At 45.6% G+C, this 121,896-nt stretch overlaps 2 protein-coding genes across 6 annotated transcripts; both read right to left on the bottom strand.

Annotated features, from left to right (window-relative positions):
• Positions 1-32,887: 32,887 nt before the first annotated feature.
• Positions 32,888-42,741, bottom strand: LOC310645666 (cathepsin L2-like). 2 transcript variants are annotated; one of them, XM_083371622.1, is made up of 8 exons: positions 42,713-42,741; positions 40,955-41,092; positions 39,585-39,710; positions 38,346-38,504; positions 37,250-37,474; positions 36,537-36,705; positions 34,129-34,225; positions 32,888-33,140 (listed from the first exon to the last, which is right to left on the bottom strand). In XM_083371622.1, the coding sequence occupies exons 2-8, from the start codon at positions 41,081-41,083 to the stop codon at positions 33,044-33,046; spliced, it is 1,002 nt and encodes a 333-aa protein (XP_083227748.1). In that variant the 5' UTR covers positions 41,084-41,092; positions 42,713-42,741; the 3' UTR covers positions 32,888-33,043. The 2 variants fall into 2 exon arrangements, with proteins under 2 accessions (XP_083227748.1, XP_083227747.1); XM_083371621.1 differs by having other exon boundaries at positions 42,574-42,715.
• Positions 42,742-59,808: 17,067 nt separating this feature from the next.
• On the bottom strand, positions 59,809-114,610 carry UACA (uveal autoantigen with coiled-coil domains and ankyrin repeats). 4 transcript variants are annotated; one of them, XM_083371605.1, is made up of 20 exons: positions 114,504-114,518; positions 109,076-109,168; positions 97,289-97,422; positions 95,158-95,246; positions 94,307-94,371; positions 92,728-92,785; positions 92,346-92,416; positions 90,633-90,739; positions 87,884-88,065; positions 86,336-86,373; positions 85,951-86,040; positions 84,917-85,024; positions 83,940-83,972; positions 83,516-83,614; positions 82,226-82,262; positions 71,004-71,053; positions 67,432-70,152; positions 66,110-66,256; positions 61,996-62,061; positions 59,809-61,770 (listed from the first exon to the last, which is right to left on the bottom strand). In XM_083371605.1, exons 2-20 carry the CDS (start codon positions 109,166-109,168, stop codon positions 61,690-61,692), a joined length of 4,269 nt encoding a protein of 1,422 aa, XP_083227731.1. In that variant the 5' UTR covers positions 114,504-114,518; the 3' UTR covers positions 59,809-61,689. The 4 variants fall into 4 exon arrangements, with proteins under 4 accessions (XP_083227731.1, XP_083227732.1, XP_083227733.1 ...); XM_083371606.1 differs by lacking the exon at positions 109,076-109,168 and having other exon boundaries at positions 86,336-86,376; positions 114,504-114,610; XM_083371607.1 differs by lacking the exons at positions 109,076-109,168; positions 114,504-114,518 and adding an exon at positions 101,985-102,279 and having other exon boundaries at positions 86,336-86,376.
• Between the last annotated feature and the right edge of the window lie 7,286 nt (positions 114,611-121,896).

The following is a 121,896-nucleotide window of genomic DNA, read 5'->3' on the forward strand; positions in this document are numbered from 1 at the left end:
CACTGGGGGGAAAATTGAACCTCAAAGAGGAGTGCATTTCCCGGATGTGTGTTCAGTGAACACGTCAAACAGGACATTCATGGGATTACAAAGTGAAGAGAAGGGCTCAAGAGAACCCTTCAACTCCACACTGAAGATGCCGCCAGGAAAGAAAAAAAAAGACTTCTGATAGGAAATCTATATGTCTAAACTGCAGATTAAATACCTAATTATGGTTTGTGATTCCAATCAAGCGGATAAATATTAGATAAACATATTAGAGTGTAGATAGTGGATAGTATTAGAACTAAGTGATATTATATAGTAGATAGTAGTATTGATATAATTTTTTAATTGTTTTTAACTTTTGTATTTTTTGTTTTTAATCACCCTGTAAACCGCCCTGAGTCCTTCGGGAAAGGGCGGTATATAAATACAATAAATAAATAAATAAATGTGGATATGGTCAAGCGGGAGCCGTGTGGTGAGTGGACACTTTGGGCCGGGCTCCTCCTGGCCCACTCAGCACCCCTCCCTCTGCAGCTCCTGCATGACTATCTGGGAGCGTCTATCATGGACGCCCAAAGGGAGCTGGATTTCCGAATGGCCCCCGTAGAGAGAGCAGGAATTGCCTGAGGCCTGGGTGAGAATCTCTCCCCGGCCAGGAGGATCCACAAGCTCCGTCAACCGGAAGGAGCTTCCGGATAGATGGGGTGGGGTCTCGAGGGAACAGGGGTGCAGAGGAGGCTCTGAATTTGGGAGGGGCTTTCTTCATCTGGGGGAGACCTAAAGTTTTGCTAAGCACCTGTGTCTCCCTTTCCCAGAGGTCCCTATAAGGAAGAGGAGGGTGAGGAGGAGGCAGCCCCTCTTCACCAGGACAGAAAAAGTAAGTAGCCACCTGGAAAGGCCAAAATGTGGACCCCCCCTCATATAATCCCCCTCACTAAAAAAAGGCAGGAAAACCTCTTCTTCCTGGGTGGTGGATTAGGGGATCCCTGGACCAGGCGCTAATCCTTGTCTCGATGGGCCAAAGGGAAGGTGGGGGGTGACTCTGCAAGACCCTTTGGCCACAGCAAGCTGGAGATCTCTCTTCTGTCTCTCTCTCTCTTCCAGGTCTGTCAGGTCCAGATACCCAACCTGAGATGGGAGAAAAAGACAAAGTCCCCATTAATGAAGGTAGCTTTATTTCTGGTAAATTAATTGATGAAGATACTTAAGGCGGGTCATTGTGTTTATATGGATAGGCTTCCCCTCCTTCTGTCCTTCATTTGTCTCACTTTTTTTACCCCCAGTGCAGGTGATTTCATAATCAAAGATCTGTAACTTCCTCCCCACCACCTTCCTCCACCATCCTCCAAAGCACCTACAGGCAGTAGAAGAAGCAGCGGATGGAAGCCAATCAAGGAGAGAAGCAACCTGGAACTGAGGAGGAATTTACTGACCATGAGAACAATTAATTGATGGAGCAACCTGCCTCCCGAGCTTGTGGCTGCTCCAACACTGGAGGTTTCTAAGAGGAGACTGGACAGCCACTTGTCTGAAATGGGATAGGGTTTCCTGCCTGACCAGGGGTAGGACTACATGACCTAAAAGGTCCTTTCCAAGTTTATTATTATTATTATCATTATTATTACTACAGGGGGATTTAAAGGACTTCCACTCGGACTCAAGAAAAGTCCCTGTGTTTCTCACGCCATCCGTTAATGATGTTAGCCAAGATGGCGGTAGCCTTGGAAGCAGAATCAGATCAATGGGGAGAGAAGGAACCAAACTCAGTGGGAAGGTACTAGGAGAGAAGGAGGGGGAAGGGAGGAAAGAGAAGCAGAAAGCTAGATAGGGAAGAGAGAAAGGATAAAGGAAAAGGGGGAATTGGGGCCAGGAGGAAAAGGCCAGCAAGCCAGAGCGCAGCGAAGGAATGGCTGCACGTGGAGTCTGAGGCAGCCGGCAGCAGAGAAGGAGGGGGCCAGCTCAGGAGCTCAGTTAAGCAGCTCAACGCTGGGAAGGAAAAAGAAAGAGCAGCGAACCGGCAGCTGAATAGCAGACCAGGAGGGAGACTGTGGGAAGCAAAGAACCGCCAAGATCGCACGTTTTAATGGTTGGCCATCTGACTCTTGTGTCTGCAAGAGGAATTCATTGTTCGAAGGGATGCTGTGCATGAAACCATCCCGGCTGAGGGAGGCCCAGCTGCACCCGAGAGGACTACCCAAGAGGCCAGAGGCCCATGGAAGAGGAACCAGAGGAACACCCCTCCCCCATCCGCCAGACATTGGAGGAATTCCAGGCCAAGTGAGGCTACCTGAAAAGCCCGGCGGCCCAGCGACCAAGCCCGGCCCAATGAAGCAGAGACCAGTATGGCGACATGTTGTGCCGGCAGCTTCAGCGGTGGAGAGGAGGCAGCTGGTGGCAGTGCAGAGAAGTGGACCTGTAAGGCGGCCAGGGGCAGCGCAGAGGTGGTGGCAGCAGAGCAGAGGACGGAGAGGTGGCTGGATGTTGGGCAGAGGTGGCAGATGGTGGTGTAGGCGGACCCGGAGGATTTGACCATACTGATAAACCCTTGGAGGAAGACAAATGGAGGTATGTCACACATAGAAGGAAACGCAATAATAGGAGATTGTATCCTCAAAGGAACAGAATAATCCCTCTGCAGACCGGACATACAATCCAGGGAGGTATGTTGTCACTCTTGAGCTAAAATCCAAGATGTGACTAAGAACCTAACAGGGCTACAGATTACTACCCTTTCCTATGGCACACATGCCAGAGGCTGCACTCAGAGCCCTATCTGTGGGCACGCACGCCGTCCCCCCAGACTTGACACTCCTGTGGCCCCTCACCAGCAGCCCCCCGGTGGAGAGCCGCCCCAGGGGCTGCCTGTGCAGAGCAATGCAACCAAGGACATGGCAGCCAGGCAGCAGGGACAAGACTATGCCTCCTGCCTCATCGCATGCAGATGATGCTGCGGGCCACGGACAGAGGGCGTGTCCACTATGATTCTGCTGGGCCGCGTGGGCAATCTGCTGTGGCAGGCCATGGAGGCGGTGGGTGGCTCTGCGGGCAAGAGGTGGGGTGGGGCAGGGGCAGGTTTTGGGCACTCAGTCTCACAAAGGTTCACCAACACCGCCCTATACCATTTCAGACAAGTGGCTGTCCAGTCTGCTCTTTAAAACTTCCAGTGTTGGAGCATTCCCAACTTCTGGAGGCAGGTGGTTCCACTGGTTAATTGTTCTCACTGTCAGTAAATTTCTCCTTAGTTCTAGGTTGCTTCTCTCCTGCTACTTGTCCTGCCTTGATGTGCTTTAGAGAATAGGTTGGCCCTCCTCTTCTGTTTCAGACTCCTGACCCCTAATTTGGTTTGTTTGTAATATTTGTTTTAGAAATACTGAAGGCAGGACAAGAAACAATGGGTGGATACTAATCAAGTAGAGAAGCAACCTAGAACTAAGGAGAAATTTCTTGACAGTGAGAACAATTAACCAATGGAACCACCTGCCTCCAGAAGTTGGGAATATTTAATATGTTTGTTTGTAATATTTGCTATAGAAATACTGAAATAAAAACTTTTGAAATATTTCTCCCGCCCCTCTTTTGTCACTGAGCACACAAGCCATTCACCTCTGTGTCCTCTTGGCATTTGTCTTCAAAAAATGTGCAGGTGCCCCTTTTCAAGTGTTGCCAGGGGGTGGAAACCAACCCAATGTCTTTTGCCAAGAGAGGGTCTTCCACGGATCACAGATCTCGGCCATCACCACAGCGGAGAAAGGACTTGTGTTCTCCAATTGTGGGTCTGTTGTGCAACCCAGCCTCAAGCAGGTGCAATCTCTGCCTCAATGGAAGCAGCCTGTGCCCGGCTCAGTTCGGAGCTAAATTGCGTATTCTCTGAGGAAACGGCTTCTTTTGCAGGCCTGGTCTTCTGAGAAGGCCGCGATGCTCAGGGAGGTGTTGGACTTGTCTAGGGTGGCTCTCTGCGATGCCCAAGGCGGCTGCCATTCTCAAGCCGATTTTTGGGGAAATGTAGCCTTGATTTGGCCATCATCATTTCCTTGTGAAGAGAAGGGGTGTGCAAGCTTGGCAACTTTAATGACTTTATTGTCACTTTGAATGTACACCAATCGGCATACAACAAAATGAAATTTCATTGCGTGCAGCTCTCAAAGGGCCACCACCTCCGATACAGACTCCTTGTTCGTGGCCAGCTCAAGTTTCAGATGGTCCGTTTTAGTCTCTAGGGAGCGAACGATGGCAAAGAGGACAGATGGAAATGGGGCTCCATGTGGATTAGCCCTCAAATGAGCTTGCATTCCTGCACGACAACCTCACCTCCTTTCCTTTTTCTGATCCTGCCTCTTCCACCTTTTCCTTAGAGGCCTTGCTTTTTTTTTGCCCCTGGAGCACGTTGCCACCACCTCCTCCAAAAGCCTCTCTCTCTTCCTCTGGTCCAGTTTCTTCACTCCATAAGCCCTGGGACCTCTCCTCCTCCTTTGCAAACAACCCTGATTTGCAATGGAATCCGTCGCTGGGCCAGCAGTCAGATCTTGCTGCTGGCAGAACAAATTCAAACAGCGCCAACGACTTTTAACGGTCTCACCAACACTTGCGAAACAGCTAGAAACTCGCCATGCCAGTAAAGATTGTCGTTGGTATGTTAGCTTAGTCCCACCACGTTGCTCAAACCCATTAAAACCTTCCTGATCAAGCGGCCTCTATCGCTTAATATCCCTCCCCAAACTATTCACCTTCAAGAGCCAGCACAGCTGCAGCCATTCCAGGCGCCGCCATCTTAGCTGGGGAATTCTGGCAGTTGGAGTCCACAAGCCTTCAAGCTCTTAGTAAAGGTCTCTCCACATTCCAGGGGTTTAAATGGTTTCTCCCCAGTGTGGATTCTTTGATGTGCATCAAGTTTTCCCAGATGAATGAAGCTCTTTCCACACTCCAGGTATTCATACGGGTTTTCCGTGTGGATCATCATCCCATAAAGGTTTTCCCTCAGACTGAAGCTCTTTCCACACTCCAGGTATTCATACGGGTTTTCCGTGTGGATCATCATCCCATAAAGGTTTTCCCTCAGACTGAAGCTCTTTCCACATTCCAGGTATTCATACGGGTTTTCCGTGTGGATCATCATCCCATAAAGGTTTTCCCTCAGACTGAAGCTCTTTCCACATTCCAGGCCTTTAAATGGTGGATTCTTAGATGCCTTTCAAGAACTCCATTTGATTGGAAGGATTTTCCCCATTCCGGGCACTGATATTTCTTTCCCCCCTCCCGGATTCTGTGGCGTCTCCCGAAGGACCCTCCGCCCTCCAGGCCCGTTCCCTGCTGCCCGCTCCGCCCTCCAGGCGGCCTCCTTTCGCAGAGTCCCCCTCGGCTCCTCCCTTCCGGGCCTTCCCCGCCGTCTCCTCCCGGGGCTGCACCGCGGGGCCTCCTGCCTTCCTCCGCCCGAACTCCTGCAGGGGCGAAGGGGGAGAGGCGGGCCACGGCTTCCTCCCTTCCCCGGAGGAACGCCGAAGCGTCGGCCGCTCAGTGAGACTCTCCGGGCAGGCCTCCCTCCGGCCCACGTCCCGCCAGACCAGGCCTCGGGCTCCCCCCTCCCTCCGCCAGAGAAGAGCTCGGACTGCGACTCCCGGCATCCCTTGCGCCCCGGCTGGGTCGGAGCCCCTCCGCGGCCGAGTCAATTCGGCGCCTCGGTAATGTTTGATCCCGGAAGTGGAGGCGTGGCTTCTCCGAGCGCCTGGTAGCTCTTCTTTCCATTCAATGGACCGCCCTCAGAAATCCTCCTGCCAATCAGCCTCGTCCTTCCATCCATCCATCCATCCATCCATCCTCCATTTGGCGTCTGCGCAGTAGCGAAGGTTTTCTTTGGGGTACCATTTTCTCCCCCCCCTCCCAGCATCCAGGCCGGCGGAGCTGACGGGCCTCCCGGGCTGTGTCTCCCCCTAGGCAGGGCGGGGGGGGGCGCTTCCTCCCTCCTTCCCCCAGGGGGCTCCCCCCGCGGCCCCCAGGCAGCCCTTCTCCCGCGCGGGGGTGGGAGCAGATGGGCAGAAGGGCGGGGGAGGCGGGAGAGCAGCCTTCCCATATCTGGGGGGGTCCCCCGAGGAGGAGGGAGCCGAGGCCTCCCCGAAGCCCCCCGAAGGCGGGGGAAGCAGCGACGGAGGGAAACTGAGCGGGGAGGGAGGAGGAATTTCCTGAGAGGGAGAACAAGTAAGCAGTGGAACTACCTGCCACCAGAAGCTGAACGTGCTCCAGCGCTGGAGGTTTTAAAGAGGAGACTGGACAGCCGTTTGTCTGAGCAGGGGCTTGGACTAGAAGACCTCTAGGTTTCCTTCTAACTTGTTTATACATACATACAACCTCCAAGCTCTGCGATGCTGATCTAATGAATGATTTCTTGGGGTTTGGCTCTTCAGAGCTTCTGCCTCTCCATTCCCTTCCTCTGCATTCACCCTGGAACCTCTTCGCAAGGGACTGGGGGGGGCAGGACAAGATGGATCGCAGGCAGTGTTTGATTTTAAAGATTTCTATTCCTTTCCCCCCCAAAAAAAATAATCTTTATTTACAGTAAGAATGACAACAGGATAGTACATAGGGAAAGGGACAAGGTTTAAAGACACAAACCATATAATCACATAACACAAACTGCGAAAAACAAACAAAACAGACGAGAGTTATATCTACTCTCCTATTAACCAAAAATATATCATCCCAGCTAAACTTTCCAATACACAGAATATCCTTATCATTTTAAAAAAACTACCATTGGTCATATCTTGTCAACCTTGTAAGCCTAATAAATTACACAGATCAATTAAGTGAGCTCATCACTCGTCTCCTGAATTAAACCTTTTAAGCCATACAAAACATTTGTTCCAACTTATATAGTGATTCATGTTTATCTTTGCTATTAGTAATCTGCTATTACCCCCCGTAGATAGGGCGCGCAACATGGGGGTCCTTCTAGATTCACAGCTCTCTTTGGAAGAGCATATTGGAGCTGTGACTAGGGGGGCCTTTGCCCAGGTTCGCCTGGTGCGCCAGTTGCGACCCTATCTAGACCGGGATGCCTTGCGTACAGTCACTCATGCGCTCGTGACTTCTCGTCTAGACTACTGTAATGCTCTCTACATGGGGCTGCCCTTGAAGTCCACTCGGAGACTCCAACTGGTGCAGAATGCAGCCGTGCGAGTTGTGCTGGGAGCTTCCCGATACTCCCATGCTACACCTTTGCTCCGTGAGCTGCATTGGCTGCCGGTTGCTCTCCGGGTGAGGTTCAAGGTGTGAGTGATGACTTACAAAGCCCTACATGGCATGGGTCCGGATTACCTACGGCAACACCTGCGGCTGGCGTCAACTTCCCTCCGTCCAGTGCGCTCCCACAGAGAGGGCCTCCTCAGGGTGCCGCCGATCAAGGAATGTCGATTGGTGGCCCCCAGGGGGAGGGCGTTCTCTGTGGGCGCGCCAGACCTTTGGAACCGCTTGCCGGTTGAGCTCCGAACGGCCCCCGACCTTCGCTCCTTTCGGCGCAATCTCAAAACTTTTCTTTTTGAACAAGCTGGCCTGGTCTGATGGGTTGGGGTTGGGTTTTATGATCGGTTTTAACTTTTAATATGTATTAATTTATTACGGGCATTGTAGTTTAATTACTTTTTAATTTTTGTATCCTGGTTTTTATTATGTATTGCCCTGTTCACCGCCCTGAGTCCTTCGGGAGAAGGGCGGTATACAAATTAAATTATTAAATTATTAAATCTTTTAGGATGTACGTTAACCTGTCCATCTCTGCTCCAAAACCCAAACCTTTAAAGGCCAGGAAAGGAGGAAGGCCTGGGGGAGACAAGATCGAAGAAGGAAGAAGAGGCCTCCCGGCATCTCCTGACAGCCACAGAAGGGTGCAGTCCGACTCACGAATGGCAGCAAGAGAGGCAGAGACCAAGGAAGGGTTGAAACTTTTATCAGTGGACAGTGGAGCACTGTGTGTGATGATTTGTGGACTTCTAAAGCAGCTGCAGTAGTTTGTTGCCAGTTTGGGTAACGCTTTTGTAATCCGGGCCACCAAGTTTGGGGATGGACACTATAACATGAGTTTCTGCTGTGAATTTTTTTAAAAAATAAGACCACATGAATGCACTGTTATGGTTATCAGATTGGCATCTGGTTTCAGAAAGATTCCTGTCCGTAGGGCGGGGCGGGATGGTAACATTTCAGGATGCCCCTGGGATACCCCTGCTTCACAAGCTGCAGTGGTGGTTGTGTCATCACAGTTAGCCAGATGTTGAAACTGACGGGGCATTTTTATTCCCCTATCAAGTCCTTCCCAAGGGCTTGGGATAGGCAGGTGCCGGTGTTTGATGATGTTAAAAGTTTTGTCACAGGATGTAAGCTCTTCCGAGTAAAGATGCCCGTTGCAATTGATCAGTGCTGATTTTGGCAATGCCAATGGTATTCAGATGGTGCTCCAGTTGTTTTGGGAAATTGTTATGGGATTGCACCCAAGGTATCTATTACTGTCGGTACTATCTTTCACGAACGAAGGTGAACATGCTTGTCCCAGGATAATGTTGCAGAATCCAACCTTGGTCGGTCACCAGGACCAGCGGTTTTCTCTTCCCAGCTTTCGGATTCGTGCTAGAGAGAAGTTCCACAAAGATGGGCTCCAAGCACGAGTCCGAAAGCCTGGAAGACAAAACCTCTGGTCCTGGTGGCCAACCCAGACTGGAACCTGGTACGACCTTGACTTTCTTTGGCCACAATCGTTCTATTTCTATTTGCCGTTCTTTGCGTTTTGTTATCTTCTGTAGTTCTCTCTCTTCTATTCTGCTGCCATGTCCACTAGCCAGATTTTTTTTGTCTTTCTTCTCACCAATTGTTAAGTCTGGGGTGTTATGTGGCGGGTTCGTGTAGGTTTGAATCTGAAGTCACAGAGCAATTTTGCTTCTTCATTTTCTAATATTTCCTCTATTTTATGGCCCCACCGGTTATTTCTTACAGGCAAATGGTATTTCTTGCGTCTATCCATATCCACCATTGTTGTTACTTTGTCATGCTGTTGCTTGTAATCAGTCTGTGTGATTTTTAAATCTGCCACCCATCTCTCAGTACAGAGTGACTCTGAGCAGCATGGTCAGTATGCTTCCAGGGACAATTCAAGATCCTGGTTATCTACTCACCAAACCCTTTATGGCATTGTTCTGCTACAGACACGTTGTGTTGCAAATTTAATTCCTTGTTAAGACACTTATTGGTCTGTTTAAGCGAATTTAGTCACATTTAACGGCCCTTTGCAGACAGTGAACTCATAAAGCACCTGGTTCATCTGAAATACCTTTATTTTGCATGTAGAAGGTGGTTACAGCAGAGAAGGTGTGGTCAGTTGAATCTGGTCGGTACTTTAAGGTCAAAAGACAGTAACAGGATTACTGTCCGCATGGCTTGTGTTCAGATGTTACAATGGAGGATGGAACACAAGGGAGCAAGGAGAAGGAGGAAGTCCAACCCAGAAGGGGTGGATCCTAGTACAGCATCATGAGCAGGATCACAAAGGGGAAAGGTACTGGCAGACCCAATTAGCATATTGGTAATTTCCCAAGAACAGCCTCGTGGTGGCAGCACAGGCATAGTACTCGATTCTCAGAGGGACCGTCTATCTCCCTGCTGCTTCCCTATCCAGTGCAAGCCAATAGGTCAGTGCTCCCTGGATTCTATTAAATAGTTGTCTACTAGCACCCAAGAAGCATGCCTTCTCTTCCCTTGTGCCTGTTGTCTGATACGGTCCTCCCTGACACTCTGTGGCCCCTACCTGGATGGCGTTCAAGAAAGCCTAAAACTCTGGCATTCTCTCAGAATGCTTTTGTTTGGGGATGTGGATTGTGGAGTCTGTTTGCCAGACTCACCAACCATTCTAAATCTCCCACCCTGCTAAGTGTGGAGTTGGGTGCCAACTAAAGTGAATAAATTAAATTACAGGGATACACTGTAGGTAAATACTATATCTAGAGTAAGTAATTGCTTGCCATTTGAAAGTGGAACACGAACTGAATAGTATTGGAAGATACCTTTTGTAAATAAGCAAATATATTGTGTTGAGTGTTTTGAATTAAATTAAATACCAGGTGTTTATTTTTTTCTGTTTTCATTTTTTGTTATTTATGAGAATGTATATTATCTGATTGTGTTCTACAAAAGAAACATACCTGTAACAGAATCGTTATGGAGAATTTAATAAAAATGAAGGGCTACAATCTCTGAGAAAAACAGAAAACCAGTGCTAACGTATTCTTCTTGGTTCTGAAATGGGTGCTGCTAAATTTCATCCTATGTTGAATTATGGAATTATTGCAATTTCACTAATTAACTTTAATCATTGTGGCTAAAGGATTTATATTCATATTCTAGTCTTAAACCAGAGTAGAATATAATTTATTTAATTTTGGTACAGTCTCTTGTATGAATTCAGGCAACTGTGCTTCACTCAGCGACCAGTTTTACACGAGGTCTTAAAACAGCATACAAGAAGTTTTCAATTTATGATCACAATTGGGAGCAGAATTTCTGTTGCCAAGCAAGGTGGTTAAATGAGCTGATCTGATTAAGTACAGTACATATGGTGATGCAGAGAATTTTAAAAATAACATTTCAAATGAAACTGGAACTTTACTATTAGGACCTACAAACAGTCAGTAGAAAGGACTCATGGATTATTAGTTTTATATATTGTAACTGCAATGATGTTTGTGTCAAGCAAAGGAAAATCTGAAAATTCAGACAATTAAAATGAACATACAGATTTATTGCAAACATATGCTTTCTACATGAATCTGAACTACTAAGGGTCAAAAGAAACAGGCAGTAAATAAAAATCAATAAAATTCAAGGTAGGCTGGACTTAGATCTCTTATGGGCACGAAGAGACTCAAAACTGATGATGCATTTGATCCCTCCTTCACGCTCGCCCTGCTCATCTGCGAATTATTCCATGCACAAAGAAGACGTAATTACACTGTAGGTTAGAAAGACCTTGAGAAAGGAGGCAAGGAAAGGCTACCTTCTAGAGAGTGGTCAGATAAGAAAGGGCATAGTCTGCACAATGAGTGGAGGAGAAAGTGGTTGAGTAGGGACCCTCCCTAGCTTCTTGGGCTGTAGAGGAGATGGTGGAAGCTTTGTCCTTTCAAACTTGCAGGATCTGATTATGTAGCCTTACAATAAAGTAGAGCTAGTTCATCTGGACACGATTCTTGTGTGGCGAATCTGAGAAGCCTGACATAAATGAAGTCTTCTATGTCTGATATCAAGTTTCTGTTCTCCTGGAACACCACAATCATTTAATTAGATAGATCCATAGATGTATTTATTATAACTTATAAATTCTCTGGAGGAATCCCTGAGTGAGAGGACTTTTTTGCAGCAGGTCACCCTCTGATCCCCATGGATCGAAAAAGGCTGATGTCCAGAAGACAGGAGTGGCTAAAACTGACCAATGGACGCCGTGTGAAAATCCATGAATGGAAGCCGGGACTATAATTGTGAATGGATGGAGTGTGACTGAGAGTGCGGATGGGCGATGTGGATCATCTAGGAGTGGATGTAGCCCACAGTGTGTACATGTATGAGTTGTCAAAGGTGTGTGTGGTGAAAGGGGGAAGTCTAGTATTGGGTTACTCTGATACAGTGGTGGCACGGAAGGATTAGCCTTAGGCCCAGCTACATCCATTCTGGGGGTGACATGAATGCAGCTAAGCCTCCTTATGATGCGGAATGGAAGGAAACCGGTGGATATTCATCGGAGGAAGCCAGGGGAATTTGTCAGGGGATGCGCAGGTCCAGTGTTCCTGACCGAGGTTGGTGGAAGTATAAAACCAATAGTATAAAACCAATAGAATAACAGAGTTGGGAGGGACCCCCCGCCCAATCAGGAGACCATACACCATTTCTGACAGATGGCACTCCAGTCTCTTCTTGATAGCATCCAGTGATGGAGCTCCCACAACCTCTGAAGGCAATCTGTTCCACTGGTTGATTGTTCTCACCGCCAGAAAAATTCTTTTTATTTCTAGGTCGAATCTCTCCTTGATCAGTTTCCATCCGTTATTGCTTCTCTGGCCTTCAGGTGCTTTGGACTTTTGGAGAATACCTTGACTCCCTCCTCTCTGTGAAAGCCCCTCAACACTGCTATCATGGGTCCTGTTGTGTAGCCAGTTCTTTGCAGACAATAAGCGAGACGGAAGGTTGCAAACAGGAACATGCTTTATTGAGGCAAACAGGAAGAGAACTGAAAGAGTGGTTGCTGCAGCTACTTATACGGTTGGCCACTAGGCGGCGGCCAATAGGTTTAAAGGAACCCATTCCTGCCCCGAATCATCCAATGATCTTCTTGGAGACAACAAGTCTGGCTCACTCAGTGACCGTTACACAGACACACCATTGAGCAACCTTTAAGCAGCATGCACCAATGCACGCCGTGTGAAAATCATATGAATGGAAGCCGGGACTATAATTGTGAATGGATGGAGGTTGGTTAAATAAATTGGTTAAATTTCTCCCTACCCTTCATTTCAGGCAGTCGTGATCTATGGATGAAAAGAAAGAGAAAAATGTTGTGTATTTTGTCGTGCTTGAACTTTGGTGGCCAGGAGAAAAAGGAGGGGGTCTTCATCGAAAAAGAGAGAATGGTGGGACCTCGGCCGTGAGGTGAACCGAAAAGTAGCAGTCAGGAAAAGCACCGGCAGAAAGCTGTCCCAATGAGTCTCACTCAAGGGAGGGACTTAATAGAGCTTCCCTAGCAAGGGGCAGTCTACCTTGGGAGATCTAGGCCTCTTTGCTAAAAGGAAAAGTCTGATTCTTTGGCTTTCTGGAAAGCGCAGGAGGGTCCCTCAACCCTGGAACTGGTCTACAAGAGGATCCTGTGCTTTGGGGCGCAGCTTCATTAAGGGGCGCTAGCTTAGTGGAGCTTCCACATAAAGAGGCAGTCTTCAGCCAAAGAGCCGTGCCCTCTGTGCCAAAAGATGGGAAAGGGGCAGATTTGGTGATTTGTGGGTCCGTTCCCAGAGACTTTGGGCTGGCCTTGGTGTGTGCAGAAAAGGTGGGGAGGGGGATCTGTGGGGACCCCAGAGGAGGCCTGTTCTTTCCTGGAGGAACACCACAATCATTTAATTAGATAGATCCATAGATGTATTTATTATAACTTATAAATTCTCTGGAGGACTCCCTGAGTGAGAGGACTTTTTTGCAGCAGGTCGCCCTCTGATCCCCATGGATCGAAAAAGGCTGATGTCCAGAAGACAGGAGTGGCTAAAACTGACCAATGGACGCCATGTGAAAATCCATGAATGGAAGCCGGGACTATAATTGTGAATGGATGAAGTGTGACTGAGAGTGCGGATGGGCGGTGTGGAACATCCAGGAGTGGATGTAGCCCACAGTGTGTACGTGTATGAGTTGTCGAAGGTGTTTGTGGTGAAAGGGGTTAGTCTAGTATTGGATTACTCTGATACAGTGGTGGCACGGAAGGATTAGCCTTAGGCCCAGCTACATCCGGCCTGGGGGTGACATGAATGCAGCTAAGCCTCCTTATGATGCAGAATGGAAGGAAACCTGTGCATATTCATCGGAGGAAGCCAGGGGAATTTGTCAGGGGTTGCTCAGCTCCAGTGTCCCTGACCGAGGTTGGTACAAGTATAAAACCAATAATATAAAACCAATAGAATAACAGAGTTGGAAGGGCCCTTGGAGGTCATCTAGTCCAACCCCCCGCCCAATCAGGAGACCATACACCATTTCTGACAGATGGCACTCCAGTCTCTTCTTGATAGCATCCAGTGATGGAGCTCCCACAACCTCTGAAGGCATACGAGGCCAGCCATCGTATGCTAGTTTTCCCCCAATTAACCCCCTTCCCCAACAGAGATGAGTCAACCCCAAGTGTCAATGGAGACTCAAGGAACTCTCGAACCCAGACCTCTGAATACTTCCAAACATCAACCCAAACCATTTTTCTTTAAAATAAAAATAGAGAGACAGACAGAGGGGCTTTTACGACAATTCACCCACCCAAAAATCTTTTTTTGCAACAACCCTCCTCTGGCAGTGACCCCTAACTGATGGTCTGAAAAATTAAGAAGGTGCATCAGCATCGCGATTCTTTTAAAAAAATCCTCAAATAACTGCTGATAATAATTGCTAACACGCAAAAAGTTTCTATCGAGAGAGATTTTGCTTCCCTTTCCCCCCCCCCCCGTTGTCATCCATATTTATACTGAGAAGAGATCTGTTTATTGGCTTTGAGATCAATAATATCCTAGCCACGTTATCATAGCAACAAAAATCCTTGGAAAAGGAAGGGTACCAATCGTATATCAAACTGAAAGTCACTAAACTGATCACCCCAAATTCATGGTTCCTAGAAACTGTGGCATGCTGGGGCCATGGCAGAAATGGCTGCAGTTATGTGTTGTTTTTCCCCCTTCTAAACAAGGGACACTGTGCTTATAGCCTTGAAGGACTCTTGCTGAAAAATCACTGACAATACTTAATTTCGGGTTATATTAGTCCAAAGAGGACTTGAGGGATTTTTAGAAGAGTTTTTTGCTTACAAAAGAAAAAAAATACTTATATGCTACATAACATTGTTAGGCACCAGACCTGCCATCTTTCTGGTTTTATCCCTTTGACTGTTTCTTCTCTTTTACGGCCGAGTGGCAAACAGGTTCTTTAGCAAGAGACTTAAGGAAAGGGAGGAATCAGCTGGTGTCTATTGGAAAATATCCTTTTTTCTTTTGAGAAGTTTTATCTAATGCTTTATCATTATTTTTCAATAGTTGTATCAATCGGATGGATTCTATTTTTCTTGAATAATGATGGATACAATTTTTGATTGCATTTAATTTTTATTCACACTTTACTCCTCACATCAGCAGGCTTACTAAACATAAAAATAAAATAAACAGTAAAGAGAAAATCCCTCGCAATCATGGCGAACCTGCAATTTTGGATGTAAGTTGTGACAGTCATAAAGTGGATCACTTGTGGCAGTTATTAACCGAACACCGTAGTCATTAAGCAAACACCACAGTAATTAGGCAAGCCCATTCTTTGCTATGGGGCTTTTTTTGCCAGAAATTGGAAGCAAATACCAGATTGTGCAAAAGCATAAATTGGGGTCATGTGACTGTGAGGCGGTACAAATGGCTGAAAATATCGTCCAGGTGCCAAGGCCCAAAATGCGGCCATGGGACCACAGAGGGTGGGGGGGACACTGGAACTTTGAAAGTGGGTCCTAGGAAGGTTTTTTTGGGTGGGGGGATGTTCCATTGTAACCTCAAGCCGCCTTAAGGGCTCCTTGCACAGAATATTGGATTCCCTGTCACGGAAATCCTTGAGGAATTGGTTAAATTTCTCCCTCCCCTTCATTTCAGGCAGTCGTGATCTATGGATGAAAAGAAAGAGAAAAATGTTGTGTATTTTGTCGTGCTTGAACTTTGGTGGCCAGGAGAAAAAGGAGGGGGTCTTCATCGAAAGAGAGAGAATGGTGGGACCTCAGCCGTGAGGTGAACCGAAAAGAAGCAGTCAGGAAAAGCACCGGCAGAAAGCTGTCCCAATGAGTCTCACTCAAGGGAGGGACTTAATAGAGCTTCCCTAGCAAGGGGCAGTCTACCTTGGGAGATCTAGGCCTCTTGGCTAAAAAGAAGTCTGATTCTTTGGCTTTCTGGAAAGAGCAGGAGGGTCCCTCAACCCTGGAACTGGTCTACAAGAGGATCCTGTGCTTTGGGGCGCAGCTTCATTAAGGGGCGCAATATTTTGTTTTGGTGGAATCTCTTCCACGTGGTTGGATTTTTTCTTTCTTGTCTGGATTGCTTATGAGAAATTACCTCTCAATTTGAGCACTCCAGGAGAGAACTTCTCTTTTGCTTAAAAACAGCATCATCTAAAGATACTTTGGCAGCCGGAAAAAGGTCTCTGCCCCTCAGCAGAAACAACGCAGGCAGCTGACCTTTGAGGGAGGGACGTTGCCACAAAAAAGGGAAAAAAGGACCCCAAAGCAGAATGGCAACACAAAGGGAATCAAAATGGAGGCTGGCCAAGAGCTGCGTCAGCTAGCTTAGTGGAGCTTCCACATAAAGAGGCAGTCTACAGCCAAAGAGCCGTGCCCTCTGTGCCAAAAGATGGGAAAGGGGCAGATTTGGTGATTTGTGGGTCCGTTCCCAGAGACTTTGGGCTGGCCTTGGTGTGTGCAGAAAAGGTGGGGAGGGGGATCTGTGGGGACCCCAGAGGAGGCCTGTCCTCTCCTGGAGGATTCCACTGGCTTGGTGATGTCATCCAGACGGTTCAACTGACGCTCATCTGCCTCACAATGGCTGCCGGGATGTAAGTGGGGCTGCTGGGCTCTGGGGAACGTTCCCCGTTTTCTGGCCAATTTCTCAGAGGATTGGGACACTCCGCAGAGGGGGGGGCAGCCGTGAACGGAAGGGAAGAGCTGTCTGCAGGAGTAGAAATCTCTCCGTTCTGGGGTGGGAGGCCAAACCTCTTCAAGGTAAAAGAGGAAAGTCCATTTGCCTGGTGGAAAAAGGATCTCTGGGATGATCCTCCTAGGAAAGGGGATCGGGCGGGGGGAGGAGGAGGCAAATGAGTTCCAATTTTATCTTTATTTCTTTTGGGGGGATAAAAGGCTCGGTTGAGCCCTTTCCAATAGGTTTAAGGAAGGCTAAAAGGGAGGGGCTGGTTTCTGGAATCAAAGGGATGGTGGGAAGGAGGCTTTAGCGGATCCCGTTTCTTACGTTCCTTTTTTTCTCTCTTCTAGGGCTTTTTTCTGCTGCTTTCCTTGCTTTGCAAGTAAAGCAGCAAAGAACCCTACCCCTACCACTACCCCTACCCCAAAACCTACCCCTACCCCAAAACCTACCCCTACCCCTACCGCTACCCCTACCCCTACCCCAAAACCTACCCCTACCCCTACCCTGAAACCTACCCCTACCCCTACCCCTACCCCAAAACTTACCCCTACCCCTACCCTGATTCCTACCCCTACCCCTAGCCCTACCCCTACCCCTACCCCTACCCCGAAGAGAGTGTTTATAATAAATCTGGAGATGGTCAAGCGGGAGCCGTGTGGTGAGTGGACACTTTGGGCCGGGCTCCTCCTGGCCCACTCAGCACCCCTCCCTCTGCAGCTCCTGCATGACTATCTGGGAGCGTCTCTCATGGACGCCCAAAGGGAGCTGGATTTCCGAATGGCCCCCGTAGAGAGAGCAGGAGTTGCTCCAGGCCTGGGTGAGAATCTCTCCCCTGGCCAGGAGGATCCACCAGCTCCGTGATCCAGAAGAAGCTTCTGGATAGATGTCGTGGGGTCTCAAGGGGAAGAGGAGTGCAGAGGAGGCTCTGATTTGGGGGGGGGCTTCATCTGGGGGAGGGCTAAAAGTTTGCTCAACACCTGCCTCTCCCTTTCCCAGGGTTCCCTATAAGGAAGAGGAGGGTGAGGAGGAGGCAGCCCCTCTTCACCAGGACTGAGAAAGTAAGTAGCAACCTGGAAAGGCCAAACTGTGGACCCCCCCCATATAATTCCCCTCTTGGGGAGAAAGGGCAGGGGAGCCTCTTCCTCATTTCAATCCACTGGGTGGTGGATTAGGGGATCCCTGGACCAGGCGCTAATCCTCGTCTCGGTGGGCCAAAGGGAAGGCGGGGGGTGAGTCTGCAAGACCCTTTGGCCACAGCAAGCTGGAGATCTCTCTTCTGTCTCTCTCTTCCAGTTGCCACATCCCCAGATACTAAATCTGGAGAAGGAGGAAGAGGACATTCATATCAATGAAGGTAAGTTTCTTACTGATAAAGTGATCAATGAAGATACTTGTGGCGGGTCATTGTGTTGATAGACATAGGCTTCCCTTCCTTCTTTCCTTCATTCCTCTCACTTTTTCCCCCCCAATGCAGGAGACCTCTTTTTGGAGGATGTCTAGCTTCCTCCCCACCACCTTCTCCACCATCCTCCAAAGCGCCTGAAGGCAGGACGAGAAGCAACGGATGGGAACCGATCAAGGAGAGAAGCAACCTGGAACTAAGGAGGAATTTCCTGAGAGTGAGAACAATTAATCAGTGGAACTACCTGCCTCCAGAGGTTGTGGCTGCTCCAACAGTGGAGGGTTTTAACAGGAGACTGGACAGCCACTTGTCTGAAATGGGATAGGGTTTCCTGCCTGACCAGGGGGTTGGACTAGATGACCTCCAAGGTCCCTTCCACCTTTTTATTATTATTATTATTATTATTATTATTATTATTATTATTATTATTATTATTATTATTGCTGCTACTATCATCATCATTATTATCATTATTATTATCATTCCTATAGCATGGATTTAAAGGACTTCCACTCGAACCCAACAAAAATCCCTGTGTTTCTATTGCCATCTGTTAATGATGTTAGCCAAGATGGCGGCAGCCTTGGAAGCAGAATCGGATCAACGGGGAGAGAAGTAACCAAACTCAGTGGGAAGGTACTGAAACTGAGAGAAGAAGGGGGAAGGGAGGAAAAAGAAGCAGAATGCTAGATAGGGAAGAGTGAAAGGATAAGGGAAAAGGGGGAATTGGGGCCAGGAGGAAAAGGCCAGCAAACAGGAGTGCAGCGAAGGAATGGCTGCACGTGGAGTCTGAGGCAGCCGGCAGCAGAGAAGGAGGGGGCCAGCTCAGGAGCTCAGCTAAGCAGATCAATGCTGGGAAGGAAAAAGAAAGAGCAGCGAACCGGCAGCTGAATAGCAGACCAGGAGGGAGACTGTGGGAAGCAAAGAACTGCCAAGATCGCACGTTTTAACGGTTGGCCATCTGACTCTTGTGTCTGCAAGAGGAATTAACGGTTCAAAGGGATGCTCTTCACGAAACTCCATCCAGGCTGAGGGAGGCCCAGCTGCACCCGGGAGGATGAGCCAAGAGACCGGAGGCCCATGGAAGAGGAACCGGAGCGCCCCAACCCCGTCCCACAGAGCGGCCGCACAGGATCATAAAGGGGAGGACGTTGGAGGACCTGAAAGGCCCGGAGGCCCAGTGACCCAGCCCGGCCCAATGTAGCAGAGTCCAGTGCGGCAAACCGGGCAATCCATTATGCCGGCAGCTTCAGCGGTGGAGAGGAGGCAGCCTGTGGCAGTGCAGAGCAGCGGACCAGTGAGGTGGCCAGGAGCAGCACAGAGGTGGTGGGTAGCGGCATCGCAGAGCAAAGGACGGAGAGGCAGTGGGGATGGCGCAGAGGTGGTGGACGGTGGCAGAGGCGGACTGGGAGGCCTGCAGGCAGCATCGAGGCTGCACGACAGAGGTAGCGGAGCAGCGGTGGACCTGAGCGGCAGCTCCAGAGAACCTGGCTGAATAGAGAAGCTAGAAACGAGGCTAACTGCAAAGCAGATCCACCAACCCAAAAGAAAGATTTTCAAACAACAAACTCATGCAACAGGTGACGTACTCTTGTGGTATGTATGTTCTTATGCCCAAAGAACATACAAACTACACATGCATTAGATGTGAACTACTACAAGGAAAAGTAAGGAGCATAACGTACGAAAAAAAAGCTCTACCAAAACCCAAAGAAACAATGAACAAATAACTGACCCTACTGATAAACCCCTGGAGGAAGAGAAATGGAAGTGTGTCACACAACGAAACACAACACTGAAAGAAAGAAGCAGCGCACAAGTACCAGTAACAATCCCCTTCTGCCCAATCCAACCCAATCAGAAGCAGCCCCATAAAGAGTGAGCAATCGATGTTGCCCCTTAGATGGAAACACTCAGACCCACCACCTGCCCTTCAAAGAAAACATGCAGACATCTAGCAAAGAAACAAGTTCAAATATCCCTAATAATATCACATCCACAAACACACCTGAGATAAACAGAAAAGCGCCCCAGACTGCAGCCCTCCAAAAAGGAAGTCGAGTTTTGTTAATAGGAGCTTCTATCCTCCGAGGTACAGAAAAATCCGTCTGCAGACCAGACACACAATCCAGGGTTTGTATGTTTTCTCCCTGGAGCAAAAATCAAAGATGTGGCTGAGAACCTAAGCAAAATAATACAGATCGCTATCCTTTCCTCTTCCTCCACATTGGGACGAGTGTCACAGCAAAGCACCGGAGTACAATAGTGAGAAATTATAAAGAACTAGCAAGAAGCCAGGAGCAGAAGTAGCGTTCTCATCAGTACTCGTCTCATCTGAGAAGAAGTGAAGTAGCTGTAATCTTGGGCGAAACTGACCACGTCGTACTGGAATTTAATATAATGCAAACAGCAGCAAGAGAAAACAATGCAACCAGGGTCTTAAATTTCAAAAGAGCTGACTTTAGCAAACTCAGAGAGAACCTAGGGAAGATCCCATGAATGAAAATCCTAAAGGGGAAAACAACCCAAGAAGTGTGGTAAGCTCTGAAAAATACGATCATTAAAGCCCACACAAGCACAATACCACAGAAAAAGAAAAACAAGAAATTCAAAAATAAACCAGCATGGCTGCACAATGATCTCTCTGATAAACTGAAAGACAAAAAGGACAAATACAAAAATTGGAAAGAGGGGCACATAACTAGGGCCAATTATGAGCAGACAGCCAGAACATGCAAAGTCACAAAAGCAAAGGCTCAGAAGGAAGAAAGACTTGCCACAGAAATCAAGGATAATAAAAAAAAATCTTCCAATAAATTAAGAAGAAGAAAAAACTCAAATCCACTAAAGAGAGAAGATGGCAAGGAAATAACAAGCAACAGGGAGAAAGCAGAGCTACTTAACTCATACTTTGCAACAGTCTTCACACAAAGGAAACTATAGCCCAACACATCAAAAAAAAACCCACTGCAAAACACAAAGTACCTGAGGATTGAAAAAGATCCAGGAAACTACAGACCAATCAGTCTAACATCAATACCCGGGAAGATCCTGCAAAAAATAATTAAAAAACCGATCTGCAAACAGCTAGAAGCAAACAAAGTCATAACCAGCAGCCAGCACGGGTTTGTTAAAAACAGATCACGCCAGACCAATCTTATTTCATTCTTCAATAAAGTGACTAAACTAGTAGACTAGCAAAATGCTGTGGACATAGTAAACTTAGATTTCAGTAAGGTATCTGATAAGGTAGACCATTCCCTACTCCTTGGCAAGCTATAAAGAGCTGGAATAGACAACATCATCACCAGAAGATCTGTAGCTGGCTGGCAAACCGTACTCAACGAGTAGTCCTCAATGCCACTGCATCCACACGGAGAGAAGTAAGCAATGGGATACCACAAGGTTCCGTCTTAGACCCAGTATTCTTCAATATCTTCATAAGTGACATAGATTTGGGATTTGAGGGGGAACTCATCAAATTCGCAGAGGACACCAAACTGGCAGGAGTAGCCAAACTGGCAGGAGTAGCACCAGAAGACAAACACAGGATCCAAAAAGATTTTGACAAACTTGAACAATGGGTCTTGTCCAACAAAACGAGTTTCAATGTGGAGTAAAGCAATGAGCCAGCCGTGTGCAGCCGCCGCCAAAAAAGCTAATACAATCCTGGGTTGTATAAACAGAGGTATAGAATCAAGATCACGTGAAGTATTAGTACAGCTTTATAAAAGACTAATAAGGCCACAACTGTAACACTGCAGCCAATTTTGGTCACCATGTCAAAAAAGATGTTGAGAGTTTGAAAAAATTCAGAGAAGAGCAGCTAAGATGTTCAAAGCATAGATAATAAAACATACAAAGAACGGCTGCAGTTCTGGCTGGTCTAAAGAAAAGAAGAAATAGGGGAGACATGATAGCAGTATTCTGGTATTTGAAGGGCTGCCACAAAGAAGAGGGAGTCGCATTATTCACCAAAGCACCAGAGGGCAGGACAAGAAACAACGGTAGAAAAATAAAGAGAGAAGGAGAAACTTTAAGGAGAAACTTCCTGAAAGTGAGGACAATTACTGAGTGGAACAACTCACCTCATGAAATCATGGGTGCTCCATCCCTGGAGATTTTTAAGAAGAGGCTAGACAATCACCTGTCTGAGATGGTATAGGTTCTTCTGGTTGAGTGTACTAGAAGACCTCCAAGGTCCCTCCCAACTCTACTCTATTCTACTGCCAATGAAAGGCCAACACCACTGAAGGGAAAAATAATTCTAGAAATAAAGCACTGGCTAAAGGGTTGGTGTCGCCAAGAAAACTTTGGTTTCCTGGATCATGGACTGCATTTCCTATGGGAAGGACTCTCGGCAAGGGACGGGCTGCACCTCACGAAAACAGGGAAAAATGTACTTGGGAAAAGACTGGCCCAACTCATCAGGAGGGCTTTAAACTAAAACTGAGGGGGAAGGGTGACCAATCTCTAGCACCTCTAGAACACAAAACCAATCACAAATCCCAAGAATACAAATCAAACAATGAGGTAGGGAGTGAGGAGAAGCACATCCACGGACAGGCAGAAAAGTCTTAAATGCTGATCTACAAATGTTCAAAGCTTGGGGAACAAACAGGGCGAACTAGAGGCAATGTTACACGAGGAAGGCTATGACATAGTTGGCATCATAGAAACCTGGTGGGATGAAAACCCATCAGTGAAATGGACTGATGGATGGATACAAATTGTTCAAAAGAAACAGGTCCAGAAAAAGAGGAGGGGGAGTTGTACTATATGTAAGAGAACACTGCATATCTACCGAAAGGCACATAATCAAAGATAAAATCTCTCCAGAATGTACATGGGTCAATATAAAAAAGAAAAAAAGGGACATTGCCATAGATGCAAATTGCAGGCCACCCAACCAATCAGAAGAAATAGATGGATTCTTTGCCAACCAGTTAACAAATATATGTAGGAAGCACACCACAGTACTAATGGGAGACTTCAACTATCCAAATATCAACTTGGAGACAAATTCTTCAGCGAGCAGGAGATGAAACAGATTCCTAACCAACCTAACCGACAACTTTGTCATCCAAAAGGTGGAGTAGGGAACTAGAGGCAAAGCTGTGCTGGACTTTATTCTTACTAATAGAGAAGAAGTGATAGAGGGAGTTTAAGCTGCCGTAATCTTGGATGAAAGTGACCACCTCATGTTGGAATTTAATATAATGCAAACACTAGCAATAGAAAACAACGCAAGCAGTGTCTTATACTTCAAAAGAGCTGACTTTAACAAACTCAGAGAGAACCTAGGGAAGATCCCATGAGTGAAAATCCTAAAGGGAAACACAACTCAAAAAGTTTGATATACTCTGAAAAATGAGATCATTAAAGCCCATATCAGCACAATTCCACCGAAAAAGAAAAACAGGACATTCAAGACTATACCACCATAGCTGAACAAAGATCTCTCTGACCAACTGAAAGACAAAAAGGACAAATAGAAAGAATGGAAAGAGGGGCACATAAGAAAGACCGATTATCAGCAGACAGCCAGAACATGCAAAGATGAAGTCAGGAAAACAAAGGCTCAGAAGGAACAAAGATTTGCATCAGAAATCAAGGATAATAAAAAAAGTTTCTTCCACTATATTAACAAGAAGAAAAAAGTCAAGGAAACTCTAGGTCCACTAAAGAGAGAAGATGGCAAGGAAATAACAGACAACAGGGAGAAAGCAGAGCTGATTAACTCATACTTTGCATCAGTCCTCACACAAAGGAAACTATAGCCCAACATATAAAAAAAACCATGGCAAAAGAGAAACTAAAATTAAAATAAGCAAGAAAATGGTAAGAGAACACCTATCCAACCTTGACAAATATAAAGCACCTGGACCCGACCGATTACATCCCAGAGTTCTGAAGAATCTGACAGGTGTTATCTTAGAACCGTTGCAACATCTTTGACAAATCCCGGAGCAGCAAAGAATTACCTGAGGATTGGAAAAGGGCTGATGTCCCTATCTTTAAGAAAGGGGAAAAAACCAGACCAATCAGGCTGACATCAATACCTGGGAAGATCCTGGAAAAGATATTAAAAAACCGATCTGCAAGCAACTAGAAGCAAAGAAAGTCATAACTAGCAGCCAGCACAGGTTTGTTAAAAACAGATCATGCCAAACCAATCTTATTCCATTCTTTGATAAAGTGACTAAACTAGTAGACCAGCAAAATGCTGTGGACATAATATACTTGGACTTCAGTAAGTCATTTGATAAGGTAGACCACATCCTACTCCTTGATAAACTAAGAAAAGTTGGGATAGACAACATCACTCCCAGATGGATCTGTGACTGGCTAACAAATCGTACTCAACAAATAGTCCTCAATGGCACTACATCCACACGGAGAAAAGTAAACAGTGGGGTACCACAAGGTTCCGTCTTAGGCCCAGGACTCTTCAATACCTTCATAGGTGACTGAGATGAGGGAATTGAACAGGAACTCATCAAATTCACAGATGACACCAAACTAGCAGGAGGAGCCAACACCCCAGAAGACAAACACAGGATCCAGAAAGATATTGACCAACTTGAAAAATGGGCCCTATCTAACTCAGTCAGTTTCAACGTGGAGAAAAGCAAAGTCTTACATTTAGGCAGGAAAAAACAAAGGCACAAATACAGACTGGGTGAGACCTGGCTCAAAAACAGCAACTGTGACCTGAGGGACCTTGGAGTCCTAGTGGACCATCACTTGACTATGAGCCAGCCGTGTGCAGCAGCAGCCAAAAAAGCTAATACAATCCTGGGTTATATAAACAGAGGCACAGAATCAAGATCACGTGAAGTATTAGTACCGCTTTATAAAACCCTAGTGAGACCACACCTGGAATACTGTAGCCAATTTTGGTCACCATACCACAAAAATGATGTTGAGAGTTTGGAAAAAAAATCACAGAAGAGCAACTAAGATGATCAGGGGCTTGGAGACCAAAACATACGAAGAACGGCTACAGGATTTGTGTCTGGCTAGTCTAAGGAAAAGAAGAAATAGGGGAGACATGATAGCATCTGAGGGGCTGCCACAAAGCAGAGGGGGCCAGGTTGTTCACCAAAGCACCAGATGGAAGGACGAGCTACAAGGGTTGGAAACTGACCAAAGAGAGAAGCAACTTGGAACTAAGGAGAATTTTCCTGACAGTGAAGATAATTAGCCAGTGGAACAGCTTACCCCCAGACATCGTGGGTGCTCCATCACTGGAGATTTTAAAGAGGAGGCTGGACATCCACCTGTCTGAGATGATATAGGTTCTCCTGATTGAGCGGGGGGCTGGACTAGAAGACCTCCAAGGTCCCTTCCAGCTCTATTCTATTCTATTCTTTAAAAACCACTGCAAAAAACAAACTAGAAACAAACATTAAAATAAGCAAGAGAATGGTAAGAGAACACCTATCCGACCTTGACGAATATAAATCACTGGGACCCGACAGATTACATCCCAGAGTTCTGAAGGAGCTGGCAGATCTTATTTAAGAACCATTGCACCATATCTTTCTCCTGGGGCACCGGGGAAGTACCTGACGATTGGAAAATGGTTGATGTGGTCCCCATCTTCAAGAAAGGGGGGGGAAAAGGAAACAGGAAACTTTAGACCAAACAGTTTAACATCAATATCTGGCAAAATCTTAGAAAAGATAATCAAAACACAGATTTGCAAAGAACTAGAAGCAAATTGGGTGAGACCTGGCTTAAAAACAGTAACTGTGAGAGGGACCTTGGAGTCCTAGTGGATGATAACTTTTACTATTATCCAGCAGTGTGCAGCAGCCGCCAAAAAAGCTAACGAAATCCTGGGTTGTATAAACAGAGACATAGAATCAAATTCACTAGAAGTGCTATTACCACTTTACGAAGCCATGGTAAGACCACACCTGGAATACTGCAGCCAATTTTGGTCACCATATCACAAAAAAGATGTTGAGATTTTGGAAAAAGTTCATAGAAGAGCAACTAAGATGATCAGGGCCCTGGAGACTAAAACATGAAGAATGGCTGCAGGACTTGGGTTTGGCTAGTCTAAAGACAAGAAGAAATAGGGGAGACATGATAGCAGTGTTCCAGTATCTGAGGGGCTGCCACAAAGAAGAGGGGTCACGTTATTCTCCAAAGCACCAGAGGGCAGGGCAAGAAACAATGGTTGGAAATTGATCAAGGAGAGAAGCAACCTGGAAATAAGGAGAAACCTCCTGACAGTGAGAACAACTAACCAGTGGAACTGCTTGCCTCCAGAAATTGTGGGCGCTCCATCGTTGGTGTTTTTTTTAAGAGGAAGATAGACAGTCACTTGTCTGAGATGGTATATGTCCTCCTGTTTGACCGGGGGCTGGACTAGAAGACCTCCAAGGTCCCGTCCATCTCTATCCTATTCTAGGATCAATTATTACACATAATGGTTGCATTTGCTCTGTTCTACTCTACTCTTCTGACCTTCAAATATGGCCTGTTGGGACAGCAGTGAACGTGGCGCCTGGAGCCCACCTGGTTTCTCCGACTGTTGCTGTCTGGAGCATCTCTCCCCAGGCTGGAAGAAGGGTTAAAGACCGTGTGAATCCACGAACTCCACTGATGGATGGCCTAGTAGATTTGAAGGGTCAGTGTCAAACCTTCCAGCTAGTGTTTTCTTCCATCTATGGGTCAATTGTATCTCCCCAGTTACATCCCCCCCCATTTAAGGCAAATACAAGATAAAGAAGACAGAAGTTCAGCTAAAGGGACTCTATTAAGAGAATCTTGCAAGTCTGAAAGTAGAAACCTCCCACTGTTGCTTTTAACTACACATCTATTATGGCGGCTGCTTCCTCAGTCTCTTTCTCTGACTGTTACGTAGATGGGCGACTCCTCCTGCTCCTGTCTGACACGTCCCATTGCCCTAATTTAGAAGAAAATGAAAAAGATGAAAAAGTGTAGGAGAAAGGGGGGGAAAAAGAAAAGCATTGTGTTCCAACTTCTTTTGGAGCAGTACAATGATGTATTGACCTACAATCTTGATTTTTCATTTCAAATAATAATAATAGTTTAGTAGTAGTAAAAATTATTTTATTTTATTTTAATCCCATTTATATCCTGCCCTTCTCCGAAGACTCAGGGCGGCTTACAATCTAAGCACAAACCAATGTGCTTAGCAATAGCCTTCATTCTATGTATATGCCTGCTTATTAGGGCTTTTGCCCCCCCCCCCAGCGGCATTATTACAAAGTCAGCTTAATTGCCCCCAACAATCTGGGTCCTCATTTTACCTACCTCGGAACGATGGAAGGCTGAGTCAACCTTGATCCTGGTGGGATGCGAACCTGCACTAATTGCAGGCAGCTGGTGTTACTTAAGGAGGCATTAGCCCACTGCTCCACCAAGGCTCCTAATAATAATAATGATAATGATGATGATGATGATAATGATAATAGTAGTAGTAGTAGCAGTAAAATGATAATAATGATGATGATGATGATGATGATGATGACGATGATGACGATAATAATATAATAATAATAATAATAATAATAATAATAATAATAATAATAATAATAATAATAATAATAGTAGTAGTAGTAGTAGTAGTAGTAGTAGTAATAGTGGTTGTGGGGATTGCGTACTCTGAGGAAGATGAGAGCTATGCCAGAGGCTCAACTATACTGGGCCGGTCTCATCAGAGGAGTCAAAAAGTGTCTCTCCCATAAAAAATATAGAGAGACGTAAATTGCGGAAAGCCACACCAGCTCGGATGTCGCCCAGGTTAACAAGGTCCACCCTAGATATTGGAGTTCCTGGATATCTGGTGAAAAATGGACTAGAGCAGGGATCTCCAACTCCCGGTCCGTGGACAGACTCAGTCCGCGGCCTGCCAGCAACCGGTCTGTACAAACAAACAAAGCCCCATTCGAGGCATGCAGGCAGCAGACAAAACCACGCACTGTCCGGTCTGCAGAAAAACCTCTCTCCATGGATCTCCTCCCTGGTGTCCCAATGGTTGGGGACCTCTGGGCTACAGGACTGTTGGCTGAACAACCAGGGCCAGCAGCTGCAAAACTACTGGAAGACACAGTTCCAGGTCAATGGTGAGAGACTGGGAGAGGTTAACATCAAGGGAGGAAAATTTCAATATTTCACCTGCCACATAGCATCCTGGACTTAACAATTGTCGATAAGAAAGACAAAAAAGTCTGGATAGTGGACATGGCAGTGCCTGGAGACAGCAGAATAGACGAGAAAGAACTGGAGAAGATCACAAAATACAAAGACCTTCAAATAGCAATAGAACGACTGTGGCAAAGGCAAGCAAGGGTGGCACCAACAGTGATAGGTGCCTTGGATGCACCACTTGGACACCATTGGCATTGCAAATGGCGGCCTTACTGGGAACAGCTTCCATCCTGCGATGATATCTGTAACACCACCAAACATCCACATCTGCCCATCTGTTCTGACTCAGCTTCCGAACGCAACAGACGCATCAATAAATCTCCAACATGCCTTTTGTTCAGGAACGCCAGCAGTTTCACCCAGCCGGCTGTTAAAGTCTTTAGCTGCCTCCCAAACACCCAGAGTTAATCTCCGTCTCTCACCACGCTTGCAGCCAAAATCCTTCAGGCAAGCTGGCTCTCTTCCAATAAAAGATGCACGCTCCTGCTCCGAAAGCGCTCCGACTCCCAGCGCCACAGGATCCGAGGAAACTCCGGCAAGTTTCCTAAAGAAGAGTCAGGAGTTCCAACTAAAAGTGGCTGACCGGCAGAGAGACAGATAGTTGTCTGTCATGCGTATTTGTCTCCTTCCCCTGCCATTTATGCACAACTGAGGGTGGGACTCTGTTGACAGCGGTGGCTCTTCCGCCCCGAAGACCGGCCCATAGGCTCTCGCCATTCTCCTCTCCTCAGCCTCCGCCGTGCCCGCAGATCAATCACTGGCCCCGTGTGATCCTCCGCTCCTGAATCTCTTGCCTCCCGGCATGGAGGTCTCAGCCTTCCCCTCTGGGGCTGGCATTTGGCCCAGGCTCCCTCTTTGACCGTGGCTGCGACAGCTCCATTCCTTCATCCCCATCAGAGCTTTCAGATGGCTCTGACGCTGGGCCCGGCGCCCACTCCTGTCCTTCCTCCTCTGAGTCGGCTGTGGAGTCCTCCAGCGGCTGACAGGTGATGATACATAATAATAATGATAGAATTGGAAGGAACCTTGGAGGTCTTCTAGACCAGGGCTTTTCAACCTGTGGTACACCTACCATTGGTGGAACTTTGGCAGGTGGTACGTTTACGATGTGTTGACAAGCACTGTAAAATAAAGTGTTAAAAGGAATTATAAAAGTGTAGCGTGGGGATGTGCTGAAGCGGTGGCAATGCAGCACAGGCCTGTGGGAGAGTCAGCTGGAGCTGCGGTCTTGCTGGGGTTCTGCCGAGCACGCAGGATCTGCACCAGGCTCCAGCTGACTGGCACTTCCCGAGGCTGCGTGCAACCTGGAGAAAGGAGTCAGTTGCAGCTACACCGAAGGCAAAAGGAGGAGGATGGGGAGAGAGGAGAGGAGGCATGGCAGCACCTTCTGGAAACTCCTGCTCCACCCCAGCCCCCGCAGCTACCTCCTTCGGAGCCTTCCAGATGCTGATGGTCCTGCCAACATAGGACTGCCCACTTCATCCTGCAAAGCACGGCTCACCTGGCACATCTCTGTGGTGCGGAGCAAGCCATGCCACCCGCTAGGTGACTGGTGGGACTTCAATATTGGAATATCTCAAAATGGATCAATCTGAACAGGTTGAGAAGCCCTGTTCTAGTCCAGCCCCCTGCTCAGGCAGGAAACCCTATGCCATTTCAGGCAATTGGCTGTCCAGTCTCTTCTTAAAACCCTCAAGTGTTGGAGCACTCACAACTTCTGGAGGCAGGTTGTTCCACTGGTTAACTGTTTTCACCGTCAGGAAATTCCTCCTTAGTTCCAGGTTGCTTCTCTCCTTGATTAGCTTCCATCTGTTGCTTCTTGTCCTGCCTTCACGTTCTTTGGAGAATAGGTTGACCCCCCTCTTCCTTCTGCAAACCCCATATCAGCCCTGGTCCTTCCCCACCCGCATTTTGTTTCCTATATTTGTTATACATGTTTTTTCTTTGTTATACATGTTTTGTTTGTTATCCATGTTTTCTTTTCTTATGGTTGTTATATTTGTTACAGAAATAGGATTTGTTATACATGTTATATTTGTTATATATGTTTGTTATAGTTGTTTGAGAAATAGGATTTGTTATATATGTTTATTATATTTTTGTGTTCTGTTCTATTGTTAATATTGAAATTAAAATGTTTGAAATATGTCCCTCTTTTGTCACAGAGCACACAACTTATTCACATCTTGGTCCTCTTGGCATTTGTGGTGAAAAAATGTGCAGGTAGCCCTTTTGGATTGTTACTAGGGGGTGGAAACCAACCCAACGTCTTTTCCCCAGAAAGCGTCTTCAACGGATCACCTATTTCCACCGTCACCACAGCAGAGAAAGGACTTATCTCTGCCTCAAGGGAAGAGGCCCCCGACAGCCTCCATTCGGAGATAAATGGCGTCTCCTCTGAAGAAACGGCTTCTTTCGCAGGCCTTGTGAGAAGGCCGTGATACTCCGTCTGGTGTTGGGCTCGTCTAGGGGGGCTCTCTGCCATTCCCAAGCCGGTATTTGGGGGAAGATAACCTTGATTTGGCCAAAATCATCATTTCATTGCGTAGAGCAGGGGTGTCCACGCTTGGCAACTTTAAGACTCGGGGACTTCAACTCCCAGAATTCCATGGCTGGTGAGTTCTGGGAATTGCAGTTGACAAGCCTTAAAGTTGCCAACTTTGAAGACGCCCCCCAACCTCCATGGGGACTTTTCTGTTCCTAAGCGAGACAGACATTAAGTGAGTTTTGCCCCATTTTATGACCTTCATTGAGAATAGGAAGGCCTGGAGGAACGTTGTCCATGGGGTCACAATGGTTGGACACGACTTCGCAACTAACAACAACAAATGACCTTCATTGCCAGAGCTGTCAGTGAATCACTGCAGGTGTTAACTTACTAACACGGTTGTTAAGTGAATCTGGGTTCTCCATTGACTTCACTTGTCAGAAGGTTGCAAAAGGGGATCCCATAAGCCCAGAACACAACTGTCATAAGTACATGCCAGTTGCCAAGCATCCAAATTTTGATCACATGACAAGGGGATGCTGCAAGCATGAAAATCATAAGTCACTTTTTTCAAGTGGTCATTGTAACTTAGAACGGGCACTAAACGAGTGGTTGTCCTTGTAAGTCAAGGATTATTTTTAAAAAAGTTGTACTACAAAAATAACAGAAATAATATTAATATTAAATAATATTAAATGCTAAATAGTAGTTAGCATGAAGTATAGTTTAGCCTGAAAGAGGTGTAATCTGGTTCTCTCTTCATTTTCTACTTTTATGTAATAAACGATACAACGGATAAATGACACCTGTATTTTTACTTCTTTTGCAAAGAATTTTCCTGCCGTTTCAGCTCAGGTCCTTGGCAGAAAAAGGGGGTTAATTACCAGGTGGCCAATGTCAAACCTGCCATTTTCTCTCCATGCAAAGAAAGAAATTTTCATTTTCAGCAATCTTGTTGACTGACTCTCCAGGAAACGCTTTTATCCATCCTTAACCAACGTTTAAATCAAGTGTCCAACCGGACTGTGAAATAATATGCACCCATTGGCAAATCGTTCTTGGGTGTTTCAAAAGCGACCATGTAATTTGGGTTTTCCCCCCCAACAAAATGATTTACAGCAGTGGCCAAAATTGTGGAAACCTTTTGGGGAAAGTGTACAGTAGAGATGCCACCTTTGGTTAAGTTTCCACCCATTTTTCTTCTGATTTCTTTATAACTGTAGCCTTGTTCGCTTAATAATACTATTTGGCATCGCTTTCTGGGCAACAGGTCGACTCTTTGCACCATTATTTTAATTTTATTACGTTTTTCAAGCTCACTAAGTGAACACCAAAAAAAACCAACCGACTTGATGGTGATCACGTAATACACTGACAAATGTCCTCCTCTCGGCTTCAATGCAATGACATCAATAACTGGATCCTACTGCGATTTGATTGGCTCATTGCCCAAACAAGATGACACCCGATTGGCTCTCTAAAACATTACCATTTCGTGATAATCACTTCAAAAGTTTAGAACAGGGGTGTCCAGCCTTGGCAACATTAAGATGTGTGAAGTCCTGTTCTATACCTTCGAGTGATATCATGAAATTGTGGGAAGTCAGCCCCCCCCCACACACACAGAGGGAAATATTTTGGGGGATATTAAAAAGGCAGAATATTATATTTCCCCGAAGGAGAGCGGGCCCAGGTTTTCTTAATAGCCCCAGACACAAACTTAGCAGGCCAGCTATGCAGAAATGCAGCTTTGATAATCCCACTGAGAAAGTCTGAGGCCCCATTCATGAGCAAATACTGACTGCATAAATCCACTCAAGAGAGGATCTTTCGAAATCCCTTGGAGCAAAATTGATAGCAAAACTGATAGGATTAGAACCAGCATCCCCTCATTCAAAAAAATGCAATATAAGAAGTAAACCATCAGCCACAGCCCCCAGGGAAGCAGGATATGACCGTTAGGACATAATAGGATTAACCCAGCACCATCAGGGCACACTGAACCCCAGGTCAAAGTTCATGCCACAGGAACAAGAACAACTCCAAAGACAAAAGCCCAAGAAGGTATAAAAACCCGCCACTCCCAGCACCATGTGGTCAGCCACCCCAAAAGCACGCTGCTATTACTGAAGTTTCTGGCAGCTCAATAGACAAAAACTTCTTTCTTAAAGCAGTCTCCATTTTGTTTATTCCCGCCTTGGACTGCACCCTGATGAAGATTTTTCTTTGAACATAATGATATACCTTCAAACACTTATATGTTTTTAACAGCCTAGAAGCCTCAAACATTCTGAATTCCCTCAGGAAACGTGCCAGCATTTATACCACCCTGGTGCCCATTCAACTCACATACACCGTAAAACAGTTCAAGTGCCAGGCTACATAGCATTGCGTAAAAGCATTTATTGGCTTTAGCATTTGTGTGTGTGTGTGTGTGTGTGTGTGTGTGTGTGTTCATATTTATATTTATATTTCTGGCTCTCCAGAAGCTTCCAGTGCCACAGTTAGCTTTTTTGGTCCTGCTTCTCAAATGGTACACTTGGCTGGTTATGGAATGGGGTAGGAAGCCATGTTGGTGATGCCGCATTGATTGGATCCTTGTTCCAAGAGCATGTATCCGTTGTCCCCCCAATAGCGAGACCAACTGTGAAGGGAAGCATGCAAGAGATTTATTTATTTCAAAACCATGTAGGGCAGGGCCTGTTGGGAACTGGGCCACACAAGCAGTGGATGAGCACATGAAACATTTATGTGTGCATGCACGGGAACTAGGTTGCACGTGTGAAACCATTCCCCCACCTTGCTGCTTTTGCTGCCGGTTCACGCAGCTAGAAAGGTTGGGGACTGCTGGAATAGGGAATCATGCTGGCTGTGGAATTCTAGGAGTTGTAGTCCATGTGTCTTCAAGTGGCCAGGACTGAGACACTCTGGAATGGAATGGAATGGAGTGGAGTGGAGTGGAGTGGAGTGGAAATGAGTGGAGCGGAGCGGAGCGGAATAGAGTAGAGTAGAATAGAATAGAATAGAATAGAATAGAATAGAATAGAATAGAATAGAATAGAATAGAATAGAATAGAATAGAATAGAATAGAATAGAATAGAATAGAATAGAATAGAATAGAATAGAATAACAGAGTTGGAAGGGACTTTGAAGATCATCTAGCCCAACCCCCTGCTCAGGCAGCAAACCCTATACCATCTGAGACAAATGATTCTCCTTAAAAACTTCCAGTGTTGGAGCACCCACAACTCCTGGAGGCAAGTTGTTCCACTTGTTAATTGTTCTCACTTTCAGGAAATTTCTCCTTAATTCCAGGTTGCTTGATTAGTTTCCATCTGTTGCTTCTTGTCCTGCCTTCAGGTGCTTTGGGGAATAGCTTGACTCCCTCTTCTTTGGGGCAGCCCCTGAGATACTGGAAGGCTGCTATCATATCCCCCCTGGTCCTTCTCTTCATTAAACTAGAGAGACCCAATTCCAGCAACTGTTCTTTGTATGTTTTAGCCTCCAATCCCCTGATCATCTTTGTTGCTCTTCTCTGGATTCTTTCTAGTGGCCAAGATTGTGACACTCAGGAATAGTAGAAGTTGCCCTTTAGTTACCCTCCTGCCAGCATCCCCTTCTCTTCACTCACCTGTTCTTCACAATCCAGTACTTGGTGCTGTTATATCCAACCACCAGCATAGCATGAGTCAAGTGGGGGTCTCCAAGCCAGGGGTTTTTGAAGACACCTAGAGAAAGAGGAGGAGAAATTGTTCGGTAAAGTGAAAGCTCCGTGCTTCTTTGCCAGATCATCCGAATTTTGAAATAATAGGAAACGCTTGTAGCTCGGCATTTTAGATTTTGGCTGTGGTTTGTTTCTCCAGGCTTCTTTTAATATAACTATTGAATGTTTCATTAGCAAACTAGGTAACACCATCACCAGGAGCTGCAGGCATTTCCTATTATTTTGAAACGATACGGGCGTCAACTTACTGAGGCCTGATATTCCACCAAAGGAGCAGTTAACATGGATCTAGATCAGGGGTAGGCAACCTTGGCTCTTTCATGATTCGTAAACTTCAACTCCCAGAATTCCTGAGCCAGCCGGGAGAATTCGAAGTGCCAATCAACAACAGAACCAATCAGCTGCTCGGAATTCAACTGTAGCTCCAGACAATTGAGCACAGAGTCAACAAGACGCTTCTGAGCTAAGGAGGGTCGTAGAATTAAATTATGCTGCTGGTGTTACCTAGTTTGGGAATAAAACATTCAGGAATCATATTGAAACAAGCTTGGAGAAGAAACCACAGCCAAGGTCATCTGGATTCCCAAAAGGACAGCCAGGAACATCACTCTGTCCTCGAAGTTTGCTCTTTTTAATGGGACCACCTCTTCTGCAAAACAGGCAGGCCGGAAGAAGCTTTTACCTAGAGCCATTCAGATCTTTTCCAAGTAAAGTTGTGTCTTCCTACCTGGAATAATATACCATCTCCACACTCAAGCTGAGGGTTGCCCCTCCATGGAGTTTGGTATCATGGTGAAAAAAGTACAGTTCTACATTTGGGCAAGAAAAACCAAATGCACAGGTACAGTGTAGATCAGTGGTGGCAAACCTATGACACGCATGCCAGAGGCGGCACTCAGAACCCTCTCTGTTGCCACATGCACCACCATCAAGCCACCACCACCACCCGGAGCAGGAGCCCCGCCCAGCACAAAGGAGACGAAACGGCCAACTAGCAAGCTCGAGTAGACCATAGTCAATTGGTGGACTGGAAGAGAGGGAGAAGCATTTTACATGTGTGCATGCGTGCATGGGGCCACGAGCACGCACACACTGCAAAAGGGGCAAGGCTAGTGCCTGTGTGATACTCATTAGCCCTGCCCTGTCGTTGTGTGGTGGAGTGCCTTGTATCTGCATCCCATGGCACGGCGGTGGCCATTTTTGCACTTTGCAGCACTATGGCCCATTTTTGCGCCCCCGGTTTTGCGTGCCAGAGGTGGTACTCAGAGGTGCTTCTTTGCCCCCCCCCAAAGCCACTACAATGCTGATGTGACCCTGCCACTTTGCAATAAATAAGTGGGTTTTGGGTTGCGGTTTGGGCACTTGGTCTCTAAAAGGTTCGCCATCACTGGCGCCATCACTCAATAGCAGTAACTGTGAGAGGGATGTCAGAGTCCTAGTGGACAATCCCTTAAATATGAGCCAGCAGTGTGCTGCAGCTGCCAAAAAAGCCAACACGGTGCTAAGCTGCATTAACAGAGGGATGGAATCAAGTTCACATGAAGTGTTCATACAACTTTACAAGGCCTTGGTAAGGCCACATTTGGAATCCTGCATCCAGTTTTGGTCGCCACAATGTAAACAAGATGTTGAGAGTCTAGAAAGAATCCAGAGAAGAACAACAAAGATGATCAGGGGGCTGGAGGCTAAAACATATAAGGAACGGTTGCTGGAATTGGGTATGTCTAGTTTAATGAAGAGAAGGACCAGGGGTGACATGATAGCAGTCTTCCAATATCTCAGGGAGAGAATAGAACAAGGAGAGAAGCAACCTAGAACTAAGGAGAAACTTCCTGACAGTTAGAACAATTAACCAGTGGAACAACCTGCCTCCAGAAGCGGTGAATGCTCCAACACTGGAAGTTTTTAAGAAGAGCCGGGACAGCCATTTGTCTGAAATGGTACAGGATTTCCTGCCTGAGCAAGAGGTTGCTCTAGAAGACCTCCAAAGTCCCTTCCAACTCTGTTATTCCATTCCATTCCATTCCATTCCATTCTATTCTAATTCTAATTCTAATTCTAATTCTATTCTATTCTTAATCTATTCTATTCCATTCCGTTCTTATTTTTTCCTATTCTCTATTCTATTCTATTCTATTCTATTCTATTCTATTCTATTCTATTCTATTCTATTCTATTCTATTCTATTCTATTCTATTCTATTCTATTCTATTCTATTCTATTCTATTCTATTCTATTCTTCCAATCAAGCTGATCATAGGAACATTCAAAGTTCAAATGCAAGGGGCCCCTTTCTTATTCCACAGGAACCTTACCTGACTTGTAAAAATGAAACTCTGAACTCCGGGCATCCACTCCGACAGAAATTGGGCCAACGGCGGCCACTGCCTGCAGAAGGCCCTTTTCGTCTCCTGGCAAGATGACTCCTATTGTGGAACACCTAGTAACAGAATTCTCAGCTTCATAGCGACAACTATAATCGTCCTGAAGAAAAATAAAAGAGTAATCATAGTTAGACCCAAAAAATGGGGTTTCCTGCCTGAGCAGGGGGTTGGACTAGAAGACCACCAAGGTCCCTTCCAACTATTCTATTCTGTTCTATTCTATTCTATCTTATCCTCAATTGCTATTCTATTCCATTCCGTATTCTATTCTTTTCTGTTCTGTTCTGTTCTACTCTGTTATGTTTTGTTCTGTTCTGTTCTATTCTGTTCTGTTCTGTTCTGTTCTATTCTATATTCTATTCTGTTCTGTTCTATTCTATTCTACTCTACTGTACCCTACTCTACTGTATTCTACTCTACTCTACTCTACTCTATTCTATTCTATTCTATTCTATTCTATTCTATTCTATTCTATTCTATTCTATTCTATTCTATTCTATTCTACTCTACTCTACTCTACTCTACTCTACTCTACTCTACTCTACTCTACTCTACTCTACTCTACTCTACTCTATTCCACACCACTCTATTCAACCCAACCCAACTATAGTGTGAAGAATGCACAGGAACACACAGAGAATTACCATTCCATCATATGGGTAGCTTTTCTCTGAGTTGATCCCTCCTTCCTTCTGCACATAGGTAAAAGCATCTGGCATAAGTCCACCCTCGCACCCCTGATTCCCCTGTTCGCTGGAACAGTCGATAAGATTTTGTTCGCTCAGCGAGACCAGCTTCTCCGTCTTCTTGAAATGCATGCCTTCCAGAGCGCCGGTGGCACTGAAGGACCAGCAGGAGCCACAATCGCCCTGGGTAAAAAAAGAAAGCTGCAATGATTCACCAAGCAAGGGAAAACTCGACATATGTCTCTTTAGCAAGTTACTTGTTTTCAGTTCTTGGTAGTAGGCAGCTGGGCAAAATATAAGTTACAACAGAAAATAATATTTTGTAGCTCAGGGTTGAACTGTGGGGTCCTTGCTGCTCTCTAAGCCTAGTTGGGTTCTTGGAGATGTTTCATTACCTAGCTAGGTAACATCATCAGTGCTAGAGTGGGGATTGCAGGAGGGAGGGAAGGAGGGGAGGGTGGAGGGAGGGAGGGTGGAGGAGGAGGAGGAGGACTGTGGAGTCTTGGCTGTTTTTTGCAGACATTTCATGACCCAACTAGGGATTGCAGGGATGATGATGATGATGATGATGATGATGAGGAGGAGGAGGAGGAGGAGGAGGAGGAGGAGGAGGAGGAGGAGGACTGTGGAGTCCTTAGTACTCTCTGAGCTTGGCTGTTTTTTGCAAACATCTCATTACCCAACTAGGTAATATCATCAGTGCTAGAAGGGAATGTGGGGTTTGTTCTCTCTTGATATACATGAGCTGTGACAAAATTGGAGCTTCAAAAATGCAGTTAAAGGAGGAAAGAATTTAGCTTTGTCTGCAAGATTTCACGAGTCCACTAAATTCTGACTTGAACTGCAAATGGGCAGATCATACCCCCTCTCCTTTTCCTTAAAAGCCCCTCTGCATCTGTCCTCCGTTCCTGGCTGGTCTCTCTCTCTCTCTCTCTCACACACACACACACACACACAGAGAGAGAGAGAGAGAGAGAGAGAGAGAGAGAGAGAGAGAGAGAGAGAGAGAGAGAAACACACACACACACACACACACAGGCTCTTCAGCACCCACCTGATCTTTGACTTCAGTCACGGCACCTTTGGCTCGCCAGTCTACCCCAGTTGGAATCTGCAGGTCTTTGGAGGATTGGAAGGTGACCACGTCCTTTCGAGTTGCATGATCCACGTCAGGAAGCAAACATTTCAGTTTCTGGTTAATCTCTTCATGAGTCTGAGGGTTGCAAAGAATATGAAGATCAAACATCAGTTACTGGAGGCAGTCTGGCCTAGTGGTTAAGGCACTGGGCCAGAAAGAAGAAAACTGTCAGCTCTAGTCCCGCCTTAAGCATGAAAACCAACTTGGAGACTTTGGGCCAATCACCAGTAGACAGTGAGTTCCAGTCCCACCTTAGCTATGAAAGTCAGCTGGGTGACCTTGGGCCAATCACTAGGAGACAGTGAGTTCTAGTTCCATATTAGGCATGAAAGCCAGCTTGGTGACTTTGGGCCAATCACCAGGAGACAGTAGGTTCTAGTTCCATATTAGGCATGAAAGCCAGCTCGGTGAATTTGGGTCAATCACTAGGAGACTGGGAGTTCTAGTCCCACCTTAGGCATAGGGGGAGGGCATTCTCTGTGAGTGCGCCCGCCCTTTGGAACAAACTGCCGATGGAGCTTTGGACTGCCCCCGACCTTCGCTCGTTTCGCCAGGACTTAAAAACCTGGTTGTTCGAATTGTCTGGCCTGGACTGAGGGATTTTAAATTTTAAAGTATTTTAATTAAATCATATTAAATTATATTAAATTAATTTTAAATTTTATTGTTATTATGAATCGTGGGCTTGTACTAATTTAATTCCATTTTATTCTCTTTTTGTACTGTTTTAACTGCCCTGTGAACCGCCCTGAGTCCTTTGGGAATAGGGCGGTATATAAATTAAACTAATAAATAAATAAATAATAAATAAATGCCAGCTGCGTGACTTTGGGCCAATCACCAGGAGACTGTGAGTTCTAGTCCCGCCTTAGGCATCAAAGTCTGCTGGGTGACTTTCGGCCAGTCCGTCTCCCTCAGCACAACCCGCCTCACAAGGTTGTTGTTGGGAAAATGGGAGGAGAAATTTATCCTGGGGATGTTCACCACCTTAAATTATTTGCAAATAAGGGGGGGATGAAGGGATGATAATCAATTAATTGAATTAATGAATTGCCCAGAGTCATTGACTTGAGATGGCGGGAGTGCGGGGGGGGGACAGCAAACAAACATCTATGTCTTATTGAATAAATAAAACTAGCATTGATCCACACATACCAAGTCACCAAAGTGATTCATCCCGAGCTTGTAGGTGTGTTTTCCCCGGTCAGCCTGGCTGTTATGCTCTTGGATCATCTTCAGATTATCCTCCCAAACAGCTCTCCGAAAGGATTCTTCCCCCTGCTGGGAAGCCAACATTAAGACGGTCAACACCCAGTGACACCTAGCAGGCCTAGAATGAGGGTTCCTCCCTTCCACAAATTTGCAGGGGACACTAAGGAATAGCCCATAGCCCAGAAGACAAGGATCCAAAAAGATCTTGACCAACTTGAACCATGGGCCCTGTCCAACAAAATGAGTTTCAATGGGGAGAAAAGCTAAGGTTTACACTTAGGCGGGGAAAAACATAGGTACAAGTGCCGATTAGGCGAGACCTGTCTGAAAAACAGCAAGTGTGAGAGGGTCCTTGGAATCCTAGTGGACGATCACTTGACCATGAGTCAGCCATGTGCAGAGCAGCCCCAAAAGCTAATACAATCCTGGCTTGTATAAACAGAGGCATAGAATCAAGATCACGCAAAGTGTCAGTACCGCTTTATAAGTAAGACCACACCTGGAATACTGCAGCCAATTTTGGTCACCATATCACAGAAAAAGATGTTGAGACTTTGGAAAAAATTCAGAGAATTGCAACTAAGGTGATCTGGAGACTAAAATGTATGAAGAACATTTGAAGGATTTGGGTTTGGCCAGTCTAGAGAAAAGAAAGATTTGGGGAGATATGACAGCAGCGTTCCAGTATTTGAGGGATCGCCACAAAGAAGAGGAGGGGGTCAACTTATTTTTCCAGAGCACCAGAAGGCAAGACAAGAAACAATGGTTGGAAACATCTGTGCAGATTCTCAGTCCTCCAGGTCACAGTTGTCCCAAAGAAGCTTTTTCACAACAGAGATGGACTTCCTTGTTTTTCTTTGAAGACATTTCACTTCTCCTCCAGGAAGCTTGGGAGCTGAAGAAGCTTCTTGGAGGAGAAGTGAAATGCCTTCAGAGAAGAACAAGGAAGTCCAACTGCCTCCTGAAAAAGCATCTTTGAGACAATGGATGGAAACCAGTCAAGGAGAGAAGCAACCTGGAATTAAGGAGGAACTTCCCAACGGTGAAGACAATTCACCCGTGGAACAGCTTGCCTCCAGAAGTTGTGTGTGCTCCATCACCGGAAGCTTTTAGGAAAGGACGGGACAGCCACCTGTCTGAAATGGTAGAGCATTTCCTGCTTGAGCAGGGGGCTGGACTAGGAGACCTCCAAGGTCCCTTCTAGCTCTGTTATTCTGTAATTCTATTCTCCAAAGCACCAAAAGACGACAAGAAACGATAGATGGAAACTAATTAAGGAGAGATTGATTTGAGTTCCAGTGGGGCAAACTCACCAGGGCGTATTCCTTACTGTGAGTGGCTTTCCACTCTCTCCATGTCCCCTCCAGGGTCAGATCCAGAGCTGTGGACAAGGTCCTCAGGGACACCAAACAGGCCAAGGCTAGCAGCCAGGTGGACAACATTGTCTTTCTCTAGGAGAAGGAAGAGCATTGAAGAACTCAAAGAACAGCAAAGATGGGACATGCAGGCTAGCAGTTGCAGGTCAGCAAGAAATAGTTGGCTACAGTGTCCCCATCCCTGACTTTGAAGGATAAGACAATTCTATATAAACGACTGCCAATACATACACGGACCAGATGAGAACCCTGGAAATATTTGGAGAGTCTAGTCCAGGGGTAGGCAACCTCGGCTCTTTTATGACTCATGGACTTCAACTCCCAGAATTGCCTACCCCTGGTCAAGTCTAATTGGACTCTAATTGGAATTGGGTATGTCCAGTTTAATGAAGAGAAGGACATGATAGCAGTCTTCCAATATTTGAGGGGCTACCACAAAGAAAAGGGGGTCAAGATATTCAACAAAGTGCCTGAAGGCAGGACAAGAAGCAACGGATGGAAAGTAATCGAGGAGAGAAGCAACCCAGAACTAAGGAGAAACTTCCTGACAGAACAATTAATCAGTGGAACAACTTGCCTCCAGAAGTTGTGAATGCTCCAACACTGGAAGTTTTCAAGAAGAGATTGTACAACCATTTGTCTGAAATGGTATAAGGTTTCCCACCTAAACAAGTGGTTGGACTAGAAGACCTCCAAGGTCTTGTTCTGTTCTGTTCTGTTCTGTTCTGTTCTACTCTATTCTATTCTACTCTACTCTATTTCAATCCAGTAAATTATTCTATTGCTATTACATTCCATATCCTATCCTATCCTATCCTATCCTATCCTATCCTATCCTATCCTATCCTACCCTACCCTACCCTACTCTATTCTATTCTATTCTATTCTATTCTATTCTATTCTATTCTATTCTATTCTATTCTATTCTATTCTATTCTATTCTATTCTATTCTATTCTACTCCATTCCATTCCATTCCATTCCATTCTACTCTATTGCAGTCCAGTATATTATTCTATTGCTATTGCATTCCATATCCTATCCTATCCCATCCCATCCCATCCCATCCCATCCCATCCCATCCCATCCCATCCTATTCTATTCTATTCTATTCTATTCTATCCTACCCTACCCTACCCTACCCTATTCTATTCTATTCTATTCTATTCTATTCTATTCTATTCTATTCTATTCTATTCTATTCTATTCTATTCTACTCCATTCCATTCCATTCTACTCTATTGCAGTCCAGTATATTATTCTATTGCTATTGCATTCCATATCCTATCCTATCCTATCCCATCCCATCCCATCCCATCCCATCCCATCCCATCCCATCCCATCCCATTCTATTCTATTCTATTCTATTCTATTCTATTCTATTCTATTCTATTCTATTCTATTCTATTCTATTCTATTCTATTCTATTCTATTCTATTCTATTCCTTTCCATTCCATTCCATTCCATTCCATTCCAATTCCTACTGGAGAAATAAAGCATGGCTTTTTTGTAAGAACTACACAGAGGGGACTTTAGCAAGAAAACGGAGACCTCACCTCAAGCAGGGCTGTCCTACGGAAGGCAAAGAGGCAGTTGTGAAACCAAAAGGCAGGCAGCCCTTTTATACCAAGGCACGCAGCCCAAAAATTCACACCTCCCACCGCATTTAACTGACTCCTTCAAGGAAATTGCTACCTGATCTCTCGATATCTTCAGACAGCAACATTTTTCGCTTAAATAAGATACCGGTAATCCTTTTTTAAAATCTCTCTCTCTTTGTCTTCTTATGCTGGGGAAAGGGACCCTCTACCACTGCATGAAGGCCACTGATCGAACTGCTGATCTGATTTGTATCTCCTGTTTCTGGAAAGTTCCCTGGCTTTCTGTGGTTGCAACAGTTTTAATGGGCAAAGAAGATAAATGTTTGATTTCTATCTAGCTTCTCTGTCTTATCTTGCTCCTTCCAAGAAACGCATTCTTCTCCATCCTGCCTTCCCCCCCCAAGCAGGAGATTCAAAATCAACCCATTGTGACTAACTCTGTGTGTGGGGGGGATATGTGAATTGTGGGTCCATCTTTATCTGTGCAACTGTCACATTGAGTTCTTCCACCTTGAGAACCATTCATTAATGCTTGTGCTAAAACGGTTATGATTTGATATTTATTTTCCAGATGTGGACTCTACATGCAATTTCGCAGCCCCCCACAATGCACGACCACCATTGCACCCAAAATGTATGTTGCTAAGTGATACATTGGTTGTTTTGGCTCCATTTGATAGCCTTTCTTGCCACAACACAGCTGCAGTTGTTAAATGAATAACATGGTTGTAAAGTGAAATTGGTTTCCTCCTCTTAACTTTGTCGCAAAAGTTGAGCACGTGACCCTGGGACGTTGCAACCATCACAAATATGAACCAGTTGCCCATCACACGGATTTTCATCATGTGACACCACCCGCCCCAGGACACTGCAACCATCATAAATGTGAGTCAGCTGTTGAGCATCCAAATGTAAATCATGTGACCATGGGGATGCTGAAACGGCCATAAGTGTGAAAGATGACAATTACTTTTTGCAGTGCTGCTGCAACTTCAGGCACTAAGTTTTAACTCGAGGACTACCTATAGAGGTTTGGTAAACAACACTGAACAATCCTGTATTTTCTGAATGCTGTTCTGTACCAGCCTGCTACCGGCCCTGCAGAAATGGCAACCCCTTTATAAACGGCAAGAGGCTGGAATGACGTCTGCCAAATTTATTACTACAAAAAACAAACAAGACACGTACCAAGATACCGGAGCTTTGAAACACTATCTGAGCGGTTGCTTTCAGCAAACCAGCCCTCCCCAAAATTCCCTTTATAAAGAGTTCAGGGCGTGGCCTCTCTCTGACTCCTTCCGAGAAGCCCCACAGCCTTCCTCTGTTTACTCCTACTTGACTGTCTCCTGCGTCGGACGTCCTTGAACAGGGCCAGCTGTGGGTCATCTTCATCCACACTGTCAGGCTCACACAGCTGGGTCTTCATGGTGACCAAGTGGGAGGGGCCTGCCTGAGGGCTATCATCAGCAAGATCTTCAACCCCCTCAGCAAGGTCTTCAAGACCCCCCTCCTCCTCTGATTCGTCCGACCCAACTGCCGAAACCACAGGCTGACCCGGAATCACAACAAATGCTATCATCCTGTTCTCGTTCTTCAACCCTGAGTTGTCTTAGAATTCATTATATATATATATATATATATATATATATATATATATATATATATATATATATATATATATATATATATATATATATATATATATATATATATAGGTGTACAGGGCAATTAACACATAGCATACAAAGTTAAAAATAAATTAAATTAAGTTTAGCCCCAACCAAGTAAATCAAATTCTAAAATTTAAAATCCCAATCCCTCAGTCCAGGCCAGCAAGCTCAAATAACCAAGTTTTCAGGTCATGGCAAAAAGAGCGAAGGTTGGGAGCCATCCGGAGCTCAACAGGGAGCTCATTCCAGAGGGCAGGCACGCCCACAGAGAATGCTCTTCCCCTGGGGGCCGCCAGCTGGCACTCCCTGGCCGACGGCACCCTGAGGAGGCCCTCTCTGTGGGAGCGCACAGGACGATGGGAAGTTGACGCCGGCAGAAGGTGCTCCCGTAAATAATCCGGACCCATGTCAGTTAGGGCTTTGTAGGTCATCACCAGCACCTTGAATATCACCCGGAAGGCAACTGGGAGCCAATGCAGCTCGCGGAGCAGAGGTGTTACATGGGAGTATTGGGAGACCCCCATCACAACTCGCACGGCCGCATTCTGCACCAGTTGGAGCCTCAAGGGCAGCCCCATGTAAAGAGCATTGCAGTAGTCTATTCGAGAGGTCACGAGCGCATGAGTGACTGTACGTAGGGCATCTCGGTCCAAAAAGGGCCGCAACTGGCACACCAGGCGAACCTGGGCAAAAGCCCCCCTGGTCACAGCTCCTATATGATCTTCCAAACTGAGCTGTGAGTCAAGGAGGACACCCAAGTTGTGAGCCCTATCTACAGGGGGTAACACCTCACCCTCCATAGTTAAAGATGGAATAGGCTGGATTACCCGAGATGCCGGTATGTACAGCCACTCGGTCTTGTCGGGATTAAGTCGAAGCCTGTTCCTCCCCATCCAGACCCTAACCGCCTCCAGACAATGGGACATCACGTCGAGGGCATCACTGGGTTGATTTGGGGTGGAGATAAAAAGCTGGGTATCATCAGCATACTGATGATACCCCATCCCAAAACCATGAATGATCTCACCCAGCGGCTTCATATAGATGTTGAACAGGAGGGGCGAGAGGACCGACCCCTGAGGGACTCCACAAATGAGAGGCCTCGAGGCCGACCTCTGCCCTCCTTCCAACACCGACTGCGAACGACCCAGGAGGTAGGAGGAGAACCACTGTAAAACAGTGCCACCCTTATTAAGCCTTTTGATTTATCTTTTCCAGACCTATGTTCTGCGGTGCGTGCAGTTTCACCTAGCGTGTAAAGACTTTGCAAACATCTGTTTTATAATCAATTCTTGTACCATTTGTTCATAAACAGAGGCTCCTTTGGCAGATTATAATATTCTTATTTGCAAATTGCAACAGCAAAGTTGGGAGAATGCGGGATTTCACTAGTTAAACAGAGGCACAGAATCAGAATGGCATGAAGTACTAGTACCGCTTTATAAAGCCTTAGTAAGGCCGTGCCTGAAATACACCATCCAATTTTGGTCACCACGTTACAAAAAAAAAGATGTTGAGATTTTGGAAAAAGTGCAGAGAAGAGCAACTAAGATGATTAAAGGCCTGGAAGACAAAAAATATATATGAAGAATGGTTGCAGGATTTGGGTTTGGCCTATCTACAGAAAAGAAGGATTTGGGGGGGACATGATAGCAGTCTTCCAGTATTTGAGGGGGTCCCACAAAGAAGAGGGGGGTCCACCTATTCTCCAAAGCACCCGAAGGCAGGACAAGAAGCAACGGATGGAAACTAATCAAGGAGAGAAGCAACCTGGAATTTAGGAAGAATTTCCTGACAGTGAGAACAATTAGCCAGTGGAACAACTTGCCTCCATAAGTTATGAGTGTTCCAACACTGGAGGTTTTTAAGAAGTGACTAGACAGACATTTGTCTGAAATTGTATAGAGGTTCCTGCCTGATCAGGGGGTTGGACTAGAAGACCTCCAAGGTCTCTTCCAGCTATTCTATTCTATTCTGTTCTGTTCTGTTCTGTTCTGTTCTGTTCTGTTCCGTTCCTTTCCGTTCCGTTCTATTCTATTCTAAAGCTTTGCACTCTAAAGTGCAAAAATTACTGGGATTTTCCTGTTTTAATGGTTTTTTTTTTACTGATTCTACTGTTTAAAATGTTTTTTAGAATTTTAACTGAAAAATATGTTTTGAATTGTGAGCCTCCCAAAGCCATTTGATGGGATTGGCATCTATAGAAATAAGAAAGAAAGATGGGCTTGTCCAGAGTCTTCTTAAAGATCTCCCAAATTGGAGCGCCCACAACTTCTGGAGGCAGGTAGTTCCACTGGTTAATTGTTCTCACTGCCAAGAAGTTTTTCCTTAGTTCCAGGTTGCTTCTCTCCTTAATCAAATGTATGGACTCGATTCTCCAGCCAGCCAAGTCCAGACATCAGAAAGTTGCCAAGGTTGAGAAAGACTGATCTTAGCATAGTATTTTTCAGACTTGGCAGCTTTAAGACGTGTGGACGTCAACTCCCAGAATTGACTTACAGCTGGAAGGGACTTCGGAGGTCTTCTAGCCCAACCCACTGCTTAAGCAGGAGACCCAATGCCATTTCAGAGAAATGTTTATCCAATCTCTTCTTAACAGACTCCAGTGATGAAGCTTCCACAATTCCTGAAGGCAAGTTGTTTCCACTGGTTAATTGTTCCAAATATCAGGAAGTTTCTCTTTATTCGTAGGTTGAATCTCTCCTTGGTTAGTTTCCATCCCTCATTCTTTGTCTGGCCTTCAGGGGATTTGGAGAACAGCTTGACTCCCTCTTCTTTGGGGCAGCCCCTGAGATATTGGAAGACTGGTCCTTCTCTTCACTAGATGAGCCAGGCCCAGTTCCTGCAATCGTTCTTCGTATGTTTTAGCCTCTGGCCCCCTGGCCATCTTTTTTGCTCTTCTCTAATCCGTGTTTTCCTCTTTCTCTCTCTGGTTCTCCCTTCTCTCCCTCAAGGCCATCCTCTCCACACCTATTTTGATTTTATACTGAGCTCTCTTTTCCTTTTGCTTCTATGGTTATAAATGTGCTTCAAATGCTTTCTTGCTGTTTATAGAAGTGATATGACTTCACGGTCTGAAATGGTGTCTATAAATGCAGGTAGTCCTCAACTTACAACCGTTTGACATTTCGACAGCACTGAAGTGACCGTTTTTTACCTTTAGGACCGTTGCAGCATCCCATGGTCACAGGATCAAAATTCAGACACATCAGAACTGACTCATATTTACGAGGATCGCAGTGTCCTGGGATCACGTGATCCCCTTCTGCAACCTTCTGACATGCAAAATCAATGGGGAAGCCAGATTCAGCAGGGGGTTGGACTAGAATACTCCATACAGTTTTGGAATAGAATAGAGCTGGAAGGGACCTTGGAGGTCTCCTAGTCCAGCCCCCTGCTCAAGCAAGAAACCCTAGACCATCTCAGACAAGTGACTGTCCAGTCTCTTCTTAAAGACCTCCAGGGATGGAGCGCCCACGATTTCTGGAGGCAAGGAGTTCCACTGATGAATTGTCCTCACTGTCAGGAAGTTTCTCCTTAATTCCAGGTTGCTTCTCTCCTTGATTAGTTTCCATCCATTGTTTCTCGCCCTGCCTTCAGGTGCTTTTGGTCACCACGATGTGAAAAAAGATGTTGAGACTCTAGAAAGAGTACATAGAAACACAACAAAGATGATCAGGGGACTGGAGGCTAAAACATACAAGGGGCGGTTGCTGGAATTGGGGATGTCTAGTTTAATGAAGAATAGGATGAGGGGGGACGTGATAGCCATGTTCCAATATCTCAATATTCCAATATGAAGAACAGTTGCAGGATTTGGGTTTGGCTAATCTAGAGAAAAGAAGGATTTGGGGGGATATGATAGCGGTCTTCCAATATCTCAGGGGTTTCCCCAAAGAAGAGGGAGTCAAGCTATTCTCCAAAGCACCTGAAGGCAGGACAAGAAGCAACGGATGGAAACCTATCAAGGAGAGAAGCAACCTAGAACTAAGGAGAAAGTTCCTGACAGAACAATTAACAACCTGCTTCCAGAAGCAGTGAATGCTCCAGCAATGGAGGTTTTTAAGAAGTGATTGGACAGTCATTTGTCTGAAATGGGATAGGTTTTTCTGCCTGAGCAGGGGGTTGGACTAGATGACCTCCAAGGTCCCTTCCAACTTTATCATCTTCTTCATCATCATCATCATCATCATCATCATCATCTTATTATTATTATTATTATTATTATTATTATTATTATTATTATTATTATTATTATTATTATTATTATTATTATTACCTCCTTCTCCTCTTCTTCTTCTTCTTCTTCTTCTTCTTCTTCTTCTTCTTCTTCTTCTTCTTCTTCCTCCTCCTCCTCCTCCTCCTCATTATTATTATTATTATTATTATTATTATTATTAGTAGTAGTAGTAGTAGTAGTAGTAGTAGTAGTAGTAGTAGTATTGACCTACAAGGTCCCTTCCAACTCTATTCTGATTGATAGACTTTGGGCTTAATTGTGGCCATAAGTCGAGGACTGCCTGTATAGCAGTTTCAATGTTTGGCCGAATCGCCTTTTGGGGCCAATCACAAAGACACATTCTGGCCCGGCTGGGAGTGAAATCTTCCAGGTAAACCAGGGGTCTTCCAACTTGGCCCTTTTATGACTGGTGGGCCAACTCCCAGAATTCCTCAGCCAGTGTGTCAGGCTGAGGAATTCTGGGTGTCGAAGTCCACCAGTCATAAAAGGGCCAAGTTTGAAGACCCCTGACTATAGTAACCACTGTGTTACTAACTTAACAACCACAGCCATCCCCTTGGCAACTGCTGTGGAAAAGGCCATAAAACGGGGCAAAAACCCCGGGAGAAATGTCTCGCTTAACCTTAACTGCAGAAATTTTGTGCTCGGTTGTGGCCGTAAGTTGAGGACCACCTGAAATCAGCCAAAGGACTCTTCAGCACACGTTCCACTTAGTGACTCAAGGCAGTGAGAGCATCTAATGATTCTGTTCACTTTGATTGCCACCCCAATCCTAACCGCTTGATGTTAACTCTCGTCCCATCCTTATCTGCTTCGTCCACGCCTGACTAGAATCTCCTGGCAGTTTGTGGTATTGTGACCTCTTTGTGGTTTAATGCAATGAGACAGAGTCACATGAGAGGCCTGTCAAGCCCAGTTTAGTCACCAGGTCCCAATCAGCGGCTTCTCAGGTCTACTGGTCAATGACACGGCTATAGGGAAGGGTCAACAGGGACATTTGTGATCTCCCCTGCCAATCAGTGTCACCCGCCAGCAGGGATGGGATGAAATGGATGGAAACCGACCAAGGAAAGAAGCAACCTAGAACTAAGGAGAAACTTCCTGACAGTTAGAACAATTAACCGGTGGGACAACCTGCCTCCAGAAGTGGTGAATGCTCCAACACTGGAAGTTTTTAAGAAGAGACTGGACAGCCATTTGCCTGAAATGGTACAGGGTTTCCTACCTGAGCAGGGGGTTGGACTAGATGGCCTCCAAGGTCCCTTCCAGCTCTATTTTGATAGAAAGGGGAAATCTCCCGATCGTTCACCTTGACCTGTGGTGGGCAGTTGCAGAAGGAAAGCCACAGGTATTCATATGAAGAACAGTTGCAGGATTTGGGTTTCGTTAGTCTAGATAAAAGAAGGACTAGGGGTGACGTTATAGCAATATTCCAGGATTTGAGAGGTTGCCAGAAAGAGGAGGGGGTCGACTTGTTTTCCAAAGCACCAGAAGGCAAGACAAGAAACAATGGATGGAAACAAATCAAGGAGAGGAGCACATTGATTCGTGCTGTAGATTGTAAGCCACCCTGAGTCTTCGGAGAAGGGCGGGATATAAATGGGATAAAAAAACAACAACTCGGAATTAAGGAGACACGTCCTAACAGTGAAGGCAATTAACCAGTGGAACAGCCTGCCACCAGAAGTTGTGGCTGCTCCAACACTGGAGGTTTCTAAGAAGAGACTGGACAGCCACTTGTCTGAAATGGTATAGGGTCTCCTGCCTGAGCAGGGGGTTGGATTAGAAGACCTCCATGGTCCCTTGCAGCTCTATACTAATTGATTGATTGATTGATTGATTGATTGATTGATTGACATGATAGTAATATTCCAGTATTTGATGGGTTGCCACGAAGACGAGGGGCTTAACCTGTTTTCCAATGCACCAGAAGGCAAAACAAGAAACAAGGGATGGAAACTGATCAAGGAGAGAACCAATTTCGAATTATGGAGAAACATCTTAATAGTGAGAACAATTAACCAGTGGAACAACTTGCCTCCAGAAGCTGCGAGTACTCTATCATTGGAAGTTTTTAAGAAGAGATTGGACAACCATTTGTCTGACATGGCATAGGGTCTCCTGCCTGCACCCCACATGCCTGTGTGCACACATACATAGGCAAACCCTGCTATCTGGTTACACTACTGTTGACACTCCTTGCCTTGCACTCTCCCTGAATCCTCCATGCTTTCCATGGCGCTGCAGCTGATCCGAGGCATGGAGAGCATGGCTGACAGGTGATTCTGTAGCAGACGCACACACACACCTCTTTGCTTCCTCAGGTGAAGGTTATCCTCAAGGTTGCTGCTCTGGGTCTTCCCTATGCCCAGTGACCATCTGGGCCTGACAGGTTCCACGTCAAGATCCAGCTCCTCCAGCCATTTTGCCTCATCTTAAGCATGGCGTGATCTGAGGGGGGGGGTGGAACCCAGCCATGATCCTGGTCTCCTCCAGTTCACTCTTGTGACTAGGCATTTAGATGCTCAGTACCCATGGTCAACAAAAGTGTGTATATTCAAGGCTATGGTCTTCCCAGTTGCAATGTATGTCAGTGAAAGTTAGACCATAAGAAAGGCTGAGCGCCAAAGAATTGAGGCCTTTGAACTGTGGTTCTGGAGAAGAGTCCTGTAAGTCCCTTGGACTGCAAGGCGATCAAATCGGTCAGTCCTAGAGAAGAACAACCCTGACTGCTCTTTAGGCCAGATCCTGAAGTTGAAACTCAAATCCTTTGGCCACCTAATGAGAAGGAAGGACTCACTGGAGAAGAGCCTAATGCTGGGAAAGGTTGAGGGCAAGAGAAGAAGGGGACGACAGAGAATGAGGTGGCTGGAGGGAGTCACTGAAGCAGTAGGCATGAGATTAAATGGACTCCAGAAGATGGTAGAGGAAAGGAAGGCCTGGAGGAATGTTGTCCATAGGGTCATGATGGGTCGGACATGACTTTGCAGCTAACAACAACAACCCATGGTAGATTGCCATCTCCAGGTTGACCATGAAAACAGATCTTGCCTAATGCCTGCTGCCTCCATTCAATCCCTAAGGAGAAAAAAACCCTTGGCTCCATACATTTAGAGAAAATGTTCTTTTACTAAGAAAGAAATTAATACAGCAGAAGTCAGGCAAGATCTGAAGAAAAATGGGTGACGAAGCAAATTGAAACGAACTTGAGTCCACACAGCCCCAGTAACCAACCATCGGCCAAGAAGATGTTTTGGGAAAGTCTCTGCTTCAGGTGCCTCCATTGGCCGGATGGTTGGTCTTGGAAATTTTAAACAACTTGTGCATGAATCTTGTTTGTGTCAACAGCTAAAGGACTGGTTGGAGTTTGTTCCACAAAAATCTGTGTCAAAATAAAAGGGGCTTTTTCTTACAAAGTCCTGCCTTGTTCCATGCAAAGGGGTTTTTCCTCACAAGTAAGCAGTTGAGCAGTATTCGCGGAGGCTGGAACAGAACAATATGTAGCATCAACCCAAAAAAATTATTTCCAAAATTCCGAATCTTTTTTGCTGTTTCTGCTCAATCCATAATTATCTACACAAGATATAGCAATCAATCCCAAAAAGTTATACAATTGTGTTATATAATTCAAAAGTTTCTTAAATCATATTGATATTTTGATTAACAAACATGAATATTAGACTGTAATGGCAATAGCAGGACAAGCCCATATTATAGTATGTGAGTAAATGCTATTTCTTACTTCCAATACACTGAAGTTAACACGGTTAACCTTTTTAAGCACTTTCTGTTATATGAAGGAAAGTCATTGGTTGAATCAATCCTTCTACGGTCAGAAGAAACATGCTTTGTTTTTAAAGCCTTTATCTTAATGCGAGATATTCCAAGTCAGTGCTTGGCAAATATCTAATATTCACCTTAGCAACATTCTTTAATTTTTATATGTATAAATACAGTGGATTTAGACCCATCAGAAGTCATGGTGAGACAGATAATGGCTCGGAGTGCTCAGTGCTGCTAATGTAGCTGGATTGGATGAGAGATGGGAAGGGGCCATAAAGGCTGAGTGCTCACATTAACAGTTGCAGAACTGGGAAGCTACCTGGTCGTCTCCAAGAATGAGGCTTGGCTTCAAGAAACTGGACGCAGAAACATTGCAGTTGTAAAGCAGCAGCCCTATGTCTGTGCAGATGCACCCCCTTCCGGGTTCTTCACCTCATCTATATTTGGAACAGACCCAGATTTGTAGCAGCAGAGTCCTTAAGAAAAGCTATTTTGTGTGATATAATTCACTTTAATCTTTTAAGCTCGACAGTATTTGTTTGAAAGAAGGAGCAACAGGCACATAATTATTGCACTAATTAAGCTGCCAAAATAGAATTCTGCTACATGGAGCACCTTTGAAACAGTGAGCCCTCAATTCATTAGCATCTGCGGTAAGCTTATTAAGCATGTAACAAGCAATTAGCAAGCTGTTACTGTTTGAAACTGGTACATAAATAAATTTTTGGGTTAATTTCTTCCTCTGATAATAAAGAAAACATTATGAAAATTAAGTAAGCGACAATGTAAATGACCTTTTTTTTTGCTGAAGTCTAGTAGACCACAACCTTCTTCTCGGTAAACTAGAAAAATGTAGGATAGACACGATCACCACCAGATGGATTTGGAGCTGGCTGACAAACAGTACTCAACGAGTAGCCCTTAATGTTACTATGTCTACATGGAGGGAAATAAGCAGGGGGCACCACAAGGTTCCATCTTAGGCCCAGGACTCTTCGACATCTACATTAATGGCTTAGATCAGACATGTCAAACTCACGACGTCACGTGACATTGCGTGACGTATCAGAGCTTTTCCCCCCATTGCCGGCAACGGGGTGGGCGCGGTTCTGTTGTGATGCGTCCAGCCCGCGGGCCGGCAGTTTGACACCCCTGGCTTAGATGGAGGAGTAGAAGTGGAAATCAATAATCTGCAGATGATAGCCGAACCCTAGAAGACGCTCCTGGGCTGGCTCCTTTTTGCCCAACCTGTTCCTTAGGGCCTATTGATGCTGGTGGGGTTTCAAAGCTGCTTTCGGCCCTGGCTGGGGTCCCACTAATGAACCCTGGCCCTGCTCTAGCCCGCTGCTCTGTTTCAGGCATCTTCTCCTGAGACTTTACTACCCCTCTGTAGGCTACCAGAAAGAGCTTTGGGTTTCAGGACCCCTTAGTGGAACTGATATTGAAAGAGAGCTAGTTTAGTGAAAAACCCAACGAAGTAAAACATCAGAGACATGGTGATCTCCAATATAAACTTAGACATAGCATACTGGTATGATAGAAGGAAAGCTTGCTCTGGCAATATGGTTGGAAACAGATAATTAAACAAGTAAAACTTTCCCTCCTTCTCTGACAGTTCCAGTCACATTATCCAATTAATCTCCCAGCAATTGTTATGAGAAGAAAACTTTGGTTTGCCAAAACCTCTCTTCAGCCATCTCGGCTGTCACACTGATAGGGAACACCTGTGGATCCCAAGCTCTTCCCTCCCCCCTCGCAACAGTAGGCAAGATAGAAGCAATATGGCTGTCCTAATAACAATAAGGGACACGGTGGCTCAGTGGGTTAGGACGCTGAGCTTGTCTATCAGAAGGTCGTCAGTTTGGCGGGTCGAATCCTGAGTGCCGCGTAACAGAGTGAGCGCCTGTTACTTGTCCCAGCTTCTGCCAACCTAGCAGTTCGAAAGCACGTAAAAATGCAAGTAGAAAAATAGGGACCACTACGGTGGGAAGGTAATAGCGTTCCGTGCACTTTTGGCATTTAGTCATGCCGGCCACATGACCACAGAGACGTCCTCGGACAAGCACTGGCTCTTCAGCTTTGAAACAGAGATGAGCACCAGTCCCTAGAGTTGGAAACGACTAGCACGCATGTGCGGGGGAACCTTTACCTTTACCTTTAATAACAATAAGTCTTTGTAGCTTGAAAACAATGACTTATACAATGTTTGCATCTCAAGAGGAGCCCCCTTGACCCTCCATGACTGGTAGGTCTTGGCCGAAGAGGTAGAAATTGACCAGGTATAAAACAAGTACCGTCTGACTTGGCCATGGAAAAATTCACCTCCAGAGATGAGAGAGACGGTGAGACCACCTAACCCTCAGCCGTGCTCCACTGCCTGCTTCAAGTGTGGCCAGGAAGGGTGCTGAGCAGCGGAATGCAAGACTGTCCAACCCACCAAGAAGAGTGTTCCTACTGGGAAGGCCACCAAGCTACCACAGAATCCCAAGGAGACAAAAGGGATGGAGTTAGTTGAGTTCATCCCCTCCCCAATGATGAATGAACTCTGACCTCACCAGGCAAAGGCCAGGGGCCCACTGATACTGATACCGATGACGACCCCCTGCTAAGTGATATGATTGCACCACTAATGGTTCCTGTAAACATAAATTTCCAAGCTTCGGGGCTGAGAACCACCAGATCAGCTCTCCTAGACTTGGGCTGCACCAGGTTCCTAGTCAAACCAGCCACCATAGAGGAATTGGGGGTCTGCTTAAGGTAGATGAAAGTGCCAGTTGTGTTTTGCCAACTAGATGGATCAGTAGCATGGGGCATCCCAATGAGGTTCATCACCAAGCCCGTAGAAATGCAAATGGGGGCCCTACAAATGGGGGCCTTGAATGGAGCGCCTCTTGGTGCTAAGGCTGGCATGGTTGAGGAAGTGGAACCCTTACGTAAATTGGAGTAGGGGACTGCTAAAAATCTGAGCAAAATGTCCCCCCTCCCAGGACTGAGAAGACTTGGGAGGCAGCTCCTTCATCCTGCGAATCAGGTGCTGCAGTACTAGAACAGGGGAGGATTTTGCCTCCAACCCCCAAGAGTATTGAGACCTGAGAGGGGTATTCAGCAAGAAAGGATCAGACTTCACTGGCCAATGGACTGTGCCATTAAGATCCTACTAGGAACTAAACTACTCAAATCAAAACTGTATTTGATGACCCCAAGAGAGCTAGATGAGTTATGGGTGTTCATTGACCTTGCCCATGAATTTATTCAACCGGCATGGCCCTGGATGGCAGCCCCCATCTTGTTCTGAGAGGAAAAGGATGGGTTGCTTCATTTTTGTGTTGACTATAGAGGACTAAAAGGGGTGTGTGTGGACAATGTTTACCCCTTGCCCCTAATGAAGGACATGCTAGCCCATATAGCCAAAGGCAAGATATTTATTAAATGGATTTACGAGAGGCTTATTATAGTATGAGGATCAAAGAGGGGGACAAATGGAAAACAGCTTCTAACTGTCCACTAGGGTGCTAGTTATAAAACAAATGAGTCAAACTCACTCAAGATAAGGTTTAATAATAGTTTTTTTTAATTCTTGTGCTATTTGGACAGAAAGCAAGGCAGTTGCTCAATCATAATTGACTAATATATGTTACTTGTTAGATATTGAAGAGTCCTGGGCCTAAGATGGAACCTTGTGGTATCCCACTGCTTACTTCTCTCCATGTGGATGTAGTGCCATTGAGGACCACTCGCTGAGTACGGTTTGTCAGCCATCTACAGATCCATCTGGTGGTGATGTTGTCTATTCCACCTTTCTTCTAGGTTACCAAGGAGTAGGTAACTTTATCTACTCCTTTGTCTACTTTATCAAATGCCTTACTGAAATCTAAGTATACCATGTCCACAGCATTTCTCTGGTCTACTAGTTTAGTCACTTTATCAAAGAATGAGATAAGATTGGTTTGGCATGATCTGTTTTTGACAAACCCGTGCTGGCTACTGGTTATGACTTTGTTTGCTTCTAGTTGATCGCAGATCTGTTTTTTGATTATCTTTTCCAGGATTTCCCCAGGTATTGAAGTTAGACTGATCGGTCTGTAGTTTCCTGGAGCCAATCTTTTTCTCCCCCTCCCCCCAAATAATCCACTCAGATGTCTGCTTCTCTCACAAGGTACATGGTGTTCGAATGCAACTCACCTTACCATTGCTTCAAAGTATCGCTTACTTCCAAGGTGTGTTTATTATATTTTATGCAAAGAAAGTTGCTTACTTCTTCTGCCCTTCAGAAACAAGGGTAACCTCAGCTGGGATGGCGTCAGCAGAGCAGGTTGGACTTGATTTCTTCCTCAGGTGGCCATTGGCCGAAGAGGACCCAAGTGAGAGCCTGGCACAGCCCCTGAGCCACGTTGGCCCCAAAGCACCTTCGGATTCCCTGGCTCCTGTGGCCACCTGCTTGCCCAGGTTTGCCTCTGCCAAAGGGCTTCTCCCTGTGCTCCTGGAAGACTTCAGCGGGCCTGTCCAGAGCGTTTCAGGGGAGACGCCCTCCCCTCAGCTCTCTTCCAGGGAGGAAGCAGCAGCCTGGGTCTCCTTCTGGCAGTGCAACCTGCCTTGAAGCCCAGGAGCTTGAAGCCTCCCCACCCATTCTCTTTGCCAGGGTCCCTCTTTGCTGGCTCAGGTGTGGAGCTGAGTCTCTCATGGGGTACTGGGCTGAACTGGGTGGAAAGAGGGGAGAAGGAAAGGGCAGGGCAGGGGAGGGGAAAGGCTTCTGTCTGGATTCTCTCCCCCCCCCCCCGCCGCCAGCTGAACTCCTTTTGCTCCCATGGTTTGCATATGGAATCTTTACTTGTGAACTCTTTGGTGTCTTGGCAGAGTCTTCTGCCTCTGCTGCTTTCTTACTTCACCTATTTGGAACTATGTGGGCCTTAGGTTGCCCCAGTTTTCCTCTTGTCACGAAGCTTTGAGCTTCTAAATGAGAAGGAAGGACTCACTGGAGAAGAGCCTCATGCTGGGAAAGGTGGAGGGCAAGAGAAGAAGGGGACGACAGAGAATGAGGTGGCTGGAGGGAGTCACTGAAGCAGGAGGCGTGAGCTTAAATGGACTCCAGAAGATGGTAGAGGACAGGAAGGCCTGGAGGAAGATTGTCCATGGGATCACAAAGGGTCGGACACAACTTCGCAACTAACAACAAGGGAAATACGGTAATATGAACTGACTGACCTTTTTTCTAAACAAGCTCATTTCATTGCCTGCACCAGTCTTCCCTCCACTAAGAAGTTGGCTAGAATTTTTCTCAAACATATCTACCAACTCCATGGTGCTCCAAAGCAGATTATTTCAGATATAGAGGTACAATTCACTGCCAAGTTCTGGAGAGACTTTCTGAAACTTATTGGGTCCACACAGGGACTGTCATCGGCTTTTCATCTGTCTACTAATGGAGCTGCTGAAAAAGCTAACTCTATGGTGGAGCAATATATTAGGTGCTATGTGGACTACCAACAGACTTCTTGAGCTGGCCTCCTCCCCTTTGCTGAGGTGGCTTACAATAACACTATACATAGCAGCACTGGACTCATTCCTTTTAAAATAGCCACTGGTAGGGAGTTTATTCAGGATCCTCCAATTTCTGACTTTAAATCAATGGGTGACTTCTTGGAAAACCATGTGGGACAATGCAAAAGCGGCTCTAATCAAAGCCTCAAAGATTTACAAACAGCAGGCAGAGAAGAGAAGGGCACCCCAGAGATAATTTCATGTGGGGGGAAAAGTTTACCTCTCTACAAAATATCTAAGACTTAAACTACCTAGCAAAAAATTGGGACCAAAGTTCCTTGGACCTTTCCCATAGTGCGAATTATAAACCCAGTCACAGTAGAATTAAAGCTTCCTCCCTTTTTGGGAAAAATTCACCCTGTGTTTCACTGCAGCCTATTGAAACCATACCAAGAGTCCTCATTGAGACCTCCTCCCAAACAGGAACCAGGTCCCCTAGTTGTGGAGGGAGAGACTCATTATGAAATAAAACGAATCCTTGACTCAAAGTTGTATAAGGGAAAGGTTACCCACTATCAGAGGCCACCTGGGTGAAAAGTGCTGATGTAAAAACTGATAAATACGTAAATTTTATGATAAGCATCCAAATAAGCCTAGGGGTTGATTTCTAACTCTGAATTCTTTTCCACTCACAGAATTTCTCTCTTCTCTAGGGGATCCGACTGTCAAACCTTCAAAGACTCTGAATGCAACCATGTTTATTCGGTTTTTGTTTGCCACAGCAATGGGCGGGGGATGCATTCTTCTAGTTTAGTCAAAACAATAACTTTCTTGTGGGAACCAAGGTCAAGCAGCCTAAGTATTTGGTTGGGCTGGAGCTACCGTTAAGAGATTCCCCCCAAAGGTGTTAATTGGGGATTGTGATTTATGACACATCAAAGGGTGGGGAATTTAACTTTTACTTTGTAACCTTTGAGTGGGGGGAGGGCGACTCAGTCTTGGTTTCACCTTTATGCTGATATTATGTAGCCATTGAAAGTGTTCTTTGAGGAAAGCAATTGCCTCAGTTCTTATTTCTACTGGTCTCATCTATTGGAACCATGACATACGGTAGTCGAAAGTGAGACTGAAATTGGAAGTAAATGTTGGAAACTGGCCACATTCGCTGGATGCTGAAAATGGCTGTAAAGGTAAGTCATTGCCAGCTGCCCAAAATGTGACCACATGACTGCTAAGGTGTGGGTGGCTGTTGTGACTCTGAAAGTTGGTCATAAATTTTTCTGGGGAACTCTGTCGTAACTTCCAACTTTGTTAAGCAACTGGTAGAGAATTACCTGTACATCCTTAGGGTAGGCCATCCTAATCAGCTTCCTACTCTTGTAGCGTCACAGAAGGCAATAAACTGCATATGGACTAGGAAGTTATCTGAGCCTGGCAAAGAACTAATAGTCACATCCACCATCTTCAGCTCTCACATTATCAACCCTCTGCCAGGCCTTGGAGTCATGGCCAAGGCTGCACCTGAAACTCAGGAGACAAACATTGGTAGAATCACACACATGCCAGTTGCTTGAATAAACGCGGTTCTGCTGCATATGAGCCTGGTTTTCATCAACACCACCCGAACCGGAAATCCAACCTCCTAGACCCAGGAATGAGGGGAAGAATCTTGGTGGGCTCCTCGATCTCTCTCAGGCACTTCCAGCTATTTGAGTAAGCTCAAAATCCATTGACAAATTAATTTACTTGTATGGGTAGCCAGAAGGCTCCCAAGATTTGCCTTGCACAGCACAGCACAGCCAAACTCAGCCTCCAAGAATAACTCCTCCATTTTGATGATGCTTGAATGCAGATTTTATAGACATAAGTGCTTTTCTGCTTACTTTGTATTCTCGTTATTGTGTCGTGGCATTTGAAGTTTTTATTTATAAGCCAGAAATATAAAGCAGCCACCATTTTGCTGTATCCCCCACCCACCCAAAACGGCAGCATGCCATTTCAATAAAGTACAAGAGAAGCGACACAGAAAATAAAGGTTTATTGATATGTAGTGTAAAAGGGAGACTAGAAATACATAAATACCTCCCAGAGAAAAGAGAATGATAATACTTGTAAGTATTAATATATCAAAACCAGGCAATTATTGTTCAGTTATTCAAGTTGCTGAGAACAAGAGCACTTGGTGAATTGGTTAATCTAAGCTTTCAGGAAGAGCAACACAAGAGGCATTCTCAGAATTTCTGTTTTGAAATCAACCTTCTCCCCACACATATTAAGCCCACCAGGTTAAGCTTCCCCACTTCTTCTCCTCTGTTTACAATCACCTGCAATTCCTGTCACCTCAGAAAAATAACGATGGAGCCCGTACTCCATTGCAGTCCACACATTCTAGTTCCTTGTGCCTGGAAGGTCCACTTTTCAGGTGGACAAAGGGCAAGAATTTTGAAGCAATCTGCTTTTCACATTTCCATGTAAAAAGGTGGATTTTTTTTCCAGAACCCCAGAACTCCATATATCTGCTTTGGAACTATTCCAAAGTTACTTAAAAAGCAACACCAAACTTTCCAGTCCTTTATATTTATTCCTAAAACACATAACATCTATGCCAAATTAATTCTCTTACCAAAAGGTTTTCCCTGCAGATATAGTATCCTTTATAGTGGATTATCATACATCATTTACAAAATACTGTATTTTAAGATGCTGCTATTAATCACCTTAGCACGAGATCAAAGAATTTGAGCAATTAGGGCCCATTGTTTGGAATACAACTGGCACAAGCCAAGGCACAGCAGGAGCAATGTTTCCCCAGAGGAAGGGGTCTTTCCGGGAGCCCCTTTCAGCAGAGGTCCCCACTACAGGTTGAGTAGAGCCACGGCTGACAGCCACAGCCACCGCTTGACAGAACATACGTAAGAACACAATTAGATTCCATGGGTAACTGAAGAGACACACTTGGTGCTCTAGGAAGATGGCCCTTCCTCAACAAGCTACAGATCTGGAAAGGACAAGCTGGTCTTCGGCCCTTGACTGCCTCCAACCTGTAGCTGCAAAGGGGGGGGGGTCCAGCACTACAGCCAAGCCCACTACAAGAGGCACAGGTGTTCTTTTGCTTCTGCATTTTTAAAAAAAAAAATTTAACATTTTTTCCCCAACTATTTTAGTTGTTAATTAGCTTATCTGTAAACAGTTGATTTTTTTTCTTTTTTAAAAAAAAATAACGATCGAACACAAATTTTAAGCTGCTGCGTTTCAAGGTTGCATAACAGCTTTTCATTTTTATCTATCCAGTCCTGCTGTCCTTAAAGCTACAAATAAATCAGTAATAAACACTCTTATGAAAAAGTATCTTGTAAAAAGCAAAGTATTATCTGATGTATTTTTCTCTCCCGAAAACAGCAATAAAAAGGCATTACTACTTTTAGCTAGTCTTCAAAGAGGCAGCTTGGCCAGCCAAGCCACCATGGAGCAGGGGGGGGGGGGAGAGAGCCTCAAGGCCAGTTCCAGGATAAAACACTGTCAGCCTCGTCTAGCCCCCCTTTCCGCAAGACGCAGGCCCACTTCTCTGAGCTTCCTGGCTCAGGACCTGACATCTGCAAGGAGGGGGAGGGGAGATGTCTGGGTAAGGCAGGATTAGCATTCTCTTAAGGCTGTCAGTCTGACATTCAGGAGAACTTTGGTCAGCATTTTGACTACTTATAAATAAAAGCTTCTATTTTTCAAATCACGGGTGATCTTTTCATTTTGTTTAAAAATGGGTTTGTGTAAATATGTTTCCGCATTCCTGCTACAAGCAGCTGGGGGGGGGATGGGGTTGGTAATGAGTTACCAACTCCTAAGCACTAAGGGACATTAAGAAGTTGGCAAAGTTGCCTGCAGCCTAAAAAGCCAGCTGGAGCCTCAATTCCCATAGCAAATCAGTCCCTGTCGCATGCGGATGATCTGGAGCAAGGCTGCCTGCACATCTTCATCCATGTGACCCTGAAAAATTAAAAGGAGACCTTTAAAAAGGTAAACTACTAAACATTGAAGAGCAGCCCATTCTTGGTCTGAGGATGGATTACTTGAATAAGTCTCGGGGCCTAAGCCTTAAGAGAGACAGCGGTCACACTCCAGCACGAGAGCAACAGTCCTGGAAGAAGTCACCCAGGCCAAGCAAACCCTAACAGCAACCCTCCCCCTCCAAGTCCCTGCAGGATGACGCACCTGAACAGCACTAAGAAGGTGTGTCCGGTATATTGAGATGACTTCCTGGTGCTGCCTCTCAGCATCCTAAAACAAACGAATCTTCCGTTAATTTTCTACAGGAAATGATCCAACTTGTTGGCTTCTCTCGTGGAGGAGAAGTGAGATGTTACACAAGGGACTGATGCTTCCGACACCTCTAGAAATTCCTCCAAGATTTTAATCCAGCGCTCAGAGTAAAATACCAGCAAACACCAGGAAAAAAAATCATATTTAAAAGGGAAAGATTTTAAAAAACCTCCATGAGATGAGCCTTCTGGGAAGCTCCTGCTCTCTGAAACATCTTATGCCTTTTCCCTCCCTCCCTCCTGACGTCTTCGAAGAGCCTTACGACCTGGCTCTGCCAGATGGCTTGGGGACCCGATGGAGAAGCTTCATACTGGAATTGGTTGATGAACTAAAATTTAATTCCACCTCCCCACCCCTGCGTGCCCAGCTCTGCTCTTTCCCATCTGATGTTAATGATTTTACTTGTTAATCTTATCCACTGTGTTCTAAGAATATTGATTTTAATGTTTTTTATGTTTTTATGCTGTGAGCCACCCAAAATTGTTGAATACAAGATGGGCAGCAAATAAATTTCATAGATGATAGAATAGATAGATAGATAGATAGATAGATAGATAGATAGATAGATAGATAGATAGGAGGGAGGGTGGGGGGAGGGAGGGAGGGAGGGAGGGAGAGAGAGAGGGGGGGTCCACCATGTTTGTGACCTACCATTCATTTTCACACCTGCGGATTGGCCTATTTGAACCGTCTGGATGGACAGTTGGGGTGGGGTTTTCCTTGACTCTTTTGACATTGAATCGTCCAGGAAATCCTCAGATCCTGCCTTCTCTTGCTGCTGTCAACACCTTCCAATAAAAGTTCCCTTTGAAATGATCCCCTGGTAAGTAGCCCAATCACACCTCTAACAATCCCCATAGAACTGAGCTTTCAAGAGTCAGGTCTAAAAGCCAACTTAAGGGCCCTGTTGGACTCAGGCTGCAGGGCAACCAGACTATTCGGAAGGAGGGTGCCCTGCCCCTCTTCACAAAGCTCACCTGGGGAATAGGATTTAAAGCTTTTGTCAGGAACAAGTGTTGCATTTTTCTAGCCACACTTGCTGTAACCGACATCTTGCTACCTTGCTTTGCTTTGCCTTGCCTAGCCTGGCCGTGTGGGAGTTCGCAACAACACATCTCTGCTCCGGGTTGTGCCGCAGTCCCAGGGAACCCTCCATGAGACAAGGACACACAGTGACCAAGCTTCCTGAACTGGGCTGCTCCAGGAAGTATTGGAGGTGTGTGTGCGTGTTTAAAGCTTGTTCTTGGACTTGCAGTAAATGGTAGGAATTTTGGGGGAATGCTGGAGCAATAAAAAGGGAGTTAACCCTTCACCTTGGCTGTGTCACTTCTGTGCCCAGCTCTGGGCCATATTACTGTGACTGTGGAGTTAGAATTGTCAAAGTCCCTTCGTGGGGTCCACCTTGTGTTCCACTGTAACTTCTTAAAACCTGAGATTGTTGCGGCTTCTGGTTTTGCACAGTTAGCGCAACAGGCAACGGATCATCGGTCTCCCCTCCCTACAGCTGATTTCTCTCTGTTTGGGGACCCTAAATGGGCCAAAAGTCACCCCGGAGAGGTGGCAAAGGAGGAGAGGAATCCCACCAAGTATGGGGAGATGGCAGTCAATCCGGACGTCTGGGGAAACCAACAGACGAAAGGCTAGCGTCATTCATGAGTCTAGCCCAAGCAATATGCAGCTGAAGCCAAAAAGCACTAAATTAAGCAAGCATAAACAGAGTGATTGAACTGGGTAAGAATATTGATTCTCTCTCTTCTACCTGACTGATTTCCTGAAAAAAAAAGAAAAAAACCTCAGAAATAAAAATCCTCCGAAAATGGGGGGGGTGTCTTTGCTCCACCCTCCTCTAAACGGAAGTGGTGAATTAAATTTATGAGAAATAAAAATACACAGAAATAAAATTAAGATAAGATTTAAACTTGAAAAAGGTGAAATTGATGGAATTTATTAAGAGTATCCTGCAAAAGATTATTGACGGAGATAAATGGCTTGTTTTGAAAATTAAAAGATGGGCTGGTGCTGACATCTAGTGGCGGGTGGAAATACTGCCCTAAATATACAGCCCAGGGGAAAAAAATGTTATTCTGACCTTCAAAGCTTAAAAGTTTAAAAGAACAGATGTAATAAAAGAAAAGAAAACATTGTGGACTATCTCTATAAAATTTAGAAAAAAATTGACCTTCCTGAACTATAAATATTTTTTAAACTGTAATTTTAAAGCGATTGGCAGAGAAAGAATTTTTGGTCATTATGGAGCATTAGAGGTCTGCAGAAAGAATATATGAAGAAAAACTATTTTCCAAGAGGAAAGTATTGTTTGAATAAGGTTAAAAAATAAAATTTTGAATACAAATGAATTTTAGCTTAGGAGGGATAGGCTCCTTAAGCAATATAGTGTTTTTTTGCCTATGACATGAGAAATATAAAAATGTGTGGGAAGATTTATATGAGGGAAATGTATTAAATATTTAAATATAATGAATTTTGAAGATTTGATTATGTTTTTTAAAAATGAAATATTATTAAGGTATTTTAGTTTAAAAGGGATATGCTTTTTTTAGATAGTATATTATTTTTGTTGTTTCTATTTCAAGATACGAAAAATGTAAGCGTTGGGATGGTTCATATGAGGAAACCATAATAATTAATTAATTAATTAAGTAATTAACTCTAAGAAAATTTTAACAAGTAAAAATGCTTTCTTTTGAATATTGTGGGGAAAATAAATTTAACTGAGAACTCAACAGGATCTATGACAAGGTGATCTAGATGATTAATTAGAAAAGAAGGTTAATAATGAAGTGGAGGATATTCGTAGACATTTAATTGTTATTTTAAAAAAAAAATACCAAGAAATGTTCTAATTTAAGGTTGATAAAAGAGATTATTATTGGAAGAAGAGAAAATCAAGGAAAATTACTATGGGGAATATGGAACTATAAAAATTAAATGTTATTATTTGTAAATACAAACTTAGACAACACACTGTTTACCAAATATTAATGTGATATGTAAAAAAACCCAATAAAATATATTTTTAAAAAACCCAGTTTCTACCCTTAGACCAGGGGTCTCCAACCTTGGGCAACTTTAAGACATGTGGACTATGCTGGGTGAGGAATTCTGGGAGTTGAAGTCCACAGGTCTTAAATTTGCCAAGGTTGGGGGAGTCCTGCCTTAGACCAAGCCTTCCACCACCTCCTGAGCCAATGATGGTGGGGGGGGAGCGACATTTTGCCATTCTGCTGGGGGTGGGGGAGGAAGGCTTCTGGCATTCTTTGCATGCTTTCGCTGTAACCGCTTGGGAATTAGGGAGGGGGATTGTCTTCAGACACGGAGCAGACTCCTTCCCAACCAGTTCCAGCCTGGTTCCAAGGCCATCGTGCCCTGAAGAGTGAGCTGTTATTTGCCCAGCACCTCAGCGTTCTCATAACAACCTTAGGGGCATCCCATTGGCTGCCAGTGGACTTGGTCAGGGGGGCTGAGTTTGGGAAAATAAAAGAACTGCTTTGCTCTTTGTACGGGACCTTCAGATTCCGCCTGACTTCTCTGCATGCAGTATCTCTCAGTAAAAGTTCTTTTGACTAACCTTAATGGAGTTGAGTTTAACTTTCCTGAGGAACCAGCTGGGGCAGGTCCTTACAGGCAGACAGACGGACACTCAGTCAGTCAATCAAGGAGCCCTTGGTGCTCTCTGAGATTGGCTGCTTGCTTGCAGACTAGCAAAGCACTGATGGGATCTAGTCAGGTCAGGAAACCTCTGCAAGGAACAGCCAAGGCCAGACAGGACCCACAGCTCCACACAAGCTATATATATTGTCTTCTATAGGAAACAAGTGTTAATGGAAGGGAGAGGCCATGCACTCACAGAGAGCATTCACGTTTCTTCTGCAGATGTGCAAAATTGCAAGTCATGCAAGGACTGAGAGATTATTTCCCCACCATATCTCAGCCTAGCACTCCTAACACGCTGCAATGGGTCCTCATGCCCCAGATCCCTACTTACAGCCAGCTGCTGCTGTAGACTTTCCACCTGGTTCTGGAGCACGTCCATCTGTGGATTTTGCTTCTTGGCAGGAATGTTGTGGGTAAGCTGTGAGAGGCCATTAAGGGCCTGTTTGAGCCGTTCCACATCATTGAGAAGCTCCGTTATCTTCAAGACAGACATTGACAAAATTCCAATGACAAGAAGAATCAAGCCTCGTCCTCTCATCACCCCCAGCCCACAGATAAGGAGAAAGAATGCAAGCCAATTGCTCGGGCACTTTTATCTAGAAGAGGACAGAAATTCAGCTCTGCCCACAAAAGAGGGCTGAACCCCATTTTTATACGGAATTCTCGCATAACATAAAAAGGCAGGAAGCAGGAAACAACTGCAGACACCTCCATGCTGAGCAGCTCGTCTTATTTTGTTTTAGCTACATTAACAGCTTTGGAATGACTGCCTGCTACACCACCAACCCCAACTGCAGAAGGAAGAAGGAAAGCCAGCCGCTCAAATCCAGGGAGACTTCAGGTCAGAAAACCAAACTCCTGAGAGTTTTAAGATAAATACTGACCAACGTCGCTTGTCTTTTGAAATCTGGGCATTATTTTTTATTAAACGGCAATGCTGTGATAATGCACTGTCCCCCCACACATATACACACCAGAGCTTGCCAGCTACTATGCCACAGTGACTACATGTAAGCTACCTGGAGTTTAAATTTGTAAGTTTGTAAGCCGCCCTGAGTCTTCGGAGAAGGGCGGGATATAAATGGAATTAAAATAAAATAAATAAAAATAAAAATAAATGTAGATGGTGGACATGACTACTGTAATTAAAAGACTACGTGTAAAAACAATGGCAGGTTTAGACAATCCTTTTAACCTAGAGTCCTATTCAGCCTTTCACAAGTTACGTGTTTTCATAGCTGAAAAGCTCCAGCAAAGGCTTCCATAAATTTTAGCAGCTTTTGCAAATTCCCCACACGTGCACCCAAAGGTCTGCAAATCTGTGTAATGCTGGCCTATCCAGTGGTTTCCATGTGAGCACAAAACCTGATGGTGCAGCTTCTGCTCACCTGGAAATCCCTGTAAAGGTCTCCAAGACACAGAAGTTCAGGGTGGCTATTGGCATTTTAATCTCCTTGGGGTTTTCCATAAAATACTTGTGTGGAGAGTTTATAAAGGCAGCTTTGTGTAACCACGTGTGCTACTGCTTCTCTAAAGACTTCATACATGTGACTCCATTCCGAAGCTACTGAAAGGAAATCTACGAGTGAGTCAGCCTGGCTCTCCTCTGTGACTCCTCAGGCGTCTCAGCTTCCCCCGTTTCAACTGGCTTACCTTGTTATCTTTGGCCTCCACCTGCTTGGCAGACTCCTGGATCCTTTTCTGCAACTCCACGATGGTGCTCAGAGACTTGTCACACCGCTCTTTCTGGTCTTTGATTTCCTGCTCAATGTTGACGTTTCTTGGCTGGAGCAGCTCCTTCTCATCCTTCAAGGATGGCTGCTCCGCATTTGTCTCCGGCGAATCGTCCTGCAGCTTCTCCATCTTTTGAGTCAGCTCAGCCAGTTTCTCAGCCATGCTGCTCACCTGGCCTTCTAGCCTGCTTCTCATCCTCTTGTGCTCGGAGGCCTCCACCACCTCTCTCTTCTCCAGCTTGCTTAGTGCTTGCTTTGCGCTCTGAAGTTCAGAGTGCAGCCGGGAGGCCTCTTCTTTTGTCCTTTGGCTCTCTTCCTCCTTCTCTCTCCATCTGGACTGCAGGACGGCCAGTTCCTTCTCCAGCCTTTCTTTGATTTGGGAGTGTTCTGCCAGAGGCACTGAGGTGGCTTGTAGGTGGGCCAGTTCCTGTTGCAGCTCTTGCGCTCTTTGCAGCTCTTGCTGGCTTCTGGCTGCCTGGTTGTCAAGCTCTCCTTTCAGGCCCTCAATGGTGCAGCTGAGCTTCCTCTCCAGGGCCTCCACCTGCTCCAGAGGAACATACTGGCCCTGCAAGCGGCTCTGCATGAGGAGCACCTCTGAGCGCTGTCTGGCGCTCTCCTCCTGAAGCCTCTCCTTCTCTCCTGTGACCTCAGCAAACTTTTCCTGCAACTCCCTTAACTCCTTGTTCAGGCCACCCGCCTTGCTTGCCAACATTCCCTCCATTTCATGATACTTCTCTGCAAGGATGTAGTTTTGCTGCAGATCGTTTTGGACAGCCAGGATCCCAGCTGTTAACTTTCCGATTTCCTCAGTATGTTTCTGGATTTCTTCCTCTTTTATTCTGAGTTGTTCCCCTTGTTCCAGGAGCTGGTTTTTCAGCTCCATTACAGTTGCCTCAAAGTCCCGCTCCTTTTCATCCAAACTGGCAAGGGGAGCGTATTTGGACTTGATGCATTCTTGAATCAAGTCAATCTCCTTCTTCTGGGCTTCAATCTCTGCATGCAATTGGGCAACTTCTTCTTGCTTTCCTTGGTACTTTGCCAGCATTTCAGAGTTGCTTCTCTGAAGGTCCTGAATATTTTTATTCAGAGCAGCGACTTTACTGTCATGGTCTTTTGCATTGAGATATTCGGACTGCATTTGGCTTTGCAGCCCCCTCAGCTTCTGCTTCAGTGCATCGTTCTCTTCATTCACTTTCAAATATTCCTGCTTCACCTCTTCCATCTTCTCCTTCAGGTCTGACAATTCTTTGCCTGTTCTTTCCAGCATGGTGTTCAAGGCAGTTTTTGCCTCTTCGTGAGTTTCTGAAGAGACGTACTGCTCCTTCATGACATCTTGGAGAGCTGCATTTTTAGTTACCAATTCGGAAACTTTGGCCTGCTCTTTTTTGTACCTCTTGCTAAATTCATCAAGCTGCTTTTGCACGTCTGCCAAGGTAGATTTTAAGACTCCTATTTCCTTCTCGTGCTTTTCAGGAGGAATGTAAACTGTCTGAAACTTACTGACCTTCTCCTGTAGGCACAGCTTTTCCGCTAGGAGTTTCTCTGTTTCTCCTTTATACCGGTGATATTTTTCAGCGGTTTCTGTCAGCTTCTTGTTCAACTCTCCTACCGTTTTCCTTGTGTCTTCATTGACCTTCAAAGGAACATACTGGGTCTTCACCTCACCCCTGAGGGTCTCCATCTGCTGCTTTAGGAGGCTCTGGTCCATCTGAGCCCTTTCTACTGCCTTCTGCAAGGCTTGGTTTTTCTGTTTCAGTTCCAAGTGCCCCTTCTCAAGTTCACGGGCCCTTTGCTCGTATCTGCTTCTGACATGCTTATGTTCCTCTGGCTTCACGTAGTGAGCAAACTGAGCTTTCTGCTTCTCAAGCTCCATCCTCAGATGCTGAACTTCCGTGCACAGCTTTTCCCGCTCTTTCTCCAACTCTGCCAGCTTCCAGCCCTTCTCATCAATTTCACTGGACAGAGAACTCTTCATCTTGTCAAACTTGTTAGCCAATTTCACTGTCGTTTCCTTCAGCTGCTCTTCTGCCTCAGAAAAAGTCCTCTCCCTTTTTTCACGTTCCACCTTCAACATTCCAAGTCCTTTCTGCAACTTTTTGTTTTCCTCCACCAGCCTTGCTTCATCTCGTCTGAATTCTTCCACTAGCAGCTCATTCTGCTTCAACTGGTTCCTCAGCTTGCCCACTTCAGCTGAAGCTCCCTCATACTTAGCCTTCATGTCTTTCAGCTGCTCCTTCAGCTCCTCAGTCACCTTAACGCTACCTGAAGCGGCTTCGTTTGTCAGGTGATCCTTCAGGGCAAGAAAGTGGGTCTGCATCTGCTTCACTTTCCCTTCTGAATCAAACATTCTCCTCTGCACATCTTTCAAAGCATCTTCCAGCTGCTTTATCTGCTGATCCGACTCTTGCTTAATTCTCTCACACTCAGACGCCAGGGCTTTGCATTCTGCGGTTTTGTGGGACAGCTCTGCCTGAAGCCTGCTTAGCTCAACTCTTGCTGTCTCGTAACAGCTCCTGATGCTGCTGAGCTCCCGCTTGACAGCATCAGCCTCCGAGGGGCAACACTGGTTTGGGCCCAGCAGCTCTAAAGGCCTCACCATGGATCGGCTCTGGAGACTGGCAGGCGCCGAAGCAAGTGTTTGCTTTAAAACAAAAGAAAGGTATTTGTCAAGTCTTGTGCAACGGTTTCCATAAAACAGTCGTTTTAACAGTTTTTAACGTAAAAGGAAAAGCCTCCATTAGTTCAACTCTGGTGTTTCAAATGTCCGGCTCCCAAGTTCAGTCCATAATTTTTCAGATTAAAAGGCAGGCCAACGCCGGTTAGAAAGATGGAAAATATTCATGCCTTGTTGGACCACCAATTATAATCAGGATAGAAAGTAGGAAATAGCCGTAAGGACATCCCTCCACTAACGTAAAAGTATTGCCTCTAAATTTTATTAACCTGAAGATTAAAATAGCATCCTCATTTCCAGGTGTAAATTGTCAGCATGCAGGTCAGCAACCCTCCAGCTCAGAGAGAGCAGGAATGGGCCAATGTCTGCGGCCAATGGCCACGCAAAGCATCTGGAAGGGTTCAGAGGCTGCAGCAAGTGGGGAAAGGAGATAGCTTAGATTGAGTTCCTTTTTTGTGTGAAAAAGGCCTAGTTTTTAAATAGCATCAAACCAATATTTCAGTGCTATTTTGGGGTGAATTTGTAGTTTTTATGAATTTCCCACCTTAAAAGGGCAGAAAAGCCAATTGTTCACAAACACAGTTGCAGGGGGAAAGCAACAGCCAAAAAAAAAGGCAGGGGGAAGAGGGCAGTTTTGAGGGCGCCTGTTCTGGCTTCTCAAAGCTCCAGCCTGCTCGCGGGTGGAGCTACAAGAAGCTCCGCTGAGGAATCTAGCACCTCTGGGGGATGCCCAATAACAGAGTCAGAGGCCAAATATTATACGGATCGCATTTGGAAAGCAAACTGGAGTTGCATTGGATACAAGAATATTCAAGTACCTGGGATCCCGCAGAATAGCCTGAGTCTTTGAGTAGTACATTTTCTTTCCCTTAAGAAAAACAAAACACATTCGTTCTTTAATTTGAAACAAATGTCCACATATTTTCAAAAAAAGAAAAAAGAAAATCAAACACACACACACACACACACACACACACACACACACACACACACACACTAATTGCACCAGCGCTTTTTAAAATGGTATTTCATCTCTGCAGATGCACCAAGTATTTCCATAAGCTTGCAAACACATCTGGAAGGTGAAAAACACAATACTAATTATTTTAAGCTGTATTAACTTAAAGCAACATTAATAACCTAGCTTTAGCTTTATACAGAAGAGCTGTTACCAGAAATATCATGGCAACAGTAAGCTACTTATTGTGAGATGTAAAACATTACTTTGGACTACAGGTGACAGATCTGAAAATCAGGATCGTTTTAGCAGTTTCACAGTGGAATCTCCACTGGCTACTTTAAAGTTGGCAGCAGAAAAGACTCGACTGAAAGTACCAGAGGCTGAAACCAGGGTGGATTACATCCCAGGGTTTTGAAAGAGCTGCCAGATGTGATCTCAGAACAACTGAACCAGATCTTTCAGAGTTCTTGCAACTTTGGGGAACTATCAGAGGACAGGGAAAGAGCTGGTGTGGTTTCAACCTTCAAAAAGGGAAAAGGTGTGGATCCAGGAAATGACCGACCAATCAGCTTAGTACTGATCCCTGCGTGAAATCCTAGAAAATCAAGCAGTGGATCTGTGAAAACCTAAAAACTAGCAAGGCGATTAGCAGAAGCCAACGTGAGCTTCTTAGAAACAAACCATGCCAGACAAACCTTATTGCCTTTTTCAATGAAGTGGCTAAATTAGTGGATCAAGGAAACGCTGTGGACGTAGTTTACCGTATATACTTGAGTATAAGCCGACTCGAGTATAAGCCGAGACCCCCAATTTCACCCCCAAAAACTGGGAAAAGTTGTTGACTCGAGTATAAGCCGATCCGCCGTTCTGCAAGCCTCCGCCGCCGGCGGAGGCTGGATCCGCGCTCTGCAAGCCTCCGCCGCCGGTGGAGGCTGGATCCGCGCTCTGCAAGCCTCTGCCGCCAGCAGAGGCTCGATCCGCCATTTTGCAAGCCTGAATACACAGGAATACCCTGTGTGGCCGCGGCTCTCGGGGAAGGCCTGGCTGTCCGCTTCCTTGCTCCACGCTGCCATTCGGGGCCCGCGCGTTCCCCTCCCCGGGCAAATCGCGGCGCCCAGCAGGCGAGGAAACACGCCCGCTCCAGTCGCCCCCCCTTCCCTCAGGAGACGCGAAGCAAGTGACCGCCCGGAGCTTACCGAGGACTTGTGCGCGGCCGAGGCTTCGGTGCTTCCAGGATCGCGCGCACCTCTCCCAAGCCGCCGCCGTCCGGAGACCTGCCGAAGTTTGGGGAGGTTTGGGGAGGTGCGCGCGCACCTCCCCAAACGTCGGCAGGTCTCCGGACCTCCGCGCCCTGCCTGCCTGCTTCTTTCCGCTGCAGAAAGAAGCAGGCAGGCAGGGCGCGGAGGAACGGAGACCTGCCGACGTTTGTGTCACTGCACGTTTTTTTTATGTTCGTCAGAAAAGTTCATTTCTAACTGTACATTTTCCCCTGTTCTCTGCACCTGTTGTGATAACTTATCTGGTAACCATAGTGAATCCCATATGACTAGCTATGTTATGGTTTCAGTCTGTTTAGTGCGCATGTCTAGAAGAAGTTCCCAGAGTTATTATCTGTATTTTTTTTTTCACTTTGCTGTTACTGTCTGTTACGTTAGGATGAAGCTAGCTAGCTCTGTATAATATATATTTAGTTTTTATATTTTTGTAAGTAAAAGGTATTTAGTATGATTATGCGTCGTGTTTTTCTTGCCTTCCTGCAAGTGTATCATGCATTCTCTGAAGCACGGTCCGTCGCCCTCTACAAAGGTGATTTTTACCTTGACATTTTGGTATCGAGGATGGTTTGATTTATGTTTTTGGAGAAGCATGTTTCTGCGGCTGTTATCAGTTAGTTAGTGCTAGTGAGGCAGCGGTGATTAACTGCTGAAACATGTCAGGAAGGAAGCCACGGCTGGAAAGGAGTTTTTCTGTGGGCCAGCTCCCTTCACCTTTAAGGACTCCGATAGCTTCGGCCACAGCCTTGGAGAAGACGCGCCTGCTCCTGTCCACGATGCAAGGTCAGTCACTCCTTTTTCTACTTTTCCAAGCTCCCTGGCAGCTGCTTTTGAAAATGTTCACACTCCAGGGGCTCACGATGAATTTCAAAGGCTTGGAGTGAAACTTAAAGTCCAGCCGAAGAAAATTCCTTCTGCTCCTTCAAGCCCCAAGAAAACTATGCGAGATAGGGCTATGCAAGGCTACTGTGAACAAATTGGGGTTTTTGAAAGGCGTTTGCAGCAGGCAAAGAAATATGTGTCAATGGTTCAGCAATATGAAAGGAATTATGAGCATGAACCGGCCATATTGCCACACCCACAAGGAGAAGCCATATTGCCTCCTTCTTCCCCAAAGCTAAAGTCACGCCCATCATTGAGTGTCATGCAAGACGAATGGGAACCGGAGGCTCCTATGTCACATGATTATGGGCTGTCTCAAAGGCCATACAGAGCCACAGTGATGCCTGAAGCAAATGTTATAGCACCATCTACTGGTGAAGCTGCATTAAGACATGAATTGGAGCTCTCACTCTCGCAATTGTCTATGGAGGAGTCTTTGCTCAGAGATACAAGATTTCTGCCATCATCTGAGGCTCCAGTCCCTGATGGTGCTAGGATTCCTGTTACTATTGCTTCTCCTGTTAATATTGCTTCTATGCAAGCCCCTCTACCTGGCAGAGCACAGCCATATTTAACCCACATGCAATTGCCACCGGGTTCTTATATGCGAAGGCCAGTGTCATCTGCAGATTATGCTAATGCACCAGCCCCAGCGCCAGTGCCTCCTGCTGGCCAGGGTGGAATAGCAGCTCAAAGACAGTCACAGCCAGCACCAAGACTACCGGCAGCTTCAATGCAACTGCCGCATGTCCAGAGACAGACGCCACTGGTGCCCCCTGCAGGTTATGGTCGGATTGCACAACCTGCACAGCCAGTACCTCAATTGTATTTTCCTCATCAAACACCTTCCATTGTACCACTGGCTGGTGACTCAAAATTAAAGAAGTCAGGACAGAATTACAGGGCATGGGTCAGTGAGGTTGGACTTTTGTTACGCAGAGAAGGTACTCACATGATGGTGTTTAATCCTCCTGCCCAGCCATGGACTCCTGACATATGGGACTTGGATAATAGAGCATGCACAACATTATTGATGTCAATGGACATTGAATTGCAGCTCACGTTTTCACAAGATGCAACTGCCCAACAAATTTGGACTCAGTTAGAGGCATGTTATCGGCCTACATCAATTGAGTCTACATGTTTGCTTTTGTCTGAGTTCCATGGTTCCAGATTCAAACCTGGTGAACATATTGGAGCACATTTGACTAAAATGAAAGGTATTAGAAAAGAACTGGGTGAAAAAGGCTATCCTATTGATGATTTTCAAATGATCAGCATTATCATCAATTCTTTGAATCATGAGTGGAAAGATGCTATTTCCAAGATTAATCAAGTGCCTATTGCTCAACGCACAGTGGATCATGTATGCAGAATTTTAGCCGAAGAAGAGGTACTTATGCAAGCTGCGTCACATTTAAGGGAACCACCTGCATCAAGAGCTTCAGCGAGGCGTGCCTTCCGTGGAAGGACCTACGTTCCAAGAATGGCAAGATGCTACATCTGCAATCGTGTGGGACATGCCACCCGGGATTGTCCCCAACGAGTTCCAGCGCCCGTCACATACCAGCCCAGAGGAACAGATTCCAGAGGAGGCAGAGGTAGAGGCGGACGACAAGGTCGTGGTCGTGGTTCCAGGCGTGATCCACAAGCTCCACTTGTCACATTGGTTGTGACCAACGATCCACAGCCTCAACCAGAGTATGACAGACGACTTCTTTGGACTTTGGACAGTGGAGCAGCATTACATGTAACCTACAGAAAAGAGCTTTACACTGAGATGCACGAGCCTGAACCTGAACTTCGTGAGCTTTACTCTTTTTCCAATCATCCTGTTCAGGTCATGGGAAAAGGAACTGTCTACATTGAAGAGCTTGATGCTCTCATTCCAAATGTTTACTATGTTCCATCTGCCAGTAGTAATTTGCTTAGTCAGAGTCATTTGTCTAGGTTTTCTCATTTTCAGGTCCACCATCTTGAAAAAGCAAGTTATATAGTCAAAGACGGAGATATTGTTGCTGAAACCATGTTGATTGGTGGTGTTTATTACTTAAAACCAAAGCCTAAGCAGCAAGAGCAGGCAAGTATACACGTTCCAAAGAGCACAGGCCCAGAGAGAGACGTCCCAGAGAGAGATCCTGTTGCTACTCCAAAGGTTCCTAAAGATAATAAAAATACAAAAAAGACACAGGTTGCTCACAGCAAGCCTGGGGTTCCTAATAAAAATGCTAAAGTTGAGAATTCACTAACAGGTAAACCTTTGCATTCCAGGTGTATCCATAAGTGGCACAGAAGATTGGGTCATGCCAGTTTCCGTGTTCTGAAGAAGATGCCAGAGTTCGCAAGAGGTTTGGATCTAAAGGGGTGTAAGGTGTTTTTGGACTGTGCTGTCTGCAAGAAAGCCAAATCTAAGGCAGCAGCAATTCCAAAACGCGCTACACGCCTGTCAACACGCATTTTTGATTTGGTACACACTGACATAGTTGGTCCTTTTGCACCAACACTTGGTGGTAAAAGATATTTCTTGACAATCGTTGACAATTATTCTAGATATGGATATGTATATCCTATGAAAGAAAAATCTGAGACCTTTCAGATCTTTAAAGACTTTGCTAGTCTTGTCTATACCCAATTCGAGGTCAACATTGCCAGAATCCAGAGTGATCGCGGTGCTGAATTCATGTCTCAGCGTTTCCAGGACTGGATGCGTGAGAATGGGATAGTACATCAGACATCCGCTCCTTATACTCCAGCTGAAAATGGGGTGGCAGAACGCAGAAATGGGGTTTTGCAAACCATGATGCGTTGCCTCCTTGAAGATGCTAACCTCAGTCTTCCATACTGGGGTGAAGCTATCAAATATGCTAACCATATCGTCAACCGTACTTGGAGTAGTGTGATAAATCAGACCCCTTATTTCATGTTGTATGGACACAAGCCTGATCTCTCACATCTCCATATTTTTGGTTCCTATGCTATGGTGAATATTCCTTTAGCCCAAAGAAAGAAAGGGGGTCCTGCAGCAAAAAGGATGAGATTTATGGGCATTGATGATAATTCAAAATGGAGCAAATACATTGACTCTCATCATGTTATTGTGGTTTCACAATCTGCTACTTTTGAGGAAGATGCGGACTGGTCCAGGATTCATTCTAACGATCCTGGAGTTTATTTTCCTAGAGATGATGTTGCTGATGCCACGCAACCTGATCAAGAATCACAGGAGAATGTTCCTTCCACGAGTTCTTCTCAACCTACTGTTCCGTCTTCGCAAGCCGCTGATGTTGCTGCTGGCGACGATGATGAAGACGAGGACGACATGGAAGAAGAATGGACGGTTGGCCCGAGACGTTCCAAGAGGTCCACAAAGGGAATCCCTCCAAAACGGTATTCGTGGCAAGTAACAAAAACACCTGTACCTTTAATTTGTAATGTTACACTTCCACCTGAGAAGTTCACACAGATCAAACATCTTCCTGAATCAGAACAAGATAAATGGTTTGAGGCAATGCAGGCTGAAATGGACAGTCTAAAGAAACTTCAAGTGTTTACACCTGCAAGCCCTCCAGCAAACAAGAAAGTTATTGGTACTCGATGGGTCTACAGGATCAAAAAGAAGCCGAATGGTGAGTCGTTGTACAAGGCCAGACTCGTAGCCCAGGGTTTTGCTCAACGTTATCCTGAGGACTATACAAATACATACTCACCCACAGTGCGGACTGAAAGTGTGAAAATTGCTTTAGCCACTGCAACTATCCTTGGCCTAGAGGTTTTCCAGTTCGACGTTGAAACGGCTTATCTTCACGCTGATCTTGATGAAGACATCTACGTCAAAGGTCCTCCAGGTTTCAGACAGCAAGAAGGGGATACCTGGTTTCTACACAAAAGTCTTTATGGTCTGAAACAGTCTGGTTTAATGTGGTACTTATGTCTTTCTGAGAAACTAAATTCAATGGGCTTTATTAAGTCCGAAACAGATGAATGCGTGTTTACCAAAAGATCCGGTAATAAGTATGAGATAATTCTTGTTTATGTCGATGACATTGTTTATATTGGTCCAAATAAGCAGATGAGTGAGGTTTTTGCTAAAGCTTTACAAAAGTTTTTCACGTTGAAGTGTTTAGGATGTATTAACACTTATTTAGGTGTTCAAATTGCCAAAACTCAGAAGGGGTTTAGTCTCACACAAGGAGAGAAGATTGAACAACTGTTACATCACTGTAACATGGAGGACGCTAAGCCTGTGAGTATACCCATGCAAACTGACTTTCACATTTTGGCACATGAACCAAGTCCTGAGTTCGAGGATCAAACACTATATCGCTCAGTCATTGGGTCGCTGCTATATATTAGTAATTGGACTAGACCCGACATTGCACTTAGTGTTAATCTTTTATCACGACACGTAGGCAAGGCAAAACAGTTTCATTGGACATGTGTTAAAAAGTTATTGAGGTATCTAAAACACACCAAAGACATGAAGTTGTTGTTGGAACCCACACATACTGACTATGCAGAGTTATGTTGTTATGCAGATTCAGATTGGGCGAGTGATAAGAAGTCACGAAAAAGTACATCAGGTTACATGATGTTCTTAAATGGATGTCCTGTTTACTGGCATGTGCGTAAACAGAATTTTGTTTCTTGTTCCTCTACAGAAGCTGAGTATGCTTGTGTGTCTGATGCATGCAATTCTTTAACCTGGTTTGATACTCTAGTCACAGATATCTGGACACATCCGATTCGACCGATCACAGTAATGGAGGATAATGAATCTGTGGTTTATATTTCTGAAACACGTTTTGCAGGTTCAAGGTCCAGACACATTGACATCCGATATCAAAACATAAGGCAACTGGTTAAACAAGGTTTTGTGACGTTACAGTATGTGCCTACACGTGATCAAATTGCTGACATGCTGAACAAACCACTTCCTACAGCCCAGCATGAGTATCTGCGTGAGAAGATGTGCCTTACTTGAGTCTTCACTTTGCTGACGAAAGAAGGGGAATGTCACTGCACGTTTTTTTTATGTTCGTCAGAAAAGTTCATTTCTAACTGTACATTTTCCCCTGTTCTCTGCACCTGTTGTGATAACTTATCTGGTAACCATAGTGAATCCCATATGACTAGCTATGTTATGGTTTCAGTCTGTTTAGTGCGCATGTCTAGAAGAAGTTCCCAGAGTTATTATCTGTATTTTTTTTTTCACTTTGCTGTTACTGTCTGTTACGTTAGGATGAAGCTAGCTAGCTCTGTATAATATATATTTAGTTTTTATATTTTTGTAAGTAAAAGGTATTTAGTATGATTATGCGTCGTGTTTTTCTTGCCTTCCTGCAAGTGTATCATGCATTCTCTGAAGCACGGTCCGTCGCCCTCTACAAAGGTGATTTTTACCTTGACAGTTTGGGGAGGTTTGGGCGCCTCCCCAAACCTCCCCAAACGTCGGCAGCTCTCCGTTCCTCCGCGCAGACCTGCCGACGTTTGGGGAGGTTTGGGCGCCTCCCCAAACCTCCCCAAACGTCGGCAGCTCTCCGTTCCTCCTGCCGACGTTTGGGGAGGTTTGGGCGCCTCCCCAAACCTCCCCAGGTCTCCGTTCCTCCGCGCAGACCTGCCGACGTTTGGGGAGGTTTGGGCGCCTCCCCAAACCTCCCCAGGTCTCCGTTCCTCCGCGCAGACCTGCCGACGTTTGGGGAGGTTTGGGCGCCTCCCCAAACCTCCCCAAACGTCGGCAGGCCTCCGTTCCTCCTGCCGACATTTGGGGAGGTTTGGGCGCCTCCCCAAACCTCCCCAGGTCTCCGTTCCTCCGCGCAGACCTGCCGACGTTTGGGGAGGTTTGGGCGCCTCCCCAAACCTCCCCAAACGTCGGCAGGAGGAACGGAGACCTGGGGAGGTTTGGGGAGGCGCCCAAACCTCCCCAAACGTCGGCAGGTCTGCGCGGAGGAACGGAGACCTGGGGAGGTTTGGGGAGGCGCCCAAACCTCCCCAAACGTCGGCAGGAGGAACGGAGACCTGCCGACGTTTGGGGAGGTTTGGGGAGGCGCCCAAACCTCCCCAAACGTCGGCAGGTCTGCGCGGAGGAACGGAGACCTGGGGAGGTTTGGGGAGGCACCCAAACCTCCCCAAACGTCGGCAGGTCTCCGTTCCTCCGCGCCCTGCCTGCCTGCTTCTTTCCACTGCGGAAAGAAGCAGGCAGGCAGGGCGCGGAGGAACGGAGACCTGCCGACGTTTGGGGAGGTTTGGGGAGGTGCGCGCGCACCTCCCCAAACGTCGGCAGGTCTCGGACGGCGGTGGCTTGGGAGAGGTGCGCGCGATCCCGGAAGCACCAAAGCCTCGGCCGCGCACAAGTCCTCGGTAAGTTTTTTTGTTGACTGGAGTATAAGCCGAAGTGGAATTTTTCAGCCCAAAAAGTGGGCTGAAAAATTCGGCTTATACTCAAGTATATACGGTATTTAGACTTCAACAAGGCATTTGACAAAGTAGAACACAAGCCTACTTCTTGGTAAGAGAACTATGTGAGTTAGACAGCATCACCACCAGATGGATTCACAGCCTACTGACCAACCACACTCAGCACCTAGTCCTAAATGGAGCTACATCTACATGGAGGGAAGCATGCAGTGGGGTACCCCAAGGTTCTGTCTTGGACCCAGGACTCTTCAACATCTTCATAAATGATGTAAGTGAGGGGATAGAAAAGGATCTCATCAAATGTGCAGATCACACCAAGCTGGGGCAAAAGCTAACACTTTAGAAGATAGATTCATGATTCAGAAGGACCTTGACAGACTTGAAGACTGGGCCCTATCCAGCAAAATTCAATTAAGTGGTAAGAAAAGCAAGGTTTTACACGTAGGCAAGAAAAACCAAATGCACAGCTATAGAATAGGTAGTACATGGCTCAACAGCAGTATTTGTGAGTGGGATCTAGAAGGTCTAGTGAACAATCAATTAAATATGAGCCAGCAGTGTGCTGCAGCTGCCAAAAAAGCCAATGCAGTCCTAGAATGCATCAATAGAGGAATAGTATCAAGATCATGAGAAGTGACAATGCCATTTTATACTGCACTGATAAGACAACATTTGGCATACTACCTAAAGTTCTGGTCAATAAAATACGAAAAAGATGTTGAGACCCTAGAAAGAGTACAAACAGTAACAAAGATAATAAGAGTCTGGAGGTTAAACTGAGTCCAACGAAGAGAAAGATTAGGGGGTGACATGACATGACATCTGAGGAGCTATCACACAAAAGAGGGCATCAACATATTCTCCAAAGCACCTGAGAGCAGAACAAGAAATAACAGGTGGAATATCATTAAAGAAAGATCCAAGTAGAATTAAGGAGAAATTTCCTGACAGTGAGAGCAATTAATCAGTGAAATAGCTTGCCTCCAGAAGTTGTGGATGCTTCATCACTGGAGGTTTTTCAAGAGGAAACTGGTTGGCCATTGTCTAGTATGATATTAGGTCTCCTGCCTTGAGTAGGGGAATGGTCTAGAACACGGGTCGGCAACCTTGGCTCTTTTATGACTCGTGGACTTCAACTCCCAGAATTCCTGAGCCAGCTGGCTCAGGAATTCTGGGAGTTGAAGTCACGAGTCATAAAAGAGCCAAGGTTGCCTACCCCTGGACTAGAAGATTCCAAGTCACTTCCAACTTTGTTACACTATGTTCAATGAAATGTCATTTTCAAATTCTGAATATTGCCATGATAACAGAGGCATGTCCTTCTGCTGGAATCTGCATCTTTTCATCGCTCAGCATGCCTATTATGAAGCTGCCAAGGAAAGGAGAGAACAATGCTTTCTTAAAACTGAGTCAGCATGGTCTGGCATTTGAGGCATTGCACTAGGAGCAGGGAAGTCCAAGTTTTTGTCTCCTTAGTTAAGACCACACCTGGAATATTGCTTCCAGTTGTTGAAACTTTGAGGGAAAATGCAGAGAAGAGCAACTAAGATGATCAAGGGCCTGGAGACTAAAACATATGAAGAATGGCTGCAGGACTTGGATTTGGCTAGTCTAGAGAAAAGAAGGGCTGGGAGTGACATGATAGCAGTCTTCCAGTATTTGAGGGGCTGCCACAAAGAAGAGAAGGGGGTCAACTTATTTCCCAAAGCACCAGAGGGCAAGACAAGAAACAATGAGTGGAAACTAATCAAGGAGAGAAGCAAAGGGTGACAACCAAAGCACCTTAGGGTAGGACAAGACGTAATGGGTGGATCATAGTCAGAATGAGATCCAGCCTGGAATTAAGGAGAAGCTTCCTGACAGTGAGGACAATTAACCAGAGGAACAGAAGTTGTGGGTGCTTCATCACTGGAGGTTTTTAAAAAGAAACTGGACAGTCACTTGTCTGAGAGGGTATAAGGTCTCCTGCTTGAGCAGAGGGTTGGACTACAAGGCCTCCAATGTCTCTTACAGCTCTGTTCTGAAATGAACTGAAGCCTTCTTTACCTCCACCCCCTACACACATGCGTAAATCTAAAAACAGATGCCACAAGACTCATGAACATCAACGCTGAAAGTGAAACTTTCCTCCACAAAAGAGGAAGAGAGCAGAAGACAAAGAAGAGGCAAGGAGGGCAGAATATCATATGGTGTTGGAAGAACCAGCCCTACCTCATCTCTTAAAGGTACCAAAATGTCCAACGCTGGGCTACCTGAGCATCCTTCACCAGCATCTGACTGTAATGGGCACATCCATGTACTTTTTGCACATGGACTCAATTCCATTGAGAAGTGTACCAAACCCACATCTCCTCAACTTCAGTAAACACTGCCTGCTTACTGGAAAAAAACCCCACACATTGTTTTGGAAGAAGACAAACACAAGGATGCACAACTATTAGCTGCACAAATAAGCAACTGCAAAACTGTACAGCCTGGCATGCTGAAGAAGATACCAAAAGCTACGTACTGTTATTAGGGTTGCTTCCAGATCCTGCATGGTCACCCTGAAATCACAAAAAACAGACATGGTTTCACACAGATCAGGGGTCCCCAGCTCCCGGGCCATGGATCAGTACTGAGCCGCAACATGCCAGCAACCGGTCTGCACAAACAAGCAAAGCCCCACCTGCAAGATGAAAACCATGTACCCTCTGGTCCGTGGAAAAACCTCCACGGAACCGGTCCCTGGTGCCCTAAGGGTTGGGGACCTCTGACATAAATAATTGGCTCTCCAATCAGGAGCTTTAAATGAGATTTCCTTCCTTCCTTAAAATTCCCTCAGAATTACCAATTATAAAATACAAGGTCTTGTAACATGTACGGAAGTGTCATTCATGTCAACAAAATGTATGCACGAGATAGTAGCACACAACTGAGCTAACTAGATCAAGAGAAGTTACAGTTTCACCCTATTCTGCATTGGACAGACCACAGCCAGATTATTATGCCCAGTTCTGGGCACAGGATTTGGGGAAGGATATTCACAAATTGGAGCATGCACAGAGGACATCAGCCAAGAGGCTTAGTGGAACTGATGAGGAATAATGGAAAGCATTGGCTGCTTTTAGCCTGGACAGAGGAGACTGTGGAAAGAAAAGGCAGTTTCTATCTGAAGGGCTGTCATGCAGGCAACTGGGAAAAATTGTCCAGTACTGATCCAGAAAATGGGCAAAAAACAAAGGTTTAAAATATAAAGTAGATTTAGATGGGGCACCAGGAAAAATTCTGTGGTGGGGTGGTGAACTCCTCTTCACTGCAAGTACTGAAAGCAAGGTCATCTGATGCTATAAGTGTGGATTCCTGCAGAGGATCAGTTTAGATGATCTCTTGGATTCCTTCCACCCCTTCCGTTCTGTAATTCTCACCCAATTATTTCTTCTCTCTCTCTCTCTCTCTCTCTCTCTCTCTCTCTCTCTCTCTCTCTCTCTCTCTCTCTCTCTCTCTCTCTCTCTCTCACACACACACACACACACACACACACACACACTCACACACACACATTTTCTGGTTCTGCAAAGGACGGCTAGAAAGAGAGAAGCAACCTGGAATTAAGGAGAAACTTCCTGACAGTGAGGACAATTAACCAGTGGAACAGAAGTTGCCTCCAGAAACTGTGGACTGGACAGTCACTTGTCTGAAATGGCATAGGGTCTCCTCTGAGTAGGGGGATGGACTAGAAGACCTCCAAGGTCCCTTCCAGCTTTATTCTACTCTAAATTCACAGCTGAAGACTGCCTTCCAAATTAAGAGACGTTACCTCATGGAACTTGAGTTTTGACTTCAGAGCTTCAAGCATTTGTAGGCTCTCTTCTTGTTGCTTTTCCTTTGTGACCAGAAGCCTCCTAAGCTCATCTTTCTAGAAGAGAGCAACAGACGATTGCTACGGGGAGCCAGAACTAGATGTTTCTCTTTCTGAGATAATATACCTTTACAGATTTGATAAATACACATAGCCCCCAGTGTATAGCAGTCAAGCATGCTAAAGTTACTTGAGACATAACATATGCTGCCATTACATAAATCCTGGTGCATTAGCACAATCAACCCCAAATGTTTTTAAAAGGTCCATTCCCACTAATTTATGATTTTAGATCTATCAGGCAATTATCTAAGCAGATAGAAAAAATATTTCCCTTTCAGGTTAATGAGAAAGAACAATAGAAAAAAATCTCTTTTTTTACCTCAGTTTCAAGATCATCAGCAACCATTTGCTCCTAAAAACAGAACAGAACACATTCAGCAATGTTTGAGACTGTTTCTTCCATCATTCACCAATGGCTAGTGCTATAACTCACCTGCCAAAGGATATGTTTCTTTTCTATTTCATACATTGTCCCAGATTTGGCCAAAAATATTCTGTACACAGATTTCTGCGTTCATACCCCCACCAAAATAACCGTAAGAACTAGATTTGTTCACAAAGGACAAATCCTGTCCTTTCCCATTCCAACCCCTGACAGTTCAAAGAAGCCAAAATTCTAAGATCAAAGTTGTAGAAGGGAAGAGGGAAAACAGAGCGGCCTCTCTTGATGTTACCTTCTTTCCTTCCACATGAGAAAGCTTAACAAAGCACCTCAGTTGGCCTGGAAGCCACGCCAGCAGAGCTTTTTAAAAATACTGTTCTGACACAAGAGGCAGAACAGTCAATCGAAACTAGAATGTTTGGTAACAACAATGTGGTTTGATCCCCAAATGCAGAATAGCATTTAAACTTGTGCATCGCTCTGTTTAAAACGGAAAGCCAGAGAAAAGGACTGTGTCCCCCTCTCTAACCATCACGAGAAGCATGCTGCGGAGGGAAGCCAGGGTGGCCACAGAAATGTCTCCAGGTCCCAACTGCTACATAACCCTCCCTGGACTATCCCTCCTCTCCAGAGGGCAAGGTTTCTCCTTGGGCACACTGGCCACTGCTACAACTTTACATTCACTGCTGTTGAAGGCGGTGCCAGATTCCAGCAATGGGGACCCCACTTCAAAAGGCAGACGGGGGACTCTTCTGCCAGAGAATAGAAAAAATGTCATCCCCTTTATTCTAACCATTGTTCAGAAAAGGATGGTAGGTAAAAAGAAAAAAAAGAAAGGAAAAATCTGGGGGTTGATAAAATACTCGCAATCTCAATTAAATGTTAAGCGTACAGCACAAACTGGGGTTGGTTACCTCGTTGAGCTGCAACTCCAGCCCATTTATTCTGTCTAGTAGGATTCGTTGTTCCTGCTGGATTTCCCTCACTCTTCCTTTTAAGTCTTCATTTTCTCTTTCTAATTCCTGGGAACAAAAAATAATAATAATCTTATTCAAACTGAGGATGCTCATCAGGCATGACAGCTAATCGTAGCTCCCACCCCAAGTGAGGCCTTCTCCTTTATTGGGAGATCCAGATTTCTTTCCTGGGTTCCCATCGCCAACCGCTAAAGACCCGACTTCTCCCTGAAGCTACATCTGAGCCTCGTGCCCTCCCAACCACTCCTCACTAGCAGAAAGCAGCCAGTGGCCTCTGTCTGCCTGCTGACTTATTCACACCCATCCCCCAGCAATGCCAAACACTGCTCAGCTGCAGGCCAGGAATGGCCCTAACAAGGTAAGGACCTGCCCCAGCTGGTGCCTCAGGAAAGCCAAACTCTTGACTCCACTGAGTTGAATCAAAAGAGCTTTTACTAAGAGAAAGTAGTTGCAGAAAAGTCAGGTGGAATCTGAAAGTCCCACGCAAAGCACAAAACAATTCTTTCGTTTTCCCAAACCCAACCCAGTCCACCGGCAGCCAATGTGATGCCACAAGGTTGTTTTGAGAACACTGAGGTGCTGGGTAGATAACAGGTCACCCTCAGGGCATGACGGCCTTGGAACCAGGCTGGAACCAATCTGCTCCTAGGACAATACCCCTCTCTAATTCTCAAGCAGTTACAGCAAAAGCAAGCCAGCAAGCCTTCCTCCCCATGCTTCAACAGAATGGCAGGACAACTGTCGAACGTTTGTACCAGGCATTGCAGGACTCCTGAGAAGTGGTTTAGGAACAGATTGAGAGTTTTCAATCTGTTTTTTTATTTCTTCGTTTTTTGTATATTGTAAATGTTTTTTTGTCTTTGTTGGTGTATGGTGTGTTTTTAACACGAAATGTAAATAAAGATTCATTTATAAATAAAAAAAGAGCTGATAGATGAAGTTTTTATTCTTTTCAAAGGAACTTCCTTCACCTGTACGTTCTGGTGCTCCTTCAGAAATGGTTTACTGCTCACTTCGTCCAAGATATTAGGTTGAGTCCATTTGGGTAGCATGCTAGGCACCTGAAAGGAAAAAAACTGTTGAAGTTCATCTTCAGTAAGGAAATATTTCAGCAATACTAGTGACCTCAACTGCACAGGTCTCCCATTCCTTACATACACCTTAGGCAACTGCAAACTGGACAGAGATGGCAAGCTTGGGCAGAGATGCTGTTAAAGAGGGCTGATCATGTTGAGAAAGGCCACAAACACCGATGATGCCAACAATATATCTTCCCCACAGGCCAGAACGTCCTCCAAACCACCTCCCAGGGGCAGAAATTAGAGGCTTACGTTGGACATCTCCCAGAATCCTTACCTTCAATAATTGCTGCCCTTTCTTCATTACTTCATAACCTGCTAAAAAAATAAAGCTTATGTTTAGGTATTCCATCCATGCTCAGGCAGAATGTGAAAACAAACTTATTCTTTAAAAAGCATCTTCATTAATGTTTTATACCCAACAATACAGAACATCCAATTCCAAAAATGATTTGGAATAGCCACCTCAAGCTGAAACTCTCTGAGATTCAATGGACTGTGCACCCAGCTAGCCACTAGCCTGAAGGGAATCTGATAAAACTCTCACAGCACTGGGCAAACAAGAAAAGAACATATGCTGGTTTATTTAAAGGGCTTATGTGCCCCTCACATGAACAATGCCGCTGTGGGTCAGGAGGAACTGGAGATCAAAAGATGCTTTTCCCCCCCACTAGGCAAATGGGCTTTCTTGGAGAAATAATAATAATAATAATAATTTTATTTATATACCGCCCTTCTCCCGAAGGACTCAGGGCGGTGAAAATACTAGACATAAACAATGTTAAATGGGAAAGAAGTTAATTAGTAGTTCATCTCAAAAGTATCAGCACAGTCTGGCCCACAAAGAGTCCAAGAAGACGACATTCTGCCTTGAGGAACTCACTAATCAAAGACGACTGGAATCTCCTATTACATTTTTCAAGATTCTGTACCTAACTTCTAATCTTTGCATTAAACATATGACTTAATTCCTGCTTCCTTGAAGGTGCCCTGTGAGCAGCTTACAAACCTTGTTTTCATTAAAACAAAAAACAAAAAAAAACACCAGCTTGCTTGTTTGCTTTGTTAATTTATTTGTTATATTTGTGTAGCTGCCCCTCTTAAAGTCTGGGTGGCTCACAGCAACAATAAAATAACAGAACCATCAAACAAGATCATTAAGCAAATGATTACAAAGTTTCACGGCAGAAAGAAAGAAAATAACTCTATATCAATTAACCCCCCAAATTACAAGAGTTTTCATCACTAAGACTTCTAGGGGGTGGGGGGAAAACGCTTTGTAGGCTTTGGGGATCTTAGGACAAAAGAGCCTTGGTGGAGCAGTGGGCTAATGCCTCCTTAAGTAAGACCAGCTGCCTGCAATTAGTGCAGGTTCGAGTCCCACCAGGATCAAGGTTGACTCAGCCTTCCCTCCTTCCGAGGTAGGTAAAATGAGGACCCAGATTGATGGGGGCAATAAGCTGACTTTGTAATAATGCCGCTGGGCCCCCCCGAAAGCCCTAATAAGCAGGCATATACATAGAATGAAGGCTATTGCTAAGCACATTGATTTGTGCTTTAGATTGTAAGCCGCCCTGAGTGTTCGGAGAAGGGCGGGATATAAATGGGATTAAAATAAAAAAAATAAAAAAAATAAAAAGCACTTCCAAAGGAAGAGGGCAACAACTGGGGGGAAAAAAACCTTGGAATTTCTGGCAATGAACACAAGGACTGAAAGGCAACCTCTTCCACCGGATCTTATCCGATGGGCAGAAACGACCAGGAGATGGCAGTATCATGAGTGAAGAAGACATTTCTCCTGAAAACATGAGGAAAGCTGATGTACCTTTGCTGGATTCTTCAAAGGCAGACTTTATCAGAGACAATATTTCAGCACTGTCCCCAATTCGTGCATAATAAAAACAGTCATGGCCTAGCGCGTCAACCAAAGTAACATCGGCTCCATTTTTGAGCAAAACTTCTACAGCATCCTTACAGCCGTACTCGCAGCCCAGCATCAGAGCGGTCCTGCACAGGGAAAGAAGAAAGCATGCAAGTACAGTGGATGCCAGCTGCGCTGAATTTCGAACATGGGGCCATGAGGCTACTGTGATAGTCCTCAGAGTGAGGATCATTTGCAAGTCATTTCTTCCGGTGCCGTTGTAGCTCTGAGGGGGCATTCAACAAACAGAACTACCCGTACTCTGGGGTCAGCTGCTTGATTATTTCTGGCTGATCCCTCTTGCCAGTGGAAACGTTTTCTGTGGCTTGATTCAGCGATGCGCATTCAACGAACTGGTCCTCGGGAAAGGGTGTGATCTGGGAACTTGTCGTCTTGACAAGCACATCAAAGAATGACCCCACCAGGTTTTAGCAAGGAAACCTGCCTGTCGGAACCAATATTCTAAGGGGCCTCTACTCCTTCTTTAACTCAAACTCTACTCTCTTTACATTGCTGGGTTCTGCCATGCTCCTGGAGGGGAGAGGGGAAAAGCACTGCGGGTTATTGCCTTGGTTTCCTCTATCGCTGCATTGTAACTCTTTGCTGTTTCTGCATACTTCTCTCCCCTTGATGTCAGCTAGTAAGGGGGCGGGAGAAGAAAGGAATGAGCCTCGGGCAACTGGTTTATCTCGTTCGCAAGGGAAGGTGCGAAAAGCTGACAGAACATTGCTGCAGCCTGGAGGCGTTATCTCCTCTTTCCCACAACATACTTAACACCTGGGAATTGGCCCATTTGAACTGACTGGATGACACTTTTAACCTATTGATCTGAGCGGGAAACCCTCAGATCCTGTCTATTATGCCTGCTATCAGCTTCTCCTAATAAAAGCTCCTTTTGGAAAGAAACTGTCCAAGAGTCCTGCTTTCTTAGGATGAGGCTTTGAAGTGGGCCCTGAAACTGCCTGAATGCACAGCTCCCTTCTCACACTAAACAACCTGGCCAATATGTGTTTTCCAGATGTGCCAGTTCTGTGATTTCTTGAGCCATTCCTGTTATCGAAGGGGCCAAGAAGGAATGAGTGCGTGCCTTTTGTGGCTGTGATAAGAATTCCAGCTGTTTTTGATGTCAGACAGACCCAGGGGCTTTCATGTTGTAACTACTAACCTTTCATGACAGTTTATTCCTATATCTGAACCAATGCATTATTTTATGGAGCACTATGAAAAATGATGCTCTATGGAAGAATTTCAAGACTGCAATGGGGAGAGAGGAGCACTGGCGCCTGGGCTCCATCAAGTGCGGCCGATGCTTCCCTCCTTTCCCTGCTTCACGAGCCGGAGGCGGCGGGAAAGGTTGCACCGCAGGGAAAGGCAGCGGCAGCGCTGGGAGCTCAGCCTGGCGAACCAAAATCCACTTTATTAAAAGAAGAGCAGGCTCCCCGCATGCGCAACGTTTATGTGTTGTTTATTAAGAGAATCCAGGGTGACGCCAGGCGGCTTACAGTAACAGAGAAATCTACAGAAATTGAAATGCCGTTTAAATACCAACTTGACGACCTTCACCAACTCCTTCACCAACTCCTGACCGCAGTTCCACCCAAGCCTGGCAGACCCCCTTCTTCCCCCCCCATTGGCCCCTGGGGTCAGGCGGCTGTCCAGAAGGGCGCAGAAGGAGAGCTTTTCATACAGTTATTTTTTGAATTATATTAAGCACCTAGTTATTTATTTATATCATCCATATGGCTTCCCAGCTCAAACAATGTGACTTCCTAGGTAATGTACAAAAATGGGGAAAAAACAAACCAACAAATATAAAAAGAAACTACAGGTATCCTTAGAACCTACTAAAACCCATCAGAAGTTAGAGTGGAAATTGATTGTGACTGATCAGACTGGAGACTCTGCTCCTCCTGCCCCACAGGGCCAAGGAACAAGGCAGATCTTGACCGCCTGCTAATGGCCTGGAGGGTTGGGCAAGGCAGAAGCTGCCGGCGAGAAGACACTCCTCCTGGGTCCCCATAAGGTGGTCCTGATTCATGGAAGGAGCGTGTGGGACGTTCAGATATGCTTCCGGGCAGGGGGTCCCACAAATGCCCCAGTCATATACCATACGGAACTTCAGAGGTGTAACTACCGGTAGTACCTTGGACTGTTCCCAGAAGCACACTGAAAACCAGTGCAGATCATAGAACAGAGGTGCCAAACGACTACCAAAACTACCCGCCTGAATGCATTTTGAACCAACTGTAGCTTCCAGATAGTCTTCAAGGGCAGTCCATGTATACATTGTTGAATAGCCCACAAGGGATGAATGAGACATTAATGGCTGAGAACAGGGGGCCCATCCCAGGAATAGGCAGACGTGGCACATAAGATGAAGTACACAAAGACCCCTCTGGCCACATCTGCCAGCTGCTTTTCAAACAAGAGCTGTGATCCAAGAGAACCTCAACATTGCACACCAAATTCAAGGAAGGCAAGTCAAGATCTTTCTGAGTCAAGTAAGAAATGTTTCTGTTTACAGAATCCATGGGGCCCAAAATTCTCAATTTCTTGGTCTCAGCAGGGTTTTACTACAGAGAAACTAACTCTAACGTACTCCAGAAGCATATAGGCAGTTTATCTGCAGATGACTTGCAGGAAGATATCTTACCGATTCTGCTTATCTCTCGCATTGACTTCAGCACCTCTATCTAATAGAAACTGGCATCCAGCTGGACGGCACATCTGAGTGGCCAGCACCAATGGTGTCCTTCCATCCTGGAAAAAGAACAAAAAACTTCTTCTGGGGAAGAAATGGCAGACAGCTCCATGAAAAGGAGAACTGATGCCTATGGCGGAATGAGGTGCTGGCAATCTTCGATAATTCCTCTTCATATTACCCACAGGTGCTCCAGAAAACTCACAAGAGAGCCATCTCCAGTGCGTTTAGAGCTCCAGGAGAAATGCAAAAGCCATCTTGCTCAAAGCACAATTGGTGCCTTTGAAACGTCACTAAGCACACATACAATACTTCCTTCAGAAATTGCTTAACTGCTTTTCAGCTATTAGGAGTCTTTGGAGTGACAGGTTTTACAGCGATGATTTTCCTTCAATCTTTAACGAAAAAATTTTTAGCTACAAGTTTAAGAACTTTTTTCTTTTTTTAAAAAAGATTTTTTTTGGTACCAACAGCAAAAGCACGTCTTTGATTTCAGAAAGTTGCAAACGTGTTTAGGGTCCAGATAAAATTTGAAAGAAGATTTTGAAATTCATTATAAAGAATCCTTCCCAAGGGAAAATGCTTTTGTTTTAAAATTCTTTAAAAATGAGATATACAAGTAACAAATCAAGAGAGTGATCTAAAATTTTCTTATATTGGATTTACAAAATAGGCTTGTTATTTGAAGGGACTAAAGATTAAGATTGTGAGAAGTAAAAGGAAGGAATATAATTTGGTTTATTTGATCAAGGTTAAATAGATAAGTTGTTATCCGCAGTAATCCTTAATGGACTTTTGCTGACATCAGGACTGAAATAGCAATAACAATAGCACTTAGACTTATATACCGCTTCACAGTGCTTTACAGCGCTCTCTAAGCGGTTTACAGAGTCAGCATTTTGCCCCCAACAATCTGGCTCCTCATTTTACCGACCTTGGAAGGATGGAAAGCTGAGTCAACCTTGAGCCAGTGAGACTCAAACTGCCGAATTGCTGGCAGTCGGCAGTCAGCAGAAGTAGCCTGCGCCACCACAGCTCATAAATGAGGTTTTATGGATTTGTTTAGACCAGGGGTAGGCAACCTTGGCTCTTTTATGATTCAAGTCCACGAGTTATAAAAGAGCCAAGGTTGCCTACCCCTGGTTTAGACAAAAGATGGAATACAGGAAAAAAAAGATCATTTGTTATATTTTAAGTTACTACAATTATACTTGTAATAAGGCGGCAGTCTTTTTTTCATTTGCTTCATTCATTTATTATATTCTTGTTTTTTTCTATTTTTCTTCTTATTTTTTCTTTTCCATACATTCTTTTTTTCTTTTGTTTTTTTTGGCTTGTATTTGTTTTTATTGACGTACAGTGGTACCTGCTTTGAAACTCATCAAATTTGACTCAATGCATGTTGAAGTGAACATTTTGTCCCGGTACTCAATGCAAAAGCTAGAACCTGTCACTGTCAGCTGTCTTGTGACTACACTACATTATTCCTTACAGGAAAAATTTGTTTGGTACTCATCATTTTTGGTACTCATCGCACATCCCGGAACCAAACAACAATTAGTACCGAGATACCACTGTAATTGTACTGTTTAATGAAATGTTATCAAAAAAGAAAAAAAGCCAAGAACTTGACTGATCCCGAAAGAAGATTCTGAAAGAACTTACAGCGTCTTTGGCATTCACCAAGGCTCCATGGTCACATAGCAACTGTATGCTGGATGTACAATCCGACATTGCTTTGGGAAGCAAAACAATAGATGTTACTCGTGGAAAATTCAAGATTCAACTACTGGTAGGTTATTTATTGGCTGTAGGACCCATGGAACATGTTTCTGGACTGTTTTAGTAATACCTAGTAATATCTAACAGCCAATGTCTCAATCAGAATGCATCTGTTTCAAAGTAGTAAGGTAATAAAAAAAAAGTTCCTTAACAATTATCATTCATCTTTTGGAGAAACACAAGCAGCATCTGTGCTAATCATTGGCTTTTCCGTGTTGTCAGTAACATTGCTAGTTTTCTCATTATAGTAGGAATCCTGGCTTACCCGCATCATGAAGAGCGGTACGTCCTTGTAGATCCACATTTTCTGTTGAGCAGTTGTACTGTAGAACAGCCAAGCATATCTTATTACCATTTTGTTGAGATTTAATACCTTCAATATTTAGCACGGTTATTTTAATAATAGCAGAATCTAAACCTGGCAACACTTCAAGCAGCACTTCAAATGCATTTTCGTTCAAAAATGTTACATGCATGGATCAGGAACACTCATTTAAGAACCAGACTTAATAGGTAACATCCTACCTCAGGGGTGGCGAACCTATGGCACGCGTGCCACAGGCAGCATGCGGAGCCATCCCTGTGGGCAGCCTTCCATCCTTCCGAGGTAGGTAAAATGAGGACCCAGATTGTTGGGGGCAATAAGCTGACTTTGTAATAATGCCGCTTTGGGGGGGGGGCGAAAGCCCTAATAAGCAGGCATATACATAGAATGAAGGCTATTGCTAAGCACATTGGTTTGTGCTTAAATTGTAAGCCGCCCTGAGTCTTCAGAGAAGGGCGGGATATAAATGGGATTAAAATAAAAAAATAAAAAAATGCGCACCATCACCCAAGAGGGAGGCAGGGCCAGGTTGCCCCACCCCCTCTCCACGTGCTCCTGCGCTCTTGTTCTCTTTTTCTCTGCATTGAGAGTCAGGAAGCAGCTGCAAGGGCTGGGCGGATCCGGGCTGGATGGTGGAGGCAGCTGCAGCACGAGTCCAGGTAAGCCTCCAGAGCAATTTCACGCCCCTCCCCTAGCCGATCATTTTATGATGCTCCAGCGGCCCGATCCGGGCATCAGAGGCCTACAAAATGTTTCTGCTGCCCAGATCTAGGGCTGCAAAGCGATTTTGCTCCCCCCACCCCACAGCCGATCTGGGCAGCAGAAGTGGTTTCAAACCTTTTGGAGTTTGCATCCATGGCCATGGGGCGATTTTACGATGCTCCAGCGGCCCGATCCGGGCATCGGAGGCCTGCAAAATGCTTCTGCTGCCCAGATCTAGGGCTGCAGAGTGATTTTGCTTCCCCCACCCCCACACAGCTGATTTTGCAAGCCTTTGACCCCCAGATCAGGTCACTGGAGCATCGCCCACTCGGTGGCCACATCCCCGGCACCCAGCGATGCATAAGTGGGTTTCGGGTTGCAGTTTGGGCACTCAGTCTCAAAAAGGTTCGCCACCACTGTCCTACCTACTCCAATAGTATCTACAGGAACATTAGCAAATCAGCTTTCTACCAAATCAGCCCACAAGCTCCACACGGTCTCTTTATCTGCATGCCACCCTTTCTAAGCATTTTCCTTCCTACCCCACGGACAGATTTGCTGCACACAGAGCCTCCGCTGAACTCCACGGGCCTTCCTTGTCTCAAAGAAAGAGACTTGCATGTGCACAGAAAGACCCTCTGTCATGCAAAGTTATCCAGCTTAATGTTTTTACAGGTATTTTGAAATCCACTGGACATTTGATAACTACCGTATATAGCTAATCAAGGACCTGAATTTTCCCCATGCAAAGAAACAAAATTCCCTGCCATGCTTTCTTTTCTACGTAACATTTCACAATTTGTCAACTGCTGAATACCTGCAATAGTTTTTGCAGACAAAGCGCATGTCCATATTTCGCTGCTAAATGTAGAGCAGTCCTTCCTGAAGAGAAGAATTAACAAGGAGATTGTGAACATAGCCAGAATATATTATATATACATATATACTGCTCACCCTGTCAACAAAAGTGCGTATAGTCAAGGCTATGGTCTCCCCATTTGCAACAGTACGGCAGTGAAAGCTGGACCATAAAAAAGGCTGAGCGCCAAAGAATTGAGGCGTTTGAACTCTGGTGCTGGAGAAGACTCCTGCGAGTCCCTCGGACTGCAAGGCGATCAAACCGGTCAATCCTGGAGGAGATCAACCCTGACTGCTCTTTAGAAGGCCAGATCCTGAAGCTGAAACTCAAATACTTTGGCCACCTAATGAGAAGGAAGGATTCACTGGAGAAGAGCCCAATGCTGGGAAAGGTTGAGGGCAAGAGAAGAAGAAGGGGACGACAGAGAAGGAGGTGGCTGGATGGAGTCACTGAAGCAGTAGGCGTGAGCTTAAATGGACTCCAGAAGATAGTAGGGGACAGGAAGGCTTGGTCACTATATTTTAACTAAATTATATACCTCAAGGAAGAGAAAGGAAATTGGGTTTTTTAATTAATTTAAATTGATTTGTAGTGCAGAATAAATAGTTCCTTTACATAGCTCTTTTTTTTTAAATTTGGCGGGGTGGTGTTGGTCAATAAGATACTACAGTTCCAAAGTACAGGCAACAAAACAAGCAACACGGAACCAAACAGGCTTACAGGGCCAGACACACAATACATTAGTTGGCCTTTCAAAATTGTTTAAGTAACAACATGCAATTGTTCTATTTTAAACAAGGAAATCATACCTGCTACATCAGTGGCGACAAGGTCAACTCCATGAACAAGAATAGCATTCAGACAATCAAGGTTACCCTTTGAGGCTACAACATGGAATCTGAGTGAAACGAAGGGTAAAAAAGTAACGTCTTGCTCATCTGCACAATTTCATTTTGTACAAGTAAATCCTACCGAGTCCAAGAGAATTTGCTCCCAGTTCTAGAGCTTGAAATTATTCCAACATGTGAGTTGGAAGAGACAAATGTTTTAAAAGGAAAATATCCCAATAAATAATCTTGACCATGGCCTTCCTGAGCTACAGCTAAAGTAGAGCTAAATCCTGAACTTTACATAATCCACTGACATGTGCAACAACACGCTTGCAAAGCTTACGGTGTCGCTAGGATTGACTGACCGACCCCAGCAGATTAAGGAGGGGCCGGACGCTGAAATGTGCAATACCAACCAAGAAGTGGCCCTGTGAGATGCCACCCTGTTTACGGCAGGGGGCAAAATGTGCACCAGAATCCCCTCACAGACGTAGAGTCTCCCCCTCCACCCCCGAGCAGTACGGCCACATTTTACTTCCTTTCCTAGCCTTGTTTAGCTTTGAATAGCTGCCACAGCCCTTGAGCCCTGCTAAGGCTTTATGTTGCCAGGAGACGCTGCGCTCAAGTCCATTTCAACCAACTCCGACGCCTAGGCTCACTTGCCACAAGTGGTTCGATAAATCTAGCACAGAATATTCCAAGCAATCATCCTTCTCAGCTTTTCAACTTCAGAGAGAAAGCCATTCTGCGGAGTCATTTACAGCTAATATGCAAGGCATTTTGGCTTTGGGCGCTAGAAGATTTGGAAATTACCAACATCTTTCCTTTTTTCAGTGCGGGGTGGGTGGTAGCCTGCATGGCCGGCACAGGTCACCTGGGAGTCCTGGGGGAGGCAGGGGGGGGGGACTCAGGAGAGCCAGTGGAAGCCGCAGGTGGGAGAAAAATCCGGAAGGACTTGCAAACTTCCTGCTGACTTCCCCACTGACTTTGGCTGTGGGGAGTCAGCAGGGAAGGTTGGAAATATTACTGGGGCTCCCGGAGACGTTGTAATCATGAGCTGGGCACCCGGATCACGATCCAGAGGCTGTGGGGCTGCTGCAAGGGTCGGAATCTCACGGCCGGTCATACATTCAGATTTTCAGCTCTGCCGTCGCTGAACGAATGGACGTAACCTGAGAATTACTGTATACAACATTTTGCTCATTTTCTGCTTGCGTTTGATTACAACCTGAAATTCTTTTCATCCACAATATCATGTCGGGTATCATTCTTTGCATAATTATGCATCTGAATTTTTTTCAGAAAACTTTTCACACTGTGCAATACGAGCTTGGCATAAATGAAAGAACATTTGAATTTCCTGATGTTACTTAAAAGAAAAAGGTTTAAGGCTAATCAATTTTTTCAGCATTTAATAGAACGTTTGCAAAAGCAGCTCTCTCCAATGCTTCTTTAAATATTTCTAAATTTCAGAATTTCAAATAAAGCTGGTTATTCCAAAACACATCAGTTGTAAACATGAAATTCCTCTCCCAGGATAAAAGCCCCCACAACTTTCTATTTATTTTAAAAAATTTCTACGGCATTTTTCATAAGGGTTAAGCAGGTTTCCTAGGAAATTCCTAAGAAATATTCCAGTATTTGAGGGGCTACCACCAAGAAGAGGGGGTCAGGTTATTCACTAAAGCACCAGAGGGCAGGACGAGAAACTATGGTTGGAAACTGATCAAAGAGAGAAGCAACCTGGAATTAAGCAGAAACTTCCTGACGGTGAGGATAATTAACCAATGGAACAGAAATTGCCTTCAGAAATCATGGGTGCTCCATCACTGGAGATTTTTAAGAAGAGGCTGGACAGTCACTTGTCTGAGACAGTATAGGTTCTGCTGCTTGAGCAGGGGGCTGGACTAGAAGACCTCCAAGGTCCCTTCCAGCTCTATTCTATTCAAATAAACACTAAATCAAGTTTATATTAAGGACTATTAGGAATAACATCCCTCTGGAAAATCTAGTTTAAATGAAGAGCTGCCCATACAGGTTTCCCCTCCAAACTGCCAACGGTTAGGATGGAGGCCAAAATAGTTGCAATCAAGCTTCTCCTTCTACTTACGCAGATCTCCCTTCCAGATCAAGTTTTGTGGGGTTCACTCCCTTTTTAGCAAGGACAGACAAGATCTTCTCCACATCACCCCTTTCAGCTGCTTTCATCAAACGATCATCATATTTGTTCCAATCTGCAGTCAACTGTTTGAACAATGCAAAAAAATATATATGTCAGTATTGGAAAATCTAGCAGGAATTCCAGAAAATATCAGTTTCACGCAAATAGTGAGCATCTTCAATAAAAATGGATGAGCTCAAAGAATTGTTGCTCATCTGGCACACTTGAAAAGTCAGGTTGCAAGCACTTTTGCAGGCAAACTCCCTGGAGGATGCTGGTCTAAGAATACAAGAAATAAATCTATTCAATTACATTTTTAGCAGCCACTCTAAACTAAGGCACTAAGTATTGTTTCTTCTATGATATGAGCCTGACACAGAGCAGTATACTCCTTAATGCTCTTCAAGATACAAACGTCTTCAACAAAAGTTGCAACCTTGGTTAAACGTCTGGAGGAAGTTTATGCAACTTCTGCAGGTCAGTCTTGAAAATGGGTCACTGGAGGTTGTACCCCAATAAATAAGGGAAGCAAGAAAAACAAGAATGTGACTGAACTTAAAATTTAAATCCATTAAACATGCTACAATTTATCATAATACTTAAAATAATATTAAAAGTTAGAAATGGGTAGCAATTGTAGATAAGGATGTGGGAGCCATAGCATTTCAGTGGCCTAGTAGATTGCACAGTGAGGGGAAAAATTATTTGATCCCCTACTGATTTTGTATGTTTGTCCTCTGACAAAGAAACGATCAGTCTATAATTTTAATGATAGGTTTATTTTAACACTGAGAGACAGAATAATAACAAAAAAATCCAGAAAAAACGTATTTCAAAAAAGTTATAAATTATTTGCATTTTAATGAGTGAAATAAGTATTTGATCCCCTATCAATCAGCAAGATTTCTAGCTCCCAGGGGTCTTTTATGCAGGTAATGAGCTGAGATTAGGAACACTCTTTTAAAGGGAATGCTCTGAATCTCAGCTTGTTACCTGTATAAAAGACACCTGTCCACAGAAGCAATCAATCAATCAGATTCCAAACTCTCCACCATGGCCAAGACTAAAAAGATGTCCAAGGATGTCAGGGACAAGACTGTAGACCTACACAAGGCCGGAATGGGCTACAAGACTATCCAAGACTATCGCCAAGCAGCTTGGTGAGAAGGTGATAACAGTTGGTGTGATTATTAACAAATGGAAGAAACGCAAAATAACTGTCAATCTCCCTCGGTCTGGTGCTCCATGAAAGATTTCACCTTGTGTAGTTTCAATGATCATGAGAACGGTGAGGAATCATCCCAGAACTACACGGGAGGATCTTGTCAATGATCTCAAGGCAGCTGGGAACATAGTCACCAAGAAAACAATTGGTAACACACTACGCCATGAAGGACTGAAATCCTGCAGGGCCCACAAGGTCCCCCTGCTCAAGAAAGCATATGTACAGGCCTGTCTGAAGTTTGCCAGTGAACATCTGTGATCAACTTTGGCATCAACTCAACTCGCCGTGTTTGGAAGAGAAGGAATTCTACCTATGAACCCAAGAACACCATCCCCACCATCAAACATGGAGGTGCTAAGGGGACAGAAAAACTTCACCACATCAAAGGGTCGATAGACAGGGCCAAGTACCATCAAATCTTGGGTGAGAACCTCCTTCCCTCAGCCAGGGCATTGAAAATGGGTCATGGATGGGTATTCCAGCATGACAACGACCCAAAACACACAGCCAAGGCAACAAAGGAGTGGCTCAAGAAGCAGCACATTCCTGGAGTGGCCTAGCCAGTCTCCAGATCTTAATCCCACAGAAAATCTGTGGAGGGAGCTGAAGGTTCGAGCTGCCAAACATCAGCCTCGGAACCTGAATGACTTGGAGAGGATCTGCAAAGAGGAGAGGGACAAAATCCCTCCTGAGATATGTGCAAACCTGGTGGCCAACTACAAGAAACGTCTGGCCTCTGTGATTGCCAACCAGGGTTTTGCCACCAAGTACCAAGTCATGTTTTGCGAAGGGGTCAAATACTTATTTCACTCACTAAAACACAATTTATAACCTTTTTGAAATGCGGTTTTCTGGATTTTTGTTGTTGTTGTTGTTGTCATTCTGTCTCTCACTGTTAAAAGAAACCTACCATTAAAATTATAGACTGATATTTCTTTGCCAGTGGGCAAGCGTACAAAATCAGCACGGGATCAAATAATTTTCTCTCTCCCTTTATCTCCCTGGGTGAAAGGATCAAGCATAGCATGCACAACCTTCTGCCAGGGAGATGCTTTCCAATCAACAGTGGGAAATGGAGCCTAACATATTTGGAGGCACTGAGCAGGCAAAAAGATTCTGAGACTGTGTAGAGGAGACTCCTGCTTAAGCCTATGGCGTTTCTTGTTTCCTGCATAATATTTTATTCATGGCCTGAGCTATCTATCCTCGGAACCAAAATAAGGTTACGTACAGAAGAGAATCAATGTTCTTGAATTCTTCCAAGGACTCTTTGTTTTGGGGAAGGAAATTGCAAGTATTATTTGGTTTTTAATCAGTCTTTTTTCTCTTCAAACCTTCTCATCCTCCCCAGTTCAGCTCTTATCACTACCACGGACTGTGTGTGATGGCAACAGCACCCGAACTGCAGTTCAAACTAATATTGTTCATGAGGTTACTACTGTTCTCCAGATTCCTTAGAGATTAAACCTCAAGAAAAAATAACCATCTGAATAGCAGTCGGTCTTGTGTAGTAGATGAGATAGAAACAAAAGGCATAATAAGCGCTGTAGTCTCCATTCATAATGCGCCAAAATGTGTCTGCTTTCTTCAGCCAATAGTGCAGAAAGCGCTGCCTAAAAAGAAACGCAGATGAGCACAGGAGCTGCCAGAGGATGGACAGAGCAGGTGACTTTTTTGAAGCAAGTGCGTTCACATTCACGCATCAAGGAAGAAGCATTTTCCCACTTGCACTGCGGCCACCATTGACAAACTATTCTTCCTATTTCAGTCGTTTCCTCGTATCTAACAGAACTTCCTTTGTGGAAGGGGAATCTCAGAGGGCCGCTAAAACGAGACGTACATAATTATAGTCGCATCGTTCCCATCTCCACAATCCAATTTAAAAATGGACACCCGCATTTGTTGTCTAAACGGCTTCGGCACAACAGAAGGAGCCCCCCATGTTTCTGTGTGCCAAGTCTAAAGACTCAGGCAAGAGCCTGCTCAATTTCCCCGGCTCAGAATCAACGACGTAAACATTTTAGTTCATTATCCCAGAACTAATGGTGGCCTTTATTGAACTAGGGTGGCCCGGGGTCACTCCATCTCCCAGCCTTCTTGCTCTCTAAACCTTCTCCTTTCCTTCTAGCACTTCTCAAAGGGTCCCTTTCCCGATTGCCAAAGAGACCAGGCAACACCATTCAGAGCCAACGGTATCCTTTCCAAGCCGTATCAAAACAAACGAAACCCCCCTTTCAAATCAGATATTGCAAGAGCATCACAGACATGAGACTGGAAGTCATGCGCACTTCCTCACAGCACCAAGGAAGTGCTGGAAAATGAAGCGCTAGACAAGCCTTGCCAAAATGTCTTGCAGATGGTCTTCCACCCCTTTCAAACTGCAGCCAGATTCTGAAATCAAATATTCAAAGAAATCAGGCGTGATACTTTCCAATCACTGTGTATCCCAAAATGTGTTCCCAAATGCTTCATTAGCTTTGAGCATGGACTTGCAGCAAATATACAGCTGAATTGGATTGGGAAATCACTAACACAATCCTTCCAAGGTGGGGGAATCCCAGCAAGCCAGGAACATTTTCAGTCTAAGAAAGATGTTATTTCAGCCGATTTCCAGCCTTGGTGGAGCAGTGGGCTAATGCCTCCTTAAGTAACACCAGCTGCCTGCAATTAGTGCAGGTTCGGGTCCCACCAGGCTCAAGGTTGACTCAGCCTTCCATCCTTCCGAGGTAGGTAAAATGAGGACCCAGATTGTTGGGGGCAATAAGCTGACTTTGTAATAATGCCGCTTGGGGTGTGTGTGAAAGCCCTAACAAGCAGGCATATACATAGAATGAAGGCTACTGCTAAGCTTGTAAGCCGCCCTGAGTCTTCGGAGAAGGGCGGGATATAAATGGAATTAAAATAAAAAAAAATATATTATCTACATATTCCAGACTGAAACATATATATTGACCTCTTCCAAAAAACGCCGCTTGGAGTTTCAATCCTAGGGCAATAAATGCTTCCTTTAGTTAACTTTGTAACAGTTCATAAGTGCCCCAATGATGCAACTTTTTTTTTTAAAAAAAATCTAAGTTATGCCAAAAGTAACGTTAAAAAATATTCTGAAGGGTTTGTCACAGTGAAAGCATCTGTTTATAGTTGGAATGCATTTTAAAATTACTCTCTCTACAAATACGTGGAAGCACATGTCAATTAATTCAAACTTTTTCTACGCTCAATAGCTTATTACGTAAATTTACCCAGCCTGTTTGATGTAAAAATAGCTGCAAATTAACCAATAGTTGAAGAAAATTATAAGCAAAAACTTTACAACTGTGGAAGCCAACCAAAGTTAAAAAGGGATAGCAGGTATTGGAACAAATGTAAGATTGCACTGCCAAAAATGGCCTGGTTTCTTATCAAATACATGGTACCTACTAGGTTTTTAAGAGCACATGAAAACCAGCAACTCATCCTAGCACTCCACGTCCTTGCTGCCAAAGAGCAAACAATACACCTGCTACAGAAGCAAAACAGTCCGCTTGAATCCAAGGAGGCGACACAATGTCATCGGGGTTTTTGCTGCCCTGCTGTATGCATCTTGGCCATCCATCCTTTCCTTAGCTTGGATCCTCAGCCGGGCTCTCTTCATCCCCGCACTCTTCTTCAGACCTCATGCCTGAAAAGACTCGAGAACTCTGCCAAGCCCAAGCGCCTTCCCAGCAAGTCCTGACAATTGCTTGGGCTGCCAACCGCCTGGCACTGGGCAAGAAAACCTACACGGAGAGTCTGGATTCGGTTTGCCTTTGCCTTTGGGCAGTGGCACCAATTATTGCCGCAGCAATTCTGACACAGTAAGTATTACCCGGGTCCAAAATAACCTGTAAACAATATGCAGACAGTCTCACATTGGTCCAGAGCTATTTTCTGATTCTCCTGGTACTTGATAGCAGGGTAATAGAAAAAAATGGCTAATAATACATTCAGTTGCATGCTCAACTAGTGAGTAATATGTCAACTAGTGAGACAAGAATGCGTATGTTGCTACCACCACAAGTGGGCGACCGTCTCCAAATGGGTCGTTCCCAATCAGCTTTGGACAGGAGCAGCCCAAGGGAAGCCACAGCCAGGTGGCCTGACACAGCACGGCCCTCAGTCACCGGTAGTCCTTGACTTACAACCATTCCTTTAGTGACCCATTCAAAGTTACGACACCACTGAAACAAGTGGCTTATGACCGTTTTTCACACTTTGCAGAATCCCCACGGTCAGGTGATCAAAATCCAGGCGCTTGGCAACTTGCATGTATTCATGACGGTCGCAGCGCCCCGGGGTCACGTGATCGCCTTTTATAACTTCAGTCAACGGGGAAGCCAGGGTCACTTAACAACCATGTTTATTAACTTAACTGGGATTCACTTAATAACGGTAGCAAGAAAATTCATAAAAGGGGGCAAAACTCATTTAACAAGCATCTTGCTTAGCAACACAAATGTTTCGGTTCAGTTGTGATCGTAAGTCGAGGGCTACCTACACAGTAACTTCCACTTTGTGATCAGAAGACTGTAGCAAGTGAAATTTCAACTAGGGGTAGGCAACCTTGGCTCTTTTATGACTCGTGGACTTCAACTCCCAACATGGCTGGCTCGGGAATTCTGGGAGTTGAAGTCCACGAGTCATAAAAGAGCCAGGGTTGCCTACCCCTGATCTAGCAGAAGGAATCTACAAATCTAGTTTGGGAAAAAAACTACTCAGAACTTAACTTAGAAGATGTACCATGCACCTTTTTGCCTTTTGAAAAATAAAAAGAAATTTCCGTAGAAGTTTCCATCCAGAAAGAAAGGTTTAGCTAAATTCTGCTGCCAGGCTGTTTTCTATAGGCCAGTGGAGAAGGCTTGTGAAAATACTCAGTGTAAAAAAGGCAGGGGCTCCTCTCTCTTTCTCCCCTCCCTCTCCTAATGGTGAACATCCACCTCATAGGCATGCCATCTAGACTGTATTAAATGGCTTGTTAATTAGATTTATCACAGAATACTTCAATAGGTGCTTTGAAGAAATTAAAATATATAATGTCCACGGAAACCTTATTCATTGTTTGACTGCTAATTTCCTAAGCAATTTGCTTAGGAAATTAGCAGTCAAACAATGAATAAGGTTAATCTGAGATTTGTTACTGGTAAATGCTTACTGGCTATTGGAAGGACTGTGTTATTTATAGGGTCAAATTGCTTTATAATCTGTTCTAGAATCTTTCTAGGTGTTTCTGTCAGACTGACTGGTCTCTCCTCTTTTCTGTCTTCAGAAAAGGAACAGTTCCTCTTGTCCAGGGGTGTCAAACTCAATTTCACTGAGGGCCGCATCAGCATTGCGGTTGCCCTCAGGGGGCTGGGCAGGTATGGCCAGGGTGGGCGTGGCCTACTGTGTGGGCGTGGCTAGAGTGCGTATGGCCTACTGGGTGGGCGTGGCCAGCTCTACATGGTTCGCATCAAGGGTGCCTATGGGGGCCTGGGCAGGAGTGGGACAGATCTGAGGGTGTTTGACATGTCTGCTCTTGTCGGATCAGCTGTCATTTGTTCTCCAGGATTTTTCACAGATCTGCAGATAGATGATATCGGATTATCCTCTAAGCCAGACATGTCAAACACAAGGCCCGGGGGCCAGATCCGGCCCGCGAAGTGGTTTCATGTGGCCCATGAAGCCATCCTGGAAAGAGTGAGGGAACGGCCCCCACTGCCTTGGCCCTGGCCCAGAGACCCTCCTCCTGCCAGAGACCCTCAGATCTGTCCCACTCCTGCCCAGGCCCCCATAGGCACCCTTGATGTGAACGATGTAGAGCTGGCCACGCCCACCCAGTAGGCCATACGCACTCTAGCCACGCCCACACAGTAGGCCATGCCCACCCTGGCCATACCCGCCCAGCCCCCTGAGGGCAACCTCAATGCTGATATGGCCCTCATTGAAATTGAGTTTGATACCCCTGCTCTAAGCAACCAGTGGCAGATGTATCGATAGCTGAGGAGGGCTACATCTTGCAAAATAGTGTGTACTACTACTTTTCTTGGAATGAAAATAGTTCATTTCTAGTCAAAATTTGATGCACAGATTTTGAGATCTGCAGAATAAAAAAAAATGGACTCAATGGTAGCTGAGGAATGAGAAAACTCCAGACTTTATCAATGATCCTTATTGCATCCTATCCCACTTTCTCTCATCTTTTTACCTTTCCTTTCAGTAACTCTGAGTCAAAAAAAATTACACGTATAGATTCTCCACTTAAAGTAAAATATACGGTACTTTAGGAATGATGAGCTTAAGGAAAGACTGGGCCAGAGTCACTGGCTCCATCTTCATGAAAACCACCAACCACAACTTTTATTGTAATAAATGGGTGTAAGTAAAGAAAGCAGGAAAAAGAATGATTTTATAGCATGGATTTATGTGTCCTAACAGAACCAATTGGAAGCTAGATTTAAACTCTGTTCTGTTCTTGGCTTATGAATCTTGGATTGTGCTCAATTATCCTGAGGGGTTGGATGATCACAAAGCTGTCTGTGGCAGCCAAGACCTCAGGGGACATAAAGCTGAGAAAACTGTTCTAAATTTCTGTAGCTGGGATTCCCACATAGAAAAATAATGTAACTGGTCAAAGTAAAAAAAATAATAAAATAAAATAACCAATGAAGGAGCTTTTATTTGTAGAAGTACCATCAGATTCTTTAAAAAGAAGCATTTGTATTCTTAAAGCCAAATAGGTTTGAACATCATCCAGATGTTGGGGGATGCAGGACTGAGAAATTCATTCTCTTGTTTTCTGGATGATCTTTTTCAAAATAAGTTATGGATTTTGTCTTGTTAGTGCCTGATTGCATCTGCGACTTTGATTTCTACATCTTTTGCTTTGACTGCTTCTGTTATTTTTACTGCTTGCCATTTTGAATTAGTTTAAAAAAATACTGGAAAATCATGATCGCCGATACCGCTAAACAGGTAGTCCTTGACTTACAACCTCAAAAGTGGTTGGCTCCTCCTAAGGCTGCAAGAAAGTGACTGGCCCAAGGTCACCCGGCTAGATTGTCCTCATGGTGGGACTAGAAGTCATTGGCTCCTGGTCTTTAACCTGATACCTGACACCAAACTGGCTCTCTTCCTTCTCTTATTTTCTACTTTTTTAAGGCATAGTCTCTCTAAAAAGCCATCTTCAGTGCATTTGGATGGTGATGACAACTAACAGAACAAGAAATTAGTTTTCAGGGAGAAAACCTGGTAAGACAGGAGACAGCTGGATTGGTAACAATATATGTGAAGAATCTTGGAATGTGGTCCAGCATACATAGAGTATGAGTCAACAAACCTCATTTTCGGGGGTGGGGGTGGGGGGTGTTGTCCATTTTTCACACATTTCTGTTAAATCAAAGAGTACATCACCCACGGTGAATCACATTGTTTAGATGTTGAAATTATTACATAAAGCAAATGACATGATTTGTGGCAATTTACAGCGCTTGTGTACTGACATCATTATGCAAATGACACAAACTGAAGCAAACATGATTTCCAAAATTATACAATAATGCAAATGTCACTTAGTCAACATGAAAAATTTGCCGCTTCAGGGCAGTCCTAGCTTTGCAAACTGAATGTTTGCAAACCTCAGGAAATAATATTTTCACTTCATTCTGCCTCGGTCAGACGCCTTTAATGTTTAGATTGCATGAAAACTGTTGTGGGAAAGGTGTTATAGAAAAGTTGTAATAAATTAAAAGGAAAAAAATTGTCATTACTTAAAATTTCAGATAATTTCAAAAAAAAGAACCATGGCAATAATGGTTAGCCCAGGGGTCTTCAAACGTGGCCCTCTTATGATTTGTGGACTTCAACTCCCAGAATTCCTGAGCCAGTTGCTGGCTGAGGAATTCTGGGAGATGAAGTCCAACAAGTCATAAAAGGGCCACATTTGAAGAACCCTGGGTTAGCCTTTTAAGTTGCACGATTCCTGCTATGCACCTAAGCACCACCCTGCAAATCCAGGCTCTGTTTCATTAAAAAATAACAGTAACATCTTTCCATTTGCTGCAAGCCAGAAAGGTTCAAGAGACACAATTGAATCCTGGCTCAGATTTCTAGTGAGGAATGAAAAATATTCTCACCATGGAATTTAGCAGGATAATCATTTTGGAAGCAATGTATAAAGAGATGTGTCCTAAAGTTCAATACACTGCACAGCTATTCATTGACTTGCTTCTGAAAAGCCACATTAATCTTTCCAGGCTGCAGTGGGAATTGCGTAGGTAAGGAGGAAGGGAAAAGCTGGGTGTTTAATTGAGGCACTCAAGTAGCCGGCTAAGAAGAGAGGCTGATTGCATCGAGATCAGGAAGCACACCTGTGCATGCCTGACAGATAAAATAATAGCTTGTCCTACTTATTTTGATTTGCCAAACTTTCTTTACACACACACACACACCCCACAATTCGTGGGGAAAGAGGACCCTGAAGGCTTCTTCCTTCTACAGACCACCACTGGTCCTCTCAGTGAGACCTCTTTATTGGACTGACTGGAGGCTAAAGACACTGTTCCCAGAGTCAGACCAGGGGTAGGCAACCTTGGCTCTTTTATGTCTCGTGGACTTCAACTCGCAGAATTCCTGAGCCAGCATGGCTCAGCTTGGAAACCTCTCCCTTTCCCCTCAGCATGGCTGGCTCAGGAATTCTGGGAGTTGAAGTCCACGAGTCATAAAGTGTCCTTCGGGAGAAGGGCGGTATAAAAATTCAATAAATAATAATAAATAATAATAATAATAATAATAAAGTGGCCTAGGCCAGGGGTAGGCAAACTTGGCTCTTTTATGACTTGTGGACTTCAACTCCCAGAATTCCTGAGCCAGCATGGCTCAACTTGGAAACCTCTCCCTTTCCCCTCAGCATGGCTGGCTCAGGAATTCTGGGAGTTGAAGTCCGTGACTCATAAAAGAGCCATGGTTGCCTACCCCTGAGTCAGACAGATCTTCTCTGTCGCAGACAGATCCCTGGACAAATTCACAGAGCCCAGACCCCCAGTCTGTAAAACCCTAAGTAAGCTATAATGGATTCCGGCTTGCTGTCAAAGTTCAGTCAAGTCCAGCCAAGTTTTAGAGCCTGCCCTTCCCTCCTCTAAAAGCCCAGCGGCATCCCCCATTTTCTGATGTGGTCCTCAACTACTTTTCTTTCAGTCTTTCAGGGTCCGAGCCCCTGAGAAGGGAATTTCCCACATTCTGGATCGAATGACATCAGCATGCTCAAGTCCCATAATCCCAGTGAGAGAAAAATGGCAGGAGTGGCAGCTGTCTCTGATTCTGCCTTAAATAATCTCTGGGACAAACTCTCCCAGGAGAGTCTCACACACATATCAGTCACATATAGCCATTTTCAAGCTACGTTCTTTGCCAGAGAAGCCTACAGCACAGGACAGAGTCAGAGACAGCAACTTTTCCCCCTGAATTTTGCCACCCCCTTCTTTTTCTTCCTTCTACTTTCTGACTCGGCATTTCTAACAGAACTTGTGGTTCTCTTGCAAAAAACACGTCACTTGCCAGCCCAGAAGAATCTTTGCCAAAATGTGTATGGTATATCAAGGCCCTATACCCATGGTGGTGAACCTATGGCACGGGTGCCACAGGTGGCACGCAGGGCCCTCTCTTGGCACGCACGCCTGTCCTCAACATTATAAAAGAGTGGTCCCAAACACACTTCTTTGAGGAATTATTCCAGTCTGGGAGCCACACAGGAGAGGATCCTCTTCCCAGGGCAGAAAGAAGAGCTTCTGGCAACAGGGTCACCTTTGGAAGGGCCTCTTCTGTTGATCCAAGTAAATGGACCGCTTCATGGGAGGACATGGGGCCATATAAGGCTTTAAAACTCAAGACTAGCATCTTAAATCATGCCTGATTATCAGCCAGCAACCTCTGCCAATCTTATGAGTGTAGGTGCTATATGAACCCTGCTTCTTCCACCAATCTGGTCACCTCCTTTTGCACCAAATGCAATTTTGCCCACTTTTCATGGGAACCCCTTTTGCAGTTGTTGAGACTGTTTTGGACAGAGGGACAGATGTCCGCAAAGAGGACATGACAGAGTTCTGTGGGACAGCACCAATCAATGATCAAGGTGATGAACCTGAGCCCCGCCATCCCCCCCCCAGCACCACCTTCAGGGTATGTCCCAACAGGAACGGATGGAATCACTGCAACTCCACCGACAACCTAGAACAGAGGTCCCCAACCTTTTGGGCACCAGGGACCAGTTCCATGGAGAGGGGTTTTTTCCACGGACCGGAGAGTGCGTGGTTTTGTGCGCTGCCTGCATCCCGCGGATGGGGCTTTGCTTATTTGTGCGGACCGGTACTGGGCCACAGACCAGGGGTTGGGGACCCCTGACCTAGAAGGACACCATAGTTGATGATAGGAAAAGCAGTGAAGAGGTCCAGAACCAATAGGGCTGCATTGTGATGGACTACAGTGAAGCAGCAATTTCCTAGGAACGAGGGAGTACATACCAAAGGTGGGGGGACAAGACACAACACGGCCTTTAGCTGGATAGGAGGCAGAGGAAGAGTGTAGCCACTCCCTAAGAACCTCAAAGCGCTCATCTGTTAGGGTGAGAGTAGGAAAGATTTAGTCTCCTATAGGGTGTGAGGAAATAAAAAGGAACCTGTTCTATGTCATTCTTGAGCTGGGCCTTGACATGCACTCCCATCATCTACTCGGTAGATCATCCACCAAGTGAACAAAACAGTCTCAAAATCATTTCCCAAACGAACCCGACTGAAATGGATCCAGATAATCATACTTAGAGATGTAATAATATATCCAGAAAAAAAAATCAAAATTAAGTAGAAATGGTAGGGAATATTCTGGAAGGATGGAAGGTTTGCTCCATTTAAGTGAGCAGTTTGACTTGTCGTGCACGGTGTCATTTTTTTCCATGAACCTATTTTCCCATGCTAGAAATATTATAAAAGCATCCCTAGCACATAAATATCATTCCCACTTAGGTAAGGAAAAGAAGGGATCGAGAGCAACTAACACCTACTGGCCTATTGATAGCTTTTTTCATTTATTATTTGGCTCTCTAAGCATGTGCTTTGCCAATTTCATAACTCTGCCACTGAGAAAAAAGTTTATGAACAAGGAAGGTATTGTTATTTTATAGAAAAAGATTTGAAGCCAGTTAGAGATGGCTTGAGAGCGGAAAGCATTCCCATGAGCCTAAATAGCTTTACATATTTCTACAGGAAAAGGGAGTTGGAAGTTAGGCAATTCTGTATACCGGAAAAGTTATGATCTATATCCAAAAACAATGACACTCCCTCCAAACACATACCAGATAACACACCCACTCGCTCTGAGGAACAAGAAAAATTAAATCCAGTTGATAGTTATACTCCATCACTTGTGATTATGTGAAAACCTCTTTTTTGGTTATAAATCAAAATACAAATGGAGACACTCCTTTAAGAAGACGATTACTGGCAAATGGACTTGGAAGTGTCTGTTCTGCCCAACTGAGAAAGTTTTCTGCTAGTCCAAGGCAACTAATCCTGCTTACAGCTATCCTGTTTGATAGAACTGTACCTTCTATGCAAAGGATCAAAATGAAAATAGTTTCCTTGCATACCTAATTTTTCCCATATAACTTTCATTAGGAATGTAGGGGGTAAGGTTTACACCCTATTCTAATTATCCTGATTCCTGGTTATTCTCTACCGATTCTGAAGATTAGAAGGGATTTTGGATATCATCCAGTCCAGCCCATTGCCCAACCGGCCAGCTCACCACCACCACCAAGTTGCCACAGGACAACTCCACATGGCCAACTTGCCACAGGGACAACTCAACATGGGCTTAGAAACGCTGCTGATGCCATGGACGCACCGGGCTCAGAGCTGCTCCTGCCACTGCACCAGATGCTGTGCCAGGCTTGGAGCCACCACTGATGCCGCTACCGTGTGAGCTCAATGAGGAGACTGCTCCACGGCAGCAGCAGTAGCAGTGATGGTGAGTGTGAAGATGGGAAGGTCTCAGCCTCCACTGCCTCCCCGCTACTCACCCCGACTCCCATCGCCACCATCTCTGGCCTCTTCTCTTTGGAGCCTGGCGTGGCAGTAGGTATGAAAATGGGAAGCCTCCAGTCACTGCCTCCCCATCGTCCACCCTGCCCTGCGCTCTGCCCACTTGCTCACTCACCCACCAGGCTCTCCCTCTGCCCGCCTGAGGCAAGTTGGCCATGAGGAATTGTCCTGCAGCGACTTAGTGGTGGTTAACTTAGCAGAGGCCAGCTGTCCTAGGCCCCTGCCCAGGATAGGAATAGACTACTACAAGAGCCAGGCCTCTCTTTAAACCTCTTCAGTAAAGGACAGTGTTCTACCTCCTTGTCCATTACTAAATAGCACTTAGTGGCAAAACATTTTTCCTGAAATCCAAGTGAAATTTCCTTCGTTACAAGACAAGATAGAAAGACCTGCACATGGATTACAGGAGAGAGTAAAAGAACTGAAATGGAAATGGGCTGATCACTTAGCAAGAACTGACGGCAGGTGGACCAAGGCAGTCATAGAATGGATCCCACTTGATACAAAGCATCCACAAGAGAGACCTAAAACAAGATGGATCGTGGACCTCAGCAAGTATTGCAGGCCCAATTGGCAAAAGAAAGCTCAGGACTGTAGCGGTTGGAAACATGCAGAAGAGGCCTTCATTCTGCAGTGGATAGACAACGGCTAAAATGATGAATAATCCATTGTTTCTTTTCCTGCCTCTTGGAATCAAGAAAACAATTTTCCCTATTTCCTCCATTTTCCGTCACTGAAACTGTTGAGAGGTAGGCTTAAAGCCTTCCCCCCCCCAACAATGGCTTCACTCACTTGCTAAACCCAATTGAAATAATTGGCTGTCCTGATGCAGCCTTTGCAGGGGTGTCAAACAGCTGGCCCGCGGGCCGGATGCGTCATCCGGAAGCCACGCCCATCCCATTGCCGGCAATGGCATAACCGTCCCAATATGTTGCGCGACATCACATGATGTCGCGAGTTTGACATGTCTGTTTTAAGGGTTAATCCCAGGGCCTTTCTGATACAAAAGGGCTCTTCTTGTGGTGTACAGCATCTGGGGAGGGACAAAATTTTGACATTCCTGAACAGAATTCTAGAACAGCAGGTTTTAGAATCAGCCTCCTTCATCCTGTAATTAATATAGACATGTCTGAACTCATTTATCCACTAATTATGCAATTCCATTTTAGAAAACAGAACACCTACTATATAGCATTATTAGTGGATAAATTAGTGGCTAAACATGTACTCTTTGTATTAAAAAAATGTAAACAACCCAGTAAGATTGCCTCCCAAAAAGGAACTAATTATTTACAGAAGTGTCTTTGAAGCTATTTCAGTCATAACACCTATAGCCAAAAACTTTGAAAAAATGAGCTTGTGATATTCAATTGCACTCTCCAACAAATAATCTCAACCAAGGTATTATTGCACTAATTAAATGTACACACCTTTTGTTAAACTTACAAGCCAACTAAAATTTCTAACCTTTCTCATGCAATTGCTAAATATATCAGAATACTACAGAATTTGGAGTTACAGTCATACTTTGGCCACATTCAGAATCAGACTCAAAGTAATTATGACATAACTGATCAAAACCAGACCACATACACAGAAGTACTGGTTCCCCAAACTGAACAGAAACATTTCAAAGGAAATGTATGGTAATCATTAATCGTAATTACATGTCATACTCACTTAATTATGGTTATGTGGTGACTGTTTGCAACCTCCTGATGGCTTCCCCATTGACTTTGTAGCAAACGGAGATCACAGATGAGGTAGGCTACTCCATAAGGATATAAGGACGAGTCACAATTACAATGTGTTCAATTGCTGAATAAACTCTTGGTCATTAAACACAGGGCCACCTGTAGTTTACTTTTCCTATATAGTTTTTGTTTGCATTTTTTATTCAAGAAAATCTACACTAAACAGCACTTACCGGCCATTCACTAGATGCCATATAGTACTTCAAAGGTATACAAGAAGCATGTTTTATGCACAAAAAGCAGCATAACTTATAATATGAGCACGCATCACATCAGACAATACAAGAGAATCTATTACACAATATGCACAGTAGGAACTAAAAAAACACCTGCGCCTGACACCTGGGTGCAAATATTACTCTACAAGGTAGTACAGATCCTCCTTGGAAGATTACATCTTTCAGATAGCTATTGCAATAAAATAAGCAATTTTATATCAACATCAGCAAAAAAAAAAAGTTCGATGTCTTTGCCGGGATATTCTTTTTACAGAATCATAGAATGTATCAGTTGGAAGAAAGTTCATCCATTCATTAGATCTTTCTCACATGCATCATCAAACCACTTTTCCCAGGTCTCTAGTATTCTTTTTTCCTACCCAGATGCAAGACCTCACACCTGACACAGGTGAAAGTTACACAACTGGACTGGCCATAATGTTCAAACATTCATAAAGTCAATTTGAATTGTGATTTTGTCCTTTAAGGCATTAGCCTGTTTCCCTACCTTAGTTTTATTAACAAATTTTACAAACCTCTCTTCCACACTGCTAAACACCATGAAAAAAACCCCACTATCAGTTGTGATAAACACCCCTGAGCATAGTAATGGGATCTACTGCACATGAGCTAAAACTCCTCAACAACCACACTTCTGCAACTCCTACCTTCCAAGAATAGTTAAACCACACACTCTGGGCAGTATAGCCAGCTGCTAACCAAATGTAGAGAACACAACAATATAGCATTAAAGTTGCAACACTCAGCCAAGGGTTCTGCAGGGCAGTTAGTTCTTGTCTTTGCTCTCTCACACAAGACTTTGAGTAGGCACACATGGTGTACCTGTCCTGTTCATTCACTATGTCAGCCATCAGCAACTTTCACGTGGTTACTGAACACAAAAGAAAAAGTACTCTCTTTACTGTGCCGAGGACCTTGTGGCCTAACTGAACTTCATAGGCCAACGTCTACCCGGGAGAAAGCGATGAGGTCAGCTTTCCTATTCCGCTGTATCCCACGGGCAGCTTACAAGTCGTCTCTTATTGCTCAGAGAAGACTCAACGTTCACGTGCAACATTCGGATCCGCCTGACACGGTGGCATCCTGAGCTGTTCCCCTACTCTGGCAAAGCACAGGGGAGGTAGAATGAAAAACAGACAGCATGGCATTCCAAGGAAGACAGTTGTAAAAACTCGTTCGACTTTGAATTTCCTTCCATCGGAACCCACCATAATGGACAGGGTTAGGGCAAAGGCGACACCCCCGAGAGCTAGTTCGATCAACCACGGTAGAGAAAGCTCGGACGCCAAGGGAGCCTCTCTCAGGAAAAAGGTGCAAAAGCAGACTCGAACTCAGCAGGCGGAATTCACAGCTGCCGCGTCTTCAGTCCAAAGTTCAGCAACGGCAGAAAAGCAGCTTTAGGCTGCAGCAAAAGCCCTCCCGCCGGGCAGGAGAAGCAGAAGCCGGCCGGCCTCTGCCTTTCCCGCTTCCAGCTGCGTTTTCCCCTTCGGCTGCTGCGTCCGGCCCCGTCCCCGACCGCTTCCCCGGCCTCCCTCCCTTTAACGGGCTGCAAGCAAAGCGCTCGGCGGGGTGGGAAAGCCCAGGAAAGCAACTCGCCTCCCCCGGGCAACCGCCGGACGAGGAGGGCTGGAGAGCGAGCCGGATTTTCCCCGCCTCGTCCGCCGCCATCCCGGCGGCTTGGCTCGACCCACGCGGGCCCCTCCGCGGCAGCCCGGCCGGACTCCCCCGCCTGAGCCGCCACCGAGACTCCCCCGCCCGCCCGCCCGTCCAGGAAGCCGAGTCCGGGCCGGCTGAGCCGGGGACGCCGACGGGGCCCGGAAGGCGCGGCCGGGAGACCCCCGCCCGCGCTTCCCCACTCACCCCGCCGAGGCCGCTGCCGACGGGCGAGGCCTCCGGCTTCCTCAGACGCGACTTGAGGCTCTTCATGGTGCCGCCGCCGCCCGGCGGGACGGAGCGCCGCCACTTCCCTCAGCCGCGCCGGAGGAGCGCAGGCGCCCGTGTCGGACAGCCGGGCAGCTGGCCACGCCTCGGCCAATCGGGCCGCGCGGGGGGCGGGACTTCCTTCCTTGGCCCCGGGCGGGGTCGGCGCGCGCGCGCTCCCCCGTCAGCGGCGCTCGGAAGTAGCGCCTCAGCCCGGCTGCGGAACTCGGCTTCGCTGAGGACGCATCAGCGTTGGGGTTACCCTGGGGGGGCGTGGCCGGCTCAGCGTCGCTCGCGTGGAGGGGGCGGTTTCCTCGGGCTGCGCGGGGAACCTGGGCTCTTTTATGACTCGCGGACTTCAACTCCCAGAATTCCCGAGTCCTAAAAGAGCCGAGGTTGCCTGCCCCTGCTCCAGACGGTGGTGGGCGCTGCCCGGAGCTCTGGACAGCGGGCGGCGGGGGAGCGCCCAGCCCGGCCCTCAAGACCCCCCCCCGGCACCGGGACCCCGCAGCCCAGCCCACTTCCTCAAGGGGGTGCCCAGCTGCGCGTACCTCCTCCTCGAGGCTGCTGCTCTGCTCGCTCTCCTTACCAGGTTGCTCATGGTGGGTGCAGGAGGGCAAAGTGCGTGGGTCGGAGGGAGGCCCGCTCCCTCTCCACGCGAGGAGACCCGGTTTTGTAACCAAGGCATCCTCAACGATAGGATGGGAGACCACCAGGAGAGGCCAGGAGGAAGGGGCAAGGGGATGGCGGAAGGGCAGCAGGGCTGCTGGTAGCCATGCGCCAAGGAAGGACTTCCCTCAGCTCAGACCCTCCCTCCCTCTCATTCCAATCTCCCTCCTTCCTCCCTCCTAGCCTTCCTTTCCTTCCTTCTCCTTCCCATCTCCTTTCTTCCTCCCTCCCTCTCTCCATGCCCGGGAAAGGACCAGGGGAGGGGGAGAGGTTGGCAGCGCGGCCAGTGCCCCTGCCTCTTCCACGTGGGGATCTAAGGCTGACCACATTCTGGCCTAGATGGAAGTTGTAGATCGGCACCCGGCCGGTCAGGGCCAAGGCGGTGGGGACCAGTCTCTTGCTGTTTCCAGGGTGGCCCCATGGGCCACATCTAACCACATCGTGGGCTGGATGTGGTCTGCAGGCCTTGTGTTTGACACGTCTGACGTAAACAACATATAGTGGCAATGAGGAGAACATCCACTTGAAAGCGCAACTGCTGACACACCACTTTCTCCCCGTGACTCACGTGCCCAGGGAATCAATGGAGCCTCTAAGCCAGACATGTCAAACACAAGGCCCAGGGGCCGGATCCGGCCCGCAAAGTGGTTTCATGCGGCCCGCAAAGCCATCCTGGAAACAGTGAGGGAACGGCCCCCACTGCCTTGGCCCTGGCCCAGAGACCCTCCTTCTGCCAGAGACCCTCAGATCTGTCCCACTCCTGCCCAGGCCCCCATAGGCACCCTTGATGCAAACCATGTAGAGCTGGCCACGCCCACCCAGTAGGCCATACGCACTCTAGCCATGCCCACCCAGTAGGCCACGCCCACCCAGGCCATACCCACCCGGCCCCCTGAGGGCAACCGCAATGCTGATGCGGCCCTCAATGAGACACCCCTGAGTCTAAGCGATCTGAAAAGGATCAGGAGGGCCAACTAAGCAGGGGGGGGGGGGAATGCAAGCCCTGGGATCGAAAAGGGCAGCTAGCAGAGTCCCTCCTGGTGACACTAACAGAGGAGCCCAGTGCTCTCCTCATGCCTGATGAGACAGGTTGAAACCGTCTAAGCACGGTGGCCTTGCAATGCCATACAAGGAAGGGCTATATTGGTGACAACCAACACCCTAAATTCTGCCCATAAAAACCTGGAACCACACATTGCAGTCATCCACTCTGAAGCTGACCAAGGCAGGCTTGACCCTGAGCACTGCCTCCCCAAAAGGCACAGATATGCTTTTTGGACTATGATTAATGGTGTTGTGTGAATATAGCCTTTGTCTCTCAGAGAGGTGTGCTAGGAACTTTCTCTAAATAGGAACATTTCTTCAGCTGGGGAGGGGGGCAACCAGGGACCTATCCCAGATCAAGCAAATATTCAAAGTGCAGAATCTTTTTTCTGTATGCCAGGATGATCTTTTTCATTAAGACAGTTTCCTGGGGAAAACAAGTTACATCTTCTCCAAGCTGCAAAAGCACTAGCACAGGGGTAGGCAACCTTGGCTCTTTTGTGACTCGTGGACTTCAACTCCCAGAATTCCTGAGCCAGCCATGCTGAGGGAAAAGGGAGAGGTTTCCAAGCTGAGCCATGCTGGCTCAGGAATTCTGGGAGTTAAAGTCCACAAGTCATGAAGGGGCCATAGTTCCCCCATGCTGGCTCAGGAATTCTGGGAGTTGAAGTCCACAAGTCACAAAAGAGCCAAGGTTGCCTACCCCTGCTAGCAGGAAAAGGGTTGAATGTCTAAAGAAGAGCTTGCTTGGTCAAGAGTGTTTTATCCACCTGGCCTTCCTCTTTCTCTAATATTCCAGAAGTTGCAGCAGCTAACAAACAAGAATTAATTGGCTAGCTGTTAAAATGCACTTGGAGTCATTAACATGGCTCATTTATGGAGCCTGCCTTGTCTTATGTGGTGTCTGAGCCAAATGATTTCAAAGCAAAGACTTGCAGAGGTTGAGAAATGGTCTCATAAGACAGCTGTCCTCCAGCTGATGTTTCTAAGGCTATATTGGTTGAAATTATGGGTTGTAGTCAGACAAGCCTGATGCTTTCGTATTGAGGCAGGTTGTTCTAAAGCAGGGGTGTCAAACTGCCAGCCTGCAGGCCGGATGCTTCATGCGGAAGTCGCACCCACCCCAGCTCCAGCAAGGGGGGAAAAGTCAGGGCTTTTCAACCAGTGGTACGGATACCACCTATGGTACATTGGCAGGTGGTACGCAACCATTCTAGAAAAGTGGTAGCGGGGGAGGGGAATGAGCTGAACCGGTGGCAGCACCACACAAGCCTGAGTGAGAGATGGCTGGAGCTACAGGGCTGTCAGGGCTCAGTGGAAGCGCCAGGATCAGCGCCAGGATCCAGCTGGAGCTCAGCGCTGATCCTGACGCTTCTGAGCCCAGAAGAAGCGCCGATCATCTGGAATGTTGCAGCATCTCCAGGGTCTTCTGGTTTACATTCAGATGCTTGGCAAATGATTCATATTTATGACGGTCACAGTGTCCCAGGGTCATGTGAAGCGACCAAAACCTGCTGCAACCACCCAGCAGACCGTGTGTGTGTGTGTGTTTAAAAACCAAACACCCCCACCCCACCCCCGCTGCCAATCCTCAACAGAAATGCTCACAACAATGAAAACCTTGGACAGGAGGAAGAGTGCCGCCAGGTGGGCAGGCAGGTGTCTTGCTCGGCTGTGGCTTGGGGGGCACTTTTTTCAGTGCCATTGTATCTTTGAACAGTCACTAAGCGAACTGTTGTAAGTCGAGGACTACCTGTATTTCATCACTTTTTTCCTTTTTTTTTAATCATCATTTTTGACACCTTGCTAGGCGACTGGTGGTACTCAGATGTTGCCATATCCTAAAAGTGGTACAACGGGTGAAAAGGTTGAAAAGCCCTGCTCTAAAGCCATTAATAGTTGGATGAAAGATTTATATCTGAGCAGATCCTTGCATCATGTTGGAGACCTTCTAGAAGTGCAGACTGAGAGTAAGAGATGGTTCACCACTGGCAAAGTGCTCCTTTTCTCAGAGCCCCTTGATTCTCTCCATACCAGTTGTCCCATCCTTTAGAGCTTGGCAAAAGTCCAGAAACTGACCGGGAGCTAGTGAGCTGACAAAAAGCCCCAATTAGTCACCAACTGCTTTTTTTTTAGGCCGGGTGAGAGTACACATCATCTTAAGATCTTTAAGAGAACTTGACACAAAAACAGGATGCAATATTAACAGGAGGGGGAAATGAATTCCCCAATACACGATAGAAAATTTTCTTGAGTGAATATAGGTTTTAGTCCATTTATTTATTTAGAAGATTTTTGTGACGTCTTAAGCAAATAGTTCTGGGTGACCAAAACAAAAACCACATCTAGAGCATGCCAAACACGCACCCCATGGGTGGGTGCCCAGTATTGCAGAGCAGGCACATGGTGACCATGAATTCCCAAACCACCTCTGTCTCTCGGGCCATTGGAGGCAGGTTGAAGTGTCCCAGAACGATAAGCCAGGGAAGCTCCACTGTCAACAAGCCTCATAGTCAAGGAGCACAGGCTGGAAAGCCAGTGTGCAGCAGAGTCTGCAGCAGTAATCTCAACTGATCTTTGTGGACCAGTTTCACAAATGGCTTTTATCATCATCATTTTAGCCATTGTCTATCCACTGCAGAATGAAGGCATGTTTGCAGCCAACACAGTCCTGAGCTTACTTTTGCCAATTGGGCCTGCAATACTTGCTGAGGTCCACGATCCATCTTGTTTTAGATCTCTCTTGTGGATGCTTTTCATCAAGTGGGATCCGTTCTATGACTGCCTTGGTCCACCTGCCGTCAGTTCTTGCTAAGTGATCAGCCCATTTCCATTTCAGTTCTTTTACTCTCTTGATGATGTCATATGCTTTCTTTTGTTCTCTAATCCATGTGCAGGTCTTTCTATCTTGTCTTGTGATGCCGAGCATGTCTCTTTCCGTGGCTCTTTGCGCAACTCATTGCTACAAATGGCTTTACATCTAACTATGTCTCGCAGCACCTTGAAGGCCACCAGAACTACCTGGAGGACAACTGCTTACCCCTCTCCCTTGCGCTTGGGTCATGGCTGACATCATACTTGAAAACCAAGCGGGTACATTTCCAAGAGAGGAGCCTCCCTCCAACTGTGCCCAACCAGGAATCACTCATGCAGAATATTCATGATTAGATCATAGAGGAGGTGGATCTATTCCAGGCCAGACTTGCATTCAATAGCAGCAGACAGGGAGTAAAACCACTGGAACTCTGACGACTGAGCACAGGACTCTGGAAGGCAGCATTGCTGCTAAATGCTGCAGCCACTTCCCTGAGAGGAAACCACCCTCATCTCCCATCCCATCTTCCCCTGCCCACCACCATCATCATCATCACGCCTCTGCCTGCTCTGTCCTCTTCCAGAAGGAGCAGCTGAGCAACCTCTTAAGGTCCTTCTAACTCTGTGATTTGCAGTGTTTGCTTGGGGGAAGAAGACTTTGGTCTGGGAGGCCCAGATTCCTATTCCCCTTCCTGCAAACCACCGGGTGCAAGTTTCTCTCCCTCCCTCTCTCCTCTCTTTCTCTAAATCAGAAAATCTCTTGGTTACAAATAGATTCCAAAGAATTCTGCCACTTGAGTAGTAACCATTAAAAGTAAGCCCCCCAGTGAGTTGAAAAATAATGCCTCTAATTTTATACCTGCAGCGATCTCAGGCGCGGCATTCCAGCTATGCTTGTGAATGACCTAAAATTAAAGCAGGTCACAGACGTGATATTTATCATTTTAAAAGTAGCATCCGGCGGGTAGCTGATACGCCTTGCGGTCTATTTGTAGTGGGGGAGCCGGAGGGGGGGCATACCAGACAGCCTCCTCCAGTCTCCTGGGTTGTTTGTTTTTCCTCTCCCGATATGCTGATCCAGGATGGGGAGAATACAAATAAGGCAGTCTGTGAAATGCTCGCAACCTAACCTGCCGGTGACACACAACCACAACCATCCCAGGCACGCTTCTTTGGGGTCAAAGCTTCTGCACTGCCTCAAGGTTCCCTTTCAACTGGAGGGCGACCCAGCTGGCCTCTGCTCAAGGGGCAAAGTGAGGGAGAGGTGGAAGAGGAGAGCCAGGAAAAGAGGCAGCTCCGTGCGCTCGCCAGTCCCTTCCCATTGCCCAGAAAAATGAGGACAAGCATTAGCCCCAGCAGCCTGGAAGCTGAGCCAGCAGCCTCGCCCTGTGCTTCAGCCCTGAGGTGTCCCTGCTTTTCCGGGGTTGCTTGATGGCAAGTGGGGGGGGGGGCTGAGGGAAGCAGGACAAGAGGGCAGCCAGGCCTCCGGCAATGGGTGGATAGCAACCCTAAGCCTCTCCCTGTGCTTCAGCCCTGAGGTGTCCCTGCCTTTCCGGGGTTGCTTGATGGCAAGTGGGGGGGGCTGAGGGAAGCAGGACAAGAGGGCAGCCAGGCCTCCAGCAATGGGTGGCTAGCAACCCTAAGCCTCTCCCTGTGCTTCAGCCCTGAGGTGTCCCTGCCTTTCCGGGGTTGCTTGATGGCAAGGGGGGGGGGCTGAGGGAAGCAAGGCAAGAGGGCAGCCAGGCCTCCAGCAATGGGTGGCTAGCAACCCTAAGAACAGGTAACAGAGCCATTGCTAGAAGAGTTGCTGTGCTTCTTAAGACGACATGAAGAATGGAGAACATTGATTAGTCTGGGCTCCGTTTTCCCTTCCAAGGACTCGCTTTCACTGAAGAATGCAATCAATATGAGCAAACCCCCAAACTGTTAGTGAATGTAGATCATAAAGAAATATTGGAAATTCAAACGCCACCATTGGAATAGGATAGCATATAGAACAGAATATTCTTTATTGGCCAAGTGCCATTGGACGCACAAGGAATTTGTCTCCAGTGCATAAGCTCTCAATGTACATACAGTACAAACAAAAAACGGATAAATCGTAAGATACCAATAGGAGAAGGTAATAGGAAAGATGAGAAGGATACAGTCCAACTACGTGGATAGATATCCTTAGGCACAGACAGAGCGGTGGGAATTCAGTGTTCAGCAGCACGATGCCACAAGGGGGAAAAAGGGTCTCTGTGTCTAGTTTTGGAATGCAGTGCCCTATAGCAGCCTCCCGAGGGGAAGAGGTTGATACAGTTGATGTGCAGGATGCGAAGGGTCTGTAGATTATTTTCTCAGCCCTCTTTCTGACCCATGCAGTATAGAGGTCCTCAGTGGAAGGCAATATGGTTATAATTGTTTTTTTCCTGCAGTCCTAATTATCCATTGAAGTCTGCCTGTCCTGCTTGGTTGCTGTGCCAAACCAGACAGTTAACAAGAACTGTAACAAGAAGCCAAATATCAAATGAAAAAAAGAAAAATGGAAATGGTAAATAAATCTAGGCACATTTTGGGCAGCTCAAAAAGAATTCTTTTTTTTATGATGAAAAGAAAGTAAACCTATTTCTCTTTATTTACTTTTCTGAACCGCCATCTCCCTCAGAGAGACTCTGGGTGGCATACAACATTTGGCTGTCGTGTCTTGAGAATTCAATCCTGATTTTTTTAAAAAGTGAAGAGACAAGATCAGTCAGTTGGATGTCGATTCCAGGCAAAATTCTGGAACTTATGATTGATTACTTGGTTTATATTATGTAGA

Source organism: Vipera ursinii, assembly GCF_947247035.1.
Source record: "Vipera ursinii genome assembly, chromosome: 11".
Classification (NCBI taxonomy): domain Eukaryota; kingdom Metazoa; phylum Chordata; class Lepidosauria; order Squamata; family Viperidae; genus Vipera; species Vipera ursinii.

Coding starts and splice junctions, on each gene's coding strand:
- LOC310645666 (XM_083371622.1), bottom strand. CDS start 41,083: ATGTTGTCCACCTGGCTGCTAGCCTTGGCCTGTTTGGTGTCCCTGAGG. Junction 39,711..40,954: donor ACAGTAAGGAATACGCCCTG/GTGAGTTTGCCC, acceptor TTGGCTTCCCAG/CAGGGGGAAGAATCCTTTCG. Junction 36,706..37,249: donor GCTACCCATATGATGGAATG/GTAATTCTCTGT, acceptor ATTTTTCTTCAG/GACGATTATAGTTGTCGCTA.
- UACA (XM_083371605.1), bottom strand. CDS start 109,168: ATGAGCGCTTTGAGGTTCTTAGGGAGTGGCTACACTCTTCCTCTGCCT. Junction 88,066..90,632: donor GCGAGAGATAAGCAGAATCG/GTAAGATATCTT, acceptor TTCCCTGTGCAG/GACCGCTCTGATGCTGGGCT. Junction 62,062..66,109: donor GTCTACAGCAGCAGCTGGCT/GTAAGTAGGGAT, acceptor CGTTTGTTTTAG/GATGCTGAGAGGCAGCACCA.